The sequence below is a fragment of the Misgurnus anguillicaudatus genome, chromosome 13 (assembly GCF_027580225.2).
Source record: "Misgurnus anguillicaudatus chromosome 13, ASM2758022v2, whole genome shotgun sequence".
NCBI classification, from domain to species: Eukaryota; Metazoa; Chordata; class Actinopteri; order Cypriniformes; family Cobitidae; genus Misgurnus; species Misgurnus anguillicaudatus.
The window spans coordinates 6,726,390-6,870,568 of record NC_073349.2 but is presented as its reverse complement, the minus strand read 5'-3'; the positions used below and the strand labels follow the sequence as shown (position 1 = coordinate 6,870,568).

Genomic DNA, 144,179 nt, shown 5'->3' with positions numbered 1-144,179 from the left:
AGAACAACGCCAGACTGAAGGCAAAGTCTCTTTACGTGGGAATTTACTGTGTGAATTTCACTTCTTTACATTTTTCCATGTAATGTTCAGTATGCAGCACATACTTGAAGGTACAAATATAGTAACAGTCAGATAAAGTATGGCCTCAGGGTATACTGTAATCAAATTTCACATTGCATCATTTTACTCATAGTTGCTTTTGTAGGTGTGTGTGTGTGTTTTGTGATGTCATGATTTAGTTTTGACTTTTAGCAGCCATCGATTAGGTGTAAAACAGGATTTTTGGAATGTTGATGTGTAAACTGAATGAACATTGATTTTATGATGTATGGCGAATGTGCTTTCCAAAATACCCTTTTTTTTTATGCTACCTGTCGTATATACTACCACCTTTCGGTAATCTGGCACAATGCACACCTCATATAATGTTTTGATTTTTAAGCTGTCGGATAAACCAGTTAACCTGTGATTTCATTCCTGAAATTTTGTGACTTTTTCTCATTTATGCCCATAAACATGCATGCAAAGTTTAGACATGCTGATATGTTTTGAACTGTACCAAAATAATTTTGTAACGATTTTGAGGTTCGTGGGTTAAATTGACCCGCATTTTGTTTTGTTCCAAAGCAACTGTATAGACCTAAATTAAATATGTATTTTTAGTGTTTGTTGCTATATTGGTGTTTTACTATCCTGAAATGGGGGAAAAAATGCTCTCCTCACTCTTTTTAGCACTAAAAAAGACTTTTACAGACACAGATGGTAAAAGTGAGCTATTATTTCTATTTACAATGTATATGAAATACTAAGTTTCCGTTTTCTGCAGACATTTTGTCACTTTTTCTCATTTAGGGCCATGAACATGCATGCAAAGTTAGGATACACTCATGTGTTTTGAAGTGTTTTTTTAGCACAAAAAATGATTTTTGTTACGGTTTTGATGTTCGCGGGTCAATTTGACCCATATTTCTTTGTTCCACCAAAATATGCAACATTTGTGTAAAATGCAAAAAGTCAGAAAGCACATGCTTGATGTGTGCACATCATGTGAACAGTGATTTCTTGAATTTGTACATGAGCCTCAAGATCAAAAGATGAGCCTGTTTAGAAAAAGAAAAGCTTCATTTCATTTCACGGCAATATTAAATTGTTTATTTAGGATGTTTTAAACATAGGTATGTTAAAAAAAACTACGCTGAATTAAAAATTAAAATGTTAAATGTTGCAACAGTTTTTCTGCAACATTTGTTGAAACAAACATGTTAAAAATTGTGGTTAAATAGATTTTTTAAAATCATACTTTTTAATTTTAAGTCTTTGTAATGTGTGACAAATACTGATACTAAAATGGAAGATTCCTTCTTGTTTTTCATAATGTGATATTTAAGGAATTGCATTGAATCCAATGCGGGTCAATTTGACCCGCTCCATCGAAATCGTCATAAAAATCGAACACAATACAAGAGTTAAATATCTAAAAAAAACCTGCAAAAATAATAACAATAATAAAGCGGCTAGCCAAGATGCTGTAAACCAGACAAGTTTGTTTGGAAAACCCCCCTGGCTTAAGGAATATCTGACGGTTGTGCTTTGACAGGAATGGTGCACCTGTTGCTGATTAGTGATGATGAGAGACAAAGGGAGAGAGAGAGAGAGAGAGAGAGAGAGAGAGAGAGAGAGAAAGTGAGAGAGAGAGATAGCTGCAGGTGTAAACGTGAAAGACTAGATTCTTATCATATGAATATTTTATCTTTGATTTTATCTTTGATTCCTACCACTGTACATAGATAGACATGTTTCAGTCTAGAGCATCAATAAATCAACAAAACTGACAAATCAAGCCTATGTCTGTGATATCCAGGCTAAAGGAGCACACAAGTTTGATTTTAATCCTTGAATTCAATCTTTCACATGACGTTAGTCTGATTTTATGAAAACAGTAAATCTAAAAAAAGTTTAGGCCACAGTTAGTTATATTTTTACTTTATAATTTTTCAGTTGCAGTTAATTGATGAAGCTTTTGTGTATTTCAGTAGTTTTTCTTTTGTAAATGACTAACCTTGACAGGAATGAGGAAAATGTTTTCTAAAAATAACTGCCAGTTTCTATTAATAGTTAGACCTACTAGGCAAAGTGATGACATACTGATGGTTTCATATAGGAATGAGTTTATGTAAGCAAGAAATAGCAGCCTGATCTCATTTCAGTACATATTTTACGAGTTGGCTAATTCGTATGAATTAGTACGAAGTTAATCATGCAAAAACATACGATTATCGTAAAAAAACAATAACGAAACCCCGTCCCTAACCCCAATGTCACAAGGCAAATCATTAAAAAATGTATGATTCTGAATGTGGTCGTACAAATTAATATGAATTAACCACCTCATAAAATACGTACGAATTGCCATGAGATAGCGTTGGAAATATATATCAGGCTTTAATCTTTAGTTTAATTTAAAATAATTTACACCTGATTGACTACATTTTTGTCAAAGTACACTTTTGGAGTCAGGAATACATAGAAAAGCATCGTTTAAAATGCACATTAGCACACTGTAAAAATGTTTTCCTATTTTTAACACACAGTAAAAACATGCAGTGTTAAAAATTACAATGTAAAAAACGGTTAAAATTTGTATTATTTTATTATATTTCTCCATTGTTAATTGTTTTAATGCTAATATTTGCTTTGTTAGTACGTTATTAAAAATAAATCAAATTAAACTAAACCATGTAATTACGTGTACGAAAGTGCAAGTGGAGTACAATGACAAGCATTTCCAAACTGTTATTCTATGACGTACATTTACTATTATAACTCGTCTGACGTTTATTTTGATCTGAGCGAGATAACATCTCTTTCATTTTGTTTTTCATTAGAGAGGCCTGTTTGGCTATATGTTGTGTACTTCGACATGCAAATATGATCTTGATCTTTTCGATACTGTATACTAACAGTTCTTGACCGAGCTGGAGTCAGTGGTTAAGGGTGGGGGCTGAAGTGGTGCTGTGGTTCTCGCAGCCTGTAGCCTAACTGAGATGTCAGCGTTGCCCAGGTGTACATTACGGTTTAAAAAGAATACCCAACTGAATTCACGTGTAGCAAGCTTTAAGCAAATTAGCTACTGTACAAAGATTTGTAACTGGCGTTGCTGGGAATTTCCCCTTGGCCCAAAGGCATTGTTATGGACAGTTTCTGTCAATAAACAAAGTTGAGCATAAATCAAAACAAATTTATAATTCCTGTGAATTTTTAAATTAGGAGTTATAGGCCTATTTGTCTAAAGATTGACGTTCTGCTTTAATTTTTATATCCATGCTATATATTGAGTCTCCACTGACATAAATTATAATTATATAAATAATTATTAAATAATATGGCATAATCAACATCATTCTTCCTTTAAAGGTTTTTGTATTTTGACTATCAAACAGACACAGCTTAAGCTGTGATGGTATGATTTTAACAAAAACATACACTGAGTAACTGAATTAACAAATTAAGGCCCTGTTTACACGAGAACATTGAGGGTGAAAACATAAAAATATTTTATCGGATGTGCCTTTCGTTTACACGTTGACTGTGTTTTGGGGTCTTAAAAACGCAAAAAAGTGAAACCACCCTCCAGAGTGGAAATCTTAAAAAACGCTTTACCGTCGCGTTCCCATCTAAAGGGTAAAAACGCAAAAGTCTGCTCACGGTGGCTCTAGTCGCATACGCGTTTATGGCACAGGCATGCACCAGTTCAGGAAAATAGCAACAAAGATGTCAGATTATTTTCATACGTCGGACCTTTAAGTTTCCATAGCAGCTCTGATAAAGCAGTTGTATGAAATATTCACAGTTCACACAGCTAGTATTACTGATCAGAGAAGGTGCATTAACTACCTCTATCAACATGTTGGTGCACCAATTCGTCGAAGGGCAGACGGCTTTGGACGAGACCTGGGAGAACAAGGAAGGAGGTTGTACGCAGGCGCGTGGACTTGGGCTGAATCCGAAATCCCATACTTACTGAGTATGTACTGAATTTCACTGAGTACCTAACGAGTGCTAAGACCGTACGTACATTTGCTTTAGTATGGACAGCATCAGCCATGTTGACGTTATCATGGGACTTTTTTTTTTTTATTAACATTATGCCAGTAACATTTGACATTTGAAAACAGAACTATAAGGAAAAACATTCAGTTACAAGGGATTTAGAATAATACAAATAACTAGATAGGTACATTTCCTGAAGAAAATGTGAACTGGTGCTTGCCGTGGCAAATTTGGTTGCTAGGGTACTGTATTTGGTTGCTAGGGAGAAAATTGGCATCCACTAGTGATTACACTCTGTCACGAGTCAAACGGTGTCTCTACGATGTTCTGATGCGGAGATATAAGGCTTTCGGACGATAGTTAAGTACACGTGCCTCTGAATCTTGCGAGAAATAGTCCAAAATCGCGGTAATTCTCGCCTACACTTTTACGTATACTGAGGTTTCGGACATACTATTGGTTCGTCTACTGCTTTTTGCCTACTATATAGTATGGCAGTATGCGGTTTCGGATGCAGCCTTGGTGTTGTTGTGTGTCAGTGCTTCACTGTGCCACCTAGCTGCCTGGAGTGCATACTACATCGAATAACACACACTTGCGTCACCATACTGTATGCACGCAGATTTCCACCCCATAACGCTCATATTAACGCGGAAAAAAAGTGATAACGCACAGACACTATTGCTTTTTCTCTTCAGATCGTTTCCGTGTAAACATGGCCTAATACTTTTGTAAAGTTTGATAAATGTTACATTGATATACAATTGGGGTGAGCGGGGCACAAACTAATGCGTGGTTAATTGTAATACGGCTACTTAAATTGGTTCTCCTATGACATTGCTGTAAAATACCTTTTGAGCACCTTTATTTTTAAGAATGTGTATTACACCCACTTTCACACATTCAGTAAAACAATTCAAGAAACGTCAACAGTACTTCTGGGAAAATGTTACTCTTCCAAATTCCATTTCAGGGGTTCAGCATTACGACTTTTATTCTTATTTAACACATATAAAAAGACCATCAGAACTTTATTGTGCCTGCGATAGCTCTAATCCATCATACAAGTTGGAAAATCTAGTTTGAAACTACAGTTGATTCTCTTTTGCACCTGTGAAGACAGTGTAGTAAAGTGCTATGTATTACCTCCCTCCATTCAAAAGGTGATTTAAAACTAAGAATGTTGGTGATGATAGATGGAGCCCTACAGATCCAGTAAAGTTATCCCACGGGACACTGCTTTCCCAGGTTGTATCCAAAAGCAATAAACCTCTCTAGACAAACAAAACCAAACCCATTTTATCTGTAGTCCAATAAAACATAGACAAATGTAAATCATGTGTTCTCAAGTAAGAAAGATAAGACAAAGCTTTCTGCGTCTCTTTGAGATTTCGTGTAAATTCGCAAAGATCCCAGGGAACAGCATGTGAATTTTTACATAATTATGCACGTGCACACACGCACACATTCAGTGTGGCATTATGCCTATATGGATATGGATGCTTGGGCTTTTTCAGGTGTGAAAAGTTGCTAATAGGATTTTACAAAACGAATTTACCCGGCAATTACAATTGTTGTTTTTCAAAAATGGAAATTATCATTTAAAATTCAAACTAAAACAGCCAGTAGGTGGCAGCAAGATTTTAATGAGTCATTAGTACGATCTGTGATCCGATCAGCAGGAGAAAAGTATGCATGTAAACGTGTGAATCGTAGTATTTTCTCAATCAGATGCAGAAATACATTGTGCACATGCGCAGAACAATTGTGATCAAGTTCACGTCTTATATTTACCTCTTATTTAAATTTTACATAATTCTTGTCACAGAAACATGCAATAGCAAGGCAATAGCAACACGCATTATTAAGGTAATGGGGTCACGCGCTGAACAGTCTGCTGGGTTCATGTGTACTTCATAACATTAGGCCACATAAAGCAATAAAATAGCATTGTGCCTTTTGAAAATTGTGTTTTCATTGCCTATATCTGAAAACTCCTTAAGAACAACTTTCTCCAAAATGAGCTTTGTACATTTATCCAGAGATGAAGTGTGAACTCGACAAGAGATGCTGTGCGTAGCGTGGTGTTGCCAAGTTCTCTGCTTTTTTTGTTCAGATTTGGGCTACTGTTTAAACTCAGTAGGTTTTTTTTTCCTGTGGGTTAAAGATGAAAGGATTTCGCTGATTAGTTATTGGTATTTGGCTTGTGAATAGTCATTGGGATGCTAGTTTTGTATGTCCATTGGGATGGTTTTGATACGCAAAGCTGGCAACCCTGGCTGTGCGCTTGCGCAGACGTTCTGTTCGGATTATATAGAATGTGCATGTAAACAAACATTATTATCAGATTGCAATGTTTAGAGTACATGTAAACTGTATTATCATAACCTTCAATCGGATTAAATTCAGTCCAATTGATAAAATTTTGTGCATGTAAACATATGAGTCATTCAGGGCTGCCAACACTCATGCATTCAGCATGAGACTTGTGCAGTTGACCCCATTCTCACGCTCTCAAGCCATATATCCATTTTCTAACTTTACACCATCGTTATGACCGTGGTGCACAATACATGACATGAAATAATTGCCTAATGTGCCTAACTGTAAATACTTTACCTCGCCTATTTCTATCTGGTCTGCCTCAATTAGCAGTCTAAAAGTGCTCGTCAATGTCAAAATGGTGCAATGGCCAATCAATTCAAGGAAGGTGGAGTTGGGCATTTTCCAACAGGTTTTATCGTATTTTTTGTCTAACTCCATTGACTTGTATTAGATGTGCTGTGAGGTACGGTATTACTCCACGCCGGGAACTTTGTTTGTATTCTTGCAATTGGCAAAGGTGGATTATCGCCACCAATTGGGCTGGAGTGTGTATTATTCAAGCTCTCAGCGGAAGAATGTACGGGTGTGAGACGTTTGGAAAAATAGGTCCACAAGTTTACAACGAATGCTAAAACACCTGTTGGAAAGCATCTTTTGCAGCGATTTTTGTGGGGGCATATCAGTGAACACCCCTGACCACTCGATGAGTTTCACGTCTTTGTAAACGAAAGTGCATTTTAGGAAGGATTGTTCCAGTGCACCATTAAACCCATTGTAGAGGTGGGAGGTGAAACGACAAACACCCGAAAATTCTCGGGGCAGCCGCATATGTCGAAATTTCAGTCAAAACCGTTCTATTTCATCATAAACAATCTTAAAACAGGGCTTTAAGTGTAAAATACCCAACTTGTCCTTTAGGAATACTTGGCAAACAAAACAATTAAAAACAACGTCATTTTCTCTTCATCTTTAGTGACTGTTTACGTGGTGTGGAAAATGGCCATTGTTTACAGCGGAGCATGAGCTACAAACTAGTAGTGCGCATGTGCGCCATACTTCTGGTTGTTAACTGTGGTAAAGGAGCAACACATGATGTAAGTAACCAAACCAGTGTTTGTAATACTGGCACTTTTATATATTAAGCTTTCAAGCGTACCTTCACTTACTCTTGCATACCACCATTTCTAATGTTGCTGGAACTTTGCCACAGAGTCAAAGGGTTTCACTTTGGACTGCACTATATATCGCAATTTGTTCAAACGATCGATTGAAGTGACTAACCCAATATTCCATTCTGAAGGACTCATCCATATGCCCTAAACCCTTGAAAGGGTTCACACTACAGAGTTCTTGAAGGGATGAAAAGTGAAGGGACCAAACCACTGTTTCTTTGGAATGCACTTCTGCGTCATCTTTCCATGCTCAAATGGAGGTGCTGTCACTGCACAAAGAGTTTGCTTAGAGATTTTAAATCCACAGTAGTCTGGTTCATCTGCCACAAGAGGGAGCCAACAGCTCGATAACAGAAACTTATTCCACCTGCTCGGTATAGGCTACTGAATAAATTACATGGAGTTTTAAAAATACTGTAGGAGTACCATATAGTGACATGATAGTGCCCCTAATAAAATGTATTAAATTCAGTTGTGATGTGTCAGCAGGTTTCTAAGGGGGCCTCAAGATAACTTAAATTTTTTTTTTAAATGGACAAAATGAGCATTAAAATAAGCTAAAACAATCAAAAATTAGTAGTGAATATACATCTTTCTTGTCATTCCAAGTTTTATTTAATTTTATGTGGAAAAAATTGAGTGAGTGAGGGGCCTTCAAATATTGTTGTGGGATGCCTTGAAGTGAAAAGGGTTGGGAACCACTGGTTTAAAGTGTTGGCCTGTTACTGTGATGTGTCAAGGCCGCCGCCATAAAGGACCAGGCACACAAAAAGCTGTTCTCACATAAAAACACCAGAAAAGACTAAAATCATGACATAAAAAACAATTCAACACTGTAAGAATGTTTATGTACATCTTATGTACATTTAAATAATATTACATTTGGGATGTTTTTTTTATAAAACATAAAAAGATAAAATAAAAGGGGCATAGTTAGCGGACGGGCCTGGTGGCTGGGCATATAGGACCACCCACTCTGATGAACAGGCCCACACCATTATTGTATTGTTATTGCTTTTAATATGATTAAAAATATAATTAAAACATCTAAATTAACATAAAATATCTGGTTTTGGATGATGCTTGATGAGTTTGATTAACATCCTTCGTTGGGAGCTTGATTGACAGGCGACATGATATATAATCTAACAAATCATAAAATGCCTTCTAAAAGACAACCGCACTGACAGTTTTACATTTTGAACGTAGTATTGCGCAAGTTGTGAAACTGCAAACTGCTAACTAGAGGAAGAATTTGATATTGATGTTGTTTTAGTACAAAATGTGAATCATTGTATCATGACCATCTTCAAGCTGGAGAAGGGAAATTATGTATCACTTTGATTTATTTGCACAGACGTTGATCTCAGTCCTGTCGTAATTGTACTTTTACTCTAGAGGGCGCTGTAGGATATGTTGTTTTATATTGAAACGCAAAACTATAACACGACATTACCACACTTTATTCATGAACTTCAACCTACGATTTTACTGTACAATATAAATATTACTTTTAAATGATGCGTAAGACACTGTCACTGTCACGGTAGCCTACCCTTTAAAAAGTCCTAATATGTACAATTTAGGTGTAAATATGGGGTACCAATATGTTTTTTTGATGTACTAATATATTCTTGTAAGGTACTATAGTATTTTTTTTGAAAGGGCACTGCTCCAGTGACAGCGTTTGTACCTTTTTCTTCTGAGACTGTATGTTTGAATGGCATTTTAATGCAAACTCAAAGCTTATTTTGCACCCTTGCATATTTAGTTTCATACACGCATAGACTAATGCAGTCCATGATCTTCAGATATATGAAGTACAAAAATACAAAAATGTAGTAATGTAGTCTGTTTTTCTCTAAATCTGCGCACACACAACCTTCTGCTTTTCAGGTCAATCATTTTTCCCAGGTTACGCTTGGCTGGAGTCAAATGGAGACAGTAAAATATTATCAGTCAGTGTTAACATTCCACCTGAATTTAATCGCAGCTTGCATGCAAGATACAATCATCACTTACCTGTGTCTTTCTTTCTCTCGCATGGTGAACATACAGTATCTGTGCCATGAATCCAAACACAGCCCCACACCCTATAACAAGTGCAATCTCATGCTGTTTGGACACTTTCAAGAAAAGTTTTTAAAAAGGCAAGGAGGACTGAAAACTATTTTGTGTCAAAAGATAGCATTTTGTTGCTTTCTACATTTTACCAGACCAATAAAAATAATTACTTTTACAGTATGCATCTGTCAAACACAAACTGCAAGTCTGATCACTTTTATGAATAAACAGCACCTCTTTTCATCAAATCGGAGGATTAAAGTATAATTCATGTTTGCAACACAAGATAAATGACAGGTGCAACATTTGGACAGGCAATGTCACGCTTTATTCTAAAGATTTAATTGGCTTGCATTGAAAAGATCATAATCTGATTTCTATACCCTAAAAGGTGGGCCTCAGTTATTTCTAGTAAGTCTTAAATGTTTTCCGACTAGAAAAACACCCCGTAATCCCACATGTGTCTTTTCTAAAGATCAAAGGCTACAGTAAGTCAGAGATTCGGAAAGGAACTCAAACATTTATTATCAAATTCTTTCAAAGAAAATGATCTGTTATATTTATATTGACATACTGTGCTTCATGTTTTGTAAAGAAAGTGTCTCATTTGTACCTCATTTCTTTATCTTCAAAGCTTTTTTAAGAAAACTCAAGAGATTTTAACTATAACTCACATCATCAATTATCCTACTTTTACGAGTTCGCCTCACTGACAATAAAGTGGGACTGCTAATATGCGTGAGTGGCGTGCTGTCCCGGGGCGAAGGTTCCGAGCTCGGGAAATACCCCCCGAGTTCGGAACGTTCGTCCCTTGACCGGGGAAGGAGCCCCGGGCCTGGGGCGTGCCCTGACCCGGGTTATCCCCGGTGCTGAGCTAAATGTACGTAGTGAGGCGAAGGGGTGGAGGTGGGTTTGCAATAATGTCCCAGAGAATTGAGGGTAAGGACTCTATGATTATTTATAGAGCTGGTACTAAGTTGTTGTGTTGATTAGTGATTGATAATCAGCCGTGTTCATTGCTTAATCATCGAGAGCCAGCCGTGTTCATTGATTAGTGATTGAGAGCCAGCCAAGTTCATTGATTAGTGATTAAGAGCCAGCCATGTTCATTGATTAATGATTGAAAGCCAGCCGAGTTCATTGACTGATCAGCTCCTCCCAAACCTTGTTTATATAAAACATCATTTTACGAGTTCGCCTCACTGACAATAAAGTGGGACTGCTAATATGCGTGAGTGGCGTGCTGTCCCGGGGCGAAGGTTCCGAGCTCGGGAAATACCCCCCGAGTTCGGAACGTTCGTCCCTTGACCGGGGAAGGAGCCCCGGGCCTGGGGCGTGCCCTGACCCGGGTTATCCCCAAAAAGAGCAGGTGGTGCAGGACAGCCGCCTGAACAACAATTCCCCAAAGAAGGCTGGCTTGAGAAGGCGAGGTGCTGGCCCTCATTGGGGAAAATGCTGAAGTAGAGGGTAGAATTGAAAAAGGCAGCTCTGGAGAGCGGGCACTGTTGAGAAGTGCTGTGAAGAGGTTGAGAAGGATATATGAGGTGGGGCAGAGGCCTGGACCCAAAGGCTGTAGTTTGAAGAATATAGGGGGCTCCGGGGGAGCAAAATCTGCTGCTGCCAATATGTAGGGAAGGGAGAAAATTGTACTCTGAAGAAGAGCGGGGAGTTTTTAAAGGTAATAGGTGAGGTAGTGCTGTAAGGAGCAAGGTAGGACTCCAAGGGAGCGAAGGAAGCAGTTTGTGCCTTGAGATGGGGCTGTGCTCTAGAGGAGCCAGACATGAGGTAGTTGGGGAAGAAGAAAACTCCAGAGGGAGCAGTACTGCTTAGGCAGCGATAGATGCATAGATTCTGCTGGGCAGAAAATGTGAAGGAAGCACTGGCCCCTGCGGGGGCGGTCGCGCTGCGATACGGGCTTCGAGGTTGAAATAATCTGCTGCGGCAGATCGAGGAAATGGCACGGGCCCCTGCGGGGGCGGTCGCTGCAGTGATACTGGCCTGAGTTAGAAAGGGAAGATTTTATTGGCAGAACATGTGAAAGAAGCAAGGGCCCCTGCGGGGGCGGTCGCAGCGGCGATACTGGCTTCAGAAGTCGTCTGCTGCGGCAGATCGAGGAAAAGGCACGGGCCCCTGCGGGGGCGGTCGCTGCTGCGATACTGGCCTGAGTTGGAAAGGGAAGGTTTTATTGGCAGAGGAAGTGAAAGAAGCACGGGCCCCTGCGGGGGCGGTCGCAGCTGCGATACTGGCTTCAGAAGTCGACTGCTGCGGCAGATCGAGGAAAAGGCACGGGCCCCTGCGGGGGCGGTCGCTGCTGCGATACTGGCCTGAGTTGGAAAGGGAAGGTTTTATTGACAGAGGAAGTGAAAGAAGCACGGGCCCCTGTGGGGGCGGTCGCTGCTGCGATACTGGCTTAAAAAAGGCATCTGCTGTGGCAGAGAGTGAAATAAAAGCTTGGGCTTCTGCAAGAGTGGTCGCGCTGCGACAGTTGTTGTTATCTGAGAAGGAATCTGTTGCGGTAGGGCTGTGTAAGATTCTGATGAGGGTGTCAGCTTGAGTTGCCGGTACTAGCTTCTGCGGAGGCAGGAAAGACGATCGAGGGTGATGATGGGTTTATGTGTGACGGTGTGATCTTATGTCCGTTTGCTGGGACGTGAGTGTTTGGTGGGCTTCTTTGATGGAAGCACGATCTGCCCTGATGTAATTTTTTAAAGCTTCCGAAGACCAGCGGCCTAGGGTTTGTATCTGGGAGTCTGGGAGTCCTTTTTGAGCAGCTGTTGTGGCTGCTCCAATGCGGAAGGAATGACTTGAAAATTCATGGGGGGGGAAGCCAGATGTTAGCAAAACTTGTTTTAGGTGCTTCTGAAACCAAAAGCGGGTTACTGGGCGGTTGAATTCATCCCCAAAAAGTGGGTCGGAAGAGGATTTAATCTGGTGGCAACGGTAGGAAGTGTAAGCTTTGAGAACTTGGTATGGTTGGATGGGAGTTTGAATTTTGAAAATGTATATGTGGTGTCCTTTTCTCATTTGGTCCGTCTTGCTGTGTTTGATAAAAAATGAGATGGTTTCGTCATCTATTATGGCTAGATCAGAGATGGTTGGGTGTAGGTTTGGGTCAAAGGTGGCTGAAACAGTGAATTCTGAACAGCGGAGGAAACCAAAAAAGGCTAACACGAACATGGCGTCTAGGGTTCGGGCAGTATGTACTGAGGAGTAGCCTTTGCGAAGAGTGGCTAGACATTTTGAAAGGATTTCTATGATTATGGGTAACCTGGGATCTGGACTCTTGGGTTGGGTTTTTTCAATACCTTTTAAAAGCATGGCGGTCTGGGGATTAGTGATAGCAGTTGAGGGTGAGCCTAACATTAGTTTGTGAAAAAATTGGATTCCCGCTCATATACCCTTTAATTGTGCTGATTCGAAGGTGTTTGACTTTATGCAGGTACGATATGAATGATGTTATGGTAAGTAGAGAGAAGTTGGCTAAAGGGATCTGGTGTAAATGATGGAAAGTTCTGAAGCTTCTCCAAGCTGTCAGATAGGTTTGAAGAGTTCCCATTGAGACTGCTTGGAGTATAGTATCTAGAGAGGTGGTAAGAAGGTCTTTGAGTGGATGATTTAAGGGAATATTATAGTTGAATAGGGAGGCACTAGTGTTGGGTGAAGATCCGCTTCTGATGCCGGCTGCCTCAATTTCTGCGAGGATCTGTTGCCTGATGGAATTGATGACAGGGGGAGGTTCCAAGGCCAATGCGTTGGGTGGGATGGGCATTGGTGCTGCGGTAGCCAGCGTGAAAGGCTGACGGGTCTGGGGAACAGAATCAACAGAAAAAGAAGCCGCTGGAGCCACTTGCGGAGGCAGCCTCACGCTTTGGGTCGATCCGTGGGCGAAAATATCAGGTTGAAAAGTCATAGAGGGTGCCGGGGCCTGACTCGTTAGCGGAGGCATCCTCACGCTCGTGTCGGCTCCTGCGGCAAAAACCGGGGGCCTGACTCGTTAGCGGAGGCATCCTCACGCTCGTGTCGGCTCCTGCAGCGAAAACCGGGGCCTGACTCGTTAGCGGAGGCATCCTCACGCTCGAGTCGGCTCCTGCTGCAAAAGTGGGAGAAATGTGAGAAGGAAAAATAGATGTGGCCGGCGCTGCTGCTGAACGCAACCCCGTGTGATAGAGAGACGGAGGGGCAGCAGGCCATTGGCCGGGAGAAGGAAGCGGCAGTGGGATGAGCAAAGCCATTACCAAGCTCGTGTTGGCTCCTGCGGAAAAAATGGGAGAAATGCGAGAAGGAAAAATAGATGTGGCTGGCGCTGCTGCTGAACGCAACCCCGTGTGATAGAGAAACGGAGGGGCAGCAGGCCATTGGCCGGGAGAAGGAAGCGGATGAGTGAAGCCTTTGCCGAGCTCGTGTCGGCTCCTGCGGAAAAAGTGGGAGAAATGTGAGAAAGAAAAATAGATGTGGCCGGCGCTGCTGCTGAACGCAACCCCGTGTGATAGAGAGACGGAGGGGCAGCAGGCCATTGGCCGGGAGAAGGAAGCAGCAGTGAGAGGAGCGAAGCCGTTGCCGCACTCGTGTCAGCTCCTGCGGAAAAAATGGGAGAAATGTGAGAAGGAAAAATAGATGCGGCCGGCGCTGCTGCTGAACGCAACCCCGTGTGATAGAGAGACGGAGGGGCAGCAGGCCATTGGCCGGGAGAAAGAAGCGGCAGTGGGAGGAGTGAAGCCGTTGCCGTGAGCGGAAGCATGTTCGCGCTGTCTGGCTGGCTTGCTAGCTGACTCGCTTGTGAGCTGGCTGCTGGAGACATCGGCGGGCGACCCAGGCTAGCTGATGGCTTCATGCGGTGTCTTTGAGACCTCCGTGTTTTCCCTGGTGTCTTTCGGGTGTACGGTGTACTCCGTGCTTGCAGAGACGAGGAGTCAGAGCTTGCTGTCACGGCTGTTTGCGGGGGTTGAGTAGCCCTCCGGCTATCGCGGAGTAGGCTGAACAGTTGCGCCTTTGTTTGTTTACGTGAGAATGGAATATCTGCATTTTCAAGAGCTAGTTCGAGGCCTAGGATGGACCATTTCTTGATGTCGGGGATTCCTGGAGAAGCAGAAGCGTATGAAGATGCCGGTGATAGTGGGGAGCGCCTCTGCGGGGTGCGAGGAGACGGTCCTTTTCTCCTCGGGATTCGTGTAGCAATGCGGAAAGATCGTCCGGCCTGTGGGGAGGCCTCGGGCTTGATTGAAACATCCCGACCGCTGTCGGAAGGCCCGAGATGATCCTGTGTGGTATGGTGAATTTCCTGTGCTGGGTTTGTTTGACTGGACATCTTGCAATAATGTCCCAGAGAATTGAGGGTAAGGACTCTATGATTATTTATAGAGCTGGTACTAAGTTGTTGTGTTGATTAGTGATTGATAATCAGCCGTGTTCATTGCTTAATCATCGAGAGCCAGCCGTGTTCATTGATTAGTGATTGAGAGCCAGCCAAGTTCATTGATTAGTGATTAAGAGCCAGCCATGTTCATTGATTAATGATTGAAAGCCAGCCGAGTTCATTGACTGATCAGCTCCTCCCAAACCTTGTTTATATAAAACATCATGTGTTATGAAAGAACACACTGTGATTGGCTGTTGGCCCCTGCTTCAGACAAGCCTTCCGTCAAGCGTTAACGTTTTCGTCCCGTGTGAATGTACCGTTAAACGCCTATATGGTACGTTCACACGGGGCGTGAGCGTTGATGCTCCCATTCACTTTTAATGGGTGACGTCATGCGTTGCCGAACTGAATAGTGGATCCGTCAGCGCCGCTTCACTGCCCTTGCTCGCAGCAGAAGTTGAAAATTTTTCAACTTTTCAAGCAGCAATGTGTGCATCAACCAAGCAGATTGCATTATGCAAATGACCTAGGCAGAGCCAGCCAATTACGTTTATGGAAGACCGAAGCATGTGTTGGGCCACTGTGATTGGCTGTTGGCCACGCTTCAGACAAGCCTTCCGTCAAGCGTTAACGTTTTCGTCCGTGAATGTACCGTTAGAAGTCTGTTATGGTACGTTCACACGGGGCGTGATAATGATGCTTCCCATTCACTTTTAATGGGTGACGTCATGCGTTGCCGAACTGAATAGTGGATCCGTCAGCGCCGCTTCACTGCCCTTGCTCGCAGCAGAAGTTGTAAATTTTTCAACTTTTCAAGCAGCAATGTGTGCATCAACCAAGCAGATTGCTTTATGCAAATGACCTAGGCAGAGCCAGCCAATTACGTTTATGGAAGACCGAAGCATGTGTTGGGCCACTGTGATTGGCTGTTGGCCACGCTTCAGACAAGCCTTCCGTCAAGCGTTAACGTTTTCGTCCGTGAATGTACCGTTAGAAGTCTATTATGGTACGTTCACACGGGGCGTGATAATGACGCTTCCCATTCACTTTTAATGGGTGACTTCATGCGTTGCCGAACTGAATCTTGGATCCGTCGGCGCCGCTTCACTGCCCTTGCTCGCAGCAGAAGTTGAAAATTTTTTAACTTTTCAAGCGGCAGTGCGTGCATCAACCAAGCAGATTGCTTTATGCAAATGACCTAGGCAGAGCCAGCCAATTACGTTTATGGAAGACCGAAGCATGTGTTGCGGCCACTGTGATTGGCTGTTGGCCACGCTTCAGACAAGCCTTCTGTCAAGCGTTAACGTTTTCGTCCCGTGAATGTACCGTTAGAAGTCTATTATGGTACGTTCACACGGGGACTGATAATGATGCTTCCCATTCACTTTTAATGGGTGACTTCATGCGTTGCCGAACTGAATCTTGGATCCGTCGGCGCCGCTTCACTGCCGTTGCTCGCAGCAGAAGTTGAAAATTTCTCAACTTTTCAAGCGGCAATGCGTGCATCAACCAAGCAGATTGCTTTATGCAAATGAGCAGAGCCAGCCAATTACGTTTATGGAAGACCGGAGCATGTGTTGCGGGCACTGTGATTGGCTGTTGGCCACGCTTCAGTCAAGCCTTCCATCAAACGTTAATGCTTCTGTCCTGTGTGAATGTCCCATTAGACTTTCACTGACAGCCCAAATTTAGGCTTGTTTTAGCCAAAATTGCATGCTCACTATTAGAAAACTGAGATTATTACCCTATAACCTATTTAAGCTGCCCCTAAATAACACTTGCAAGTCCTTACCTGGAAATAATTAAAGCAATCAAGTCAAAACAATCAATAAATTATCATCTTTATTTATTGCTGTTAAATCATCTTCTCTCCTTAAAGTAGCTTCTGTAATTGGAATGCCAATGGCAAGACATAAAATTGAATGAAGAATAAGTCTTTTATTTCTTCTGTTCTTCTCTTGCATGCTCTGACTCGTGTGTGTATTATGGTATACACTAGCTGACTGGATTTTATATTGTTAATGTGGTTCTTACAAGCGAGCCAACAAGTATTCATCTCACTTTCTTGGGGGTAAACAATCTGGTTCATGAACTCTTGCACAGATTTACAGAACAGTGCAGGTTACAAATATAGAAGAGAAAAAGATACTTTTGGTGAAGAAAAAAGGTATAAAAACAGATCTCACTTTAATGTTTCAATCAATTCTCTTTAACATTAATCAAATGAAACAAATTAGGATATTTGACCCCATATATTTTGTTGTCTCAATGTCTAATGCCCCATACATTTCAAGCGACTTTCTTGCTGTGTGTCGGCTGTCTCTTTGATTGAGGTCATTAGGAGGCGTTTCTAATTCTGGTTGTCATAAATGAGTACTGTCCTCTACAGTAACTGACGGGAGATGGATGATGTGAACTCCGCTGCTTTAGTTGCTCCCGAAAGTCGCTCATCATTTGCATAAAGTTAAACTTTACTCAACTTTGTCTCGGCCCTGGACACGCCCCATCCTGTCGCTAACGCTCACAAAACTGAGTTTGTTGTGTGTTTGTCATGTTTGTGTGTCTGGGGCGCAACCCTAATGAGTGTCTATGTAGGTCAGGTAAAAGGGTAAAAACATGTGACCTGAGGCTGAGCTCTAATTGGCTGGTTTCGGATCAGCCCTGGGTCGCAGGACTGTGCGCCCCAAACCCTCCCACTTATGTTGTAAGCAAATCAGTATTGTTTTTTATGTTAACCTCCTGTGATTGGATTGTTCTCAGAGTCTCATAACCGCGTTGCAGATTGCTGTGTTAACTGATAGTACAGATCAGTGAAAACAAGTAAAATATCTTGAGATTAAGCAAAATATGATTTTATCCTTACAAAATCACTATTTACAAGGTATTTAACTGATGAATAAATAAAGGACTAAGAAGCTTGGACCAGATCGACCAACAGAGTCAAATGATGGCAGTCTGGCACTTCTCATGGCAAACTGAGTTGGCTAGCTGGATATCATATAAGTCTTGAGTTTTATTTTCCCCTTTTGCCGTTTTAAACTCTGAATGCGTTAGACTGCACAACATGAAATTTTGTGGCACGTTTGAGCTTGTGTTGCGTGGACATAATGAGAGCGAGAGCTCATATAATCCGGTATATTCCGTGGCTTGGTCAACTTTGTTGTTGTTAGTTTTGTTGTTGTAGAGTTTAAAAAAGCACCCACGAGAAAACCATTGTGTTTAAGGGAACTTCATGAATCGTACAGATTGAGCTGATGGACTGTATGTACTTAGTCTGTTGTGAGGGAAAAAATGTGCTTGTGTTATAAAAGCAAAAAGAAACATACGAGCCTGTGATTAGGCAGCTTTAGTGTCTCTTTTTGTGTGTGTTCGGTCGCGTTAAACGATTTTAAGCAGGAAAAAAATGTGAACGTCATTTTGGCAGATTGCCCATACAACTTGACTAAATGTAATTCCTAGCACGTCCAGTTGGTGGCAGTGTATTGCTCAAATGACGCCCTGGTTTCTAAACTTTCTTGCGATATTTTGATGTCATACACTGATTGGTCTGCGCATCGCTGTTGAAGTTAAACACTACAGGTACGCTGCAGACGCCAGACAAGAGTTTGCAATAATCTGCCTTCATGCGTTTATTACACAAGATGGTTTCAGATGAGTTTAGTTCAATTCAGATTTTTACGTCATTGATATTTTAATCGCAGTAGTATTTTTTATTTGATTTGTTCATATTTGCATGTTCAGCATAAAGCTTGCGTGTTTTATCGCCTCCGCTGTCACTGTGAGAAAAAAACATTCATTCATCTGCTTCATGTGATGTTAAACATGTAAAGTGATGCACAGTCTCCGTTTATCTGTTCTCTAAAAAATAAATAAACACATTTTGACGTATGCTCGTCTTGTAAGTTTATGATTAGAAATGGAAATGTGAACAAAAACTTTTAAAACATGAAATGACTGATAATAACTGACTGTGACGGACTCTTTACAACACTTTTAATAAAAAAGTACGGAGATTAAAAAAGTCTAACGCGACCTTTGTGTGTGTGTGTGTGTGTGTGTGTGTGTGTGTGTGTGTGTGTGTGTGTGTGTGTGTGTGTGTGTGTGTGTGAATGATTACCTTGATACGTTCATTACAGATTCATAGTACATTAACTTTGTGCGTTTGACTTCAACTGTAACATTTTCATCATTTTAGCTAAGCAGTAATTATATTCATACCTGATAAATGGCTAAGAGTACTGCTTTACTAAAGGAAGAGTTGGATTCTGTGTTTGTTTGCGACCCCCCCCCCCCCCCCCAATTTTTTTAGCACCAGCCGCCACTGATCCAGATTATTTACTCACATTTACATTCCAGGATTTTCTCAATTTAATAGATTTAATTGGACCCCATCCAGTATACAGTTTCAATGCAGTTTAATATTACAGTTTCTATGCAGCTTCAAAGGGCTCTAAACGATCCCAAACAAGGGATCTTATCTAGTGAAATTATTTTCATTTTCGGCAAGAAATTTAGAAAAGAAGCATTTATAAACCACAACTTCTCAGCTTGCACTAGCCGTGTGACACATCAGTGTGAACTTACGTATAGTGTAAGCACGTTAAAAGGGAACGCGTCACATATGTGAAACGCACCATTTTAAACAATAAACTGACAAAAATAAATTAATTAGTATCATTCCTCATACAACAATGTCGGTCCTCTTTCTTCACACTTGTAAACACTGGAGCAGTAGTTTCGCATACGTCATGCATGACCTTTCGACGTTCTTACGCAATACGCAAGGTCACGCTGGCGCGTCACACAACTGGTGCAAGACAAGAAACCTCAACGGTTTAAAAGTGCATATTGTTTTATTTTTCTTGCAGAAAATGACAATCGTTTTGCTAAACCCTTATGCCTCGTTTGGGATCATTTAGAGCCCTTTGAAACTAGCCTGCTCCGCCCTCCTACGTTCTTCCGCTTAAGTTTCATTTCGCTTCAGAACAACGTCTGGTACTGCTGTAAAGAGTTTCGTTTTCTCCGGCAAAAATCTGCAGGTCCAATCAGCGAACAGCGGGGAGTGGCTAAGAACGCAGACGTTGAGGTCGTGCGCCAGACTGAGTGACATACGTCACGACCAAACGTTAGCGATTGGTTATGGCAGATTCAGAGTGACTCTGGGCAGATCCAATAGTTTTAAACTTCAACAGAGGACCCTCCTTAACGGAAGTAACGCTTTGCAAGGGAGCGTGGCCAGACTCTCTGTACAAATTAAATTAATGTACGAGAGTCTGGTTGCACCCGGCTACTTTGAAACTTCATTGAAACTGAATTGTTGAGGTCCAATAAAGTCTATTAATCCTGGAATGTTTTCCCCAAAACATTAAATTTCTTCTCGACTAAACAAAGAAAGACATCAACATTTTGGATGTACATAAATTATCTGGATTCTGTAATCATTTAAGTTATTTTGACAAAAACGTGTAACCAAATTAAAGGTTATTTTGGCTAAAAGTGGGATACTCACAGCCGTACTAGTCTATGGTTAACCTAGACAATGAAATGACCGCTATTGCTTGCCTGGATGAAGGGCCAACCACTGAGCAAAATCAAAATTATTTACTGTGTATTGCCAATAAAAAACCAACAAATGCTGAGCAAAGTGGTCCACAGTGCAGAACATCTATTGGGGCTTTTTATTAGGGCTGCAAAATATAACCACATTATTGAAGTATTCCAAATGTGCATATATTGGAATGATTTGCGAATGCTGAATGATTGTATTTGTAATACTTTAAAAAAAGTTACTTATAGTGAAAGTTTTAGGTTGGGAGGCTGGCGAGACCAAAAAAAGTGATACTTTCTTTCTCACAGACGGAATGAGAAATGTTGGATAAATAATCGTTTTTTTTTTTGAAGCATTAACATATCACATTTTTAGCAAGCATTTTTCTCCAATGTTGTTTTTATTGCAAGACTTTCCCCTTAAGTGAACTGAGCAGGTGGTCATAGCAGCCAGATATGACTGCGTTCACCAGTAATTGTCTGTTCCCAGCCTTGGTAAGTGGGTAGACCCAAGTCTCCAGTTTCTCCCTCTCATCAGGCGGCCACTGAATGGACTTCCGCGCTTGATGGAGCTCGAATAACCTGTGGCAGATTCAGACAGGTGAGAGCCAGGTAACTGCTTCCTTTTTGTGCCTTAAAAGATTGCCGATTCTTGGATAGTGTGTGTGTAGGGGAGGGTGGGTATGAGATTTGGAGGGGGGGTGTAGGCCTTTGATCTTAAGGGGCAGGGGATGGGGGCAGATCTTCCTTGGGTCCCTGCAGCTCCAGCCGTACAGGTAACCCAACCCCGTTTTGGCCTCCGACTCGGCGCGCAGGTGCCCAGAGGTGGGAACTGTTTGCAGAGCTGTGTTTGGTGACAGCACATCTAACTTTCAACTGCTTTACTGCCTTCACATTGTTCGCAAATCCCTGCTTTTCAGGCCTTTCAGAATCTCTCGCCCTTTCGGTTTTACTCTTCACTCGAAATAATAACAGCAGATTTCTTTCACGCTCTGCAGAAAAACACAAGCCTCTGTCTGTTCTTCGACTGCCTGTGTGTAAATAAAGATTAACTTTAAAGCATGTTTTCATGGCTATTATTACCTGTAGGAAAGAGTAAAGCATGAATAATATTGCTATGACACTTCAGTTGTTTCTTTTCGAAAGCAAGGAGTTTCAACAGAAGCAAAGGATGAAAATTAAGAAGCCTCAATCTTCTCTCTTATAGGACTCTCCAGTGTGTCTCATGCACTGTGAAGTTAAAAAGAGATCTCAGTAATGACTGTACATCAAAAAACTTTATAACATTTCTTATCAAGTTCGTCCACAAAACCAAATTATCAAAGCTTTGCTATCTACATTCATTTTATTGCTCTACTCTCACTACGTCAACAATTGCTCAAGTTGTTTCTCTGTTTATACTTCCTTTAGCACAAGACATTCAGCATTCAAAATTTCTATGCAGACCCTTGCGTATTTGAGCAGCAACAAGAAATATCACATGCTATAACTATAATATATATATATATATATATATATATATATATATATATATATATATACTCTGCTATACTGTCATTTACCTCCACCTGAAAAGGTAACACTGTGACATATAGATCATCTAATGGACATTAGTTTAAATACTAAATATACTAAAATATATAAAAAAACCGTACTCATAAATATACAAAAATTTTTCTGATTATTGGACTTATCATCAGGTGTTTAGATATTAACAGATGGTTCAATACATTGGTAATAAATGCATTATCTTGCTTATTCCATCTTTTTTATTGAGTAATGAATGCATATTTAATTTAGCTTAAGCTAGGCTGTATCGTACGGAGCCCCTAAGAGGACATGGAGCAAAAATTAAATAAAGTTTAGTTTTGCGTGCGCATGTGAAACTATCACGTGCTCCCGTGAAACTATCGCATGATTATGTGAAACTTTCGTGTGCGCAAGTAAAACTTTTGCTTTCACGTGTGTGCGCGAAAGTTTCAGGTGAGCACACGAAAAAAAAAGATCTGCACATGAAGGTTTCGCGTGAGTACACGAAACTAAACTTTTGATTTTTTTTACTCCAATGTCACCTTAGGGGCTTGGTAGTATTGAGACTGTATATGTAAAGTGATACTTCAGTCAAATATTAAAACTACACCATATATTTACTCACCCTCAAGCAATCCGAGATACACATGTCCATCATCTTCCAGAGGAACACAATTGGAGTTATTTTTGCTCTTCCAAGCTTTATAATGGTAAAAAACTGAGATCAGGGAACAACTTCTGACTTTAAACCCCCCAAAAGTGCGGTAATGATGCCATCTTGGACTTACGTGATTCAGGAGAGAGTTTTAGCGTAGGGAGTGTTCGTGGGTATGTTGCGCAGTGACTCTCAAGATGGCGCCAAGATGGCCTCGTTACTGGAAGCTAGTTATTATAGTTTATAAAGTTTGAAATATGGATATTTTTCTTATAAACTCGATTGATTACCCACAGAAGACATTTAGTAACCCCTTGAAACTCTGTGGATTACTTCTGTAAAGGATTAATGCACTTTTTAGGGGTTTAGAGTCAGAAGTTGTTCCCTGATTCCTTGATGCAAGGACATTTACTAAAATAACTACAAATGTGTTTGTCTGAAAGATGATGGACTTATGTATCTAGGATAGCTTGAGTGCGAGTAAATCATGGGCTTATTTTGATATTTAGCTGGAGTATCGCTTTAAATTGTTAGCTCACCTACTTTTGGTGTTTATGTGGTGTACCTAAAGGACAAGTTGGGTATTTTACACTCAAAGCCCTGTTTTCAGATTGTTTATGATGAAATAGAACGGTTTTGACTGAAATTTGGACATATGGGGCTGCCCTGAGAATTTTCGGGTGTTTGTTGTTTCACCTCCCACCTCTACAATGGCTGAATAGGTGCACATGAACAATCCTTCCTAAAATGCATTAAACTTTCATTTACAAAGACATGAAACTCACCGAGTGGTCAGGGGTGTTCAATGATATGCTCACACAAAAATCGCGTTAAAAGATGCTTTCCAACAGCTGTTTTAGCATTCGTTGTAAACTTGTGGAACTATTTTTCCAAACGTCTCACACGTGTACATTCTTCCGCTGAGAGCTTGAATAATAGACACTCCAGCCCAGTTGGTGGCAATAATCCACCTTTGCCAATTGCAAGAATAGAAACAAAGTTCCCCACACGGAGTAATACTGTACCTCACAGCACATCTAATACAAGTCAATGGAGTACGTGGAGTAAACTACGATAAAACCTGTTGGAATGCATCTTTTGCAGCGATTTTTATGTGTGCATATCCGTGAACACCCCTGACCACTCGGTGAGTTTCACGTCTTTGTAAACGAAAATTTTATGCATTTTAGGAAGGATTGTTCCAGTGCACCTATTCAGCCATTATAGAGGTGGGAGGTGATACAAAAAACACCCGAAAATTCTTGGGCCAGCATCATATGTCGAAATTTCAGTCAAAACTGTTCTATTTCATCATAAACAATCTGAAAATAGGGCTTTAAGTGTAAAATACCGAACTTGTCCTTTAAAGGGATAGTTCAACAAAAAAAGAAAAGAAAATTATGTCATCATTAATTACTCTCATGTTGTTACAAACCTGTATTAATTTCTTTGTTCTGATGAACACAAAGGAAGATATTTTGAGAAATGTTTCTAACCAAACTATTCACAAGCCCCATTTACTTCCATAGTATTCTTTTTTCCTACTATGGAAAGGAATGGTTCTTGTGATCGGTTTGGTTACAAACATTACTCAAAATATCTTCCTTCATTTTCATCAGAACAAAGAAATTTATACAGGTTTGTAACAACTTGAGATTCGGAAAATTATGATATTATTAATTTTTGCGTGAACTGTCCCTTTAATGATTATTATACCACAGAAATTCATGACCAATCAATCACTGAATAAACTTGATTCTCCACAAAAATCTACACGAAAAACTGCATATCTCACATTCATATTCATTATTTTGAAGCAAGAATTTTTTTTTTTCGGTACAGGGTATTGAAAATCTCAGTATCACCTGAATGATGCCTGCACAGAAAACTATTATTTACAATAAGAGTTGACAGAATTTTCTGCTATGTGCGTGCGTGCATGTGTGTGTGTGTGTGTGTGTGTGTGTGTGTGTGTGTGTGTGTGTGTGTGTCCACGCGCGCATGTGTGCGTGCGTGTGTGGATAATGAAAAGATAATGTGAAGCAATGACTACAGTTCAGCTGGGTTTTTTGAGGAAATGTAACAAAGGCTCCACAGAAAATGGGCTCAGCTGAGGAATTTTAATGAATTAATGGAATTCATTTGAGCACACTATGAATGATTCTAGATCAGATGAATGAGCAGGACTGAAGATTAACTAAAATCACACAAATCATAAACCCCAGTAAATACGATTGTGTGACAGATGGGATAACAAAATTTAATGCAAAACAACCGATGCAGTGTTATTTGATTCTTAGAAATCGGTTGCAGCTTTACAAAAGGGTTCACGCTAAAGCAAACAATAAAAATCTGAGATAAACTTAAAAATGGCAGAAGAAGAAAGGATAACGCTTTGAGGAACTCCCACTCGAGATTCCTAGAAACATCTTAGGACGTCAATGCGACAAAACAAACACTTGCAATTAAAGCTATCATGTGCAATTCAGTACATCAAACAATCAATGAGTAAAAACACAATCATGGTGACGATACATAAAGGGCCAGAAGCCTGCACTCACTATTAACTTTTTTTAAAGATGCTATAAAAATTCAATAAAAGTGATTGGTTGATTGTTACTGTCAGTCTTTAACTTTCAGCCCAAAATCTCCCTTCGTGTTCCACACAGAAAAATAAAGTCATATGGCTTTGGAACGATATGAAAGTGATTTTTTATTTTTGGGTAAACTATCCACTTAAAGAGTTTTGCAGACATTTGGAGTCGTACACACACAAGCTAAAAGGAAAACGTACACGGCTTTCCTGGAAAAAAAGGCACACAGTACACAGTAGTGTATTTGCTTAAAGGTGCAGTGTGTAATTTTTAGAAGGACCTCTTGACAGAAATGCTAAATAATATACAAAACTATTATTGGGGTGTATAAAGACCTTTTAATAATGAACCGTTATGTGTTTATTACCTTAGAATTAGACATTTTTATCTACATACACAAAGGGTCCCCTTATGTGGAAGTCGCCATTTTGTGCCGCCATGTTTCAACAGAAGCCCTTAACGCAGTGGTTCTCAAACTGGGGGCCGGGAGATGGTGCCAGGGGGGCCCCAGTTTTATGACATTTTATAAAAAACATTCATTTATCATGAATTCTGTGTAATTAAACCTAAAAAAAAACAAGGCTACTAACCAACAGCACTATTTTGTATAATTTAATATTTTTTGTTTAGTTAAAAAGTTAAATTTTAGAACAATTTTTATCATAAATTTTCTTTGGGGGGGCCGCGATGGAATGCACCGTACACAAGGGGGGCCGCACACAGAAAAAGTTTTTGAACCACTGCCTTAACGGACAAACTTTTTTTACTTAGTTGTCTCCGTCAATTACATGTTTTTCCGGTGGCGGCTACCGTAGCTTCTCTATGCGTTTCAAAAGCGAGGGGTAAGCGGTGGACTGAGCCGTTGGTTGCAATTCACAACCTCACCACTAGACGCCGCTAAAATTTACACACTGCACCTTTAAATGTTTAGTTGCATTTCAGTAAGGTCCCAATAAAGAATTCCTATGAGACATAAATAGTATTTATCCTCCGGCGACCTGGAAAATTCCAGTAGATTCCGAATTAACAAACAGATACCTATTGTAATTCCTACCAACTTAATGTGAGAGATGCAGAACAAGCCATGGAAATGCCCTTCGCTGCGTATCGGATATTCATAATGCCTGTGGTAAAGTAGTAATAAATCTGCAGATTGTTTGGCTGAGCACTTGGGCTGAGGGCAGCCTACAGCTTAACTCAATTATTGTTGTTCAGGTTATAAAACACCATGTAAGCGTTGCTCCAAGCGCAATGGAGCGAAACGATATTCGCATATGATTTATATGGGCAGCAACAGCAGGAGAAGTGGTCAGTGTTTGACGTCTAAATCTGTATAGCAGGATCACGGGGGAACTTTCCCCAAATCCTCAAGGCTGATAGATAGATAGATAGATAGATAGATAGATAGATAGATAGATAGATAGATAGATAGATAGATAGATAGATAGATAGATAGATAGATAGATAGATAGATAGATAGATAGATAGATAGATAGATAGATAGATAGATAGATAGATAGATAGATAGATAGATGTAAATTTGGCATCTCTGCATTCGAACCGTCTACTTCAGCTGCCTGGGGCAGAAAGAGACAGCGCAGGAGAAAGTAGGAGGAGTGATTGAGCTCCACCCTCCCAAAGCTCCAGCCAATGGCAGGACGGCTGCAAGCTTCTACTACAATAGGTGAATGTCTTCTAAGAGAGATGAGACGGGAGAGAGAGAGAAGACCTGGGCAACCCCCAGACTGACTCATAGACCCATGGGAGTTTGAAGTGACAGAATAAATCTACAGAGAGACGAGGCTCGGGATAACATTTCATAAAGCTGAGAGCAGAGCTGAGACCTCAGGAGAGACTGCCACACACACACAGCATCCACATAAAGACATAAAGTTGGAGTCATTGTCATGTTTGTGGTCTTACTGATCCTGCATGCCATCTCGGGTGCCCGTTCTCACGGGCCACCGCCTGTGAAACAGTGCCCGTCTGCGTGCCAGTGCGAGGAGGATGGCATCTTACTGCTTGTGGACTGCTCTGAACAAGGATTATCCTCCGTGCCAAGTGACCTAAGTCCTTTTACATCTTACCTGTGAGTACCGTATGTCTTTATCCTACAACCACCTGCTCTGCGATTTCTTGTGATGTTTTGTGAGATTTTCACACCTTCAGTCACTGAGCGCTTGACGTGAGTGAGAGCGCTTGTTACCAAACAGGAAAAGTAGTGCTGGTTTCCCATGTGACAGTTCTCAGTACGGCGGTATCTGATGGGAACGTGTGTATAGTGTGATGCAGTGGGGCGCTGTGCGCAGTATTGGGTTTCTCTATGTCAGCTGGAAGCCTATTGGGTTTAAGTCCACGCTAATCGCTAAGGCATGCCATATGTCCCCTGATTGTGAATGATGACGCAGAGAGGGACTAGAATGTTCGGTCGTAAAACGTTTCGAAGCTCACGTGAATCAATAACCGGAGAGAGTTGTGTTTCAGGCTTTGGATTGCAAACACATGTATCCCGACCTTACAAAACATATTGAAACATCTAGCGCGGCATCCTCTAGGCATTTGCATGCCCACGAGATTGGATCTGCGTTTTTACGTCGCTGATGTTATAGGGAGTGTTTTATTGCCAATGTGCTGCATGGCTTTAGAGTTTATTAAAGCCTGCAGCTCATGTAGTTAATATACATTAATGCATGCCTGATTTAATACAGACCAAACTGAATCTTTGGCTAATTCTGTGATTCTTTAAAATGTAATAAATATAAAAAATAGATATTTCTTATTTCTGTTTTGAGCCTGTAGATCTGACCAGCACAAATCGCTGAAAGGTAACACCTGATCTACTTTCTTCACTGAAGGAGAGCAAGTCGATGTAAATATTGACTGAGCTTTGATGTAGACGTCATTGTTAAGATGTCATAGTGTGTGTTTAGGTCTAATAAAGACGTGCCGCTCTGCAGGAGAACTCTTCTGAAGCTATTTAATCTAAGCGCTCATTCATTTGTCATCTTTTTATGCCAACCTTTAGACAAACCAAGAAAAAGTGTTTGCAGCAGACATGTACAAAAACACTTTGATCTGGCCTATTATTATTATTATTATTATTATTATTATTATGTGTTCCTGTATAGCTTAGTCGTAGAGCATTGCATTAGGTCATGGGTTTAAACCCAGATAACATACTGAGTAAAACTTTACATTGTAGTGCATTGTAAGTTGCTCTGGATAAAAGCGTCTGCCAAAATGTGTAAATAAATTATTATTATTATTATTATTATTACTCATGTTGAGACTTGTAAATGTTTATTCTTATGGTAAAAACCCACCAAGCTTTAGTGAATTTTGCAATTTATGTGATTGCATATTATTTAATTATGAGATGTACTGTTGCCCAGTAAGTAGCTGTTACCTTTGCAAAATATTTACATTCATGCATTTGGCAGATGCTTTTATGCATAGCGACTTGCAGTGGCTTACAAGGTACACAAGGTACATTTAAACTGTTATGGGTTCAAACACATCACCTTTTGCGTCGCTAGCGCATTGTTCTGCCACAAAGCTATGCAGGATTACAAATACTAACCTAAAATGCCTAAAATCTCACACGAGAGTCCTCATGGGGCAATAACTGTCCCCCAGAACAGTGGTTCTCAAACTGGGGGGCCCTGAGATGGTGCAAGGGGGGCCCAGTTTTATGACATTTTATAAAATGCATTAATTTATTATGAAAAAACCAACAGCACTGCATTGTATATATATTAATATGTTTTGGTTAATTTTAATGTAATGCTTTATAATGTTTTATGTCATACATTTTCTTTGGAGGGGCCACGAAGGGCACAAGTGGGGGTCACCGTACACAAGGGAAAACTGCCCCAGAACCGAAAACTGCCCCAGAACACAATTTTTTGCAAAATTCAAAGCAGTGGTCGCCTTATGGAGGCGTCATACTGAGTTGACATGACCATCTTAATAACACTATCGGCATCCCACCTGTTATTGCACACTTTGCACAATAAACTAGTGGCTAAGGTGACAGCCAGTGACTTATTTTTCGAGTGCGCACGATGCAAAGATCATCAAAACATGCATTTAACCCGTCATGTGTGTGGCTCGACATGTAAAAATATGTTTTGTGTGGCGCGTGGCATGTGAACCTGAAATATGTGCATCACGCGTTATGTCAAAATACGTGCCTGCTGCAGATGCTTCAAAGGGGTTTAAGATAAAAAAGACGCTCACTTTGCCAGATACTCGCTTAATCTCATGTGTAATCAGAGTTTAGTGTTAAAGAGTACCTATTTCATTGCTCAAAAACAACATTACTTTGTGTATTTGGTATAATACAATGTGTTCACGTGGTTTATGGTAAAAAAAAAAAATATTTATGTCTTGTGAGTATTTTGACCCTTTGGATGCGTGTGCAGCGGACACGTATTTTGACATGTCACATGATGCACATATGTTCACATAACGCACTGAACACATATTTTGACATGACGAGCCACACATCACTCCCTTCGGACCCACTGGATGGCTTTAACTTTAAATAGCACATTTTTATAATGAAATCTGTAATTCAAAAAATTGCTTTTTGCATCCGTGCCACAAGGTGTCAGTAGTCTAAGATAGATAGTACAGCCAGTGCAACATGAAAAAGATTATTAAATGCACCTCATTTTGAGATTATTGCATTTTCCAGTCCGTCTCATTTCATCCACCTTATGGTAACTTACTTTACTTACTGACTTTTTAATTCTTTAATTTTAATACACTAAAACGAATGGTATCAATCACAATCTGCGTATGATGCATGGTCTCAATAAATGAAAGAAATAGTTAATAATGCTTACAGTGTTGATAGTAAAGGCACAAGTGTTGGATGTGTAAAAACGCTCCAACTGAAGGCAGCCAGCAATGCTGGACATTCTAGCAGTTTTAGATGCCTGTCTCGCTCTGCAGCAATCGGCCATATGGGACAACAGGTGCCCTGGGGCGCGGAAAAAGTCTGTCAGTAAGATAGGCATGTTTTTGCACTGGCTTTTGTTTCTGTTGGTTTTAACAGGAGTGGACATCAGACAAAGAAAACTTTAGATGGCAGTTCTGTACACTAACACAAACCCGTTTGATTTATAATAGTTGATATGCAGTTTCTGGAATGACAGACTTGCAGATGAAGTTTACTTACACAATGGTTTTAATGTGATGTAACAATATGAGTATTTAAGGTATACTTTGATATCGTGTGGTTACGGTACATTGGTGAATTTGTCAAGGCTGATAACATATTGAAATTTTATAGTTTTTAAAATCGAATTTCAATGCGAATAAAATTCGTTATTACATTTTCAAATTATGTACTTGCATCCAATTAATATAGAATAATTAAAGGTTTTAGCTCAAAATACCATATAGAAAATGTATTATAACGCATTAAAATTGACACTTTGTAGGTGGTATTATTATAATAAGATCCCCTTCTGACATCACAAGGGGAGTTACTGTAAATTTGCACATTTTCTAGGTTGATAAAAGCACTGGGGACCCAATTATAGACCGTTTTACAGCTCACGTGATCAAATAGCCTGGGCGCGCATTTGGCACACATGAAGTCAAATTTTTATGATATGTCCCCTTTAAAGATACTGCTTGCAGGCACGTGTTATTAATTGTGTTTTGTATAAAATAACAGAAATGAAATTCTGTCATCATCTGTTCATTCTGATGTTGTTGCAAAATGTAAAGTTTTCTTCCATTGAACACAAAAGGGTTAAACAGGATGTTTGTGATTGACAACCTCAGTCACCATTCACCTTCATTCTATAAAACAAATGTTATTTCCTTGAGTTACACAAACATATTTGTGGTGGAAATGATATTAAAGTAAGTACATTTGAACTTTATATGTTAGTTTGATGAGAGTTTAATATATATTTGCCCAAGTAGTTAAATGCTTATTCTTTGCAATAATATCCCATAAACCTATATTATAATGACCTTAACGTTAACAGTGTGCTTACGCTTTAAGCACAGCTTTAATGTATTTTAAGGCCTAGTTCAGCAAACCAGACATACGTAAATAAAGGTAACATCATGCATGTCAATGAAAGCCTTGACATGAAGACGATCACGAGCATGCGAACATACGACGGGCTAAAACGTCATCACATGACCAGCTGTCAGCCGTGAAGCCAAGGGCCATATATTTTCATCTCTCTCAGGGCAATTTTCTACACAAACACAAATTAATGTTGAGCTGGAGCTGAGGGCCGTAGACACATGTTTTCGCTTACCGCCCTGCCTTGAGATCCAGTGCTTGGCCTTGAAACCTTTTCGAGTCGGAAAGAAAAGAGACCAGGGTGTGAGAGTGTGTGAAAGATGCCTTCAAGTTCCGAAAGCGTGTTGTGTTATCTGATTCGAAGACCATAAATCTATTTGCGGCTCTTTTCACCGCTGATTTACGCTTCGGGGGTCAAATGGGCAAAGTTAACACCTTAATCACAATGTAACAAATATTACAGGCAGCTGGAACGAATTTGAAATCCACATATCAATTATGTCAAATAACCACAGAGCTGTTCCAAATTTAATTCGAGTTGTGTTAGTTTAGTTAAGTTTGGGTACGTTTTTCCTTTTCCGTTTGCTACTCGGTGTTTCTGAATAAAACAGGATGTTCAACGAGGAAAAATGTACAGCGGGACTTGATTTTGTCGTTCGGGAATTATTCATGATTCAACCAAACCGTACAGTTATTTCAACACAATCTTTTGGCAATTCATTTGAGGTGGCAGATTCGTATGAATCTTATTACTTTTAGCATAATTTGCTTGTGCCCCAGTGACATTGAGTTTTATGGGTGGGGACTTATGTTTGCTTTTTTCTAATAATCATATGGTTTTGTATGATTCACCTCATTCAAATTAATGCAAATGAACAACCTCGTAAAATAGTTACGAATTCATGTGAGACCAGGCTGAAATTGATCAAATGTTTTTGTGCAATTTTAAATCTCCACTTTTATCCCATCATTTTGCTAACTCTGTCTTAGATTTCTTAAATTCTAACTTTATTTCTATATAACAAATCTATATTTATATTTGATCAAGTTCCAGATCTTTGGGTTGTTAATGCACTTCTGCATCAGGGTGAATTAACCATGAAATCATTAAATTGCCCCCTAACCACCTAAAGCTTGCCAGGGTGATAATGTACTGTTCATCCTGGTAGTGGTGAACGCTTTGAGCTTTATAATGTGGTAAGTTTGCAGGCTGATCTCTCAAGGAGTGCTAGCAGACACGGACAATCCCTCGCGGCTTTGATGCTTATGGTACCACTGAAAAGCAACGCAGCAGGACTCGCGCAGTACGGAGGGCTGAGAAATAACATCACAGTTTAGGTGCTTTGGTAGATTTATATTGCTTCATATTCACCCCCATCAACAGCCCATTACCAAAACCCAGAGTCTCTGAGAAGTAATAGTCAAGCGTTAACAAATATATGAAACACATGGACAAATTTGGCTAAGTTGACTCGTGCTTCTCCTGAGAGAAAGAGAAAGAAAAATCTTTCTTCAAATGAGGCTCCAAATATCAACGGGGTATCTGGAACGGCGTATTTAATAAAACTTCCACAGTTTACAAAGGTCTCGCCGTACAAAATCTCACCCCTCAGGTTTGTGCATTAAAGGGGACATTTCACAAGACTTTTTTAAGATGTCAAGTCTTTGGTGTCCCCAGAGTACATATGTGAATTTTAAGCTCAAAATATCATATAGATTATTTATTATAACATGTTAAAATTGCCACTTTGTAGGTTTGAGAAAAAATGTGCCATTTTGGTTATGTCCTTTAAAATGCAAATCAGCTGATGAAAAACAAACACTGATCACCATAATGGTGGTTTGTTTAAATCGAAACTCAATTGTGCTGTCAATTTTTTCTCTCTGAACTAAATGGCAGTGTCATGATTAAATAGTGCAGATTAAGCAGCGGTATTATCCCCTTCTGACATCACAAGCACTGCGTCAAGCAATATGTCATAATGAACAGTATTATGTTTAGTAGAAGTGAAAACCCCATTGTCCTTGTAGCTCAACTGATGGCAACACATCAAGGTCATGGGTTTGATTCCTAGGGAGCAAACAAATGATCAAATGTATACATTGGGTGCACTTTAAGTGTCTGCTAAATGCATAAATGGAAAAGACTGCTTAGACTTTCTCTAAGTGACTGCTGACCTCAGTTCACGGTACCCCAGTGACCTGTTTACCTGCGTCTGGTTCTGCTTTCTGTGTCAGGATAGGTCATGGAAAGGCAATGAGGGAGTTCATCTATTGATCTATTCAGAGCATTGGTGGATTCAAACAGACATAGGAATCTGTCACACTGATGTGCAATGTAGTGAGTAAGTGAGAGGGGTCAGAATGTACAACCTACCCTCCAGGCTGTAAGACATACTGAGGTATGTTTACACCTGAGAGCGTTACGGATCGTCTGGCACACACGCTTTACCGTAAATGATTGTGCCTTATACTCTATACATCACATACTTGCAATATGCAAAAAATGGCAATGTCGCACAATACAGGCTTAAGCAGTTTGTGGAAAAAACAACACATTCTTTCATAAATTCCTTGGTTCTTGGTTCCTCAATTCGAATTCCAGATAAAAAAAGACTGAATGGAAAGAAAAACAAAAACAAATAAACAAAAAACAGCAGGCCACTACATTTGGACTTTTGATTAACACACAACTCCGTTTGTGTACGAGCTAGTACACAAACGGAGAGTCGCAGACTCAACCTCACCCTCAAACAAACACGAGAGCAATCGCTCATTTCCTGTTCTTCCCGTTACCTAACAGTGAAACGAGAGCAATTAGTGCCCTGTGAAGTCAGCCCGAAAATAGTCAGAGCCATTGCAGGATAAATAAACCAGCGGACCTACCGCAGACTGCCTCATCCCCAGGACATCTTTAAATAGATCCAGAGCTGGTGGAGAAGACCCGACCCAGACCTTCCTGATTCTCCATGTGAACTTATATACAGTACCAAATTCTGCCATCACAAAAAGAATTCCAAAATTCCTGGAGCTTAACTCATAGTAGATGAGCGGATACCGAATAGTAGACAAGACCAGTTGTGGATGTTGCCCTTTTCAATTGGAAGGGTTCATAAATCACCCCCTTGGCAATCTTGACGATCCATCAGAGGCTTTTGTGGGGGTCTCTCTTAACCTGTGGTTAAGTCTTTAGCCACATTTCAACATTGGCCATTTAGTTTCTGACAGATGCTATAAACTGTGGTTTTGAGGTGACGTGTTCTTACCCTGAAACATCACTGAAAATCTTCAGGGAGGACAATGGCTGGGAAAGAAGATACCCTGCATTGTCGTTAAGTGGAAATGGTTTGTACAGAAGCTCAGGTTTACTTTTTCTGATACTATCCGTAAAGAAGGAAAGTCATAGTGGGCACGGTTAGCTTCTCATTCAGAAAAGCTTTGAGATGACAGATGAGAGTAGCCATTTATTCAAATTATTCAAAGATTTATTCTTAACGGAATTCTAGCATGGTGATGGCGAGCTCAGGTTAATCTACAAACAATTTGATCTTTACACACGTTGGGGGAATGACAATTTGGCATCTCCATTTCACCTAATCTGAATGCTTTTGGACTGTGGAAGGAAACCCGGAGTTCCCGGAGTAAACCCACGCTGACACAGGGAGAACCTCACACAAAAAGACCTCCCCATCCCGCCTGAGTTCGAAACTGGGGCCTTCTTGTTGTGAGGCAACAGTGCTATCCACTGAGCCACTGTTCTGCCTACATGCAACTGCCTATGGCATTACACTGTCACTCCTGTAAGATTGCATACAGCTTATCCCCGATTGCACTGCTTGGAGTGGAAATGTTTGGTGACCAGACACAGGCATTTTCAAAGCAGGAATTTAAAACAGATTTTTCCTTATCTAAACTATTTAGGGTTGTGCCTCGCATCAAAATTACTGGCTCAGTCCTGGTTACTATCTATATATCAGGCCTGTATTTAAAGGTTCATTCCTTACCAAGCTAGTAATGGGGAAGGGGGGGGTCACAAAACTGATATTTCTGACAATAAGCAAGAAGGATTTGCGTCACAAGCTCTAAGAACAACTGGAAACATTCCTTTATGAGACAAAACGTTCTGAAATCATCAAGGACTGTTGCTGTATTAATTCCTAAAACGTTATGACTGTCAGATGTGACACGGAGAAAATTTTGTCTCTTTTGGAGTGACTCAAGTTTGTGGAGTTATGAGATGTCTTGCCGATGGCTTGGATCCATGGAGGGCGTTGTGTCTAGCAGGAACGGATGAGGGAATGGTTCCCTAAGAAGCGAGCCATAAGGTATGCGTGACACGCGGAGTCACATCACTCGCAGCTGCAAATTTCACAGTATACAGCAACAAAGGACCTACAATCCAAACAAATCCATTCAATGCACAAGTAGAGCAGCATCATAAACCGGCCAAATATGCGTCATCTTGTAGCCGAACAACATCTCTCTTGTGCCGCAGTGCAGGTGGAGTCACTACACATCATGAACCTTGTAAATAATATCTTTGAACATTGCGACTTTCTTTGATGCTGCAGTATGTAGGTCTGCACCAAAGAAAACCTAGTTTATAACTCTAGAGATATTGAAATCAAAGCATGTTTTTGTAATAAATGAAACAAGTTGTTTCCCAGAAGGATGGAGAAGACCCAACTGGATGTGAGGTTAAATGAGATTAAGTGTACTTAAAAGGTTGAGAGTGATCAGACTTTTAATGATGGCATAAATAAACTTCTTTGGAGGCAGGATACCTGAGGTCTGTGAAGGTACGATCCTTTATGAGCAAAACCATGGCATGCTCTTACTTGCCAAACTGCTGGTGAACATCAAAGAGAAAAGACATTAGAGATGATCCGCTCCTTTGAATGTGGACAGTTTTTCTGCTTTGAGCATGGACCACGTGACTTAATAATCATGTCTGATGAAAACAAGTGAAAAGATGTCACGGTTTGCAGTGCATCTGAGATTCATGTTTCAAATCGTTCTTTCGGCTTTGAAACGCGAATTAGGTTAACCAAACCCGTGCACGGCAGCACGAAAGCAAATGTTTATGGAAAAACTATCGTGCAGTCTTCAGCAGCATCTCGCATGGCTCGGTAGAGCGCGGTGCATCTTCTGTAGAGGCTGCAGTAGCTCCAGGGAAAGGGTGAAGGGGAAAGACGTGGAGGGCGTTACCTCCACCCAACCTGCAGCTGCTTAAGATACTCGCCACTGGGGACACCGGGGAAAATTTATTGCAATAATCATCTCTCTAGGCAATGCATTAAATAGCGCACTACCGCTTTGAAAATTTTTTGAAAGACATTCTCTTTGATACTTGATTAGAGAGTGAGGTTTTCTGGAGGAGGCAAACACTTCAGTCTTAACATGTAGAGAGATGTTGGATAAAATCTTTTTTTAACTTAATGCACTTGATTGGATGTTGGGGATGAATGAGAACTTGATTCTGTCTTTGAGTTAACTGTAGAGAAAGTAATTATGTTTTGAAGTATATGTTGAAGGTAAAACATGCAATTCTAATCCAGGCTTAAAGAAATAGTACACCCCCAAAAAATGATGTCATTAAATCCTCACCTTGCTCATGAAGTTAGAAACCTATATAATATTGGAAGAATAAAAACCGAGGCAGTCGAAGCACCGAAGCGTTATGTAAGTGATCCACTCTGTAAAAAATTATATCAACATATATTTTTATGTTACAAATTAAGTTAAACAATTTCAACTTGTTTTTATAAGTTATGTCAACTTATCACAAGTCAAAATTTTAAAAAGTAGTAGAATTGACTTGCATAGTTATTTAAATTTCATGGTACGTTTTTTACGGTGCATATGACTATATTCCTATATTTCATTTTTGTGTAATAATTTTGGCTACAGCAGAGTGAGGTTGTAAATACAAGACCAGAACTTTAAGTTTTAAACAGGAAATTGTGTTTCTACACCTGGGACATGAAGCAGGTGTGCAGGACAGGAACCATTTTACCCCAGTATTAAAATAGGAACACTTTAAAATAACGAACCAGCAAGACACAAATACCAGCCCCCCATAAAAATAAAGCCTACATATAATACATATCTAACCGGCTGTACTCGAACCTGCACCGAACAGTATTTGAACCAATGATTGGTCAGGCATAAGGGTCTGCCATGGCTTCTAGCATGTGTCACTGGAGCACCCTCGTAAAATCGGGGAGTGAGGTTGAAGTGTCATTTACAGTCATGCGTAGGTTATGCGTAGGCTGTGCATAGCTCTGCCTAGCCTGACGTCAACTCACCAAAACCTTAACAACACGTCCATTCCATGTGGACCGCAAGTGCTGTGATTGGTCCACTAGAACCCCTCCCGTCAGGTAAAAAAAATTGTGTTGCATTCTTCATAGGCATTTCAGCTTGCAACGATAAGAACAAAGGCGGCCAAGTTGAGGAGTGATTTAACTCAAACTGCAACAAAAGTCACTCTCTATTTACCTCCATCACTGCTGGTCTTCTCAAATCAAACACAAAAAGCTTCTTCTTCTTCTTCGTTTGTGGGTTTACTGACCAAGCTGTTTCTTCTTTGGCTGTTGCACCGCTACTGTGGGTTAAACACGTAGATACTGCTTACCAGCGGTCTGCATGTGTTGACGCGTATGATGACACAGAAGTAAATATGAAAGCCGACGTGTAGCCTACGGCATCAAGGACCTATTCTGAAGTATAATGAGGCCTTAAGTCCTGTAGTGTGATTTCGAATCTCCATGAACATGAGGATCAGCAGTTTTGGAAGCATTTGATAAGCTTGACTTAGCCTGAACAAAATCGGGAATGACGCTAAGCCTAGGAAAAGTACTTTTAACACGCAGAGTAGCTACTGGCCTCAATAAATTTAGCTCTAAATGCGCTCTCTGTCAGATCTGACAGAACGCTAGTCCACACATTAGCCCTCATCAGCAATCACACAGACATATTTTAATGTCATATGCCAAAATTTGGTAAAACTAACCCGCAGAGACCGATCTGGGGTTATTCTGTCTTTCCACATGGTTTCTCCTCATAACACACACTTGATCTACTCATCATTCTACTCATTGATATTTGTGGCTCCGTCTTCCATATGAATAGCAATTTGCTCTTGTCTTTCTGACTTTTTCTCTCGTTTTCTCCCTTCACGACCGCAAATTGCTGTCATTATGTGACGCATTGCAGTGGTGATGGCTAACCAGAGTCTGGCCTGTGGAGAAAACCACGACAAGCGAATTAAGAGCGGAGGGAAAATAAGAGCCTGTGTGTGTGTGTGTTTGGACCACCCAGACTCTCATAACCAGAGGGTAAGACCACAAGCAGGAGCGACTCTGTTCTGCGGCCCGCATCTTTGTCCCTCGCTTTCTGTCTCTATTCATTTGTTCTATTAAGTCTGTCCTCAGTCCCACATTTTAGTTGTATAAACTGAGGCCAAAGTTACATGACTCTTTAAATTCATTTTTAAGGCTAAATACATGTTTCTGTCTATATGTGATGGGTGGAAATTTAAGGAATAGGCTGAGGTTAGTAGTAGTATTTAAGAGATAGGAAGGAAAAACACAAATGGTAATTTTAAGGTTGATTTTAAGTAGAAAAGGATCCTTAAAATAAAAAGTACTGCTAATGATCTTTTCAGATCATTGTTTTACTATCTCAGCTTCACAGTACTGGACCGAATGTGCCTTCTTATAAAAAGTGGCCATGCGATTTGCGTGCGTCCTGGCCCTCCAAAGTCTTGCATCTTTCAAAGACTTCCTCCAAACGTTAATCTCTTCCTCTTAGGTTCCCCCTCTTCCGTATTGCATTCCTCTCCATGCCACAGAAATAGTTTCCATGCGGATTCCCCATTATGTCAGTAGAGCGATGGTTATCGGTTCTGACCCAGGTCAAGGCACACTGTAAACAGGATTGTGGGGCAGGCGGGCGGTCGGAGAGAGGAGCCATGCTGAAGCCAGACGACGGGACAAGCCCACTATCAGCCCCTGCATCAGGCTACTGGCTCCAGACTGCTCTCTCTTAAACTTCACGCAGACCTGCAGACCCACCCTGTTCCCCTTCATCTTACCGGGGAGTGGGTGTTGGCTTGGGTGTTGGTTTGTGGCTGATTCACCATGTGGCTGAAGAACTTCCAATGCATGATGGGTAAAAACTACAAATGTAGATAGAAGCGCATTCCTGGTGATCTTCCCTGTGACGAGATTACAGTATTAACAGCAGTGGAGGAACCTAATTAATACCAAAAACATTATGGATGAGAATAAAGGTCTTAGACATCAGGTGCCCTGGCCAAGAAAACTGGATAGAAGAGCATGCGCTCCTAAAATTTTCAGTAAGGGGCTACAGTGCTCCTACTAAAAAAGTTAGTCTGGAGCCCTACAATGACTAGACCTTTAAAATAATGGTGGGGGTTGGGGGGCATTTCAAATGCGGTCACCCTAACGCTCTAACGTAGTATTGGACACTAATGTGCAGATAGAAATTCACTGGCTCTATTTGAAGTGACAGGGAGTGTGATGACAGGGAGACCGTTGAGATGGATATGGCGCGGTTAGATGTTGCTCACGTTGCTGCCGACTTGTGTTTGGCTGCAGGCCAGTGAGATGTTGTTAGGGAACAGCACTGAGTGAAAGATGGATGCCTGTAATTACTCAAAGACCCTGCATGGTTCAAACATCCATTAAGACGTCTATAAGAAGTTCCATGAGATCTCATCTTGGTGGTGCTATACATTACAGAATATTATAAATACATGTAATTAATGTAACCGCAATAACAAAATCAGTGTCATTCCATGAAATATTTACAGAAATTACTGATTCCTACTATTTTGATGTATTCATCGTATGATCTGTCTTGATATATGAAAACTCAGCTAAAATCTTTTTGTGACTTACCCATCTCTTCATAAAATCATCCTACATACCTGTAATATAAAAACATTCTGTGAAAATATAACCTTGAGGAGTTTAAAGGGTTAGTTCACTTCAAAACCAAAATATTATCGTAAATCCCCATGTCGTTCCAAACCTGTCAGTCCTTTATTCACTTAACACCTTTTTTTTGTGACAGCCTTACAGAACTGTTGAACCGATACTATTTAAGCCCAGAAAAGAATAAAGGACATCACCAAAGAAGTCCATGTGCCATCAATGGTTCAATCAGAATATTATGAAGTGACATTCTGGAGTGAACTATTCTTTTAAAAACAGTAAAAAAAATTTGACCAGTAAACTAACAAGTGTGCATCATGTGACAGCATCTAATTAACTCAATGCACGGTGGGCACGTGCATCACTTGGGTAAATACCAGTGGACTATTTTATGTTGTTACTGACCCATTTGGGGACTGTAGGTAAAAGTAACTAAATTAAGCAACACGCCTTTGTCTGACCTTTTTGTCCACACTTAACAGCCAACAACTGTGATGTGTGTGCCAAATTTCAAGTTAATCTAAGCACGCCAAGAGCCTTAAATATGCCTGAAATAAAAGTAAACTTGCCATGGCAACAGCATTCAAGATATCAAAAATCTGTTCGCAATTTATCAAGTTTAATGTCTTGGCATCATTATCACTAAGTCTGGTGACAATCGCATGAATCCCATAGAAGGAGTATTTAAAAGAAAGCCTTAAATGTGCAAGCAACTGTAAGCCTTAAATTTGCCTGAAAATAAAATTTGGACACAGTGGCATGGCAACAGTGTTAAGAAGAGATATAAAAATCCTTTCGTAATTTAGCATCTTCAATGCCCCTCGACATCATCTTCTACCCTTTTGGTGTCAATCGGATGAATCCCCTAGGAGGAGTTTTTAAAAGTTCACCACATGCAAAAATCCACCTTTATGATTGACACATTTCCTGGTGCCTATGCCCGGACTCACAATAGACACATCCATGCGGTCGGAATCTTTGACCGAAAATACACCCCGCGTGAAATAAAAAGAACACATTTTTTGCCTTAGATATAAGATGCTTCCTGTTTTTCTGATTTCGCCATAAATTTGTCACCTTGCCATTGCAGCACCATTCGAGATATCAAAAATTCCTTCGCAATTTAGCAAGTGCAATGTCTCGACCACAAAAAGTATTGGGCTTAGGTTTGACAAGTACATGTAAAACTTTAAGCTTACCATGAAATGTGTCACAAGCTGATTGTCGAGTAAAATTGAATGTATATGATATGTTAACAGCGTGACTTGTTAGTTACCTTTGAAAAAATATTAGCATGATGAGCCTTCGGGAGCAGCTTGAGGTTGGTGGTATTCTTCCCACCTAGTTTGTGGCCACATTTACCGTCGTCTCCCAATATGCATTCCGTTTTTCTCTCTGATGGATTATACTAAAAGTATGTCCATAAATCAACGTCAGACTTATAATAATTTTCGTTCTGTCTCGTCTCGTCAACAAAAACTCGAAAGCATCTTGTCATGTTTCCGTCACCTTAGAGCTATTTTTAGCTATTCATCGTCGCGTTATCATCATAAAAAAGGTGCGTCAACGAAATCATTTTGTTATCGTCATCGTTGATGAAAACAACACTGGGCGGAGCTAATAGGTTTTGGGGTGAAAGTTGTTCGGGTCGATGAGATCTATATACGTACCAACTTTCGTACATGTGCACACATGTTTGCCCGATCTGTGGACCAATATTTGTTTTTGCATTACATGGGGTGCTACAGAGCCCCCTTGCCACGCTCGTGTTCCAGTCTTTGCCCGGTCCTAATGGCCGACGACTCTAACGTCTGTGCCAAATTTCAAAATGTTAAGGGACCCAAAGTGCCCAAAGACCCAAAGATCTTTGCCATGTTCCTGGGTGCTTTGCACATCTATCTAGACATTTAATTCTGTTTGATTTGATTGGAATGATAATACTCAATTGAAAAACCTCCATCCATTCTCCAAACCCTATTGTCCTACGCAGAGTCGCAGGAGGGCTGGAGCCTATCCCAGCAGCTCGGGCCACAGGCTCTTTTAAAACATGGGATAAAAATCTAAATTAATTCAAGTTGACAGCCTCATGTAAACTCTCTCTTAATCCCTTGCTGAACAATGCTTAACTTAATTTCTAACAGTTATTTATTTCTGTTCTGTTTGGCATTATTATTTTCTTGCTATAATGAAGTTTATTTTATTGCTTTTATACTCTTTTATTACTTAATACGTCCTCATATTACCACATAATCATAGTTTTAGTTAAAGTTATAGAGGTCGCTACATAACAGGAATTACACAAGTAAATATTTTTTATTGGTGTACTCTGTATTTGCTAATAAACCATTGGAATATGGAAACTGTAAAGTTTGAACATCTTTTATTAACTCTGTTTTATAACATTTTTATCTCAATAACACAAATCTACCACACATTAATAAATATCTGCAAGAGTGTTACAGTTTTAACAATTTTATATTCGAAACAGCCCTGCAATCCTATTATAATGCACCATGAACCCAGCTTTCCAACAGCCTTCTCCACATATCACATTTCCATTTACTAAATCATTCAGCTCAGCACAACTTTAGCCAAAAGCCACCAAGATCACTGAAGGATCAGCCTCTGTCTTTTTACTGGCTAGGAATTTCATTACTCAATTAGGAATGACAACATTAGTGTTGGTTCATAACCTCTGGATTAGTTGATGGCCCTCATCCCAGGACATTATGATGACTGCACAGTTCATCAGTGGCTTCATCCACGTTTCTAAGAAAGACTGACTGAGAAAAACATGTTTTGAACAGCAACAATGGTGTCGAGAAACTAAATACTTCCCGCCACGTTATGGTGCAGCTCTAAAATCCATGTTCTTCTAGAAAATAAAAAGACAGATGACTATGAAAGGTCATCAAATATAATTATTTAGCATCAATAAATACTGAGTAACAGAAAACTTGTTATGAACCAATACTAACGGAATCAGGGGCGGATTTAGTGATTTGGGGGCCCAAGGCAAATCCATATGTCGAGACCCCAACTATGCACCCTTTACCTAATGCAACCCATACTGTATATACACATATACATATATATATATATATACATATATATACTGTAAAACTATATATATATATATATATGCATAGTTTTACAGTGAACAGAGAATGTGTTTGCGTCCGTTGCTCACACAAATTCATTGTTTGGACTCGAAACACTAATATTTACAAATAATTAGCCTGATAAAAAATAGTGAATATATAGTTTTCTGTTTTTTATGGGTAAACAGTACATTCACAAGGGACGGAAGTGTTAACGCTTGACAGACGATTATTTAATCATTGTGACAGCCCTAGTGGCGCGGCACAGACAGATCCATAATTTAGTTCGGCAACTCATGATATCACCCACTAAAAGTAAATGGGAAGCGTTTCACCCCATGTGAACGTACCGTTAGGGAAAGAGTTGGGTTAGGTGCTAACAAATGTTTAAAAGGTATAATGTAAATGCAGTTATCCTGGCTGTTTAAATTAAAAATCATGTCCCAACATAGGTATATGTCATAATAATAATGGCAAAATTATACACCATTCTAAAATTTCAGAAAGGTACCATGTGCTTCAAAAAATGAAGCCGATGGGGTGTTGACCAAACATTAATATGTGACGAGTTGGGAGTTAGACAGTGTTGTGCCAGTAGCCTCACCAAACTAAATAAAATAATGACAAGCTAATCTAATCTTTTTCCCTGTCTGCCATTGGCCAAACAAACAGATAATCCTAACCCACAAATAAGCTATTGCACTCTAAAAAATTAAGGAGCTGCACAATGCAATAGAGGAACCATTTTTGGAGTTACGATTCATTTCACCTTTAACATCCTAAAGGTTTCACACAAGGTTCTGTAGTGGAAAAAGGTTCTTAAGAAAAGGTTAGAAAATGGTTGTATGAAGAACCTTTAACTGAATGGATTTTTTTGAGGAAACAAAAAATGGTTCTTCTATGGCATAGTTTTATTTTTAAGAGTATAGTTGTGTCAATAGATCAGTCCTGACAGCACGACAGTGTTTAGACTTTTCAGAGAAATCAATCTTGCTTAAGTAGTCTGTTAAAAAATTCTAAGACTTACTTTCGGATAATCAACTGAAGTCCCTCAGGAGCCAAAGATGCAATGGCATTGTGAACAAACACAAAGTAGCTTCCGCTCAAGACAAAGGTGCGGTTATATTCCTGGGGAAGGAGGTGGCAGGCATGAGGTTTCATACGGCCCACCTTTAAAAAGTACTTTGCCCAGGGACAGATTCTAGATGACAGGGTTATTATGCCAACAATAGCTTAAATAAAGGTGGGGGAAAGAGACAAATAGCAGTCTTAGCTCAGTCACAGCGATATTTCCTGTTCCTGTCAAAGGCATAAAGAGAGCTAAGGTGTCAGTGTCAATGTTTGTGCTCACGGTTTGAGATTGTGGAGTTGATACAAGGTGATGATGGGAGGGCAGGAAGTTTGAGCTGATGATATGGTGGGGCTTGTCCAGTCTATACTTGCAGGAATTGCTATAGAAGAGGCCCAGCCTATTTACAAAAGAGCAAACAAAAGGCAATTTTTGAATTCTCAAAGTGACTTGGGGACCATATGGATATCAAATTCTTTTGAGCGGGACTGTGCAAATTCGTGCATGGTTTGGGATCACTCCCACAGAGAATGATGCGTGCGACCACATTGCAGAGATTCCTCTTGCACCATGAAAATCTGCCGGACCCCTGTCCTGTCATCAACCCCCATTCTATAATGCCACAAAGAGGGCATTGTGTTCGGTCCCAGACCCGGGCAGACTGTCCACGAACCAATCATGTTTGGCAAAGTGAGTCTAGTCAGAACAGAAGGATTAACAGGAAGATGAGAGCTAGAGTTGTTAACAGGATGATGTGTACAGGAACTCTTTTAAACCTTCAATGAGAAGCGGTCAAATATGTACAGTATGTAATACGGACATTATCACGATAACATCTCGTAAAGCCCAAAACGTCAGTTCACTCAAGAATGAAAACTCATTATTTACTCTCCCACTAGTATGTTCAAATCCACACCGTGGAACACAACTTAACTTAGCTCCTTTCTATGCAATGACATATAGTGACCACAACTGTCCAGCTCCAAAAGCAAAGAATACATAAAACGGTAATGATTTCCTTCAGTAGTCTACTTTAGACATTTAGGAAACTACAAGTGATCTTGCAACTTCTTGTCAACTACCAATCATTAGAGTATTAGTAGACTTTCTTCTAACACTTTATTGTGATGATCTACAAGTATCTTTTCAACGACATGTCATAACCCCATCCCTAAAGTCCAATTTATAGTCGTGCGTAAGGTCTACACCATAGGTTATCTGTAGCCTCTGTGTAGCCTGACGTGCACCTCACCAAATTTTTAACAGCGCATCAGTTCTCCGCGGACCGCAAGCACTGTGATTGGTCCACTAGATCCCCTTCCGTAAGGTACAAAACTGCATCATAGGTTTTTCCGTTTGCGAAGTTGCAAACTGCAACATTAGTCGCTGTTTATTTACTTTTACTTACTTGTATTACCATCACTGCTGGTCATCTCAAAACATACACAACAAGCTGCTGTTTCTTCTTTGCTTGTGGGTTAAACTTGCCAAGCTTCTTCTTCATCGACGGTCACACTGCTACTGTGGTTACATGCGGGGATTCTGCCTACCAGCGGTCTGCATGTGTGTTTGCACAACGATGCGGACGACGATGCAAAAGTATAAATGAAAACCGGCGCGTAACCTACGCCATCGCGGCTACACCGTAGGACCTACGAGAACTATAGTAAGCCCTTAATAGTCTACTAATACATTAATTATATTTAGTTGACATCAAAATGATAAAATTGTTTCTTTAAGTTTAACCTAACAATGGGGAAAATTGGGAAGAACACATATTGGGTTAATAAATAAACCTATGACAAATCTATGCTGGGTTGTTTCACTGCCATGCTGGGCTGTTTCAACTCATTGTTGGGTTAACAACAACCCAGCGTAGGTTTATTTATAATCCAACATGTGTTCAATATTTATCCAGAATTGGGTTAAAAATAACCTAGCACAATTTAGAGTGTAGTTACTCACCCAACTCAGTGATTCAGAAGACATATAAACGAATACACTAGTACAACCTTTTTTTGCATGTTGGTTCGACCGAACTGTGCAGTATAATTTGTTGGTACACAACTAAGCCTTGCTTGAAGATTCTTCAAAACAATTTATTTTGTATTGCACAAAACAGCATATGGGATACAATGAAATTTACATCTAAATATTGAAAGAATTTTAATATAGTGGGCTTAAATACAACTTCCCCTACTAAGAGTTCTGCTATGTGCATTTCCTGTTTATTACCGACATCTGGAAAAAACATACTAAAGCTCTCTAACTAAATCCTAAAGCTCAGTCTGCCTAGAGTACATCTTGACCCTAAGATGAAAACTTTGTCATCATGCTAAGCATGACGTGGCAGGCCGCAGTCAGCGTGCTCTGAGGACCCAGCTCTCCGCAAACTCCCCTCCCACCCATCCGGGGCTCAGATCTACGGCCAAGTGCGGTGAGTAAAGCCCGCTCAAAGCTCCATTCCAATAGCAGCCAGATCCGCTGGCAGGCAGGTGATAAATAGTCCCAGCGTTAATGACACTTAATGCTCGCCCAAATCCCTGCAGTAGCATCAAAGACGATAAGAGTCCCTTTGCTAATGCCACTCTATAGAAGAAGGGGATTACAAGGCAGAGAAAAGGAGAAGGGAGTTGATGAGACAACAGCGAGCGGGAGATCACAGTGATGCTCTGCGCCAACAAAGCCGGTGGAGACACGGAGGAATGTCTGGGTGGTGAAGGACGGGAAGGGGTTGGGTCTAGGGGTCCTGGGATGGATCAAATGCGGGAGAAGTGGGGCATAAGACACTAGAAATGTCTTTATTAAAGAGGCTGAGTCATCCCGATACCCTCGTAGACAGAATGGGGAAGCATGAGGAAGAGAAGCCGATATTGAGATTGTTTGAAGGACACTTTAAATAGTGTCATTGTGGAGAGGGCTTAGATGTTAGACACATTGTCTCATTTCAGAGAGCTGTGATGTGGCAACTGGTAAGCTAAGCATAAGAGTTCAGACAAAGTCCAGAAGTGCTCTCTTACGGAATTACAAATCCGTAAGAATTACATATAAAATTGCAGATGAGGTGCTTAAACTGTCATCTCAATTTCCAGACACTTTCTTTTTTGTGTAAGACGATCTTAAAAAAAAAGAATCAGTGATGGAATTGTCCCTGTAATCCAAGTTTTCCATGAACTTGACACTAACCTTACTATTCAAATACATTTTCATCAGTGCCGGCTTGTGACTGCTCATCCGAGGGGCGCAAATTCAAAATATGTGTTCGGGGTGTCATGTGTGTTGCTTGTGTTTGTTGCGTCATGTGAACCATGTGCATCACGTGTTTTGTCAAAATAAGTACCTGCTGCACACGCGTCAAAACCATTTATGATAAAAGAGACGCTCCCATTAAAAAAATACACGCAAGACACTCCCTTAACAGTAAACTCTGATTACGTATGAGATTATGCGAGTATTTGGCAAACGCAAGCGTCTCTTTTATTATAAACTCTTTAGACGTGTTTGCAGCAGGCACTTATTTTGACAAGACACGTGATGCACATAGGATCACTCGACGCGCAGAACACATATTTTGAAATTACAAACCACACTCATGACGGGCTACATACATGTTGTGACGAACTTTGCATCGAGCGCCCTCGAATAAAGAAGTCATCGGCCGCCACTGATTTTCATTAACAAACTTAATTTATATCATGCTAGCCTTTGGCAAGTAACATTCACATAATATAGTACATCAGCTTTTAGCCTAAAGGTTTGATATTTGCAAAGCTTTCTTCAAACTTGTAACGCCCATAAACAGGCCTTCTCAACTGCTAGGTCACGACAAACCTGTCCGAAAACTTGTGCTTTCTTGATGTTTTATTGTCACTTGACTTGACCGGGGTCATGAAAACCTGTTGAGATGCAATGCCCAAAATCATCTGGCATTACTGAGAAATTACACTATGCCAAAGTAGTCCACTTTAGGTTTCCAGACACTTCAAACAAATGCTAAAAGTCACTGCCATGTATGAGTCAAAGGCTAACGGTTATTGTATAGAGTCAACCGCCTTTTTGTGAATGCTTCTTTGCTTGTATGAAGTATGCAGGACTATCATTGCACTTCCTGTGAGTATTGTCAAACGTGGTGACCTTTGACTCATGCCTCCGGTCCAAACTGCGTCATCTTTTGTCAATATGCAAAAAGCGGTTGATGGAACAGAACAATGTCTGTTCTGCCTGTGTGCTTGTGGGAGGTAAAGGGAATTCTGGGACATAGTGAGCCTTCTGTGTTGAAGTGTAGCTGGTGTTTGTATCACGTTTAAATTTCTTTGAATTCATTTAAGCCATTTAGGCTTAAAAACCACACAAAAAATCCTCTGGGGGCCTATTTAATTTAAACTGCACGAAGCCGAGACATTTATGTTAGTGATTGAACTTTTTCACAAACTTGAGGACATTCATTAGATAGAAATTTTAAAATATTCATTTTAGATGGACTTGAAAGGGTGCAATGAGGAAGGATACAGTACAGTTAATAACAATCTAAGATTGCATCTCTTTCAATGCAGAGATCAAGACATCAGGTAAAAAATATGATGAGCGGGAATCTGTAGCCCTATCAGTGTGTGTGTGTGTGTGTGTGTGTGTGTGTGTGTGTGTGTGTGTGTGTGTGTGTGTGTGTGAGTGTGTTAAACTGAATGACATCCTTCCAATGCCCTAAGGGAAAGAGAATAAAGCACAGCTCCCATGACGTTTCCACAGACTAAACATCCAATTTCGCCACCCAGACATCTGACTCTCTCTCTCTCTCTCGCCCTGCTTCTTTTTTAACCATTAAGCATTTGTGGTATAAGGAAAATAAAGGCCGGCCAATGAGAATCCGTCTTTTCCACCCTCATTCTTTCTGTCCTCATTTTCTTTCTCTTGTTCCCTCCCTGTTCTTCTTCTTTTTACTTCTCCCGTGTTTTTTGCTCAGGTGAAAGAGTGTCCTCTTGTTCATTGTGCCGGAGTGAAAGGGAGGCCCTCTGCGCAACAAAAGACAGAATATTTATCTCAGGAAGCTTGACAGTATGTCATAGAAAAACATGTCTGTAGAAAAACAGAGGGAGGGGAAGTTAATATTGTCTCCTCCTTCCTGTGTCATTGTGAATTTGTGTAAGGAGAATGTCAAGCCAGACGGCTTTTGAGTGCTCGAGAAAGGACAAATATTGTTCTTTTCTCTTTCGTTTTTTTTTTCAGTTTTCCATACATTAGGGTCATATCGTATACCCTTTAAAGTCGGTCTTGTTGAATTCACCTCAGCCGATTACATAATCAAAGCTGCATGTTTTTCTTTTCTGATCACTCTGCAAACATTTCCTTTTCAAATTCACCCTAGTACTTGTTTCCAAATACACCTTTCGTTGATCAAAGTAACTTAACAAGCACTCAAAACCGTTCCTGTTTTTAATAGCCGATCATTGGCTGGGATGCGTGTCGAGACTTGCGTATGAACATAGAGACTTTTGATTGGAGAGAAGAAAGGGGTTTAATGTAATAGTTCACCAAAAAAATGTAATCCTTTCCCCTTTTTATTCCTGTGGAACACAAAAGGTGAATTTTGAAAAAAGTTATTCGAGTTATTTTTTCCAAGCAGGTCACAGAGGGCACATCACATAAGCTGCAACAATTATGAATACATTTTGTATGAAAATTATATATTTATGGTTGGTGTTCGCAACTGTGACTGCGGCTATGCTTACACAACAACGATGTAATAAAAAACAGAAACGTTTTTCTTTGCATTAAAAAAATCAAAAACACATGACAGCTTCGGGCCAATCATAATGTTTTGATATAGATGACGCGCTTACCCCTGCACTGTTTACAGACGTTTCCACACACAGGTTGCTTAAAAGTCTAGCACACCTGAAGTTAACATCCACATTTCTTCACCAAAGTTGCTCACAGTAGCTTACCATCTATCTGCCAAATTGCCGACGTCCTTAGCACACGCTCTATGAAGCCTATTGTGCAAACAGTAGCCTAACTTGCTTAAGATGCGGTTTCTGTTTGACTTCGCCTAATGCAATGTTGTTTTGTTATAAGCAACTTCACGACTGTCAGCATTTGCCACAGATGTGAAAACAACAAAATACGTACCGTGGATATGAAGCCATAACCCGCCATTGTTTACAAATACAACAATAAAATCACCGCGCGCCACAGGTAACTTCCGTTTTCTCTCTGAGTTTACCGTATTTTGATATTAATGTGTGAATGATTTCTTACTGGTAAAAAGACGGAATGTCACTGCGTGTGTGAACAGCAAATTTTTTTGCAACCTGATCTCACGAATTTCCGTGGTATAGTCACAGAATATTTGGCTCATTTATCCGTGTCATTGTCACAGATCTCCATATTTTTCAGTGTCCGTACAACATACTTTCTTTTCCGTGTCAGTTTCACGTAATGGTTACTAATTATTGTTTTTCCTATTTGTAAACCATTTTCGCTTTTGGTTTGGGGTCAGATTTGGGGTTTGGGTTAGGATGTTACTTTAACTATTGGTTTATACAATTTTTTCCGGATTTTTAAACAATTGTCGCCTGACGTTAGGGTTAGAGTTGGGTTTGGGTTGGGATGTCATTTTATGTAACAGAAAGTCGTTCTAAACCCAAACCCAAGCGACAATGGTAAGAAAATAGGAAAAACAATTGAGTAACCAATACGTGAAACTGACACGGAAAAGAAAGTCTGTGGTACGGACACAGAAAAATGCGGAAATCCGTGACAATGACATGGATAAATGAGCAAAATATTATGTTACTATAACACGGCAATTTGTGAGATCAGGCTGTTTTTTATTTACTGGTAAATCCATTCTGGTAAATTCATTGTAATTTACCGAAATTACTGTGTGAAAGAGGCTAGTATCACAAGCAGCACAAAGAGTGGAGTTTCTGTAGGCCTCGCAAATACCTGTAGTCCAATTAGTGAATGAATCATTCTTTCGAATCAGTTTTTTATAACAAACTGGATTGATTAAGCTTACCTGGACTTTTTTTGAGTAAACATTTTCTTTAGAGTTTAAAGAATGTGTGAAAAGAAAGTGCAGGAGAAGCTAAAGCTACGTCGGAAGAAACACAAGCGAGAGAGTGCATGTGTGTGTAAGAGAGAGAGAGATATGTCTGGAGGGCCTGCTTTTCTTTTTTGGGGTTGACCGGAGAACAAGGACTAGAGCAGCAGTGTTAACGACAGAGCTATTGAAACGGATCCAGGGCTTTGAAGACGACAGCAGCACCTGAGGACGGCCTGTTTATCTTGTGGCTTTCCACCAGTGGCCTAGGATTCACAGAGCTGTGTAATGTTTACCTAAACATGTCAGCTTTTAAAGCTGGAGGGTGATGAAGGGGAGGATTAGCTCTGCCAGCCTGAAGGAGGACGAGAGCATGAATGGAGCAGAAAATACTGAAGGACAGAGAGAGAGAGAGATTGCGAGACATTGAGAGAAAAAGTAAAGGGGGGTTGCTGTAGTAGCTTAGTGGGTGGGAAGTAGTTAGGAAGAGAGAAAGGTCAAACAGTTTGGATTTGATGGGACAGAGATAATTTATGGTGCCTGTTTTAGAGTAGAGAAAACATATCTTGTGGTAATATGGTTGATATAAATTCTCATCGTAGATGCTGTAGATGATTCACAACAGCACAGCAGGGTTTCGGAAGTAATGTCTCATTTATTTTCTACAAAGAGAAAAGATGTTAAGGAAATGAACCATAAGCTCAAAATGTACTTAGGCAATGATATATCTCTCTGTGAGATCCATAGGTCGTGTGACTTTAACTTTATGTTGTAGCATATGAATTAAATGTAAATAAATAAAATACACTTTGGTCAAAGTGGCCATTGTGCAGTGGTTACCAAAGCCTGTCCAACATAAACCTCATTCACACAGCTCTTTGGTCCCAGAAAATTTCCATTAAATTGGCAGAGAGCCTTCTGTGTCAACACAAACACGTTCTGTAAATGTTCTGGGATCGCTCCCGGGAAGTAGTAACATTGCCGTAACGTTTACGGAAAGCATTTTGTGCGAACAAATAGCAGAAGCAATGCCATAAGGAGTGTGCTGAAGTGAGGATGTGCGTGTCATCCCAACAAGAAGTTATAAAATGAAGATTAAAGGGACATTTCACTTTTTTTGAAAATATGCTCATTTTCCAGCTCCGCTTGAGTTAAACATTTGATTTTTACCGTTTTGGAATCCATTCAGCTGATCTCCGGGTCTGGCGCTAGCACTTTTAGCATAGCTTAGCACAATCCATTGAATCTGATTAGAGCATCGCACTCAAAAATAACCAAAGAGTTTCAATATTTTTTCTATTTAAAACTTGACTCTTCTGTAGTTACATCATGTACTTAAACCGACGGAAAATTAAAAGCTGTGATTTTCTAGGCAGATATGGCTATGAAATATACTCTCATTCTGGCGTAATAATCAAGGACTTTGCTGATGTAACACGGCCGCAGCAGGCGTAGTGATATTACGCACTGCCCAAAAATAGTCCCCTTGGTTACTTTCAATAGCAGGGGACTATTTTCGGGCACTGCGTAATATCATTGTGCCTCCTCAATCAGATTCAATGGATTATGCTAAGCTATGCTAAAAGTGCTAGCGCCAGACCCGGAGATCAGCTGAATGGATTCCAAAATGGTAAGAATCTAGGGGAGCTAGAAAATGAGCATATTTTCAAAAAAACGGGAGTGTCAAATTAACCTTCACGAAATGTCTGTAAACTGGACTAAAAGAGAGATTCAAGAGCTCCTTACAGTCCGCGCTGAAGCTTAAATCATTCATCAATATAATAAAACAGCGCATCATGTGCTCCCTATGATCTTATCATAAACAAAAATCCACGCGCATGGTTTCATGGTACAAAATCATGGATTATAAGCACTTCAGATGCTGCAGAAAAAACGACCAAGTGCAGGACTTTAAATACGTCACGTGTCGTTACAGGATCTTTAGGGCATGTGTGTAAACACACAAACAGATTCCGGAAAAACATTGGCAGTGTGAATGAACCAAAAATCAAACAATCCCAGATAAATCCCGGACTCATTTTCCGTGTATTTTCTGTAATCTCTGTTTGAAAAGGGCTATATTAATGTAGTATGCATGAAGTACATGTCGTAATGCCACGTGGGCACCTTATCCACAACACTAAGTCACTTTTATAAATGAGTTCATAGAAATTACTAAAAAAAGTTGTTATGAAGCAAGAAAAGTTAAAAACACGATATGACGCCTATGATATGAATCAAGAGCAGTGTGTTTTTTGTAGAAAGGTGTCTTTGAGCTGTCTGCAGCGTTATTGCCTGGTGGTCCATTGTACAAAAAGGAACCCCTATCCTGACTGTGACTCTTAAAGGGCAACTATGATTTTTTGCTTTATCTCATGTTATGCCGTGAAGCTGTAACTTCAAGCACTTTTTCCTCTCCGGGGTGGTCTCCTCTGAAGCTAGTGTAAAGACACTTTGAGAAGCTTTGGCCCCTGACTTACAGGAAAGTGTTTGTGACTTATACGCATAAGAGCGTCTGTGGAACGGAGACAAAAAACAGGAAACCTGCCAACAATGCTCAGATTGTTCCAGAAGTGCTGATAAATGGATTTCTGTCATTAAGGGGGCGAGAAAGACAGAATATCTCTAATGAACGTTCCTCACTCTAATAAACACATGCGGTGGCCTTATCAGCAAACAATGAGGCACCGGCTAGAGCATTAGCTTATCAGTTTGCGGTTTGTTGTGTGTGTGTGAGGCCGGAATTGTTTGGCGATTACGGGGAACGATTTCCGAGCGAAGTTCAAGCTTGTTATTTTGGGTCCCTGGGTCTCTTTGTTAAGCCATTACGTCAGCTCGGCGTTAATGATGAATTGAAGCATAGCTCCGACCTCCACATGTCGTTTCACCCAAAAAGGTCCTGAGGTTCCTATGGAGACGGTACCAACTTCTCCCAAAACAGGATCCTAATCTTTGCATCTGACTGACTTTTCCACCTTCCACATAGTCTTATGCACCACAGCAGGAATTTTGCATTTGTCAAGTAGAATTCCCAGAAATTTCCTTGTTGTTCAACATGGACTAGTCCCAAATCCTTTTGTTAATGTGGTAGGTCTGACTCAGGGATTGAAGTCACCATCATCTTGAAATTCATCATCTCCATCATGGTCATCATCATCTTCGTCAAATTCTGACACAGCTTAATAATGTTTTTGAAACTGGGATAGACTCAGCGTGCTTGAGGTTTTCCAAGTATCAGCAGTGGAAACTAAACTTTCTCACACTGATTCTCTAAATGACTGTATTTTAAAGTGAGGAGCATGCCAGGGCTGTCATGATGAGCTGGTGTGAGGCAGTGAAGATTAAAGCATACCTGTGCCAGGGTTTGGCGGAGGAATCGAACCCTCAAAAGCCACTTCAAAGACCTCCTCTCTCTCTCTCTTTCTTTGCTTTCACACAATATACATATATATTTTATACCACAGGGCTGTTGAATGCTTTATTTTGATTGGTTGAGAAATGTTCCACGGGTGTTGATTATTTTTCTGTAAAACGCACACCTAACTTGTCAAATGTCTTAAAATAACCACCAGAGCAATGTTTGTGGTAACCGTGGTAAAAGTGGAAAAATTGACTCCGGTCCTTTGAATTATTTGAAGATAATGCTCGCTCTGCTTCGCGACACGCCGCATTACCACCTTGGGTGTGCATTATTTTCACATAATTAAGCTTGAAACACATTTTTCACATTTTTATAGTAATATCCCTACTGAAAAATCCAGCAAAGACCAGCATAAGCTGGTAGCTGGTTTTAGCTTGTTTAAGGTGGCAGTAGCTGGTCTAAGCTGGTCCTCCCAGCCTGGCAAAGCTGGTCAAGCTGGTAGGTCAGCTGGTCTTCCAGCATGACCAGCTAAGTCCAGCTATACCAGCTTAAAAAGTGACCAAAACACAGCTAGACCAGCTTACTACACCAGCAATACCAGCTAAAACCAAGTTGGGAGACCAGCTAAAACCAGCTCACCAGCTTATGCTAGTCTTAGCAGGATTTTTTAGTAGGGATGATCTAGCAGACATGTTATAGTTATTGTTTAGTTTGAGTTTCCGGGATCAAGCTTAAATTAAATCTGTAAGTTTGCTGATCTTAACATACTGAGTTACCTTTACTCAAGTTTTCATGTAATGTCTGTGTATACAAAGCTGTTTTAAGTTTTACTAACTCAAAAATGATTAGTTAGTTTACTAGAAAACTTTGAGTTAATCAGTTTCCACAAGTTTTCTAAGTAAACTCAACGTATTACTATTTACAATCCATGGACTTCGCGAGTTAAGGCAAACCTTATGATCCATACGATCCCAGGATAATTTGAGAATATTCCACCGAACATCTTGACCGTCTGACCTCACAATGTCACCACCAAGGATATTGCTCACGTTATAGTTATTTTGACATTTAAAGTTCAACCTTAATTTCAAAACATATGTTTGAGATATAAACTTATTTCCAGGGTTTTGTACACACTGCATATATTTCCTTCTCTTAAATTGCTTCTGGCTTCTGAGGGCATATGACGGTGATAGATCTGGCAGTATAGGGAATATCCACGACTCATTTCTGTTTTCTTACATCTTTCAATCTTAAGCATAAATAGTGGCTGAAGATCAACAGTCAAAAACTTGACTTAAACGTAGTGTTCAAATTAAAGAAGGAGCGTCTCAACGTGAAGTCTGTCTCCCTAGACAGGTTTTTATTTTGTAATTTGTCCTCATAGGGCTAAAATGCTTTTTTAACCTAAATTTCACCTCAGTCCAGAGTGTGATAATCACAGAAAACATGAGGAGGGGTTTCTGACCGATGCTGACTTGGCCGTCATGCTTTTGTACGTATATATAAGTAAGTAATGTTATAATGCTTGCATATGTAAGTCCTGTCTGGTGCCCGAATAAAATTTTTTTACGTGAATTTTACTGGAGGCTAATTGGAGAGTTTAGAGACAGACTTATATCATGTGACATTGTGGCGCCGTGGTGGTGTCATGGACCTACGACACGGGCGATCCGGGTTTGATTCCCCTTTAGGGCAATAAAATATAAACTTTAACCAAGCGACCACCGTTACAACTGTCTTGTAAACGTGAGCTACGCGATTTTTTTGGCGTTTGATGAAAATAAATCCCATGCAATTATATTATATGACACATGACATGCTGGAAGGCACATTTTGTGACCTAAAGAGTTGTCTTCTTTTCCTTTGCCTCTAGGGCCGCTAGACGTGAAAAATACATGTCTAGTACCCCCTAGTGGCCAAAAAGTTCCATGGTGTGCCTTTAAGCATAAAACATAAAAGAGGTTGCGTTATTAAAGGGACACTTCACTTTAAAAAAAATATTCCAGCTCCCCTAGAGTTAAACATCTGATTTTTACAGTTTTGGAATCCATTCAGCCGATCTCCGGGTCTGACGGTACCACTTTTAGCATAGCTTAGCACAATTCATTGAATCTGATTAGACCATTAGAGTTAATTAAAGAGCTATTTAAAACTTGACTCTTCTGTAGTTACATCGTGTACTAAGACGGACGTTAAATTAAAAGTTGCGATATTAAACAAAACCGTTGGGTGAAGCGGTCATAGCAGTGTTTTATCGTGAATAAAGCACACCTATTGACCAATGAGAATCAAGGATTGGAACTAACCGTTTTATAAAGCACCTGTAAGGCACCTATGAAGAACCATCCGTGGGTGATATAGCACCATTATAGCACCAGATATGGTTCTATAAAGCACAATATAGTTCTACACAAATACTACATACGTAGGTGCAATGTAGCACTTAAAATGGATCCCCTATGATTACAAGCCAGTGAACCACTTTTAGTGCTATTTAGCACCGTTTATTTTTAGAGTGTACTGCACCAGTAACAACAGCTTGTTTGTTGACTATTTTTCTGACCGTATGTTGGATTATATACCTGAAATTCTATACTAATAGAAATATAATCTTTTATCTTACAGACTTTAATGTATTCACAGGTTTATATTTTTTAATATTTTATTTACATACCGTGTTTTAAAAGCAGACATATTTTTTATCGTTTTATTTCCTTGCCCTGCTTAAGACAAAGGCAACAGAGAACACCATGTTAGTCTATGATAAAAGCAAGAGAGACATGCAGAGAAGGAGAAAGGCTGCAGCTGTTTGGAAGTAATAAAGTCTTCATTGCACGTGTTGACGTTTATGAGTATCATCACTCTGAAGGCTGTGCATCAAACATCTCACATGTGCACGTGGCACAGGATTGCGACACAACCCCAATGTCATCTCCCGCAGGGCATGCAAAAGGGACAAGTCTTATAAACAAAAGCCCCTATGACTCGTGCCATAAGTACTTTTAATAATAACAGCAATAATCATCAAGATTCATGTGTGTAGCTTGAAACATGACTGCCAGCTATTTCCTTTGGTCTTTGAAGCACATTGCTGGGACATGGAATGCAGTCGTCACATCTGCCTTTCGCTAATTAAAAATATCTATATTCTTGATTGCAGTGGTTGCAGTGTGATCAACATGATAGGCTTTTTTCTGAAAACACTCCCGAATGTGTTAGATCAGCACTGCACGTTTGGCTGCACACCATGGCAAGTTTTCATTAATCGTAATTATTGCAATAAAATAGCATGTGTTGCATAAAGTGCTGAAAGAACTGAGACTTCCCACACGTTGAATTGGTTTAATGTTGTCAGCAGCAAGGGTTTATATTGCATACTAAAGCAACAAAGGCAAAAATTGTCCATTACAAAAATATTTACAAAACAGAGATGTAGTTGTGCAAAAAAAAGTGACCCTGCCTGTGTAATCCAGGCTAAAGTCTTATAATCTAATTATCAGATTAGGAACATCAAAATTTTATTTAAATCTTTGACATGATCTTTCCAACTAAATATTAAAGATATGATGAATATATTAAAGATTATTCACATGTTGGACCCAATGGTGTAATGGGCAGTGCTCCGACATATGGTGCAGACGCACTTTCTGTGATCCGAGTTTGAATCCTGGCTCGAGGTCCTTTACCACCTGTACCCCTCTGTCCACCCTGTCCTCTCATACTATCTATCTAAAAGGCAAAAATGACGCAAAAACATAACTATAAAAAAAAGATTATTCACAGAATGTTCTTTATATTATATTGATTTCATGTAGAAAACAGTAAATCACAAAAAATACTTCAGCTGGGTTTTCAGGCAGGGTCACAAAACATTAGCACAAAAAAGAGTGATGTAATAGTTGATAGTAAAATAATTGTTGTAATAGGTCGACCTGTTTGGGATGCACCCCACCTATAGATGTGGATATGTGGTTGTCTCTGCATGTGGTTTCGTAGACTTTCAATGGCCGCACGTGTGCATGTCTGTAAAGTCCACAAGGTCATAGGGTGTCCTATTTTTTGGTTTTAAAGGGATTCATATGGTGCACCCTTTTTTGGTCACTAGGTGCCCCCACACTTTCCCTGAGCCCACACACTTGTGCGAGCTTCTTTCCGATCGTCAAATGAATGTGTGCACTTGCAGGAAGAACATGAGTGATTAGGGTGCCATTTGGGAAAAGTGTGCTGTTTAGGACAGGGTCAATACTCCCAATTGAAGGTCGATCTCTATGTAGCCTACTAAAGGCGGGGTGCACAATCTCTGAAAGCCAATGTTGACATTTGAAATCACCTAAACAAACACACCTCTACCCCAATAGAATCTGGACCTTCTTTTGATAGACCCACCCCACAAATACGCAACCCAGGCAACAAAGTCGGTTAGTAGACACGCCCCTTACTGCTGATTGGCTATAAGTGTGTTTTGGTACTCGGCCCGACTCCCTTTTCCAAAGCGTTTCTCAAAAATCATGCACCCCGCCTTAAAAGGAATAGTTCATGCAAAAATGAAAATCGCTCCACATTTTACCCACCCTTAAGCCATTCTAGGTGTTTACGACTTTCTTCTTTTAGCCAAACACAGTTAAAGCTCTTTTCAGCTTTATTATGGCATCGCATAGTGTCCTTTTTTAAAAGCTCCAAAAAGCACATCCATCCATCAAAAACTAATCCATACAAGTATTAAAATGTCTTCTGAGGCATAGCAATAGGCTTCTGTAAGAAATCATATTTAAAACTTTATAAACTACAGGCATACGCATGTTCACCAGAGAGTTGAGGTCAGGCGGACCTCTGACCCAATATTACAAAATTATTTGGCTGGCCCTGATACCCTTGGATACGGTTATTTGTTGATATTATGACAATCAGTGGGTTTCTTGATTTTCATGCATTAGAATTTACATCATGTAAACACACATGCCAAAGAATCTGTGCCTCTATGCAACAAAAGAAAGCTTACGGTATGTTGTTTATTTCTACACCGTGCTTAAACTGTTGGTACCTCCCTGCTAAAACAATCTACTAATCCTGAAGTGGCACTAGAATTTACTGCTTATAAAACATGTTATTAATAGAGATTCACCGCACTAAATAGCATTTAGCGCCTTACCATTGATGATGTCTTACAGAAATGCATTAAATACTTTTACTCTTTTTACTCTGTCCTTTTAAGAAAAAGTATGTGAACCCCTTAACTAAATACTGTGTATGGACGGTATAACAATTATATATGATACAATAGTGGATTCAACAAAGTCTAATGTTAAAATACATGTTTCTTATGTATCCTTTTCACCTTAAATAATTTGGTGAGTTAACCCTCTGGGGTCCGACCATTTTGGGACACTGGCAGAGGTTGTGACATGCTCTTAGATTTGGTCTTTTTTCAGTTGCTTTAAACATAATAATGGCAAAAGTCTCATAACACTGTGTTAAGCACAAACTGGGCTACAATATTATATGAGCAACATGTATGTACATGTTTGTATTTTTGAGAAAAAAAATGTATGCGTGGTTTTTGAAAAAGCTAAATTTTTAAGTCATTGATATAAGTCCACAAAACATGTTTTAACAAGACTTTTCTAAACAGAATCTAGTAGTTTAGAGTTTTTTCTTTAAAATGATGTGAAAATCATTCTGCCTACTCATTCACATAAAACAATATATTGATTTAGAAATTCATCTATATATTTTTTGTTTAGAGGTGCCGTATGTGAGAAGGATTGATTGACAGCTGAGCAAACAAAAGACTCGCATAATAAGCTGCATAATGAGCCTTTAGGCAGGAATGTGAGAGGGAACTACAGTAAAGAATGTGAGGATAAAATAAATGTATACATGTTTGTTTGTGGTTTATTAAGAAGTTAACAATATAATTATTGATAATATGATTATTAATGATGGAGTATTTTAAGTTGATTCTGCCATGATAAGGAGAAAACATGTTCCATGTTTTTGGTCCCCAGGGAGTTAATAAGAATAATATTAACTCTCTTGTGTAGTTTCCAATTCCCACTATTAACTGGTTGGTTATTAGCATAAATATCACTAGAGAGATATTTGCTGTTTATTAGTACTTAAAAAGCACATATTAATGCCTGATTCTGCAAAAATTCTGCCTGATTAATGCCTATTCTACACCCTTAACCCAATTCCTACCAATACTTAAACTTAACAACCACTTTAATAAGTATTAATAAGCAGTAATTAGGATTATATTGAGGCAAAGTAGTTTAAATACTTTTAAAAGTAAAACGTAATTAAATACTTTTTAAAGAGAGTAATTTGAACCGTAATCTAATTAGACGATTGAAGATGTAATTAGTAACAAGTAATTAATTACTTTTTTAGTAACTTGATCCGCCATTTTATTCTGTCATCTTTTCCCCCTTTTTCCCAAAACGCGATAAACGCCAGTCGTCATTCTCAACAAATCACAGTGCACCATTCCAAGCATTGTAAACAATAATGGCAAGGCGTTAAATACACACAGATTCCTAGTTTTCCTCATCTACTTTGTGATCAACAAACAAACAAAAACGAAATAATACTTCGATAGCATTGATAAACCTGTGGTGTTTTTTTGGCCGAGAAGAAACGTAAGCCATTAACATCGAATAATTTACGTGAGATGCACTCGGGACACAGAAAAATGTTGGCTGTTGCTTGTTCTCCCAACAGCATCAAGCTTTTGTCATAATCCTATAAAAAACTTTACATTATTTTACTCAAAGCCAATGTAAATCGAACAGGACCAAAACATTTTACAGCTGATCGTTGTGAAAAAAGTTCAGCGACGACGTCCCAAGGATAACGGCAGCAATGTTATTAATATGACAAAGTTAGTGTTTTGATTTATGCCATTAATGTTTTTTTCAACTAAATGAATATAACATGGCAAAGATGAAAGCAGATTTATATATTGATTCAATAGATTTATAGCATTTTGAAAAAAAAAACGTTTCATGTATTTAGGCAAGGCAAGGCAAGGCAAGGCAAAGTTTATTTGTATAGCACATTTCATACACAAAGGTCATTCAAAGTGCTTTACATAGAAATGAGAAAACAAAAATCAAAGATACATGAATTTGAAATATCAATTAAAAGAAAATAAATGTGATTTTAATAAAAACTGTTTAAATGTGTGAAAAAGAATAAAACAGGAATAAAAGTATAAAACAGTTAAAAATAAGAATAAAAACAAGAGAAATAGAAAATAATTAAAATAGTGCATATATAATATAGTGCAATCAGTTCGGACGCAGCATAGTGCTCATTCAGTAAATGCATAGCTAAACAGATGTGTTTTGAGTCTGGATTTGAATGTGACTACTGTTGGAGCACATCTGATCTCTTCTGGAAGCTGGTTCCAGCTGCGACTGGCATAAAAGCTAAAAGCTGACTCTCCTTGCTTTGAGTGAACCCTTGGTATTTCTAGCTGATGTGATCCTAATGATCTGAGTGATCTGATAGGTTTGTATTCAATGAGCATATCAGCAATGTATTGAGGTCCTAGTCCAATGAGTGATTTATATACCATTAATAATACTTTAAAATCAATCCTAAATGTAACTGGTAGCCAGTGTAGCGACCTGAGGACTGGTGTGATATGTTCATATTTTCTGGTTCTGCTCAGAATCCTGGCAGCAGCGTTCTGAATGAGCTGGAGCTGTCTAATGGTCTTTTTGGGAAGGCCAGTGAGGAGGCCATTACAATAATCCACCCTGCTGTTGATGAAAGCATGCACAAGTTTCTCTAAGTCTTGTCTGGAAACAAAGCATCTAATTCTTGCGATATTTTTGAGATGATAGTATGCTGATTTAGTTATTGCTTTGACATGACTGCTGAAACTAAGGTCAGACTCCAGAATCACACCAAGATTCCTGACTTGATTTTTAGTTGTTTGACCCCTAGCGTCAAGGTATGCATTCACCTTGAGAACTTCATCTTTGTTTCCAAACGCAATTACTTCAGTTTTCTCTTTGTTTAACTGAAGAAAGTTTTGGCACATCCAACTGTTAACTTCATCAATGCATTTGCACAGGGAGTCAATGGGGCTATAGTCGTTAGGGGATAGAGCTAAGTAGATCTGGGTGTCGTCTGCATAACTGTGATAGGCAATTTTGTTCTCTCTCATTATTTGGCTTAGTGGGAGCATATACAGGTTGAACAGGAGTGGCGCAAGAATTGAGCCTTGCGGGACTCCGCATGTCATGGATGTCCACTCAGATTTATGGCCACCTATACTTACATAATAACCTCTCCCTTCTAAGTATGACTTGAACCATTTCAGGACCACCCCAGAAAGTCCGACCCAGTTTTCCAGCCTGTCAAGAAGTATGTTGTGATCGACAGTGTCAAAAGCAGCACTGAGGTCGAGTAGCACCAGCACTGATAGTTTGCCTGTGTCTGTGTTGAGGCGAATATCATTTATTATCTTTATGAGCGCTGTCTCTGTACTGTGGTGTGGTCTAAAACCAGATTGAAAAATGTCAAAGTAACCATTAGAAATTAAGAATTTGTTCAGCTGATTGAAAACAACTTTTTCAATGATCTTGCCTATGAAAGGAAGATTTGAGATTGGTCTGTAGTTGCTCAATACAGTGTTATCTAGGTTGCTCTTTTTCAGGAGGGGCTTAACAACTGCAGTTTTAAGGGACTTTGGAAAAGTCCCAGAGTGAAGTGATGAATTTACCACTTTTAGGAGATCTGCTTCTAAACAGTTAAGGACACTTTTGAAAAAAGATGTTGGGAGTGTGTCAAGGGCACAGGTTGATGTTTTAAGATGTTTTACTGTTTCTTCCAAAATTTTACCATCAACTGCTTCGAAATCAGACATCGTAACTACTTTCTGATGTTGTGGTCTGATTTGTCTGACCCCGGCGCAGCTCAAGGATGTGCTGATCACCTTTCTGATATTATTGATTTTCTCAGAGAAGAAGTTAGCAAACTCACTACATTTGCTGTCTGAGAGCATTTCACTTGGAATGTGACTTGGGGGGGTTGTTAGTCTCTCTATAGTAGCAAAAAGAGTGCGTGTGTTATTAATGTTTTTGTTTATAATATTTGAAAAGAAAGTCTGTCTAGCTTTGCCTAGTTCCACACTGAAAGCACGAAGGCTGTCTTTATAGATATTATAATGGACTACAAGTTTTGTCTTCCGCCACATGCGCTCAGCTTTTCTGCATTGTCTCTTCATATTCTGCACCTCTGTTGAGTTTCTCCAAGGTGATTTTTGCCTGCCATTCTTCTTCCTGACTTTTACAGGAGCAATATCATCGATTACACTCTTAACTTTCGAATTAAAGGAATCAAGGAGAAAATCAACAGAGTCTGCAGATATGCTTGGTGTTAAAGATATAGCCTTCATAAATAGCACACTGGTGTTCTCATTTAAGGATCTCTTTTTGACAGACACAGATCTAGTTTCAATAGTAGGAGAGATTAATATATCAAAGAAAATACAGAAATGATCAGACAGTGCTACATCCTTAATAACAACTGATGAAATGTTTACACCCTTACTGATAATTAAATCTAGAGTGTGTCCACGATTGTGTGTGGGTCCATGTACATGTTGAGTCAGATCAAAAGTATTTAAAACAGCTGTGACATCTTTTGTCATAATGCTTTCTGGCTTATCTATGTGAATGTTAAAATCTCCAGCAATAGCAAAACAGTCAAACTCTGAGGAAATCATTGATAACAGTTCTGTAAAGTCCTCAACAAATGCTGGAGAGTATTTTGGGGGCCTGTAAATAATGATCAGTAGAATGCGTGGGGTACCTTTCAACACAATACCTAGATGTTCAAAAGACGGGTAATTCCCAAATGACACTTGCTTACATTGATAGACATCTTTAAAAAGAGCAGCAAGACCTCCACCCCTCCTAGCAGCTCTGCAAAAACTCAAATAGGTAAAGTTAGGAGGGGCTGTTTCATTAAGGACTGTTGCACTGTAGCTTTCTTCTAGCCATGTTTCATTTAGAAACATAAAATCCAGGTTGTTTGTGGCTATTAAGTCGCTGACTAGAAGTGATTTGTTTTTAAGTGAACAGATATTTAACAGTGCTAACTTAATAGTACATTTTTTTTCCCTAACAGAGATCTTAGTTTGACAAGTCACAGGCAGCAGATTAGATTGATTTGCCACACGATTTGATCTAGCATTACACTTTCATATCATGTACTAAAACAGAAATAGAGAAAGATATAGGCACACTGAGTTCCTGCTTTTGTAAACATTTGATAAAAGTTTTAGTATTCTCATAGCAGGAACCCGACACACATCACTGAGAGCCATTATCAGTTGTTTTTGGTTCACCTACAGCAGATGGAGGAGGGTGTGTGCCTTGGCGTTGTGTCAGAGACCGAAGAGCTCTCACAGGACGAGGAGGGGGAACTGGGCCCACTGGCTTTGGTGGTTTTGGGGCTTGCTGTTTTCTGGTTGAAATCTGTGGGCTTGCAGCAATAGAGTGGGATAGTTTAGTTCCAGCATAAACCAGTTCCTCCATTTTTCCGGAGAAGGTCAAAAGCGGGGATGCTGGAGAGAGGAATGACATATCTAGTGAGGAGTCCTGTTGTTCTGATGTGACCGGAGGCTGTGATATGTTGTCCTGGTTTCCCTGGCTGTTTTCCAGAAAGTCGTCCTTGGGTGCTGAATCTTGGAGCCGTTCTAATCTGACACAGTCTGACTGTAGTAAGCTCTGTGGGCAGGACTCAGCTGAGATTGTGTCCATGAGCAGTGGTTGTTGTGGCTGAGTGGTGTTATCTCTGTCCTTGTGGGATACGTCAACATCATGTCCATTCAGGTGCTGGAAAGAAGTCCTGTGGTCATTCATACTCTGTCCAGGTGTGTGTGTGCCATTCAGGTTGAGTGGATTGGCACACACTGCTGAAGGATGATGAAGGGAGAAATAGATGTTGTCCTTTAGAACTCTTGCACCCAGCCTGTTTGGGTGGATGCCATCCTGTTTAAATAGTTGTCTCTGACTCCAGAAAAGATTGAAGTTGTTGATAAAGTTCAATCCTTTTATGTTGCAGGTTTTTTGCAGCCATGTATTAAGTCCAAGCAAACGTGAAAACCTATTTGTTCCTCTTGCTGGAAGTGGTCCACTGATGAACGGCTGAGCTTTTACTGTTCTGAGTGTTTCAAAAAGTTTGTTGAAATCCCTCTTAAGGAGTTCAGATTGCTCTTTGTGAATATCATTCTTCCCTACATGAATGACAACTCGATTTACAGTCTTATGTTTCATCAGAATGTTCTTAAGTTCCCTGTTTACATCAGAAACGGTTGCTTGTGGAAGGCAGCACGTAGTTGAGTCTCTGTTGCTATAGTTTCTGATTATTGAGTCACCTAATATCAGAGTTCTGGGCTCGTGCCGCTGTCTGCTCGATCTTGAGCGGCAGGTAGCATCAGTGTTAGCTGCTGGCTGATTTGATCGGTGTTTAGTCACATTTATCACATTTGGGGATTCCTCACTCATATTCATTAATACTTCAAATCTGTTCTCAAGATGTATAGGTGGTGGTAGAAAGTCAGTGTTTGCAATCCTTGTCCTAGCTGTATCTGGGGTAGAGGAAGCTATTGCGGCAAAATGTGATGCTCGTGACAGTCTGATTTCTTGAGTGATTTTGGGTCTTGCTCCCTGTTTGTACCATTGATTAGTGTGTTGATCATTAGATTTATGGGACTCACCGGCTGTTTGCTGAGGGCGTCCATGATGACGAAGCTCTGTTGTGTGTTCCGTCTGGTTTGGTAGTCCTGTAAGTAACTTTGTTTCAAGAACAGCAATCCTTTGTAAAAGTCTGTGGCAGTTTGTGCAGCAAGTAGATTGTTGATGAGGCATTCCTTTTTCTTATCCTTTTCAATGAAGGCAGCTGTGTTTTTCCTTCTGGAATGTAAGCTGATGGCGGTGGGAGGCTAGACGGATGAAAAATTCCACTTTTTTGTAATCCTCCAGTCCCGAAAGTTTGTAAATTGACGTTGATGCCAAGCTTTGTTGTTTGAGCACTATGCTGATTTGCTGAAGTTAAAATTATAAGATAAAATATAAAAGCGATAGAGCAAAGCGCAGAGCAGTAAGCAAAAGCGTCCGAACAGTAGCAGAGCAGGAAGTAAAATATTGCATTTTCCACAAAATGATCAGTTTTTATAATAAATCTTTGAAATTCAAATGATGGATTTGAAATTTTTATGTTTTTATAACCTTAAGATGCCATGTGAAAGTTTGAAACAGAAAATAGTAGTTTTATCTTGTCACTTTCTTGGTATATAGAAAACACGTTTTTACTGAAATTAGTCAAAATAGATTTATTTTGTTTTGGAACCAAACTTTTCATTTATTAAAATATTTTTGCCCAGAGAAATATATTTTTTTTTGCCTTGCTTTTTTAGAGGGTAGCTTAGCTGTTTTCTTTGTTCAGGGTAGCTTCTGATAAACAGTGAGACTTTCTGCGTTCTTTCTACTTTCTGATTTCAAGTAAGTGATACGGCTTCTGGCCATTTCGTGTAGGTGCTGTGGGCCAGCAGTCAACACGCTCAATGTTCAAATGCTTATTAGGTCATAAATACCAACTGTAGTGTGCGATATTTTGAGTAGCTCAAAACCTAAATATTCCCTCCGGTTTAACAGGTTTGTGTTGACTGCATTCCATGCCACCATGTCTGTGGAAAACAGTGGTGGTCAGGTCAACTCATTTCGTCTCTGTTTCTGAGTGAAGTTTTCCAGCCCTCATCTTCAGCAAATTAGCTTTTCACCTTGTCACGGTTGACACGCCGACAAAACAAATAAACAGTGAAGTATCAAAGTGTATATGATGAATATTTTCAGACATTTCAGTTTATCCTCTCAAGCCTGGTGGTCTACGGTTATGAGAAGCTGCCCTTTTGGCTGTTCCAGGCCTCCGGGGACCACGAATGAAGTAACGTTGCAGTTCGGTTGCATCAATGTCAGCGCGCGCAGCCTCAAGAGTTTAAAGTGGCTACATGAAAACCTTGCTAAAATTTTTAAGCTCATATGTTCAAGGTTGACATTTTTGCAGCGAAACCACTATAACAACACCGCAGCTGTGTTATGCCTATGAAGTGGCACCCTTCTTGGTTTGAATATTTTATTACAGCTGTAGGTTGAGGAACGTGTCAAAAACTTCAAATAACTTGGAGAGGTACAGACACAACTTGTTTCTTGATGTGCCTATAATATCAAACCATCTTGGGCGTTCGTTGGAAAGAATAACAGACGTGACAGTATTTCATTAATACTTTTCAATAATCTTATTCATTTAATTCATAAACATATGATTACTTTTCTTCCATAAAATAAGCACTTTTTTGGTTATTTTAGCTTAAATAAATCTGTTCAGGATCATTACATATGATGTAAAAGTGCATTAGAAACCTGAAACATCCTATGAATTCTTACTGTATGTGTCTTATATGTACATTTTAGTAGCTTATGTCATTTTTTTATTATGATTATTGTAGAGTACAAGGGCAAAAATAAATATATCTGACTTCGAACTGTCTCTTGAAAGACAAGGACACAAAATATGAAGATGATGAAGATGGTTTGATTAGTTTGAAGGCAGAGAACATCTGTACACACTTACTACAAACCATGGAGGAAATTACATCTGTTGAACAATAATTCAGACTGGAAAGGTTTTTTTTCCACTCTTCCTCTCAGATGGATGGTAAAATGTGCAGGTGTGGGTTTTCTTTGATATGAAAGTGCATATGTTTCATTCGGATGGGTCTTGGCTGCTTTGGTCGGCTGGAAATCGTCAAAGTCCGAGTCTCTCATCAAACGACCCGGAGATTGTCCAGGTCACTAACTGAAGGAGCTGTCTAGATCTGAGGAGCTTGTATAATCTATTACTATTGATTAAATTGAATCGCAATCGGGCCAGCTGATAACACAAAGCATTTGTAGACACCAGATATCTTTCGCCTCGTCGAGACAGGTTAGTCTGTCACAATCTCAAGGCTAATTCCGGCTCTGGAGTTCATTAATTAATGAAATGGGAAATTGAGAGCGGCACGCATAATAAAAAATAACAAAGCCAGATTTCATATGTTGTAATCAAGAGTTGCTCGGTTTTTGAAGCCAGGCAACTGGAGCAGGCAGGATTTTCGTTTGAAATGTGAGAACGGCTGTATGGATTACTCGTAATTGTTTGATGAGTATAATCAATATTGTGCGCTTTTTCATTTTGATTACAGTAAAAGTTAAATGAATTTCAGAAGGAGGATTATTGTGAAGTTCTTTAGAGGTTGGACAAGCATATCAAATCTTTCCAGTCTCTTTTAATAATGTGCAATTCCAGTTTTATTTCAAATAATTCCCCATCTTGGAGCATGATCATGCCGTTTCTCAATATGCGTTCTTGTCTGTACTTGCGTTCTTGTGAAAAGTCATCAGACGCGGCCCATGTATTGTTAATTTAAAATTCACACCAAGCCAAGTTCACATAAAATCCTTGCATTGAGGATGTTTTGGGAGGTGACTTGTTTGGGCAGCAAGTTCCCCACAATGCATTTCGTTATTTGAAATATGTCTGTTAATGTATCACAAAATGTAGTTGTGTCTAATGGTCAAACATTAGATATAAATCATTTAGGGTATATCTTATTAGCAATCTTTGGTCTTAGGCAACATTTTCCAACTACTTTTTGTAAGTTTATTGAACTAACTGATATTTTGAGTAAGGACAACTTAATAATGGATTTCAATAAATGTGAAAATATTAAGTAGCATTTTAAAGCAAGACTATGTAGTTTTTTTACCTTTAAATAATGTCTCTAAAATTATTTCAGTGATAGAACAACTTATAACTGGACAAATTGTACTGTTGCTGCAACCTGAGCAGCCTCCTAGCTGCTACAAGAACACTCTGAAAGTGGCGGTGGAGGGTAGGATTATTAAAATGGCAAAATAACATTCAATAAAACAGTGTTGATAAATAATGTAAACAATGGTATTCATTTTATGAATGTTGCCATGTTAAATTCAATTAAAATATGCTGAGAAGGTCCGTAACCAACAGGAAAATCACAGCACATCTCAATTCTCCATTTGCTGTCCTTACGTCCTTCCAAGTTTGTTCTTACAAGGTTGCCGGTGTCCACAAGAACGCAAGTCCTTTCTTAGTATCAGGGGGCGGGGCAATACTTTACTAATTTATTTATTTCTTCATTTTTGACTTATTTATGACAAGTCACTTGATTGGTGGACAGGAAGATCACAGCACATCTCAATTCTCACAAAGATGCATTTGCTGTCCTTACGTCCTTCCAAGTCCGTTCTTCCAAGGTTGCCAGTGTCCACAAGAACGCAAGTCCTTTCTTAGTATCAGGGGCGGGGCAATACTTTACTAATTTATTTATTTGTTCATTTTTTACTTATTTATGACAAGTCACTTGATTGGTGGACAGGAAGATCACAGCACATCTCAATTCTCACAAAGATGCATTTGGTGTCCTTACGTCCTTCCAAGTTTATTCTTCCAAGGTTGCCGGTGTCCACAAGAACGCAAGTTCTTTCTTAGTATCAGGGGGTGGGGCAATACTTTACTAATTTATTTATTTGTTAATATTTGACTCATTTATGACAAGTCACTTGATTGGTGGACAGGAAGATCATAGCACATTTCAATTCTCACAAAGATGCATTTGCTGTCCTTACGTCCTTCCAAGTTCATTCTTCCAAGGTTGCCGGTGTCCACAAGAACGCAAGTCCTTCTTAGTATCAGGGGGCGGGGCAATACTTTACTAATTTATTTATTTGTTAATATTTGACTCATTTATGACAAGTCACTTGATTGGTGGACAGGAAGATCACAGCACATCTCAATTCTCACAATGATGCATTTGCTGTTCTTATGTCCTTCCAAGTCCTATCTTCCAAGGTTGCCGGTGTCCACAAGAACGCAAGTCCTTTCTTAGTATCAGGGGGCGGGGCAATACTTTACCAATTTATTTATTTGTTCATTTTTGACTTATTTATGACAAGTCACTTGATTGGTGGACAGGAAGATCACAGCACATCTCAATTCTCACAAAGATGCATTTACTGTCCTTACGTCCTTCCAAGTTTATTCTTCCAAGGTTGCCGGTGTCCACAAGACACAAGTCCTTTCTTAGTATCAGGGGGTGGGGCAATACTTTACTAATTTATTTATTTGTTAATATTTGACTCATTTATGACAAGTCACTTGATTGGTGGACAGGAAGATCACAGCACATTTCAATTCTCACAAAGATGCATTGTCTGTTCTTATGTCCTTCCAAGCTCGTTCTTCCAAGGTTGCTGGTGTCCACAAGAACGCAAGTCCTTTCTTAGTATCAGGGGGCGGGGCAATACTTTACTAATTTATTTATTTGTTAATTTTTGACTAATTTATGACAAGTCACTTGATTCATGGACAAAAAGAAGCAAGGGCAACACTGTCACAACCGCAACCTTCTTAAAACGGATGCCATTAATCTGAGTGCGTCATTTAAAGCCCAGGTGCTGTAAAATTTCCTGCGTGCCAGGGAGCAGGAAAAACACACTCGCTGGTTTTAACTCTCTGCGCGCTAACAACCTCTCTAGTGCAAGGAAAGTCAGAGCTAGGGTTGCTTGATTATGTCACGATACTATCGTCTAACGGCATGGTTTGGATAGTGTGAGTGCGCCCTTAGTGTGAGTGCACCCAACACTTCAATCTACGATAAACATAATTTAAACAGAATAGAGGCTTCTGCTGAACAAAATCTTACATTCAACTGGATTGTTGCTGGTAAATGAGGAGGACATTACTTGTCATTAAAAGTAACAAAATTGTTTAGAGAATTTTTATTCATTTGTCAGAAGTTTCACTTAAAGCAAAATACATGGTTGTTCAGCACGTGCTGTTAAAATAGTTACATTTGTTAAACTAGTGTGCAAGAATATCATTATATTGTCATCGGGATATAGATCATCTAAATAATAGACACATGTGTATCTAACTGTTTATTAAAAACGGATTTGGGTTTCCATCCTTCAAAATCATAAATATGTAGGCTGACCTCTTCCAGTTTTACCCAAAGACAGCTTTCATAAATAATGTAACTGATATCATTGTCATTGCCGCTGACCCTTGTTTCCTCTCTCTGATTTTAGGGATCTCAGCATGAACAACATCAGCGAGATCCAGCCCAATGGTTTCCGCAATCTACACTTCCTCAGTGAACTGTGAGTACATTTTATTGCCATTGAAATAACTAAATTTCAATTGTATCCATCTCTGTGACTTGACAAATCTGTGTACACAAAAATTGTGTTGATGAGCGGTTATTTATGTTTAGTGGTTCATCGAAGGTTAAGTTGGAGACTGACGCAATTCCAGATGTGAACAAGATCTAATACAAGTCTACCATGAAATCATGAATAAATAAATGAAATCATCAACTCGAGGGATGATTACTGTACCGAGGCATGCACTGAGCATTGTGTATTTATATGTGGCCTACCTTTGTCACTCCAATCATGTGTGTTATGTTCAGGTTATGTGAACAAAATATCAACATTTCTAATTTATAAGTTATAAATAGCTTGTACCTTAACCAGATGCAATTTCAAAATAGTCAAGCTGCTAATACAAATCGCTAACATTGTTTAGGTATTTAGGCATGGTAACTATTATAATATGGTTACGCTATAGTACATTTAACTGAACTGTCCAAACAAACAAACTTCCCAATGCTTTGTATGTGAAAGTAAACATAAATGTTCTTAGTAGCATGTGCAGTGCAACCGCGGTGTAGCTCTTCGTGCCTCTACGCTGTGAAACGTTGGATAAAGTAGCTGGGTTACATAATGTCAAGTGGTATTATGTTAGCGTCACCACTTTTAGCTACTCAACGGTGAAAACTGCACGTGTCAGAATGAAACAAATCAGAGATGCTACGTCTAGCACGTACACAAGTTGTCCGGATGTTTACGTGTCAGGCATCGATCAAAAGAAAGGGTAAAGCAATGTAGCATGTCTGCTTACACCTTTTTCCCTGAAGGACCAATTAGCGCAGGTGAGAGCTAGCGTAACCTCTTTGAGAGTCTCTGGAGAGAGTTAGCTTCCAAACGAAAAGCACCTGGCCGCTATGGCAGTTAGCACGTGGTGCCGGCACCAGCAGAAGCAGGTCTGCAGAGCAGCTGGGCCTCTTGGCCACCTGACTGACACAAACAGAATGAATTGGGAATGGCCGGAGCTGTCAGAACGTGTCGTGGAACATGTGGACGACGTGAGGACTGCAGGAAATGTAAAATTGTTTCAATAGTCAATATTTACGATGTGTCTGTCCAAACAAACCGACAATTCATCATTCCACCTCACAGAGTTAGTTCTCGTTCCTCCTGGGAATGCTGTTACAGTTCAAACAACCGGTTGCCGTGTGGGGAAAGATGTTGAAACTTTGGAAATGCAGAAAATTTTGGCTATTCTGTCCTACCTCCTCTGTAACCCCTGTAATGATCTCATTTAATAAATGTGCATGCTTTAAGTCATTACAATATAATAACTGATTGCGATTAAAATTCGCTTTTCTAGGACAGCAACTCACAAAAGTAGCTTTGAATGCAGTGTTCATTTGTACAACATGCTTCTTTTTTAAACTTCAAGAATGATATGAAAGCATTGCTAAACAGACGTATACATTCCGTCTTAAGCCCACGTTCAGCTAATTAATGATGTAATGTTTTGCATTTTATTAGGATTTTAGTAACATTGTGTTTCACTTTACAATCAAATAATTATATTAATGGGGATTTAAATAAATGTTTCTGTGGGCATGGCCCTTTGCCAAGCAGGTGCCGAGAAAAGTGGCTAACGCATTTTTCAGCACACTAAGGTTTAAAAAGATTATCCGGCCTGTGACTTTATTTACCATCCGGCCCTCAGTCTAAAAAGAGTTTGACACCCCTGCCCTAGAGACAGTTTGACTGAAACTACAGTACAGTGGCATTAGTGCGAGATAAATTTCATGTTTTGCTCTCTTTGATGTTTTGATGGGAATGACAAATTTGTATGTTTTTACTTTAAGTTCGGTACTCTTTTACACCCTCAAGGCTCCAGACTTTGAGATGAGAAGTTTCACGAGTCTAAATTGCACTTTTGAAGACTATCTGTTAAGTTCGGTGCCCTCAGGATGACAACAGGCTCTCTGAGATTTTTTCCTTTTGGTCTCTATTACACCTCAAAATCTTATGGGAAATTGAAATGATTGAATGTGACAAAAAAATACGTGGTATGAGAATCAACTCAAAGAGCCAATTTACTAAACAGGGCAAAGTAGTGTGAAAGCACAATTTAATAACGCTCAGATGGGAGTAAACATTTTTGCAGGTGATATACAGAAAAAAGTCAAAAGTATGCACTATACCAGGGGTAGGCAAAGTTGGCCCTGGAGTGCCGATGTCCTGCTTCAACTCTAATCAAGCACTCTTGAACAAGCTAAACAAGGTCTAAAGAGTCACCTGAAAACTCCAGGTAGACGAGGGTTTATCAGGGTTGAAGCTAAAATCTGCAGGACATCGGCACTCGAGGACCGACCTTGCCTACCTCTGCACCATACAGTAGCATAGTAGCATTCCTGTTAGGAAATCTGTCCCAAAGTCTCCTTGTTGACCGTCTTTAGTCAAGAAGACTTTGACCCAAACTGAACGTTGTCCCTCATCATCCTGTGTTATGAGATATGCAGTCTGTGTATACTTTAATCAGAGTTCAGTTTGAACCATCGGTATCTACTTATGCAGTACTGTAACACTATAACCCATCAAAGTCCCACAGCATTACATAAAATACTCCCATGGCATGCCGCTGTCAGATTCTGCCTGCTATCCTATCAACTCCAAGGTCATCTCTGTGTGTGAAAAAGGAGAGAGGAAGTCTCACTATTTGCCTTTGGGATGAATGAAATGCAAGCTGAGCCGGGAATTTCTTTCTCCTTCCTAAACCTCACCTTTTGACTTCTTCTGCTCTACCTCAGTTTCATTTAAACTAATGATGATAAAATACTCCTTTACTGTCTGCTTCCTAAAAACCTTACTGAAAAACGTCTCGGTTACGTATGTAACCCTCGTTCCCTGAAGGAAGGGAACGGAGACGTCACGTCGTGACCGACGAATTGGGAATTGGGAACCGCTTCGCGGGTGACCTATCTACTTCGAGAACTATCAGAAACGCCAATGAACTTTGCATGCAGGTATTTGCATAATGCCGGCGCCGCCCCGCCAGGTGCGTATATAAGGCGCAGGTGCATAATACCAAATCAGCTATATTATTGCTGAGAAGCCGAGCAACAGTGCCCGGCCTGAACAGCAATGGAACAGCAAACTGTGGCGACGGGACGTGACGTCTCCGTTCCCTTCCTTCAGGGAACGAGGGTTACATACGTAACCGAGACGTTCCCTTTCAGTCGGTCACTACGACGTCACGTCGTGACCGACGAATTGGGAATCCCTACCAAAACGCCACTGCAGCTGAACCCTTCCAGTGCCTGCAAAAGCCCTCCGCCCTCCACATAAAGGGGCGGAACCTAAGGCGAAATGCAGAAGGCCGGTCACTACCTGTTCCTTAACCCACGATAGTGAAGCAGCGAACTGGGAGAAGCGTCTAAACTGAGCGGAGCTAGAACACTGCGGAAGCCATCCCCTAAGAAGGTTAAATGGATGACATAAAAATATATGAAACAACCGACAGGTTGCTCAAAATAAAGTCTCTGAACAATACATGGTATGTTGAGAGATGCAGAGCAGGCTCTGCTAAGGAAAAACGTGGAGGATTAGAACCCCACGGACTATACACACAAATGAACCCCACGTAGGGGACAAATGTGGACGCCTAGCCTACACAGGTTTACAGAGAATACATCAGTGATAGGTTGACAGCGGATGCTCCGCAACACCAGCTATCAGGGCGGTGGAGGAGAGGCAAAAACAGTTTTTTAGACGTTTTTGCCCCGATGGCCTTCCATAATGGTGCAAATGTGCAGCACCAAAATAGAGGCTCCAAGCCGACACACGAGCCGACCCTCGGCATTCTTAACTAGTTAGTAGAAAGAACCCGAGTGGAAACCGGTTCGACACGAACACTATAGAATCTTGTGAACGTATTAGGTGTCGCCCAGCCTGCAGCTCTACAAATATCTGTTAGCGAGGAACCGCGAGCCAGTGCCCAAGATGATGCCACACTGCGTGTAGAGTGGGCACGTAAATTAAATGGGCAAGGCACATTCTGCTTTTGATATGCAAGGGCTATAGTATTCACAATCCAATGGGACATCCTCTGCTTGGTGACAGCTTTTCCTTTCTGCTGACCACTGTAACAAACAAAGAGCTGATCTGAGGTCCTAAAACTTTGCGTCCTGTCTATATACACACGTAGTGCACGAACAGGACATAACAAAGCCATGGCTGGTTCTGCCTCCTCCAAAGGCAGTGCTTGGAGATTCACCACTTGATCTCTGAAAGGAGTGGTGGGAACTTTGGGCACAAAGCCGGGCCGGGGTCTCAGTGTTACGCTGGATGCAGCCGGCCCGAACTGAAGGCACGATTCATCGACCGAAAATGCATGAATATCCCCTATCCTCTTAACAGAAGCCAAAGCAAGGAGAGTTAAAGTTTTCATTGTAAGAAATTTAACACTCACACTATGCAGAGGCTCGAATGGGGCTTCCTGGAGTGATTTCAGCACCAAGGACAGGTCCCAAGGAGGAATAGAGGGGGGACGCGAAGGATTCAGTCTTCGAGCGCCTCTGAGAAATCTAATGACTAGGTCGTGCTGCCCCACTGTTCTACCGTTTACGGGTGAATGGTGAGCTGATATCGCAGCGATATCGACTTTAATAGTGGATGGTGACAGCCTATTCTCCAAACGACGCTGGAGATATAAAAGCACAACACTAATCGGGCATTCTCGGGGGTCTTCACTTCGGGAAGAACACCAGTCGACAAACAGGTTCCATTTAAGCGCGTAAGCCTGTCTCGTAGACGGCGCTCGCGCAGCAGCAATAGTGTTAGATACCTCTTGCGGTAAATCACTCATATCCTCCGTGCCCCGTCCAGAGACCACACATGGAGGTTCCACAGGAGGGGCGCGGGTGCCATAATGTGCCCTCTTGTTGAGAAAGACGGTCCTTCCTCAGGGGAATCTTCCACGGAGGGGCTGTCGCGAGGAGAGAGAGTTCTGGAAACCAACTCCTGGTTGTCCAATACGGTGCCACCAACAGCACGCTCTCCTCGTCCTCCCGGATTTTGCATAAGGTTTGCGCAATGAGGCTCACAGGAGTGATCGCGTTTTTGCGAATGTTTCTCGGCCAGCTTTGTGCCAATGCATAAACGCATAGAGAGTCGTCGGCTAGTTAATAGAAGAGGCGACAATGGGTCGTCTCTGGGGAAGCAAACAGATCTATCTGCGCTTTGCCGAAACGTCTCCAAATTTGCTGAACCGCAATGGGGTGGAGTCGCCATTCGCCGGGACGCGCAGCCCGAGAGAGCGCATCCGCCTCTACATTGAGCGTGCCCGGGATGTAAATGGCACGAAGAGACCTCAAATTCTTCTGACTCCATGTGAGGAGGTGACGGGCGAGATGCGACAGGTGACGCGAGCGTAAACCGCCTTGACGATTGATGTACGCCACGGTCGCAGTGTTGTCTGTTCGAACTAATACATCTTTGCCCCGTAATTCGTTGCTGAAACGGACGAGCGCAAGATATACAGCCCACATTTCCCGGCAGTTTATGTGCCAATGCAGCTGGGGTGTCGTCCAGACCCCCGAAGCCGCAAGCCCATCGTACGTGGCCCCCCACCCCGTGTCTGACGCATCTGTGCATACTATCGCGTGCCTGGAGACCTGTCTCAGAGGCACACCGGCTCGGAGAAACGCACGGTCTGACCACGGAGTGAAAGTGCGACGACACGCAGGTGTAATGATAACACGGTGAATGCCGCGCAGCCACGCTCTCCTCGGGACTCGATCGTGAAGCCAATGCTGAAGCGGTCGCATATGAAGCAGTCCGAGCGGAGTTACAGCTGCGGCTGCTGCCATATGCCCCAAAAGCTTCTGAAATTGTTTCAGCGGGACCGCGCTCTTGCTCTTGAACGTATTCAGGCAAGTCAGAATCGACTGTACACGCGCTTCTGTTAGACGAGCTGTCAAATCGATCGAGTCCAGTTCCATACCGAGAAAAGAGATTCTCTGCACGGGGCAAAGCTTGCTCTTTTCCCAGTTGACCCGAAGACCCAAACGAGCGAGGTGTTTTAAAGTTAAATCTCTGAGATCGCACAGCGTCTGACGTGTTTGAGCTATTATTAGCCAATCGTCCAGATACGCGAGAATGCGCACACCTCTCTCTCTCAGGGGTTTTAAAGCCCCCTCCACTACTTTGGTGAATACACGGGGCGACAGAGAGAGCCCGAATGGGAGGACTTTGTACTGGTATGCTCGCCCCTCGAACGCAAAGCGGAGAAACGGCCTGTGTCGGGGGAGAATCGATACGTGAAAGTACGCGTCCTTCAGGTCGATAGATGCGAACCAATCGTTTGGACGAATGCATGGAAATATGCGTTTGGGCGTCAGCATTTTGAACGGCATTCTGTGAAGTGCACGGTTCAGCGAACGCAGGTCCAAGATCGGTCGCAAGCCGCCGCTTTTCTTGGGTACAATAAAGTAAGGGCTGTAAAACCCCGACCTCATCTCGGCTGGAGGGACCGGCTGGATCGCGTCTTTCGCCAATAAGACAGCGATCTCCGCACGGAGGACGTGCGCATCGGCAGCTCTCACCGTAGTGAAACGAACGCCGGAGAATTTGGGGGGACGCCGGGCAAATTGGATCGCATAGCCGAGACGAATCGTGCGTAAGAGCCAACGCGACGGGCTGGGAAGCTGTTCCCACGCCCCCAGATACCGTGCGAGGGGGACTAAAGGCACGATCGGTGTACCCGCGGCGGGCGCAACGGAGGTGATTGCCGGTGTGTGCGTAACGGCCGCACCGACAGCAGTGTTGTGTGTGATAACACTCACCTGAGTCCGTTGCTGGGTGGTTGAGTAAGGGAGGCTCTGCTGAAGACACCTCACACCACTCGATGCACCCTCTGGCGAAGGAGGAGGGAGACGATGGGTTATGAGCCCGTAGCTGTCTCCTACCGATTGAGAGCGCGGTGGGGTTATGAGCCCGTGCGTCGCTCTCGTTCTCCTCTGATGAGTCGGAGAACGAGGGGGGGTTATGAGCCCTCTCGTATCTCCGAAGCTCATCTGAAGACCTAGAGATGGAAGTGGAATTCGCTCTTTTTGTGGATTTGTGGGTGCCGACTGAAAAGTCGGCGGAACAGAAAAATGAAACAAAAGATTCCCCAACCGGCCCTCCTCCGGTGGGGGGAGTGGTGCCTTCACCATCTCCCGAAGAGCGATCCCCTCCATCTCTAAGTCGCCCGTCTCAGGGCCGCTTTGATCTTCTTTTACCACCCTTTGAAGCGGGCTGAGCGGGCGGGGCGGGCTGCTGACTACCGGTTCCTCGCTTCTTAGAAGAGCCCCGGGGAGGAACGGAGGCGGCCGCCGCAGGACGCCCTCGGCGAGGAGCAGGCTGAGGCGCCGACGTGGATGGGGCAGGCGCAGGACGCTTCCGACGTGGCATGATCTGAGCGATGGCCTCAGTCTGCTTCTTGGCCGCGGAGAATTGCTGCGCAAACTCCTCGACCGTCTCGCCGAACAGGCCGGTCTGGGAAACCGGAGCATTCAGGAGCCGGGTTTTATCAGCGTCCTTCATGTCCGCCAGACACAGCCAGAGATGGCGTTCCTGGACTACCAGGGTAGACATCGCACGCCCGACGGCGCGTGCGGTGACCTTGGTCGCACGAAGCGCCAGATCTGTAGCCGCACGTAGTTCAGAGAACTCCGCCGAGTCGTGACCTCCCGCGTGCAGATCCCTCAGAGCCTTAGCCTGATGAACCTGCAGCAATGCGCTGGCATGCAGGGCAGAGGCTGCCTCCCCACAAGCCTTGTAAGCAGCACCGGACAGCGCCGAAGACTGCTTACAGGCCCGTGAGGGGAGAGTAGGCTGGTCCCGCCAGGAGGAAGCGACACCAGCCGGACACAACTGCATCGCGACCGGGCGCTCCACTGACGGGATACCAGTGTACCCCTTGGCATCTCCACCCTCGAGAGAGGTGAGAGGTGAAGGCTGATACGGCCGGTTCCGGGCGGAAAACGGGGTTTTCCACGACCGCGTCAGCTCTTCATGCACCTCGGGGAAGAAAGGCACCGGGGGCGAGGACTGAGAAGCCCTGGCACCCCCGAAGAACCAATCATCGAGGCGGGACGGTTCAGGTGGGGGAGGTTTAGTCCACTCCAAGCCGACCGCCTCCGCCGCCCGAGCGAGCATGGCTGCCATCTCAGGGTCGAACGCAGAAGCCGCAACCTGGCCCGAAGGCGGGAGCGGATCCGGATCGACGTCCGAGGCTGACAACCCCCCCTCCGACGTTACGGTGGACATCGCGTCAGGTGGAGGCTCGACAGAGCGCGAGGACACCGTAGAACACGGGCCGCTCGTCTCCATCGGGACCTCCGCTGGCAACGGATCAGGGCGCTGGGAGCTACTGGACGAACCAGCAGACCGACCCAGCACCGTTATACGGAGGTCATCCTTCGCCAATCTGGTAGCTGCGCCCTTAGCAGCACCAGACTGGGAAGGCGGGGGCCGTTGCCGGAGGAACGACACCCGTCTCCGCAAATCCGCTATAGTCATGCCCTCGCAGACGGGGCATGAACTATCACGCAACGCTGCCTCTGCGTGCTGGAGCCCCAGACACGAGAGACAACGCTTGTGGCCATCCTGGGGGGCGATGAACACACCGCATCCAGAAACGGAGCACGGACGGAAATCCATCTTTAAAAAGACGACCCCGACCGTGACACGAATGAGTGGCTGTCTTTAAAAAGACACAAAGCTCAAACGTGCTGCTCTTTTAGGGAAATCCCTCTTTTGTGCGAGCTGGTGAAACACACAGGGAGAGGCAAACGCACTCACTCGAACTCAAGTCCTAAATTAAAGAGACAGAGAGAGAGAGAAAGGGTGGAAAAAACACTGCGAGCCTCCGCTGAGGTGTCGTTGCCCAACCAACTTCAGCAAGCTGAGATATCTACTTCCCACACAGCACAGGATCTACGAAGATCAGTCAACAGCTTCTCGAGAGCAGATGTCTGCCGGCTTCGAAGCAATAAAGCTGATTTGGTATTATGCACCTGCGCCTTATATACGCACCTGGCGGGGCGGCGCCGGCATTATGCAAATACCTGCATGCCAAGTTCATTGGCGTTTCTGATAGTTCTCGAAGTAGATAGGTCACCCGCGAAGCGGTTCCCAATTCCCAATTCGTCGGTCACGACGTGACGTCGTAGTGACCGACTGAAAGGGAACTAGAAAAAAGTCAAGAAATCTTAAATAGATTCCTTCACAGAGTGTGTTACAATGCATTATGGGATGACCTTGTTAAGGTGTACAGCATGATGCTGAGATAGAATTTGGCAGTACAAACCTCTATCAACATAATTTGGTAGGAAGTACTTCTACAGATTGATGAAAAACTTGTAGATTGTAGACCATTTCCTTTATTTGGCTTTTTTGGTCTCAGCCTGGTCAGCAAACAAGTCTCTAAAACCCCTGTGAAACCATCAAAACCATTTCTCAGCAGTGCAGCACCGAGAGAACAGACTTTTTTCCCAGGCTTCAGAAGTAACTGACCTATCAGTACCCTTAAGAATGGAGCACCCCAATGTTAAAGACCTGGAATTCCTCTCTCACACCCATCCTCCTGTTTTTTTAAATGTGCTAATCTTTCCCATCCTGTATGAGACACAAAGTCCTGGCTCAGCTCTCCAGCCTCTCTCCCATCTTTCCCTCGCATTTCTGTTTCTGTAATGGCTCTCAGCTGAAATCACAGTTCATGGCTCTTCGTCATCAACCAAACAAACCCTAGCCAGATTGCCCTGTTGCTTTATTATTGCAAGCTGATGCTGGTCCCATTAGAGGGCCATTGGGTACCTCCATCTCCCTGCGGTGAACAAGACAGGCCCCATCACTGCTCATGGGGTTTAATGGCTGGATTGTTGCCCCATTTGAAAATGGTTAATCCCTAGTCTGAAGGCCATTAATCAGATGCTCTGACAGAATTGCGGCTGGCGGGAAATGTAGCTGTTGTTTGCTTTGCTAATTGCGATTCGTAGAAAGCGGGAAACTCTCACGTTCTTTCTTGTGAAGGTTGACTGAAACACATTGTCAGGAAATGCATGCAGACTGTTTACTTACACTGTATAGGTTCAGGGATGTAAGGATTAATTTAGGGTTGGATTAATAGCTAAATTTGGCCTTGGAACAAATAAACAGGAAAATTATGAAATAATACTAGACTTAATAATTCAGTGACAGTATCTTTTGCATTAAACTTGTTCTGTGGTAGAGTAGGAATATAATAATATAAGCATAGGTTTTGGAAATAAAGTCTGTGTGATTTTCCAAAATGCAAGGCTCAGGAAAAGCAAACACTAAACTCAATTTAAATCCTCAAAAATACAACTTGCCTAATAATTCTGCACACAGTGTAAAATAATATGATATAAAAACCCTTTTCCAGTACTTGACTTAAATATAAAACAGTGTTGCTTAGCTTGGGGGACACTTGTGGACTCAACTTACAAGGGGGCGTCAAGATGACTTAGAGCATGTCCACAAGGAGACACGTTTAGCTGTATACATAAAAAGTTTGTATTGTATCGTTATTTCGTCTGGCATTTTGGGACCCTAAAACCAATATTTTTTGAAACCAGGTTCAGAGTGCAGTTTCGTATGTACAGCCAATCCGTATATTCTGTGATACGATGATGTCATCACCCCACGTCTCAACCCTAGTCAGACACCACTATGTCACGTAAAAGCAACAACAACAATGGTGCACTACACGCATGTGTTTAAATTTAATTACACTGTCACATACTGGTCTGGCATGTATGCTACATTGTTTTTAGTGGTTTCGAGTGTACACAGATATTTCTTGAGATGATGCCATGTTTACGGACAAATATACAGTGGGGAAAATAAGTATTTGACACATTTTTATCAGTAAGGGGATTTCTAAGTGGGCTATTGGCACATCAAGCCAAATTGGCCATCAAGCCAAATATTGAAGTCATACAAAGAAATCAAAAAATTTAAGTATACAAGTTGAGTCATAATAAATAAAGTGAAATGACACAGGAAATAAGATGCTTTAGTCCTAATTGATGGCCTATAAAGGCTTCTCATTACCCAGGAAAGACTTCATGATGGGTAAAAGCAAATAACTATCTCAAGATCTTCGTAAGCTTATTGTTAAAAAGCATTTGGATGGTAATGGTTATAGGCGCATTTCCAGAATGCTGAATGTTCCTGTGACCACTGTGGGGGCCATTATCCGGAAATGGAAAGAGCATCACTTCACCATAAACCGGGCACGATCAGGTGCTCCACGTAAGATCCCTGTCCGATGAGTCCAAAGAATAATCAGGAGAGAACCACTCGGGCAGAACTTCAGGAAGACCTTGCATCAGCAGGTACTACTGTTTCAAAGAAAACTATAAGCAATGCACTAAACCCCCATGGCATTCATGCACGCTCACCATGCAATACTCCATTGCTGATCAAAAAGAGTTTTGAGGCTTGGTTAAAGTTTGCAAAATCACCTGACCTAAATCCCATAGAAAATCTATGGAGAGAACTGAAGATCAAAGTTCATAAAAGAGGCCAAAGGAACCTTCAAGATTTAAAGGCCATTTGGTTGGAAGAATGGGCCAGAATCACTCCCGAGCAATGCAGACAACTGGTTTCTCCTATAAAGAGGCGCATAGAAGCTGTAATAGCTGTAACAAAGGCTTTTCTACATAGTATTAAATAAAGTGTGTTCAATACTTATTCCCCGTGTCATTTCACTTTATTTATTATGACTCAGCTTGTATACTTAAATGTTCTGGTTTCTGTGTGTGGGTTCAGTGTTTGGCTTGATGGCTACATCTGGTGGAAATTATGTATCAATAGCCCACTTAGATATCCCCTTACTGATAAAAATGCTGATGTGTCAAATACTTATTTTCCCCGCTGTATGTCTGTCTAATAACAGTATACCAAGATCTTGGAGTGAAGGGCGCATTATCGTTTTGGACAATAGAGAGGCCTTGAAGTTAAAAAAAAGGTTGAGAACCCCTACTACATAACTTTCATTAATATTCTTATTAATATTTGTACAAAACAATGACATTTCATACTTGTTCAACTTGGATTTTATGTAGAAAGAAAAACTGCATTCATGGTTTTCAACACATCAACCATGGTTCACGTCACTGCCTGAACTGTTGAACAGCAGCACAGCGTCTTATAGATTAGCAGTTATGTGTAAGCAATACTATCTGGCACAGTATGAGCTGCCGGTTCAGAGGACATCATAGTCCTGGCGCACTCTGAGGATTAACCACTGTACAATCCATTGTGGGGCTTCGTATACGAACGTTAAAATGCATTAGTTCACGATGACCCGTAAGCCCATCTTTTGCACGCCCACTCTTAGGGTGTATTCAGCTAAGCCTCGACATCTAAAGTGTTTTCTTTGCACATGCCTGCGCAAACCAACCAAAATGTGCCCTCTTGCCTCTCCTTCATCCTCTGGGGGCAAATTTGGAAACAAAAGCCATGAGGTATGACTTGAAGGTCAGCTGCAATTTTTTATGTAACCAATCCCCTTGTCAGACTCAACCCTGCCTCTGTCTCCATCTCCGATTTTATGACGATAAGCCAAAATAACAAAATATAAAGCTTGCTTCTCTGGCTGGCTTGCACTTTGGAGGAGAGCAAAAGGTTTTGTTAGTCTCTACCGTCCACTTTTGTATTATAACGTTTTATGAGATGTACTTTGAGATGTGCCTTGTTCCAGTGAGGACGTGACTGCCATTAAAAGGACTGTTTGACCCCTTAAGCACAGATGGATAGACATTAAAGCGATAGTTCACCCAAAAATGATATTTCTGTCATAATTTACTCACCTTCTTGTTGTTTAAAACCATTGACTTTAAGGAAAGCATTGTGATAAATGATGATGAAGACATTTTGATGAATGATGGTAAGCACAGATTTGAAGGTTCTCATTGATTTCCATAGGATTCATTTTTTCTACAATGGAAGTCAATGGTTACAATCAGCTGTGTGCTTACCATCATTCGTCAAAATATCTTCTCTTGTATTCATTAGAAAAAAGAAATAAAACAACATGAAGGTGAGTAAATTATGACAGAATTTTCATTTTTGGGTGAACTATTCCTTTAAATAGCAAACTTAGCACAGCTAAAGTATGGCACAACCTATATGTGAGCCCACAAACAGTAGGGCAACTGTGCTCGGATTGAAAATATATGAAATTGACCTGGAGTAAAATAGAGAAAACATTGGGACATCGTATGATATAATGGGAGGTAAATTACGTCGTAGCGTAATTGTCCAAGAAATACAGAGGGGTCCTCAGCAAATTTACTTTACACAAACCACAGCAAAAACACACAAATCACTTCTTGACAATGTTTGGAATTCACATCTGTTTGGTGTATGTTTATACATGTAATTTGTGTATTTTTGCACAAAAAATTGTGTTTATATCTTGGCCGCAGTGAAAATCTAGGTAACAAGAAACACTTTGAGATAAATAAATCATTTGAAGAATTCTTATATGAGAAAGGGATGGTCGATGATAAAGTATTTAACACTATAGTCAAGCTCGATATTCAAGAGACATAGTAAATAACTCAAATCTGTCTGATTAATAATGAAAAGACCAGTTAAACCAGCCTAAGATGGTCTCCCAGTCTGGTTTTAACTGGTTAAGCTGATGTAGCAAGCTGAATTTTGGACCCTTTTTAGCTGGTCTTAGCTGAAAGACCAGCAGACCCACTTTACCAGCCTGGTTTAAGACAGAAGTAGCTGGTTTAAGCTGGTCATCCCAGCCTGGCAAAACTGGTTAAACTGGTATTCCAGCCTGGTCAAGCTGGTGGGTCAGCTAGTCTTCCAGCCTGACCAGCTATAAAAATTTCCAAAACCTCTCTAAATACAGCCTGCTACACCAACTTAAGACTAGCCAACCAGTTTAGTAGGGCCATAAAGCATTTGATATCAATATTAAGATATTAAAATCTTAAATCATCTTCTTACATTACACGTTATACAGATTTTGCTTCCTTTGTACTACTTATGGTTTAGCCAACCTTATATTGTTCTTGAGTTGCTGTGGTTACAAACAATTATTTTATGTTGTACAGTTTTATATCTTCTTCAGAAAATCTAAGTGCATTTAAAAAGTAAAGATTATCATATCTGCACCACCAGGGTCACCAAATAGATTTGAAAAACAGCTTTCAAACAGGTTTTCCTGTCTGCCTTTGCTCAGTCGAACCTATAGCCCACCCTAAACACAAACCTCTTAATTGACATTTTCAAGGATTCAACTTGAAAATAGTTCACTAAGTTGTCTATCAACATTACGCTGGGCATAATAAAGTATTGTAAGGTGAAAAAATGACATGCTTTACACCATCTATCAACATTTATAAGTAACAGATGTTTTTTCTAAAGAACAATACGTTTGCTTTGAAACTTCATGTTGTCATCCACATGTGAAGGATTCAAGGATTTTTTATTTTTAAAAGTCACGTGACTTGAAGTGCACACAGTGAATCATTTTGACTGACGTCTGTCAGTGCGCATGACGATGCTGTAGTCACCTACCGCAGAGCGCTGGATGCTTTTTCCCGATTCATCGTGCCATAATAAACCAGAACCCAACCAGCAGCCCCTCTCATATGGAGCAAATTATACAGCCGGTGTTGCTTTATCCATCAAACTGCCCCATATACCCCCACGACAAACACATGCACACACATGCACACACACAATAATGTGTAACATGTCTTGTCCAATGTGATGGTTCTCAGATCAGTGTAAAGTGATGTGAGGAGATGAGCTATACATGTATACCCCCCCACACACACTTATGGCAAGAGAGAACCACACACAGAGAACCAAACTCTCTTCACATCAGATGCTTTTCCAGAGCAGATGAGCAAATACAGACACTCTCTCATATATATTCAATGTGAAACCTGATGACACGCACTTAACATAACACAGCGTGCAAAATGCATCAAAGAGCATGACACAGTGTCTGCCTTACACGGCAGTAAGATAAACAACAAGCTGCCACAAAGCAAATCAACGTAAGCTGGAAAATATAATTTGAGCAATCCAGTAAAGTGAACGGTATGCATTTTAACATCTCTTTACACACATCAGACGAAATCTTTTACTGAATATAAATAGGTCCATTAAAACACACCTAGCAGACATGCAAAATGAAACATGCTGAGGCAGAGCTCGGCGCGGCGCCAAAACTGCCACTACTGTATTTAGATATAACCCGCAATCCAAGATTCACAGACATTTAGTTTCCTTTGTGCGTCTTTAAAGCGTGTACCTTTCTACAGTTTAATGATGTTTTTCTTTTTCATCATTTAAGTGAAATCTTTATAAAACTAATGGGAGCACTTTAGTATTGGGACTTATTCTAACTATATTAGCTAGCATATTGGTTGTTAATTAGTACTTAAAAAGCATGAATGAACTAGCGAGTTTATAACTAACTCTTTACTTTATTCGGTTGCACCATTTGTTCTTAAGGCAGAACGTAGCTAGTAGGTCGTAAGCTCTCCATAAAGTTATGCGTTGTCGCATAGAATGACGTCTATTTTTCTTAACCCAATCACAAGCCTTATAAGGGGTAAACAGGAAATAGTCTGAACAGTACGTAATTTCAAACTCATTCTTGACTCGCCTAAACTGAAAGTTAAAAAAGACGTTAAAGCAAACGTTATCGAACTCAAAACATTACACTTTTAATTGAAAATATCTATCCCCACACATGGAGGAGAAAATAAACAGGAAAAAATTTTAAATCTTATTTTAATTGATGGATACACAGAAAATTAAACAGTTCTTGAAAACTCGTTGACGAACTTGCGGCTCTTCATAATTAATTACGAGCTCATCGATGTAATATAATCTGGCTGACATCTTATTCCAACCGTTATTCATGGACAGAGGCTTCCGTAAATATTTAGTTACAACGTATTGTTACTTTAAACTAAGTTTAATGGTGCAACGCAAAAACATTTAGTAGTGCGTAAATTGTAACTTAGTGCCCATTTACGTCATAACTAAGCTACGTTGTAACTTACGCACAGCTGGTGCAACCGGCCCCTGATCTCTATCAAAAGTCCTTCGCAAAAATGGAATTATCTCAGCTTTTTGCTCAAAATTGGATGTTTTTAAGAAACCTACCTATATTTGAGAGGTGATAAAAAGAGAACTAATGAAGGTAGGATGAAAGTTTTTTTTGTTTGTTTGAAAGCAGAGGATCTTTTTCTTTATTTGATATATTGTATGTTTATATATTTAAGGCTCGCAATTTTTTTAATGCTGGCGGGGAAAGGGTTAATAAGCACTGCAGTAAATTAGGAGTTTATTGTGGCAAAATCCATAGTTATTGGTGAATACGTTGTCACAATGCATGATTTTGAACTATAAGATGAGATTTATGTATTTCAGCATAGAGCTGATGCATGTATGCGCTAAGATTTTCACACAGAGATGATGCCTTTACGTGAGAATATCGCATTAAGAGATAATATGAAGCGATGAGTTAAATTAGGGCCATAATTAATCACACTAACATCCTTTTTAGGGCAATAAAGCTCTTTTATATTTTGGATTAAGCCATCTCACTTTGGTAATTTCTGCCTGAGGACTTTTACTAAGCATTCTGAGGAGTGTTTTAAATGCGTCTCTATGAGCACTGTACAGTTAAATAATTACATTGAAGGTTGCCACCCACCTATTTTTGTAGATTATCTCCCGAGGGCACCGCTCCCCCTCACCTTTCTTTAAAATCCCTGTCATTAGGCTTTCATTGAACAGTTAAGACTGACGTGTGATTAAAGCTGATCTTCAAGCTTTGGGTTTGTCTTATATCCTGTAATTAATGAAAGGTAATTGGAGCGTCTTCAGACCGGAGGAAAGAGACGGAAGGCTGATCTGATGACTTCCAAGTCGGCTTTTTAGAAGATCTGCCTTAATAACCGAGTTTAATATCACACTGTATGTTTCTGGAGCCTTTCCACATTACTCTGATCTCATTACTGACAGAAGTTTACTGAATTTTTGTTGTGCAGTACATTTTCATGCCCATCATATATTTATTATTATATAAAAAATATATATATATATTTTGTGATATTCACAAATTTCTTCCACATACTATTACAGAAATAAGTATGATTGTCAGGATAAACAGCTTATTAAAAGTTGACCCCCTTGTGTTAATATTTCATCCCCCAGTGAGCAATGACTAACTTCAATTCAATTTGTTGCTATTGTGTACCTAATAAAATGAATGAATAAAACTCTGATTAATAAAATTAAAGTCCCTGAACTCGACCATAACATATTTATGAAAATCTGGTGTACTAAAACCATTTCCCATGTTACATGCACGCGCATTTAATATTTCCGAAAAAGAGTTAGGTGTTACCGTCCTGGGGTCTCATTTATAAACCGTGCCAGTTCCCACGCAAAGGTTGTGATCTATAAAAAAAATTGATGGGAGAATGGGCTTGCAGGGTGGGATCTGAGGATGATTCATGTATGCACAGTTGCATTGGTGACATTGGAGTAAAAAAATGTAGTTTAGTTCAGGGCTCCAGACTAACTTTTTTCACTAGGAGCACAGTGGCCCCCAACTGAAAATTTTAGGAGCGCAACCAGAAAATGTAGGGGCACACACCGTAAATCAATATGCTAACCAAATAATCACATTTATACTAATTTCCACTGTATTACTAATAAATACTTTGATGATGGATGCAGAACGTAAAATGTGCTGTTTCAAATTCAGTGTCACATCACAAAAAAAGGTCAAATTTACTGGTCGCACATGTGCGAATAGATGTAAAATTCAGTGGCATATGCTACCATTTGTTGGCAGTCTGGAGCCCTGTAGTTTAATGCGCTCATGTGAAACTTTCATGTGCAGAATTTAAAAAAAAAAGTTTAGTATTGCATGCGCACGTGAAACTATCGCGTGCTCACGTGAAACTATCGCGTGCTCACGTGAAACTATCGCGTGCTCACGTGAAACTATCGCGTGCTCACGTGAATCTATCGCGTGCTCACGTGAAACTAACGCGTTCGCACGTGAAACTTTCACGTGCGCACATGAAACTAAATGCCATAGTTTCACGCGCGAATCTAAACTTTATTTAATTTTGCTCCATGTCCTCTTAGGGGCTCCGTAGCATATTTTACCACATTCGTAAATTTTTGTATGATTTACATTTGCCCCTGTAACATTGGGGATGGAATTTTTCACTTTTGGGGCGAAAGTTTCATTTTGCAAGAGAAGTCAGAGGTTTTGTAATTAGTGCTTGAAGATGAGGTTTTGTGTTTAATGTTTTCAGAAAAAGGAGCAAGGTTTCAGAAATTGTGTTTTAGCAATTGAGAAAAACTGTAAAATAATCACACGAGTTCTGATGTGTTTTTCTACTTTTTGATGGCCAAAATATAATCTGCCCTGATCTTTGGCTTTTTTTAAACAATCGCATGATAGTGTGAAAACATGCCTTAAGTGTAAAATATGACCGTGCATAGGATCTACTTAGTATATACAGTATGAAAACCGACACGTAGCCTACGCCGTCACCGCAAAAAATATTTTGTAGACTTATATATAAATAATAAATAAAACTGTTGTGCAAGTACGTTATTTTCCATTATTATTTTAGTATTTTATTTGTTTATATATTGCACATTAACAAAATCATTATAAATCAACTTCCTCTAGCACTTTTTTCTTGCGTTGACAGCAGCAAAAACAGATACTGTACATTTTGTATACGTAATATTTGCGTATATTTTGTCAACTCGAAACTAATCCTGTAACCCTAAGTGTTTAACTACCTTCATGGTACAAGCCCCCCGTATAACCTGCAACTCAAGAAATGTTTCAGGAGCAAACAGATGAGAGTTGCTTGTGTTTGGGTGCTTGATGTGGTTTAACATTTGTGATGTAACTGGAATCATTTGGGCAAAAGTACAAAAATGTGGCTCGCTGTGAGATAAAGATCGCACTTTCATTTTCATGGTCTAGCTGTAAACCAACAGTAGCTTCAAGTCATGCACTGTTTGAAACATGTGTCTCTGAAGTTACACGCCATCAACTTTAAAGGGGTCTTATCATGATGAAACAAAATTTCCGTGATCATGTAGAGATAGAAGAGTTTGATGCAACCTTTCATACCATCATGCATTTCATATTTATATGCATACTTTGTACACACACCCACACACACACATATTTATACTACTATCCCAATATCTTATTGTTAGGTCTACTGTATTGCACTTTCTCCAGAGAATTTATTGTTAACTTTTTAGATTTCTTTCTACTTTTCTTTTTAACACATTAAGGGCCAGATTTACTAAACGGGGCAAATAAGTGTGAGAGCGCAATTTCAAAAAAGCGCTGATATGAGTGGTAATATCTGCGGGTTATTTTGCTTATTGTAAACTGTGAGGACAAGAATACCACGCATTTCACTACATATGGCTGTGCATGTGATCCAGGAGACAATAGCGATGTTTCCATCCACCTATTTTTATGCACATCTTGGAGTATTGCATAATAAATGCTTGATGGAAATGCCAAGATGAGCATAAATTCTAAAAATGCACATAAACTACTGCGCTCAACTAAGTCTACCCGATAAGAAAACATGCGCATTAACTACGATGGAAACACTTAACTTAAGGTTTATACTGGGACACAGCAGATTTACAATGAGGCACGTGCCCCAGTGAAAGGGGTCTAGCGAACACCCCTGCTCACATGAATCAGTGCACATACACGTCAATGGCTCCTACTGAGAAATCTGAAACTTTACTGTAAAGTCACGGTTAGATAATGAGAGTAAATCTGTTGCCTAATATTGTGGTGTCGCAGGGTCTGTGCACCTGATGTCCCGTGTATTCATCTCAATATTATAGTAGTATGCATGGGCGTAAACAAAAAATGCGGGGGACACATACGACATGCCCTCCCACTTTGAAATAAAGATGATTCTGTCCCCTGCACTTTTTACCTCGCCACCACCATTCCCGCCCATGTTTTTTGTTTGTTTTAACAGATTTACTCACACGCTGTTTGAAATTATGTGTGTGTGGCCATGTGATGCACATGGATGTAATGCCGCATCTCAAGGCTTCAGAGTGCTAACTGAGTTCATGTTTTCTTGCATGTGAACTCACAGATTTATTTAAAACTAAAAATGCTATGATTTTCCTTGAAAACACACTCTGTTTTAAGTTAATGTAAGCTGAATTTTGGATACGTGCACTTACTGTACTATTATGCTGTCTGTTTCTAATGTTAATCAAACAACAGACAAAAAAAAACATTCATGAGACAATTCTACGTAACCCACTGATGTATAGATGTGTTTGACCTCCTTTCGCCTTCAGAACTGCCTTAATTCTACGTGGCATTGATTCAACAAGGTGCTGAAAGCATTCTTTAGAAATGTTGGCCCATATTGATAGGATAGAATCTTGCAGTTGATGGAAATTTGTGGGATGCACATCCAGGGCACGAAGCTCCCGTTCCACCACATCCCAAAGATGCTCTATTGGGTTGAGATCTGGTGACTGTGTGGCCATTTTAGTACAGTGAACTCATTGTCATGTTCAAGAAACCCATTTGAAATGATTCGAGCTTTGTGACATGATGCATTATCCTGCTGAAAGTAGCCATCAGAGGATGAGTACATGGTGGTTATAAAGGGATGGACATGGTCAGAAACAATGCTCAGGTAGGCTGTGGCATTTAAATGATGCACAATTGGCACTAAGAAAACTTCCCCCACACCATTACAACACCACCACCACCTGCCTCCACAGTGGTAACAAGGCATGATGGATCCATGTTCTCATTCTGTTTACGCCAAATTCTGACTCTATCATCTGAATGTCTCAACAGAAATGGAGACTCATCTGACCAGGCAAGATTTTTACAGTCTTCAACTGTCTAATTTTGGTGAGCTTGTGCAAATTGTAGCCTCTTTTTCCTATTTGAAGTGGAGATGAGTGGTACCCGGTGGGGTATTCTGCTGTTGTTGCCCATCCGCCTCAAGATTGTGCGTGTTGTGGCTTCACAAATGCTTTGCTGCATACCTCGGTTGTAACGAGTGGTTATTTCAGTTAAAGTTGCTCTTCTATTAGCTTGAATCAGTCGGCTCATTCTCATCTGACCTCTAGCATCAACAAGGCATTTTCACCCACAGGACTGGCACATACTGGATGTTTTTCCCTTTTCACACCATTCTTTGTAATCCCTAGAAATGGTTGTGGGTGAAAATCCAACCAGCTGGGAGCTCTGAGAGTACCAACCAGCTCTGTAGGACAGTGGTCCAGTACACTCACAACAACACACATAAATACTACAAACACATTCAGATAAGCTTCTACGCAAAAAGCCCACACCCCACGCATGCGTTCGCTGATAACTTGTTCTCCGTTCTCTGCTTTTCTCTCATCTTTCCTTCATCATAAGATAATGCCATCTAGAAGATCAAAATGCAGCCAATCAACGCCTTTTTACAAAGGCCGCTGCATTTTAACCCCAGCTACCCTCATTTTGATTCGATTTAGCGACCAAAACATGGTCTCAAGCTGCGTTTAGCTGAGCGATTCTCATTGTTCCGTGACTTCAGCTGTCTGGATATCTCTGACACTTTGTGTCTGATTAGATTGAATGTTGTTTGATACTCTCATGGATTCTTTAAAATATTAGATTTGATCTAAAAATGTCTTATAATATAATAAGATAGCTCACCTTTTTTGGAGAGTTAACAGAAAACTTTGCATGACACTCAGTGGTTATCTTTCGAATGTGAAAACATGTTTGTATACCTGCGAGATATCTCAGTTTGTTGTGAATTGTGCAATTGCTGTGCCACTGACGTGATCAGATGTGTAAGAGGTTGCAAGATTGGTCAGTCAAATACAGCAAATAGATATTTCTGCATGTGTCGGGATGACAATATTTGTAATATTGCATATGCTTATTCTTAGTAGTAATTTCAGTGTACACAGTTCACCCTAACACATCTTCTCGCAAAAATCAATGCAAGTAAACATCTAAAATGTTGGTACAGTAAATAATGATGCTAAAGGAAACCAAGTTAAGAAATATAAGTGGTACGATGACTGAGAATGTAAAAGTCTTTAATCTTATCTGCTTTCTTGCAATTTTCATTTTTGGTTACTCTTATCAGAGATGAACAGCAGCACAGACATATCAAAGGATTTTTTTATCACCTTTCTCACACACAAGGGCCCTCATGGGACTGAGGGCGAGCTCTGCGATAAAGATCTGTGTAAATGCCATAAAATCAATCCAACGTTTTACGAGAGAATCAAAAGGGAGCGTGCGCAGCCTGCTTCCGCGCGGGTCAGAGTTTATAGTCATGATGAATACACACTGTGGAAGACGAGGTCACCGACAGTTTGGGTTTCAAAGAGGAAGTTAAGTCCCAAAGTTTTCCATTTAAAGATCCACCTAGAATCAGAAATTATTTAGCCCTGGAAATGTTTCCATCATGCTATGAAATCGATATTGTAGGAAACTGTGTAGCAAATAATGTGACACAGATCTTAGGGTGCTTAAACTGAGGATATTTTCACTTAGAGAATTAGATCCTATAGATATATAAAACGTGTTTTCTATACCAAGACAATCAATGTATAAATGTGTGTTCATCTTTGCCATGTTATATTCATTTAGTTGACTTGTTGTACACACTGATTAAAAAAATAAACATTAATGGCATTAATAAAAACACTTACTTTGTCATATTAAGATCACTGTCATTGCTGCGGTTATACTTGACGTTGTCGCTTAACATTTTTCACAGCGATCAGCTGTAAAAATTTTTGGTCCTGCTCGATTTTCGTTGACTTTGAGTAAAATTATGGAAAGTTTTCATAAGATCCCCTGGGGTCAATGTGTTAGCATGATGCTGTCTGGAGAACAAGCAACCGTCTCCCGGGTGCCTCTTGCATAAATTATTAGATGGCTTACGTTTCTTTCCCGTCACAGAAAAACATCACAGGTTTATCAATGCCATTAAAGTATTATTTTGTTTTTGTTTGTTTGTTGATCACGAAGTACAAAGTAGATTCTAGGATTCCGTGTACTCAACGCGCCGCCATTATTAGTTTATATTGCGTGGAATGGTGCGCTGTAATTTGTGGAGCGGATTTATTGCATTCTGTAGAAAAGGAGGAGTGGCGTTCATCGCGTTTTGGGAAAAAAGGGAGAAAAGATGACAGAATAGCACGGCGGATATTGGATTTTGCGTAAAATTAAGAATTTACTTTTAAATACTGACCTGATATAATACTGATTCTGACAGGAACTCATTTTTTTCAAAAATGGCGTTTATCGCGTTTTGGAACCAAACTCTTCATATAGACTGTATATGGTTAAGGCTGCACTCATAATGAATAAAGCTCACAGAACCATTTTTTTTCTGTATGGTTCTATAAAGGACTCTTAACACAAATGGGTCTTTGTAATGGAAATTGGCACTTAACTTTTTATGGTTCTTTAGACCACACCTTTTTCAGGCCAATGACCCCTTAATGGATAGGAGGAGGAGCAGGGACCCCCACGTAACAAATAAAAAAATAGATTTAAATACTACTTATAGATGTTTAAATACCCATTTTTGGCATATACATAACATTTTAATTTAACTAAATAGATTTGGGAACGTTATGCTCGTCAGCTTAGTGTATACTGTAAAAAAAATCTGTTTACGGTACTGAACTGTTTTTTAAAATTACAGTTTCTTGCCGTAAATGGTTGCATGAGTGGTGGGCGTGGGGGAGGAACTGCACTGAAATTAGTGCAATAGTATTGGCCTACTAATGCAGTTTTGTTTAATTGCTAATGTTATTTTTAGAAAAAAATTGCATTTAAACAATACTTGGTTAGTGTAGGGTTAGGGGCTTTTAAAAATCTTCTTAAACTATTACTAATTTGATGGGTAAAAAATGGTTAGGGTTTAAGTGATTTGGGATTTCTTTGATTAAAACCTTAATCCATGATTACATCTTACTTTGTGAAATCATGGCGACCTGAATGACGGGGGGTTGGGGGGTGCTTAGCTAGGGGACCCCCATAGGCTTTGACATAATTCAAACACTGGCTAAAACCAATTATATTTTCCCCGATCTGAGAATACTTCAGTGCAAATAGTTTAGGAATGCAGTAATGCAACACATTTGTACAGGTTAATAATGATGTCATATATGTGACCCTGCCTGGGAAATCCAGGCCAAGTTTCATAATACACTCAAATAATAAGACTAGAAGCATCAAACTTTAGTTTCACTTATTGATTTTGCCTTGATTTCGATCTTTGACATGACTTTACTCAATAAATTTACAAAACATGTACAAAAACGCTTATATAGTAATATATTCAAGGTTTGAGAGTAGCACAGTATACATTAGGAGTCCTACACAGTCTTAATTTTACCTCCCTACAATTCTCTCTGTAACTCAGCTGTGATTACTTCTCAATAAATAAAAAAATAAAAATAAGACTAGCGTGATTAAAGTTTTACGGTATATTGGCCCCCAATGAGGCATCTAACAGAAGACAGATGGTTTTCAGGGGGAAATAACACTAACCAGCCTACCCAAGGTTCTTTGCCTCTGACTCGTGCTGCTTGCTGTCAACACAGCCTTCAGTGCTCCTAACGGCCGGTCTCCACCTTCCCCAACACAATTTTTGCCACGCAGTCGATTCTTGTAAACTGCTCTTAATAAACATGCGGTTGCTGCTTTACGAGGTTGCAACTGATGCTAAAAATGAACTGGGGCAGCAACAATGGAGCTGTTAGGTTGTAATTAGGTTGTGATTAGGTTGTAATTACGCTTTTTACAACCACATGTGACCTAACACTTAATTTCAACAAACATCTGTGGTGAATGTATTTTTTGTGCAATTTGGATACACACTGATATCTGCTAAACACTGCAGCAAGTAAACATGTAACTTTTGCAACCAGCAAATTACCTTTTTTTGTGTTTAATTTTTTTTTTAAGTTTGGTATTGAACCCCATGTTTCTTATCTTGTTGCCACCAAAAGTGTGTTTTTCTGAATCACACCTTCCCTAATCTAACCATTCAGTGATATTTTTTTTGAAGTTTAGTGAAGTGTTGAGGGCAGTTTGTGCAAAGACCAAAGAGCTGGCACAAGTTATTAAAAGTTCAAAGAGGTTCTGTTTAACTTAGATATCAGTGTGGCTTTGTAACTCTTGACAAATATACCCAAAGCACGGTTTTATTGCTTGCTTGTTGTTCTTTCATCAACAGAGTTCTTATTTAAGTATTAACTCTTTCTCAGATGTTTGTCTTTAACATTAATTCCACTGGAAAAGTTCAAATAGAAACAAACCAGAGCTATGAAATGCATGTGGAGAGCATAGCTCACATAACTTGATCTTTGATGGATTTGAAGAAAAACTTCAAGTTTAGTCAATTTAGATTTTTTCTTCATACTCATTTTTAACTAAATGTTCAAGCATAGGGATAAGCTCATCATTGCACACATTTCCAGAAGGAATAGGCAAGATATTAAGTGGCTTAGGAAACACAGTATCACGGCCATCTATGCCTGTAATGCGAGGAAATATATAAAGCAGAACGCTCTGGTCTTTAGATACATAACTGAATTATTACTAGGGATAAAAGTTGACCGCAGAGCTGGCTAGGGCTTTCTGCAGAACAGCTTGCTGTGGTACGTGCATGAAACCTCATCCGACACGCATGTGAAACCATCATGGGCCTGTTTACATGGGGAGAACCGCTAAGCTCGGCACCCTCCAAATCTCACACTTGCATTTTTGCTTTCCTTAGATGCCCCCTCTTCATTTTCTTTTTTTTGTCACTCCCCACAAAACAAATGTTTGTGAGAGTTTGACGGCACATGGCCTTTCCAGATATATAGTCTATGAAGGGAAGTGTGGTCTGGCACACAACTTAAATTGATAGCCATGAAAAACCTCAGAGACTATATGACATCTCAATGTTGATGAGGATGTGTGTGTAAAGGTACGTGTTTAATATAATAATAAAATATTTAATTACACAGTATTGTGTTAAGACACAATCTGAAAATACAGAAAATATGTACACAAAATGTAAAAAAATGGGTTAAAGTCAGTATTTAGTGGGAACTCTCTTGGCCCTTAGCACATCTTGCCATCTGAGGTCATTAGATTAGAATTAGAAAATTTGAGTTTATTTTTTTTTAGATAAAAAAGGTCACCTAATATAGCAATTTCTCAAGACGATCTCAGTTTCAGGTCTAAATACCCTATAGATTATTTATTATACCATGTTGAAAAGGCAAAATTTGGGGTGTACATTGTCTCTTTAAAGGGGCTGTATGTAAGATTGACCTAAACTTGGTATCGCAGTCTAAATTTGAACCATTAGAGACGGTTTACCCCCCCCAGGTTGCCTTACGCTGTAGAGGCGTCAAAATCGTGTCTACCGCATCTAGTTTGCCGCTTGAACATTTTAATGCATTCGCGTGCCTAGAGCGAAGTAGACACGCAGAAAAACCAAGCATTTGACACGCATTTGACTGTGTAGTGTAGGATAATATCATAAAAAATCTAGACTTTCTAAGCACACGTGCTAAACTGTTTGCTTTAAATGCTTATATCTTCTGTATGCAAATGTTGATTCTTACCAAAATGCCTTTTTGCATAGTTATGTTTGACAAATGAAAACGTCTCGGGTTACGTATGTAACTGTTGTTCCCTGAGAAGGGAACGAGATGCTGCTTCTCCCTTGCCATACTTCCTGCGTCCGTGTAACGCCGTCTTTAGCAATATTTCAGATAGCGATATACTTCCTGGCTCCCGCGTCACCCTGTCTTTGTTGTTAAGCCTCACCATTGGTTGAATTTGACATACACATTCAACGTACTTACCCCTGGATACGTCCCCAAAGTGTCACCTCAGCGACGCAGCGTGAGTTCTCTCGAAAGGGAACTGTAACAATGTATCTTAAAGGCGGAGTCCACGATGTTTGAAAAACGCGTTGGAAAAGGAGACGGGCCGACTACCAAAACACACTTATAGCCAATCAAATCAAATCAAATGCCGGGTTGCGTATGTGTGGGGCGGGTCTATCAACAGAAGGTCCAGATTCTATTGGGGTAGGGGCGTGTTTGTTTGGGTGATTTCAAATATCAACATTGGCTTTCAAACATCGTGGACTCCGCCTTTAAAAGGTAACACGATGTTGCTCTCACTTGAAATGTGTCCCCACATTTAGTCCTTGAATTTGAGGGTATTGGGCCTCGAAAGTCCTTAAAAGGTCCTTGAATTTGAAGTTAAAGGAACAGTATGTAGGATTGTGGCCAAAACTGGTATTGCAATCACAAAACTTGTGGCTAAAACTTGTACTGCAATCACACAACTGGTGGCCAATACACAAAATGACAACATAAACATCAGTTGAGGGCTGCAACTCCACTTTTTAAATGACAATATTCTGTCCGGACCACTGTTGTGAGTGATATAAGTATTTGAAATGAAAATGATTTCTTAATTTCTAGTGACATATCAGGGCCATTTTATGATTAATTGATATAAATTTCTTACATACTGTTCCTTTAACTAAGGTGTGGGAACCCAGATCATGTGACTCAAAAGTGAAATGTGTATTTACAACTTACCAGGTTGCCCAATGTCCTCACTGACACTCTTCCAAGCGAGGTCCTTTTTATTCCTGTCTCTATAGAAATAAGAACTTGTGTCGTATAGCTCCAGGTGACTGCTCACAGACAATATCAAGCGTTTCTCCGTGTTGAATGAGTGACTCCGGGCGGGGCTGCCACCACAGCAGCAAGCAGGCTCCTGATTGGTTAACGCGACGTGAAAATCCACCAAAAGTCAAACTTTTCAACTCGGGCGCCAGCTGCAAATTCGCGTCAAACGGAAAATGCACAAAAAAACCTAAAGACGCACGAATAAAGCTGAATCGCGTCTACCGCTCCAAACGCCTCATTCCCGCCCGACCTCATTGGTTGCATCCACCGAAGGTCGCATTTATGGTCTATTGTGGTCTCATTTAAGCAACCGTGATAACTGGCAACCGAGCTGTGTATACTTGTATATAACTGGCTCTAGCATTGTGAAGTTATCATGCTTCATACATATCTGTGAAAATATTATAATGTTTTTTAAATATGTTGTACAGTCAAAAATCTACTTACAGCTCCTTTAAATGCAAATAAGCTGCTGCTTCCCTTCCTGTTTTTAACAAAACAATCGCATTACTTCATTGTTTATAATAATGGTGCGGTAATGGATTTTGTAAAGAAGATTTAAAATAGAAATAATGACCTAACTCTGACGTTTGGCTGGTTGTGGGCGGGACCTGCGCAGTGTGACCTCAGTTTGCTCAGAAAACACCAGCACGGGGATTTAAATAAAAGGAGTGGACAGATTTGTATCGTTACAGGGTGGTTGTGTACACACACAGGCAACACCCAGTTGTGTTCAAACAACATATAAAAGTGAATTTTTAATAATAGGTGACCTTTAAGAGAACCTGGATGTTCGAGCTATTGTTCAAGTGTAAGAGGAGATCCCAATAAATACATTTTACTTATAATTTGATTCTGTTTTTAATATGGCATACAAATATACTCTAATAAAGAGACTTTTACTGCATAGCTACTTTTAAATGGCAGTTTAAATAAAAATATGTTTTCTTTCATGGCTTGGCTTGCGATACCCATTGGCGTGGATCTGTCCGACCAGGTATAAACCCAATTCTGAGTTCTAAGTATTTTCTGGGCTCATGTCACCGTTATTGTGCCTTTGTACACTGCGGTTGTTCTTACACTGGAGATGTCAAACACGTCACGTTAGCTCAGCTGACTTGCATACTAAACACTGGCTGCGTTTCTCCCAAAAAAAATCATCACACACAGGAACCCATTTGGTAATAGGGAAAGACTGAAGTTACTCAGACAGGATGAAGCAAAATCGGTCTGGCGGTACGGGTGGTCTTGTATAGCCTGTCATGAGTCTTTATGAGGCTTCAACAAACTATTCTCAAACTCTGCCACACAGGCAATAACAGGAACGGATGCTTATTAGGTGATTTGTTTGATAAACAAATTGATTAGCCCGGGATGGGTTAGCCCACAGCTGGTTGATATTTATTCTGACTCTCTTTCTCTCTCTCTTTTTTGGGAAGGTCAGAGGTATCTGCGGCAATGCTCGCATGCCGGTTTACTACTTATGCAATGGCTTTAGCATGTTACATTTTATTTCTGTAGCTAATCTGTAGCTAATTGTTCAAGTACGTTTCGCACAACCCAAATTGTAATTTGGCACCTGTGTCACATATTTTTCTTTAAATCGTAACAAAAAGCCCTTGCGCAGTGTACTTTTGCTATGGTTACTTGGTGTTTATGTGAATTTGTCATTACTGAAAGATTGTTTAAAGGCACTTTTAAAAATGTTTTCTTAAATGTGCTTTCCGCGATCCCCAATACTCCTTTTGGGAGTTTCAGCCCCATCCTCATTCCGTATGTTATTTTTATCACCTCAATAGCAACTGTATCCAACAAATTCATTCGTACTACGACATGTCTGTTGTCACGGGAGGCAAAACAAACTTAAATTGCATTTCGGATCCTGGCTTCTCTTTCGAAATCCAGTGACATGTTTGGAAAACGTACAATAAAAGTGATCTCTGTGCGAGTGGTAAACTAGGAGCAAGAGAGAGATTCAAATCCCAGATGCTGCCGCTCTTACGTCCAAGGAGATCTCTCGCTTCCCTGCCGGGTTTAGAGTGTTTTTGCTGCAAACTCCTGAGAGCGCACAGATTTGCACGCGCATCGCCTTTATGAATTCACCAGATTCTCATCGTTCTGCTAAAGTCATCAATGCGTTGGACTGCAAATGAACCAAAGCACTTCTTTTGTCTTTCCACAGGAGGCTTTCGGGCAACCACCTGAGACACATCCCTGGCTCCGCGCTTCAAGGCCTCTACAATCTCAAAGTCCTGTAAGTAACGAAAGACAGAGGTTGTGTTTCAGTCGGAAAATAATAATCAGGGTGATTCATCCCGAAACAACTTTTATAGGAGTGTCACTGCAAAATAAGAAACACAATGGCTAACAGGTGACGAGTTAGGGTTTGTGTGTGTGTACGTTTTTTTTTTTTTTTGTTATTTAAATGTAATGATTTTTTAAGTAATATTGAATATTAGATCAACAGTAAGCATTTGTACCAAATTTTTCAAGACAGAAGTCAGAATCTGCTTTTCAAAAGCAAAAAAAACGCTTCTGTTTACTTGTTTTTTAAGTAAATGGGGTACTTTTTACAGTAGCTAGTTAAGCTTGCTGTTTGATCAACTGAACCAGTTTAACACTGAGTGATTGCAGGAGAGGCTGGGAGACCAGTATGAATCAGATGAGAGCAACTTGGCCAGACTGGGAGAGAGTTAAAACAGCTTAGACTAGTTTAAGATGCACTTTTAAAAAGATTTATAAACAAAATTTTCCAATCTACTTTGTACCCATGCAAAATGTCACCCAGCTAACAATGTTACGTTATAAAAACATTCCCGTAATGTCTTACGAAAGTTTGGAAAACATTTATTTTTTAACGTTCGCGTCCAGTTTTTTAGATGTGGTATTAACGTTAATGTTTGGTTATAAGAACGTTATTCAAAACGTTTTTAGAAAGGTTAAGTCTGTTGTTTTATTAATGTTCTAATAACGTTTTTAATGTTACCATTTTAAGAATGTTACATTAAATACACAATAGTAACTTTTTCAATGCTAGGGTGTGTAGAACTTTCTGCTAACAATGCAATTTTAACGTTTTTAATGTTACTGTTTTAAGAACGTTACATTACATAAACCATAGAAACTTTATCAATGCTAGTGTGTGTAGAACTTTATGCTAACAATGCAATTATAATGTTTTAATGTTACCATTTTAAGAATGTTACATTAAATACACAATAGTAACATTTTCAATGCTAGGGTGTGTAGAACGTTCTGCTAACAATGCAATTATAACGTTTTTAATGTTACCGTTTTAAGAACGCTACATTACATACACCACAGTAACGTTTTCAATGCTAGGGTGTGTAGAACTTTCTGCTAACAATGCAATTATAACGTTTTTAATGTTACCGTTTTAAGAACGTTACATTAAATACACAATAGTAAAGTTTTCAATGCTAGGGTGTGTAGAACGTTCTGCTAACAATTCAATTATAACGTTTTTTAATGTTATCATTTTAAGAATGTTACATTAAATACACAATAGTAACGTTTTTAATGCTAGGATGTGTAGAACGTTCTGCTAACTGTGCATTTATAACGTTTTTAATGTTACCATTTTAAGAATGTTACATTAAATACACAATGGTAACGTTTTCAATGCTAGGATGTGTAGAACGTTCTGCTAACAATGCAATTAACGTTTTTAATGTTACTGTTTTAAGAATGTTACATTACATACACAATAGTAACGTTTTCAATGCTAGGATGTGTAGAACGTTCTGCTAACAATGCAATTAACGTTTTTAATGTTACTGTTTTAAGAATGTTACATTACATACACAATAGTAACGTTTTCAATGCTAGGTTGTGTAGGACGTTCCACTAACAATACAATAATAACGTTTCTAATGCTAACGTTTTAAGGACATTTATTAATTGCAGATAACGTTAGGGAAACGTTCTACTATTGTTATTCAAAGACCGTTTTTGGATAACTTTAGGAGAACCATTAGAGAACGTTAACCAAAGTTACGGGAACGTTCCCTGTTAGCTGGCAGCCTGATCTCATCAAATTCAATTAGGTTGAATTAGAAACCTAGAATTAGAAAAAAGCAATATCAAAGCCCCCAACTTAAGCAGATCATGCTAAAATATATAAATAAGACCATAGAAATTTAAGTCTTGTTGCTTCAAAACTTCAAGTTTTGCTTTTAAGTCAAGACTTTTCTCACAAAAACTTGGTACTTCCATGCAAATGTTAACTTTACCATAAAAATTGCTTTTATAAAAATGTTTAACCATATTGATGTCTGAGAGGTACATTTTTAGTGGTTTAAATACACATGTGAGGTCTCTCTTTTAAAAATTTTCCATTGCAAAGTTTTTAAAGCGACACCGTGTAATTTTTCAACCTTCATAATAAATTTTTAAGACCCTTGTGATAGTACACCGACTTTAAATAGGTTGAATGACATGTCTACCATAGCCTGACAGGGTCTGTATCGCTTTTACTCGTACTTTAAAACTTAAGGTTTCTGGTAGTAACCAGAGCACAAAAAAACTACAAAATTCGACTGCTTTACGGCATACGTCACTTCCTCAACTCAATTTGTTTTTAACATGAATTTTACTGGAGGCTACTTAACGAGTGTAGAGAGCAACTTCTATTGTGTGACTCTTTGGCACTGTGTTGGTGTCACGGACCTATGACACGGGCGACCTGGGTTCAATTTCCCTTTAAGGCAATTTTTTTATATAAACTCACGATCTTGATTCATACATAAATGCGATCTTCTTTATAAATGACGGCGATTATCTTCCATATAGTTCCCTGTATTCAGATGTTGCATTCACGTGTTCACATATTTACCTTTCTTTCACTGTCTATGGTATTTACATTACAATCCAGGATGCTATAGCAGTCAAACTTGCTCAAACTCACACAGTGTAAAACCAAACCCTATTCATTCACCAATCAGATCCGAGCGTTTCTCTCTTCCTCATTTGCTGCGTTCCGCTGTCACTCGCGTGACGTATTACAAAGCGGCAGACCTAAACACATCTGTTTACTTGGATTTGGAGCGACAATTTTCACACAAAAGAGAGGAAAAACGAGCGCCATTGCGGAAAATCCTGGTGGCAAGGGAGAGAGGGACGATGCAACAATATTTGTTTCGAAAAAGGCAAGGAAATACTTCTGGTCGTTTCTCAATTGGAAGGCTGCAGCCTCCGGAGGTCAATATGGAGGCTGAATACGTCATCAAGCCTGGGTTATTAAGGTAAACTGAGCATTACATTCACAAGTCATAAGCATACTGCAACAATTTACGATTAACTAAGTATACTAGTCAACTTTATAATTGTTAATATTCTGATAATAAGACAGTCTTGATGACGTATGTGTCACGTTCGGTTTAACACCGGATAGTGAAAACAAAAGGAGAACCCAAACGCAGACCAGATGTAAGAAAATAACTATGTATTTTAATCAGACGGAACAAAACAAACCCACGTGGGGGTAAAACAGAACATGAAATAATAACACTGTGGTGGAACACAAAGTAGAACACGAGAATGACTGGAACAGATCACTGAGTCCATAACACTGAGTTTACAACAACGCACGCACACCACACAAAGAACACGAGGGCCTTAAATAGACAGCACATCAATGGGGAACAGGTGAACATAATTAATCACTTAAGACACGATTACATAAGGGAGTAGGGTAAAAGTTACAAGACACTGGGAACACGTGTCACACATACATGATGTGAAAACACACGTGTTCCCACATAAACAATGCTGCCATAATCTTGCCAACATCCGACCTGGACTATAACCAAAGTCAGGCAAGACCATGACAGCCACAAAACACTGGGAACACGTGTTACACAGACATGATGTGAAACACACGTGTTCCCACGTACACACAATGCTGCCATGGTCTTGCCCTCTAACACAGACCTGAACCTATACTAAGGTCTGGCAAGATCACGACAGCAACAAGACACCGGGAACATGTGGAAGCCACACACAGAATGTGATTCCACATGTCCCCACACAGAACACGATACTGCCACGGTCCTGTCAGATGCACTCAGACCTGCATCTAGCACAGATGTCTGACAAGACCGTGACAGTACCCCCCTCTTTAAAGACGGATACAAGACGTCACAAACAAAAACAAACAAAAACATTAAACACGAGGAACGAAAGACTGCACAACAGAAGACAACCACGACAACATAACAATAAACAACAATGGGAGACAAACATATGTGACAAATGGGTTAGGGTGGTGTAACAAAAACAATACATGATGAAGGGGAGGTGGGGAAAAAACCGGGGGAACTAAATGTCCAAAGTTAGGAATATAATTCCCAGAGTTCTGTTGCCTTGATGATGCGTGACATAGTCCGGGTTGCGCCTGCGACTGCGCAGGCGGCTGCACCGGCGGGTGACGTGTCTCCGGCTGCACCGGCGGGTGACGTGTCTCCGGCTGCACCGGCGGATGACGTGTCTCCGGCTGCACCGGCGGGTGATCCGGAGCGTCTTTCGTCCTTCTCCTCCTCCGTCTGGATGCGGAGGATGCGGGACGGAGATCAAGCGCAGGAGTGGGTGAGGTCAGCGAAGAAAAGGTCTCCAGCACCGGAGGGACGGGAGTCGACCTCCCCAGTCTGACAGCCCCGGTCCTGATGCCTCTCGGGTTGGATGAGGAAACGATGGATACGACCGTCTCGGCCGATCTCGGTGGTTGCTGTCGGCGGTCGAGACGGTCAACCAAGTCCCAATACGGCAGATGAAGAAGCTCCGCTCGCTCCCGAATCGGCGGAGGGTCGTTCATCCCGGCCACCAGGTAAGCGCTGGCAAGAACCTCTGGGTAACAACCCTTACTGCTCTCCACCGCCAAGGCATAGTCCCGGAGTGGAAGGTCCCTCTGCGGTGGGAAGGGGCTACCCCCGGAGAGCGTCTGCGCTGCAATGGAGGACCACCACTCCGGGTCCGATGCACATTGCATAGTGATCCGCTGGGTTCAGTTTGGTGCGTGCGTTATGTCACGATCGGTTTAAACACCGGAAAAGGAAAACTAAAGATGAACCCAAACGCAGACCAGATGTAAGAAAATAACTATGTATTTTAATCAGACGGAACAAACAAACCCACGTGGGGGTAAAACAGAACATGAAATAATAACACTGTGGTGGAACACAAAGTAGAACACGAGAATGACTGGAACAGATCACTGAGTACATAACACTGAGTTTACAACAACGCACGCACACCACACAAAGAACACGAGGGCCTTAAATAGACAGCACATCAATGGGGAACAGGTGAACATAATTAATCACTTAAGACACGATTACATAAGGGAGTAGGGTAAAAGTGACAAGACACTGGGAACACGTGTCACACATACATGATGTGAAAACACACGTGTTCCCACATAAACAATGCTGCCATAATCTTGCCAACATCCAACCTTGACTATAACCAAAGTCAGGCAAGACCATGACAGCCACAAAACACTGGGAACACGTGTTACACAGACATGATGTGAAACACACGTGTTCCCACGTACACACAATGCTGCCATGGTCTTGCCCTCTAACACAGACCTGAACCTATACTAAGGTCTGGCAAGATCACGACAGCAACAAGACACCGGGAACATGTGGAAGCCACACACAGAATGTGATTCCACATGTCCCCACACAGAACACGATACTGCCACGGTCCTGTCAGATGCACTCAGACCTGCATCTAGCATAGATGTCTGACAAGACCGTGACAGTATGCAGCTTAGAAATACAACATCCGGAGGCTGCAACCTTCAGATTGAGAAATGGCTTCTGCCACGAGTTCCTCATCACAAAGTTGTAACATGACTGCGTTTCTCCCTGATGTCTCAAAATGTTGATCTTTTAGCATTTTAAATGTTTAGTTTTTAGTTTAGTTTTAAGGTTGGCCAGCTCTTTTCCTTTGCGACAGTGCTGCGGCGCTTGTGGCCTCTAGGGGCGCTAGGCGTGAAAAATACATGTCTAGGGCCCCCTAGTGGCCAAAAAGTTCCGCGGTGTGCCTTTAAGCTTGTGATGTCCATAATAGAGAAATATCACAACCATAAATGCACACACAAAAAATGTAATAAAATAAATATTTAAGTTCTTTGAAGAGCCATCCTTTCTCCATTTATTGGTTAACCCTAATAAGTCCCTTGGGGTCAATTCTACTCCCAAGCCACTTTTCTTTAGTTTAAAAACATGGTTCCCTTCATCTCAGTGGAAAAAGATTTTGTGACTTTTCCAGATTATCTGTCAAGATTCATATAAAAAAGAGGTGTAAAAAATTCACCAAAAGAGGCCCTTTGGGGGTAAAAATGACCCCAATTGAAATTTTTAATTTTAATTTTTAATTTTAATTCACAGTATTCCTTCAATGTATGCAGTATACCAAAAACTTGTCATTTTTCATTAAATAACGCATGCACATGTAAATAAGAAGATATGCACATATCTAAAATAGAAAACACGTGTATAGACTGATATTTTTGATGTCTGGACTGTGTCTTTAGAGGTTTAGAAAAATCTAAACAGATGGTTCAATATTTCGGTAATAAATAAATTTATTTAAGTTTTGACTGAAAATCCATTATTCTGGAATTGATTTTTTGATAAAGCTTAACCTGTATTGAACTTGTAAAATTCCTTTAGAGTCGTTTGATGGAAAGGCAAATGTATCTGTCTCATTTCCACTGTCAGAGCCCTGGATTGCCCTCATTCACGTCAACAATTCGGCCAAAAATTTCCACACCCTATTCCATCCACCCTGCTGTGCTGTCCTGAAGGCAGAATTTGCCCTGTATTGCTATTCAATCATCCACTTACATAAACTTTTTGATTACATACCTCAGGAAATTGTCCTGCCAAATCAAATCATTTCAACGCCCCACAAATTGGAATTGTCTCTTTAAATAACCTAAATAGTCTCATTTGTGTCTAAATCAAGTGGCGTGATATTTTCAAAAATTATACTTTTGAAAAGTTTGATTTGACTGTTCATTTGTCTAGATTTAAAGTGCTTGATGAGCCAGACGGTTTTGAATCCTATCCAACATGACCGTTAAAGCAAAGAAAATGTTTTTGACAAATGTTTGTTGTCAGAAATCCTATTTATGTGGTCGGTGCAGACAGAGACCGGGTTGGGTGTAACAATAGTTAAAAGTCTTTCTCTCTCTGTTTTCTGTATGCTGTTGTACTGCTAACCAACCTTTTAACCACTAAACTTGTCAGAGGCACGAGTAGCTGACGGCCCAGTGTTTGTTTAAAGGTTAAAACAGAATGTTAAAAAATAATGGCAATTTCAAACAGGTATAGAAATTTTACGATTCTGATTTCTTCTTTTGGTTGACCCAATATACTGTACTGTAACCACAAATCAGGATGCGTGAACAAACTAATTCTGGTGTTAACACAATTAAGGAAAATCAACCTACATGTTGAATATTTGTTACATAAATATTCATTAAATGTACTCCTATTTCTATCCGAGAAACAAACTCGGGGGCCCTCTAGTGGCTCATGGCTCCAAGCAGTTGCCTGCCATGCCTGTTGACAAGGTGCGCCTCTGAAAATAAGCATTATTTGTATACACATGATGCTACCGAGCCCCTAAGGTGACATTGGTATAAAAAATGCAAAGTTTAGGTTCATGTGCTCACCTGAAACTTGTGCTCATGCGAAACATTCATGTGCAGAATTTTTAAGTTAAGTTTCGCGTGCTCACGTGAAACTTTCGCGCGCGCACGTGAAAGCAAAAGTTTTATGTGAGCACGCAATAGTTTCACGTGAGAAGGCGATAGTTTCACGTGAGCATGTGATAGTTTTATGTGCGCATGCAAAACTAAACTTTATTTAATTTTTGCTAGAGCCCGACCGATATGCGTTTTTTCGGGCCGATGCCGATACAGATATTAGGGAGTAAAAAAAGACCGATAACGATATATCGGCCGATATTCTTTATGTGTACATTATAGTTCAGTATATACTACAGTATGTTATACTAAAGTACTGTACATAGAATACACTATATACTTTAACATAATATACTATGAATAAATACAATGCAATGCAATGATCACTCACAAATGTGGTGATCACTCACAAATGTGGTGATCCAACACTTATATTGATGTGACAAAGATATGTACTATAGGCAAGAAGTTAACAATAAACTTTATTATCCAAAATTAGTTGGATATCAGTGCACTAAACAGTAAACTTGACTTATTATAAATAACTTTAAAACACAAAGAGAACAAAATACATAAAACTTGCATCATTTGCAGTTTTGACGAGAATAACGTTATAAAGAGAAACTTATGAAGTCATTGATTATTAGCTTTACAGTAAGTTGTGTACTTCACAAATTAGTTAGCCTCTCACAGTTACGAAGAAGACAATGCTTGACGGAGCACATACTAATGTACGCTATGTTTAATGTTGTGCTTGTGCACAACGTTTTTATAACACAAACCCAGGGTTCCGTGCAAACTTTAGACTTTAATAAAACTAATGCGTCTTCGCTCCGCCTCTTTTATTTAGCAAGGGTGTAGAGTTGCGCGAGCTTATTGAATCAATTGCTCTGAAATGAGCGTGTTAACTAACAACACAAGCAGCAGTAATCTCATATAGTGTTATATAAGTGCACGGCTGCGCGTAGTTTAAATGTGTCATTTCTCCGTCTCGCGTCATTTCTCCCGCTTGCGTTTTAACTCGCAAGTCGACAAAGAGACGGATTAAAAACACCAAATGTAAGCGGGAATGCGTCTCTCTTGTCCATTTATAATCCAATCGACCAAAGCGCGTCTTAATACCAGGTGTAAAAATGTTGTGAAGAAGACACTGCGTGACTGCAGCCACCTGAACTGAGAGACTGACTGAACTGAAGTGAAGGGGGTGGGGGATTGGATGGTGTCACTACAGTGAGTGATCTGGGTCGCCATTAGCAACCAGTATGGCGCACTCTGCTGGACAAACAAGTACTTACATCTTTCAAATGCATTTAATGTGTTCTGTAACAAACGTTCATATCGGCGCATATCTGCGGCTTATACGCCGATACAGATATATCTGCGACATGCTCATATCGGCCGATAAAATCGGCAAAACGATAAATCGGTCGGGCTCTAATTTTTGCCCCATGTCCTCTTGGGGGCTCCGTATGATGCATACTAATACATAACATTTTAAATGTAACGATTTTTTTTTAATGGGGAACCTTCATTTTAATGAAGTTTCTTTTATTGTTTCTATTATTATTATTATTATTATTATTATTATTATTATTATTATTATTATTAATAATTTCATTTAAAAATATATATATTTTTTAAGTTACGCAATATTTGGAGGACCCCCTGTTGAAGACCCATGACTAAGGTTGTGATGGGATAAACCTTTACACTTATTATAGTATTTTCCAATCATTTTACAAAGTTTACCTTGCATTTAATTCAATGAGCCAGTTACACTTATAAAATTTAAGGTGCTTCACAATGCCATAGAAAAACCTTTTTTTTTTTTTGCTAAATGGTTTCATAAAGAACCTTCATCATATGAAAAAAGTTCTGTATCACAAAAGGTTCTTTGTAGTGAAATAAAGTTTTTTTAAATCAGGGGTTTTCAGACTGGGGTCCAAGGACCCCCGGGTTCCCCCTAAAGGTTCCAAGGCGTCCCCTAGAAAATTTCAATAGAAAAAAGACCAGCAAAAATTGTCTATGTAGCCAGTTATTTAAAGGGGACATATCATGACTTATTTCATGTTTAAGTGCTATAATTGGGTCCCCAGTGTTTCTATCAACCTAGAAAATGTAAAAAAAGATCAACCCAATAACTTAGTTTTGGTAAACCATTCTTTGCAAGCATGTGAAAAATAGGTAATTTAAATTTGGCTCCCCTTGTGATGTCAGAAGGGGATAATACCGCCCCTTAATCTGCACTATCCAACCACAACAATGCCATTTAGTGCAGAGATCAACTCATTTGCAAGGACACACACAAAACGGCACATAATTGACACCTACAAAATGTTAATTTAACATGTTATAATAAATTATCTATGGGGTATTTTGAGCTAAAACTTCACAAATGTACTCCGGGGACAGAAAATATTTATTTTACATCTTAAAAAGTATTTGGAATGTCCATTTTAAGTTTATAAACAATTTGCTGTCTTTATGACAATTATAATTTCTCTGTTTTTTATCAAAAATATTTTAGGAAAAGGTCTCTCTCTAAAGGGGTTTGTGGGAGTCCCTGTCATCAAAAAGTTTGAAAACCCCTGCTTTAGATTATAAAAATGTATGAAATAAATGTTTTTCCTAAGAAGATTTGACTAAATGGTTCTTTGAGGAACCAAAAATGTTTTAAAAGTGTGCTTTTATATTTCAATGTCTTAACCAAGGCTCAAAGGTGCAAGAAAAACATGATCTCACATCAAGAGAAATTGTTATTTAAAATATGCCAATCCCACTCAACAATAAAACTTCGGGAAGATGAATAAATACTTTGTTGCGTTCAAATGACTGAAGAATTACAACATCATGTCTGCTGGACATCTAAAGTCTAAGTTCACAGCAGCTGTGGTGGCACCATGATTTCCTCGATAAGGAAATCCTGTCCACAAAGGCATACTTATTCTCCCAGACACAGGCAATTCTCTGCTGCTTGGTCAAATGTCAGGACTTTCATTTGATTGGACATGATAAAGCTGTCTGCCCTGTAATTAAAGCCCAGCATCTATGACTGCATGCTCTCACATTGGAATAATTTGTTTTGTTCAAAGAGCTCAGCATCATTGTTTCACCGCTTCCTTCTCCTTTTGCTCCCTTATTTTACCAGTCCTTCGAGAATGACATCAATGGCCCACCCAAGCAGTTTCTTTCCCAGTCTTTTAAGTTTTTTACCCCTTGCATGTTCTGATTTTGTCCATTGAAAGTGCACCACAAAGTCATACGTCCTGACTGATTGATCTCAGGTAACCGCATTGGTAACATGGTCCACTCTTGTCTTTGTATGGCAGCTATAACCATCCTGACAAGCTTTTTTAGCCAATTGGTTTGTGTACTTTTCTTCGCCAAAAAAAAGGTTCACAAAAAAGCATCACACAAACTGGAATTTCATGAACACAGACAAGCATTGTTATATTATATTATTTAGAACACAACTAATCGTTGTCATTGATGATGTCTTTGCAGGATGTTGCAGAATAACCAGTTAGAGAGACTGCCTGGTGAAGATCATTGGGAATTACCCAATTTACTTTCTCTGTAAGTATCACATATGATCTCAAACAAATGTGGGCTGTTATAGATTATATAGAATATTGGTGTATATTTAAGCAACACTGGATAGGACTGCATGCCAAGAGTAGACCTCCTTGTTATGACCATGAAACAGACTGTCTGGATTCAAAGATTGCTTTCGAGCTATAGAAGTTGGCACCTGAAATCTACAATTTGCTTCTACTCTTTGATCTGTCACATTATATTGCATTTTAACATAACTGAATGCTACTTTTACATATCTGTTCTGTAGTCAGACATAAAAGAGTAGGCTATAAAATAGTGACTAAACCCGACCATAAAACACCTTGTGTTTAATCCAACCAGCTGTTAACCGCTGCTAAAATCCTGAGTTATCTCATTTTGGAACTAAACTCTTCATGTACAAAAATGATATTCCAGAAGTCAGACAAGATGCTTCAGGAAGGTAGACTGTGACTATGTCACATTTAATATCAGAACAGTCAATGAGAGGAACCTTCACAGGCCTGTTGGAGCATCTGGAACCTATGAGGAACCCGCAAGACACTGCGTTCTGGCTATTGAGCAACCACGGGGAGATTCAATGAGCTGTGAAGAGCCCAATTTTCCATCAGTTGCTCTTCCCTAAAGTCCAAACTTCATTCCGAAACGTGCCCTCTTCCTAACTGGTTCCCCATGAAAAGGTCAGAATCTAAATATCGTCTGGGATTTCGTCTGGCCTTGTCCATCTGCTCCGCTCAATTATTTCAGTTTCCTGATGCCAGTCAGCATCCTGGAGTGGAGCCACAAACCCTGCTTTTTCCAAATGAATAATTTCATGTAAATATCCATGTGCTCATTTCCGTCTACCTTCACGAGGATGTTTTCATTAGAGTCATGGCATACAGATTTAATTCCTTTACCACCAACAGAGTTTTCCGCATGGAAGACGCGCTTGCTTCCAGAAGAGGCTCCAGACGCACACAGACTGTGTGCATGCCCACCCTGTATCGAGGCAGAGCTCTGGCATACATCCAACTAACTTGCGCTCACTTTCAATTTTCCATAACAAAGAAAATGCAGGGATTCAGCTAGGTGCTCTATCCTGGGTTCCCACAACAGTGCAAAGACATTTATATCTCAACAAACATGTAATTTAGGGTAATGATAAGATGGGGATCGGTTAACCACTGGGGGGTGTACGTTTTGAAGTCCATTGGCGCCCAATGTAGACAGAAAGAAGATGAGTTGAGGCAGGACAGACGACTAGGGATAAAACTCATCTTTGTTTCTACATGAGAGTTTGGGACTGTAGGCTATACTGGCTATGCTCAGCACAGAGCATCCTTTGATATCAAGACCACCCTCCCAGGATTAGGGAGATCTGATAAAAGCATCTATCCAGTCAAAGTTGAGCAACAAATATTGCCTTAAACAGGAGGCAATGCATTACCTCTTGATCATACACTGCGTTGCCCACCAATGAGGTACCAGGAAAAGTGACTGCAAAAGTTATTGCGTCACATGTACTTTCAAGTCTTGAGGATCTTAATGCAGGTGCTCAAGAGGTCAGTGTTTACTTTTTTCAAAACGCTTTCATATGGAGAATATGGAGGGATATTCAATTGTGCTTTGGGTTCAAGTTCCTCTGATGCTCTCCGTGAAGTACCCTGAACTAGAGGACTTGAGGGCCAAGGAGGGCAAAGGGGAAGTGAGGAGAGGCCATTGTAAAAGGAATGAGTGTGAAAGGTCACAATGGAAAAATGCAGAGGAAGTGCTTGAGGCTAACTCCACTTGCTCGTCTGCTATCATACATCATGACTCGGCTGAGCGAGGAAGTTCTGCACGCACACACCCCCCACACACATACACACTGAATCCGGGGGCAACATTCATTAGATCAAAGGCTTAACTTGTTGACATAGGGAGGACATTCATCTTGGTTGTGGAGATGTCAAGGTCTGTGAACAACCGGCTTGTGCTTCATTCTTAGATTTGTGAGAGAATTCCAAACGTCTTCTCTTTCAATTATTTCCAGCAGCCTTTGATTGTTTCTTCACAGCTTTTATCTTTAGCGCTTTGTTTAATTGCCAAAATGTTGTAGGGAAGAGCATCTCAAAGCCTCCCAGTCGACATGGTGCAACGATCACTTGGTGGCTTTAACCAAATCAACTCTCCATGCCACAAAGCTAAAAACCATTAAATTAACAATCGGTGGTATATTAAACCGTATGAGCACAGGAAGAAATAAAAGCGTAATAGCTCATTTTCAAAAACGCCTTCATGTGGTTGGATCAAGTGTGGGATCTTTGCTTTGGCGGCCTGTGTTCGCCTGTCAAGAGTGATTGCACAACTTTCTTCATCTTTGAAAAGCAAGTGTGATTAAGGAGTCAAGTTTCCAAATGTACAAATCCAAAAAGCACTAGTGTCTTATGTTCCTTTAGCTCAAGTGGTAGAGCATTGCGTGAGCAATGCAAAAAGGTTTGATGCACATACTGATTAAATGTATACCACTGTAAGTCACGTTGAAATAAAAATGTCTGCCAAATTCACAAATGTAAATAAAGGCATAGCAAGACACCTGCAGACTTCCAATGCTTCTTAAACATTCAGAGCAGCAAGCATGCCAAATTCTCATTAAACAAGTCCATGCTGGATCAAACAAATATAGCTTCATAAAACAGTCATATATATAAATCACTCTGAGAAAAACTAGAGCTCTCAGTTAGTGGTGGCAATCCACACACCGGACGAACAAAAGGTCAAATCAAAAGCGGCAATGAAATGATCCTAATTATGTTATCATCAAAACAGAAATGTTATTACCACAGACCACAGCACGGTATTATCTCTTTAGTTAGACACAATTGCTGCCTCTTTTGTGTGCTTGTTTTCATGTACCTTTGTAGGGCGTGGTAGTTCAATAGAAAAGAAGCAAATGCTAGATTTCGTGACAGTACACTGCCTAGACCAGGATTGTTGCCATCAACCAGGTCACAAATACCGCAGCTGGAGTCGTGCCATATCAGTGTTAAAAAGTTACAGGAGAACAGAAAGCGTGGGTTGGGTGGCGTATGGCCTCTTGTTGACATAGGTTCAAAAACGTCAATCAGTGATTCATCTAGATAGTAGTAGAACGCCGTAAACAAGATTCCTATGAAAGCCCAATGCCTTTCATCTTTGAATTCTCATGCATGCCTTGTAAGTGTTTATTTTTGCAAAATTTTTCCTGGTGTTTTGACAATAAATGCACATGTTCTTGGTAAAAGTTAAAGGCTTAACCTGGTGACTGGTACATAACTGTTGTAGATTGCACAAATAGCATGATCTTCAAAAGGCGTCACAGCAATAAACATGCAGATGCTTTTGTTTCTCCCGATAAACATAGGCGTCTGGATGCCAACCTGATCACGGAGGTCCCAGCAAGGACCTTTTCGGGCATGCGCTCACTGCGCCACCTCTGGCTCGATGACAATGCCCTAAAAGAGATCCCGGTGGCCGCACTCAATGATCTCTCCTCACTGCAGGCCATGACCCTCGCCCTAAACCGCATCACCCACATCCCAGACTTCGCCTTCAGGAACCTATCCAACCTAGTTGTGCTGTATGTATCTTCTCATGATGTAGCCAAGTATGACATGACCTTGACTCAACATTCTTAGAAATAAACTATTTACACCACACACTAACATATCTTTCTCAACTATAACCATTGTACATGGCAATTTGAGGGAATCAAGAACAAGACCAGAGATCGAGTGTCGAGTGTAAGTCCAGCTTTATCTTGATTCGGACTTTGCACTTCATCTCTGGTCTTGGTCTTAACTTGAGTTGGACTCGACTACAACACTAGAATGAGGACAAAAAAATAAAATAAGGAAGTGCATACTTTGCATGAAATGCATGATTTGGGTTGATAGGACACCACAAATCTAATTCTTTTTGAATTACAAAGCAGTGAAATGATCGTGAATTGAGTTATATTATCTGCAAATGATTTACATTAATTTGAATATGCACAAGTGTCATTTATGCGGTTTTCTTTGATGTTTACACATTCAGGCATCTTCATAACAACATGATCCAGACTCTCGGACAGAACAGCTTTGAGGGACTCCACAGCCTAGAGACTCTGTAAGTAATATCTTTTTTTTTTGATGGATGTTATAAGCAACATAAAATCAGTTCCTGTATTTAATGCAAACACAACATGGTCTGTTTTTTGATTTTAGCATCTTCATTGAATGCTTTGTGGATATGCTCGGACCTATAATCAATTCTAACCAAAATTACGACAAACTTAATTTGACTTTACTCATCTTAAGTGGTTCAGCCTTAGATGACTAAGAAAATCATTTCTTCGGCTATTGAGATGTCATCTTTAATTATAGGGCCATGTTTTCTGAAAACACTCTTTCCTCTTATTTAAATTGATGACTGTATGACAGGCTTTGATCAACAAGTGTCCTGTGACCTCAGTGTTTGTTGTGTGATGTTTTTAGTTATTTTTTAATACAAAAGCACTCATACGTGCAAGAGTTCTTGAATACATAAAATGAAGAAGATTCAAAGCTATTTCAGTGCCATGTATAGACAAAAATAAGCAATAAGGTACTTGATGCTAGTGCTGTATCATAAATAAGTCTCTGGAGTAGGGATGTAACAATTAAATCATGTGTCCCATTAAAAATGCCTGTCTGAAATCGATTCTGAATCGCAAGGCTACGAATCTTTGTTTCATGCATAGCTTGTGCATGTACTACGGCATTTGGTCAGTAGGAAGTCCTTATCAATCTAAAATCATTATGAGTCAGAGTTCTTTATAACGTGCATTTAAAAAAGCAACACTCATTAAATAAAAATCATGTAAAATATTCTTTATTATCATGAAAATACATGAAACAATATAAATACTCCTGTAGACATTTCCTGGAATAGCGTTTGTAATGCTGCTACTTCTGTGGCACAAAGGGAGTTTCTGCATGAGAGCGCCCCCCTGGTGTCCGGATGTGCCAGGATTTTACCGTAATTCATTCAAATTCATTCATTGAGAAAACGCGCATATGCATGATTAATCGTTACAGCCCTACTCGGGGATTAATTTATGATACAGCACAGGTATGAAGTACCTTATTGCTTTTATTACAACATGATCTCATGGCAAGGTGTGTTATTACGGAGCCCCTAAGGGGACATAGAGCAAAAATTAAATGAAGTTTAGTTTCGCGTGTGCACGTGCGAAACTAAACTTAAAAAAAAATTCTGCACATGGCTTCGCGTGAGCACATGAAACTAAACTTTAAATTTGTTTACTCCAATGTCACCTTAGGGGCTCGATATGTTATAGTCACGAAAAATGTGATAAATTTATCCGTGTCCATGGCACGAAATTCAGTTTTTTTTGTGCCTTGAGAACGAATGTCTTTTTCGTGTCACTCGCACAAATTTCTATAAATAGTTTTTCGTGTCCGTAGCACGACTTTCTTTTTCGTGTCATTTTATGAAATTTTTTCTCTTTTTTTCCTATTTTTAAATCATTGTCGCTTGGGGTTAGATTTGGGGTTTGGGTTATGTATTGGTTTCTACATGTTTTTCTTCCACTTTTAAAACTATTCTCTCGGAGTTGGGGTTTGGGTTAGGATGTCTAAAAATGTAAAAAAAAAAGTGATTCTAACCCCAACCCCAACACTGGTAGGAAAATAGAACAAAACAATGAAAAAACAATACATAAAATGAAACGAAAAAGAAAGTCGTGCAATGGACACGAAAAACTATTTAAAGAAATTTGTGCGATTGACACGAAAATGAAAAGCTGAATTTCGTGCCATGGAAACGAATATATTAATTAAAAAAAAGTGTGACTATAACACGGACTTTCCGTGAGATCAGTCTGTTTTATTACCTGGTTAATACACAATACAAAAAAAGTATATATTCATCAACACAATTTTAATGAAGTAAAATCAATAAAGCCTTTCTTCCGCTGGAAATTGTCCCTGACTGACTGTAAACAAACAATATGTTTCACATATGTTTATATTGCTACGGATGGTTGCTAAAGGTGCAGTGCAGTGATACACAGAATTGTTGCATGTGGCGTGTTTTTAAGTAAATAAACCACAGGTATTGACCAATCAGAATCAACGACCATTATACTGTTATATTATATAAGGATATATATATATATAATTATTAAATAATTATATATGCTTAAGTGTCTTAAAGTATTAGCATAGATACCCAAACATTCTTTGCTATTAACTGTAATGATCAAATGAGATGTTGATTCTGCTGTTTAAACAGAGAACTGATTTGACAATCATTGATGCTTGGAACCTGCAAAGTTACATTACATTATCAACTCTGTGCTTTATAACATTTTTAGGTGCTCAATAGTTTTTACAGGACCCATTGTACATACAAACATCTAAATGTATTATTTTCGTTAATGCCAAAAAATGTGTCTTTTTTGGTGAAGCACTTAATGTGCTTTTTTATTTATATTAGACAGACGGGAATACATTTAGAAGCATTATAATTTTATGGCTAAAGTTTTCAAATTTTATAGGCATGTAGAAATGTAAGCAAAAAATGTTAAAGATGCCCAATAAATACATGAGAAATGTATTAAAATTCAAAAAAAAAATTAAAAGGGGCCTATAAGAAGCAAAGCCAACATATAAAGTATTTGCTTATGTATGAAAGACATTACAAAGAGCACGCATGAAAGCTTGGCATTAAAAGAGCAAGCATATGCTGAAGTCATGGTGGTCTCCAGGATACTGAGAGGTTCACACCTGCTTTTTAACAGCCTGCTGAAGTGCTAAAAATGACGTTTTCATCTTTACGAGAAGGATTTTAGTCTAGAGAATTGCACACACCGAGCTGAACACTTCATTTGAGAGCACTTGCTGAGGAACCATGAGCTGAAATTCACCCCTGGAAACTGTACAGCTTGATAGATTTAGCTTATGATTTGTTGCAGTATTAAATGTTCGTCATACTGTATATACCATATTCCAACATGATCTCATGAGAATACGTGCATTTTTACAGAAAGTGGGGCTGTACCACACTTACATTTTATAACGTTTTAATACGCATAATAAACATATAATATCGATGTGTTGACAGGAAATCAACGATAATTATTTATGTATTAACATCTTTAAAGATGTACAAATTTGTACATATTCCTATTCATAAATATTAAAATTGGGGGTACTGGCGTTTCTTACTTATATTAACGACATGTTTTCAGTCGTATTTTCTGACTTATTTATTTAATACAATTTACTTATTTACCTAATGAAATCTTTATAACTTTTTAGATTGTTTAATATTGTGTAACTGTAATTCTTTAAAACATTAAAATGAATACAATTTTTGTAATCATATTTTGTAAAATTTAGTTTGTTTGCCATGACACACAAAAGATGTTTTCTCCTTTGCTGTCTTCTCTTATGCAATATTAATTACACCAAAACACAACATAAATTCACAAAAGTTATTAATTTTATTAATTCGCTGTAATCCAAATTTAAAATGTATACGATTGCGAGGAAAGATCCAAATTCAGCCCTTTATCCAGTGATCTTGATCCGAGTTCTCAGCAGCGACCGTAAACGTCCAGTGGCGTGTTTACCATTTTGGGGGCCCTAAGCAAAGTCCAAGAACCGGGGCCCCCCATGCCCCAGCATTGCCCAAGGTTTTTCATTTGAATTGCACAACAATAATATTCAGTATATAGAACTAAGTGAGATATTTATAAACCGAGTTTATTTAGTTTTACACCGCTTAAAATAACACTAAATTGTTACAGTTTGCTATAACAAAAAAAATTATTGGTTTAAAAAGAATTTTCATGCCCCTCTCAGATATATCTTTTGCTTGCAAATGTCTTATAGGATGTATTTAAAACAATGTAATTAATACTGCAACTTCAGTGTCTGACATCTTACTAAAAAAAATACATGAGAAAAAAGAGGAAGCATTAGATTATGATTCAGACTGATCTAACAAACTGACCTAACAAACACCAGCAAACAACACTGAAAGTTGGTTATTGCTTGAATTTATGGATGGTAATCACGTAACTCTCATGTTAATTTTGCAAAAACAAACTTACTGTGAGATTCAACAAGCATATAGACTAGATATACACTAAAGATGAGATTTTAATGACAATGATGAGATACAGAATATGATTTATGTATTTTTGACGTGATTTAAACCCCTTCGTGGTGTCTTTATCATGTTTATACCTGTACGAGTGAGTGTGGAACAAAAGATGTGTGTCACTAATCAAACCAAACTACCAATCACAGGTGTGAAGCCCAAAGTCTTTAAAGTAAACTTGACCATCGAGTGAATGTTGTGCAGTTACGAGAGAACAGAGATTTGAGCGAGCACTCATTCCAGCACTTGTGTGGCTGCTTTTGTGCGCGCTGTGCAGAGGTGCGCTTTCCTGTAGAGTTCGCTCATGAAGTAGCCTATATGTGCCCTCGTGAGGATGCGCGCAAATATTAGTCTGCGTGCATACTCGCACATCTCTCGCTCGCGCGTGCTTTATCCGTGCCTTAGATTTGGGTCTGAATAAATGTAACATACTTTCGCACACCTTGTGGCCAGTAGGGGGCCCCCCAAGGCCACGGGGCCCCACGTAATTGCGTGGTGGGAAAACATGCCACTGTAAACATCAAATATTGCGTTCGTTATGAATTTGATTTTAAATATTGCGCCTCAAGAACTTTTACGACAAATTGCTTTACAGCAGTGATATCAAACGCTCATTAGTTCTTGCGTGCTACATCACAGATTTGCGACATAGCCGGTTTTCAGTCAATGTACTTTTGAAATTTGAAACATGCGCCTTCACAAAGAGAAGCTGGACTAACGTTCTCGTGGATGAATAACTCTAATACTTTTCCTGTCAATTATGTTGCATAATACAAAAAAATACATTACGTATTAAATTTGAGATAGGATGGTAACATTTTGTAATGTGGTAACAAAATTTGAAAATGTTTTATGTTTTTTAGCTATTAAAACATAATAATGCTATGATTAAATGCAAATGCATCTATGTATGCTTCAGTATCTATTTACACATACAAAAAATTAAGTTTTGTGTTTTTGAAAGTTACTTATTAATACTATATGTAGTGAGACCAGGATGCATATTCTTAGTACACACAACAAACTCATTGAAAAATGTTTATATTTGAACCCACAAATGGTTAAAACAACCCAGCATAGGCTAAATTACAACCAAACAGGTTGGGTTCATTTCTTTTGACCCAGTGCTGGGTTGAAAAATAGCCCAGCATTTTGTTTTAGAGAGTTCAGTTTTATCCCATTTTAGACAGGGATTAGCTTAAACCAGGACTAGGCCTTAGTTAAATTGGGATATTTAAGTAATTTTTAAAAGCATCATTTATAAAAACATTACTGGTGTGCATCTTGAGACACAACACTGAATTATTTTAAGGATGTCAGAGCAAGTTGTTTTCGATCAAGACAACACTATAGTTAGTTTGGGACTAGGCTTAAACTCTGTCTGGGAAACCGCCCCTAAGTAAAACTGATATAAAATACATCTCCAACAATATATGTAAGTGCAGTTACACTCTGGAAACTGTACTATGCAGTCATGTTAGATATTGAATTACATTTGAATTACTGTCACAGTGATAAGCTAAGCAATACTAATCCTCCTAAAGGCAAATACTCTTACATGTAACATGACACACTGTAAGAAATTTCTGTCTCATAAAGTCTCAATCCACTTGCACGTCTCCCATGTAAGTGTTTGAGTGTTTAAAACCTACGTACCTTCTTAAAACCAATTTGCCATGTCCTTTTGTTGGATAATTTACTTTTTTATGGATGCTTCCATAATCCCATTACTGTAATTATCGTTGAAAACACATTGAAAACCATGTAAACATATTGCCCACCAAAATGTTGTTTAGTCATGACGATTTAACTTTTAAACAAAGTGTCTGATTTTATAAACTGTAAATCAAGGTTATTGGCATTTCCAAAGTCATCCCGTTTTAAACAATGAGGTCTTCCTAGGATATGAGAAGCATTACTTTGCTTTGCCAAATCAAAGTTACATTTCCAAATAAGAGTGATGGATGTCTTAAACAAATCCAGGATGTAGACATGGCAGAATGACTGAGCAAAAAGCTCTCAATGGTTTTTTTCTTATTGGCTATAGTGTGCGCTGGTTCTAGATTTCATGTAGTGTTTAACCAAAATGACTTAAACACTTACATGACTCACTAGAGGTGAAGGAGATAATGACTTAAACGGTGTCTGTTCACATACACGCCATTTAGGTAAATTGCTCATAAAGTTGTTATGCAATCCATTTGGTACAGTGGGTTTTTCGATGTTAAAATATTTAGTTCCCAGTTTAATATAATTCATACAATGTTTCCACCTCAAACTCTTACAACATTGTACTGCTTGTGTAATGACCTAAAATATGCCGAAAACTTTGTTAAGGCAAATTTTCACAGGTAAAGAAGTGAATGTGTGCACCTTCTGGTGTACAAACAGCACAATGCTACATATATATATATATATATATATATATATATATATATATAGATATATAGATATATATAGATATATATATATATATATATATATATATATATATATATATATATATATATATATATATATATATATATATATATAAATTAGTCTACATCAGTGGTGGGGGGCCCAGTTTTATGGTATTTTATAAAATATAATCATTTTTCTTGCGTCTGCAATGTAAGTGTTTGTGTGTTTAAAACCTAATAGCTTCCTGAAACCGATTTGCCATGTTTTTTGTTTTTTGTTGGAAAATGTGCATTTTTATGGATGTGATTCTGTGTAATTAAACCTCAGAAAAATAAAGCAATACGTCTATAATTTATGGAGCCCGTAAGGGGATATGGAGCAAAAATTAAATAAAGTTTAGTTTCGTGTGCGCATGTGAAACTAAACTTAAAAAAAAAATCTGAAGGTTTCGCGTGAGCACATAAAACTAAACTTTACATTTTTTACTCAAATGTCACCTTAGGGGCTCGGTAATAGTTTTGTTTTTATTAAAAGTACTTATGTCAATAATTTTTTAGGGGGGTATAGGAAAGGGATGCACCGTAGACAAGTGGGGCCGCATGCCGAAACAGTTCAAAAACCACTGATCTATTTACTTAATTTGATATTTTTGGTTTATGTATATACTATGTAACCAAAATGTAACAAGCCAAAATAACCAAAACAAATTCCTTGTGTGCACACACTTGGCAAATAAAGCTGATTATATATTGCGTCTTTTGTACGCTCAAGTTTGTTATTTCAAATGTGAAAGTGAAGTGACGCGGTAGCGACATTGTTTTTCCAAGCGTGTCCTCACCGCATCGAGTTAAAAACATTTCAACTTTTCAGAATGCCACAGATCATGTGACAAAAACCTACGCGCCTAACGTTTTCCACGTGTATTTAAGTGCGACATGTGAAGGGCCCCTAACAAATCTAATGGGCTATCTTTTACACCTAAAACATGGCAGACAGGGAGCATGTTCAGAAAACCTTTTAGGAAACAGTCATTATTTGCAGGCACATTCGGTGACACTGGTGGCGAGAAAAATCCTAAACGACAACAAGTTTTTTATTTTGCGTTTTTGAAAAATTTCACGTACACATGACCACAATGTCAAAACAATCCACGTTTACACAAATCTTTGAAAAGGACTAAAAACACTGTATTCCCTTACGAAAATTAACCATGGTTTTATTATGGTAAAAGTGTCAAAACCATGGTTTTACTACACTAAACATGGTTTAACTATGGTTTTTGAAAACCATGGTTGTCAAAACCATGGTTATTTTGTGGTTACCATGGTTTTACTACAGTAACCATGGTTTTTTGGTTTTAACTGTAGTAAAACCATGGTTAATTTTCGTAAGGGTTGTGCTCACACGGGCCTATAGACTGAACACACAATGCACCTGCACATTACATGGAAACAATAATGACATCATAAAAACTTTTAAAAGCAAAAGTTGCCATTGTCGTAAACAAACACATAAAAAGTTAGCAGTTTTTGATTAAAAAAATGTTGTGCAAGCTTTACTTAAATCATTAAAATCAACATCATCAACGAGCTTAATCCCAGACTAAAATCATTTTGCTTTAAACATGCTCATGCAATGCGGACACACTCACAGGTCTGAATTAAGAAAGTGCTTTGCCCATTCTGGATGACGGCCAAAACGGGTCCACCCCTATTCGCCCAGCTCACTTCAAACGCGATGGCCACCTGCCAAAAATAAAGTAAAATATGTAAACATTTGGACTGTTTTGAAAGCTTACGCTTAACACTAAAGCATAAGCCATATAATTATGGGTATGATGAGACACAAAGTTTGAGACAGTATGACTAAAAGGAGGGAATACAGAGCCAAGTGCATCTATCTACCCCAATTTCAGTTGCCTTTACTAAAAACACTCCCGTTCAATTATAGGATTTCCTAATAATTATTCTTTGAAAAGCTCCAGTAGAATTGGAGATGAAAAGGAACTTACAAAACCAAGAAAAACAAAAGTCTCTGAGACCCGAGCGATGGCCGCAAACACATTGTTCTCGCACCTGCTGCATGTAAGGCCACTCGCTCTTAGCAACCGCCCGTGTTTTGGTTCAAGCCTGTTTTTTGGACACAGGTTTCCTCGAAGGCTAATGAAATGCATACACAAATGCAATAATGTATGCGGAAGAGAGGTCACATCATGTCAGATTAGCTGGGAACAGCTGTCTTGGTCTCCAAGGACGACCAACGCAGAAAACCCGCAAGGACGTGCGGAAGGATTTTGACTGATTGGAACCATAAGCGCTTGCTTATGTTACAGACACGTAGCATGAAAGATCAAATTAAAGTGTCAAAACAGTTGGCCTAATATGCGACATGATCGCTAATTGTTGTTCGAAATGTGCCCAACATATAGGGATTCATTACGGTTTCATACAGGTTTACAACAACATAATGATGAGTATTTTTGGGTGAACTATCCCTTTAAATAATAACTGCTATGCAAATAATATTTATATCCAATACCTTTATCTGCAATGTGCTCCAGGTTCTTTTAGCTTGTGTTTCTAGACGTGCTTTTGCTTATACGGTGACCGTTTGTGATTGTTATCTATTTCTCTCATCTCTAGGGAACTGAATTTCAATGACCTTCAAGAGTTCCCTACGGCTATTCGCACGCTGGCTAAACTTCAGGAACTGTGAGTAACCGAGACTAACCCGCCTCGCATACATGTGTCAATGTGCTTCCTTTAAAGTGGATCGCATGGCTTGGCCTCTTGCACTTTTTGTAAATCCCGGATAGATCCTAGAATGTGGTTCTCAAGCACAAGCCTCCTGCGAAAAGCAGATGCTTGCAGATGAGCACTTGAGTCGTTCCTTCTCAAGTATCCCAAAGTGTTTTTCCCCCCTCCGGGACCGCCTCATGACAGGTGTTTCTGGAAGACACAAAGGCTGTTTACATCGGCAAACTCGAACTGACGCAGTCAAATGGCTCACATGTGTGGAATTGAGAGTTTTTACTGACACAAAACGCGATTTAATTTTAAAGTTTAAGCTGGCGAATTAATTTTCTGGACCCCAAGGAGACTTTTCCCTTGTTTATGTAACTCACTTACTGTAATTATTTTAGACTGTTTGGAATTTTCAGATTAAAATTCACAAGCAACATGTGTGCCATAAATTAACTTTAGCATGTTATCGTCACAGCGACAGCAGACGATGACAAATTATAAGCGGTTGAAAATGTGGTCGCTTCGGTTAGCATGTCGGTTCTACAATTTATAGCCTATACAGAACAGATGTGGTTAGCAATAACACTGAAGAAAGCTGGTCCGTAGGAGACTTCCTGAATTTCGAGTGGAGTTTGTTTAAGTGTGCAGATGGCCAGATTTTCATTCGGCATGCATCTTACAGGGGTTTCCACAACAACAACATCAAGGCCATTCCTGAGAGAGCGTTTGTTGGGAACCCGCTTCTGCAGACCATGTGAGTATCTTGTCACAGTAACAAGAGCCCATAAATAACTTTCCTAACATGCACGAGTATTTGATTTGTTTATCCGGAATATATGATTGTTTATAAAACGTATGACTGTTATAATTAGCCCTTATTATATCAAAACAATCATGCTTCTGGAGTAAACCTCTGAAATGACAAGTAAATGTCTGTTTTATATTAAATTGTCAACTGTGAATAGGGATACAGACTGGAAATTTGTAGAAATAGTAGCACTAAATTATTATTATAAAGTGCTAAAGTCTTGTGACTTTACCGCAAAGCTAACATTTCCAAAACTAAAACGTACACTCTGAAATATGTTGTCTTATAAAGTTGATTAACTAAAAAAATTACTTCAACTGGTAAACACCTAAAAATTTAATTTCTAAAAACTAAAAAAGTGTTGGTGTCACCCATTGAAGTAATTTAAATTCTTTCGGCTTAAATTTTTCACTTAAAGTGTGAAAATGAAAAAAAACTTTTTTAGTACATCCAACTTTTACTTTTTGATTGTATGTTGTTGTTTTATTCGAATCAAAATGATGGGTTGTTTTTAACCTTTTGCTGGGTCAAATACAGTCAAACCAACATTTATTCAGACACCTTCACATTTCTCACATTATCATGGTTAATTACTATATATTAGAGAATGGTAATAAAACATGACAAGACTATTTGATCTGGTTTTGACCATCTTTCTGTTAGACTGTTACACTAGGTTGAATAGCTGTCAGCTGATAAATGTAAGTGGGTCAATGACGTGACGTTAATTATTTTGTGTTCATATGATTCAATTAAATGTAAAAGGGTTAAAATTTCAAAATAAATTTGCAGATTACTTGCATACATTCTCTTTTGTGCCGAGCCCCTGAGGTGACATTGGAGTAAGAAAATCTAAGGTTTGGTTTCATGTGCTCACGTGAAACTTTCGCACGCTCACGTGAAACATTCGGGTGCTCACGTGAAACTTTCGCATGCTCACGTGAAACTTTCATCTGCTCACACGACACCTTCATGTGCAGAATTTTTTTAAAGTTTTTTTTTAACTTTCGCTTTCACATGCCCACACGAAAGTTTTACGTGGGCGCGATAGTTTCACGTGCGCACGCGAAACTAAACGCGATAGTTTCATGTGCGCACGCGATAGTTTCACGTGCGCACGTGAAACTAAGCTTTATTTAATTTTTGCTCCATGTCCCCTCAGGGGCTCCGTACTACCATGAGGACCAAGTCTAAAATTTCTGGTTTTATTTCATTTTGAAAGAATATTTGGGGGATTATTCCAAAAATGTCAGTGTGGTGTAACCGTTCTGTCTCAATTGGTGTAACTCGTATTTCTTTTTAAATTAAAATATATTCATAAAAAATGTGGAATAAAATATAATCATCTAGTTTAGTGTAATATGATTTTTTACATAGATTTTACATCATTTGTCAAAGATTATTTAGAAATCAGAGCTGTTTTCAGCATATGCCCAAGCAAATATTACAAAACGCATTAAAATTTACATTTAGAAATAACTAATAAAATGATTTTTTTTTTTTTTTTTTTTTTTTGATGATTACGCTTACATGCCATCAAAGTAGATAAAATATTTAATATTTCTCATTCTTTGGCACCATTGGTGGTTATACCATTTGACATTTTCAGGTCCTTAACTTTCATAAAAATGTTGCAAATGTAATTTTGTTATTGCATAAAATTAACGTACACTGTGCATTGAAATAAACCTGATGCATGCTTTTAAAACAAGTTTTTAAAAAATGTCAAACCGTTTTTGTCACTGACCCAAGTACTCAATTAGATAATACCAATTTAGGTCAACCAATTACCAAGAAATGCTTTTTTTGTACATTCTGTGCTGGAAAAACGTTGCATTAGCAACATGGTCAGGTCAAAGTATAAATCATTTTGGGTCCCAAATTTTTATTAATTTTATGGCACTATAAAAAGTAAAAAGTTGGATCAACTTAAAAAATGACTTTAATTGGTAACACCTAAAAAAAATTTCCACACCTAAAGTAAAACTAAAGTAAAATGTTAAGTTGAATAAACTTACGTCTTACCAATTAAAGTAATTTTAAGTTCATCAAACTTTCCCTTTTTATAGTGGTAGTCCACTATATGAAGAATTTTTGGGTATATATATCACAGTTTACTATTTATAATATTACATGATAATAATTATATGTACAATTTAGCATGTTTTTGATAAAAAGTTTGAAATCTGAGATTTTTGTTTTAAAAAATCTAATGTCTTTATCTTCTCTTTTCAGTCATTTCTATGAGAATCCCATCCAGTTTGTTGGCAGATCAGCATTTCAGTTCTTGCCCAAGTTACACACTCTGTAAGTACACTTCTATGTGTCAAATGATAACACACGTGTGTATTATTAAACAGTCTGAACTGTTTAGCTTCCGATAAGGCACCTTTAAATTACCACATGGCAAATGCGTATAATTTCCATTTGATCATCTGCGCTTTCATTTTCATAAATACTGTAATCTTGCTCACCTCTTGCCATCACTTTTCACATAAGAAAACATTAAACCAGTCATTTGCCTTCGAAAAACAGCACGTTTTAATTATAACCTCATAAATGTCAGAATATGAGATTTAGCTTTCAATAAAGGCGATGAAAAGTCATTTATCTCTCTAATTATATACTGTATATAATGCATGAGAATGTTACGAGTCTATCCAGCCTTCATTATTTTGATTTGAAGTCTACCGTCAACTGCGCCGTTGTTTTTGGACGGTTTCGCGGACGCAATTAAAATGATGGACTAATATTTACTCTAGATTACGATGAGCCGAGTGTGTATGGTAACATTAGACTTCCCTGTGGTATTGCTGGAAGACATCTTCATTAGCAGAAAGATCCTCTCTAATGAGTTATCTAATCTGGTTTTAGCTCTTTGAACGGGGCCACTGAGATCCGACAGTTTCCAGATTTGAAAGGAACCACCAGCCTGCAAGTCCTGTGAGTCTGAGATCAAATATCTCCCTTTCTCTCAGGATCAGTTTCACTTAAGAGACTTTTAGAGGTTCTTCCCACCATTGAGGACACTGAAGTAACAGTTGACAAAACAAATGCATTTACTGATCTCTCATCGTCCCTTTCTGGCTAGCTTTTACAAGGTTAAAAATGATGCTCAGGCTTAACACTTTTAATAGTGCTCTGATACTAAGAACCACATATTCAAATAGGAGTGAAAATGTTGTCATTATCTACACACCCTTTTCTCATTTCAGACTTGTATGCTGTTTTTTTTAATACAACAAAAAATATTCATTATGTTATTATGTAGTTCTTGCCAGACAGTTGTCAATTTCAATTTTAGCACATACAGTATTACAGTATGTGTACAGTTTTGTCTTTTTTGCACATTTTTCTCCCCGCACATTGAAAGTAAACTCTTCTTTTCTTTGATATTGACTCAGCACGTTGACCCGAGCTGGACTGACGGGCCTGCCATATGATCTCTGCCACCTCCTTCCTAAATTAAGAGTTCTGTGAGTTTCCAAACCCAATTATGCACCTGCAGCACACAAACACATCCTTACAATCACGTCTATACGATTCCAAAAAATCCAACCTGGAAAAGAGACTTCAAATTCAAACTGAGAGATTTGATGTAACCAAACTTTCCAAGAGTTCTGTTCTCATTTACAATCTCAATACTGTACAAGCTGTTACAAAAAAAAAATCTGTTTTCCTTATTGTTTGGCTTTTGTCATCCTGTGTAAAATCCAGAATGCCTAATGGGTGACGCGTTTGCTGCAAAAACACGCGCTATTGGACACAAACGCATCTTCGCCCAAGTTGAAAATATTCAACTTGAGCGGAAAAATTCGCATGACACGAAGTTAAATCCCGTGAGTAATCTAGAGCGAGTAACGCGATGCCCTGCGTTTGGTGCGTACGTAGCATTAGAGGTATATGCAGGTAACTAAAAGGTCCATATCTGGGAAGGGGGCGGTCATTACAATATCTGTACCCAAATTATAGATATTAGGACCTTTTAAAAAGTTACCGCCCCAGTAACAATATTAGTGTCTGAAACATACTTTGCGCAAAGCATTTTCTTGTTATGAAGAATCTTCTGGTTAAAATTAACTCTAACCTATATGTGTGTGTGTGTTTGTGTGTCTTACAGTGAGCTGTCTCATAATGTGATCGAAGAGCTGCCGAGTTTCTACCACTGCGCTTCTCTACAGGAGATGTGAGTTCTTTAATACCAGCACAATGACTAATAAGCATATTTACTTCTTATGTTATAACTAAGAACCCAGATAAACCCTCAGAGTAGAACAAATTTGACAATTACGGCCATTACTGTAGCAATCAGTGGTGGCCGGTGACTTCTTTTTCGAGGGCGCTCAATGTGAAGTTCGTCACAACATGAATGTAGGGCGTCATGCGTGTGGGTTGTAATTTCAAAATATGTGTTCTGGGCTTCGAGAGATCCTATGTGCATCACATGTTTTGTCAAAATAAGTGCATACACCTCTAAAGGGTTTATGATAAAAGAGACACTTGCGTTTGCCAGATACTCGCATAATCTCATGTGTAATCAGAGTTTACTGTTAAGGGAGTGTCTTGCGTGTATTTTGTGAACATGAGCGTCTTTTATCATAAACTGTTTTGACGCGTGTGCAGCAGGCACTTATTTTGACAAAACACGTGATTCACATGGTTCACATGACGCAACAAACACATATTTTAAAATCGCAAGCAACGCACATGACACTCCGAACACATATTTTGAATTAGCGCCCCTCGGATGAGCAGTCACGAGCTGCCACTAGTAGCAATCCATCATGTGTCCATGTTTTTAAAGGGGTCATAGCGTGAAAATCAGACTTTTTCCATGTTTAAGTGCTATAATTGGGTCCCCAGTGCTTCAATCAACCTAGAAATGTGAAAAAGATCAACCCAGTAACTTAGTTTTGGTAAACCATTCTCTGCAAGCATGTCAAAAATCAGGTTTTTTGTTTTGACTCGGCAGAGGCCTACAGCACAATCTGATCAGACAGATTGAGATGAACACATTCCAACAACTCAACAACTTACGCTCACTGTAAGTACACGCTCCCTCTTTCTTTCTCTCTCTCTCTCTCTCTCTCTCTCTCAAATTGTACATCCAATTAGATTTTGTGGCTATGTAGAATTAATAAGAAACAATGCTGATTTTACTTCTCCCGCATATTCATAGTGGCTCCCTGATGCCTCTAAAAGATGTACGCGGTTAAAGGAAATTACAGTATTACTGGCAGCTGTTTGCCAGTAACTTACTGTATATTTAAATAAAGCAATAAGCCCTGCGAAGCAGTGGTGTTACAGTGCATTTTATAACAGCTAAGGGGCGTTGTTAGGCACGACGCGAAGCTAACCCCGTTATAAAATGCACTGTAACCCCACTGCTTAGTAGGGCTTATTGCTTTAATAAAACGGTTACTTCATATGCATAGTAGGATTTAATAAAATAAAATACAAATAAGTTGTAATTATATTAATACAAATATGCAACAGAGCGCAGTTCCCAAGAAACACAGACGCAGCAATGACACAATGAAATATGATTAAAGACTGTGGTGTTTATTTTTATAAATCAACATTCATCTAATTTATACATTAACATTTATATCGTGCAACTGTTGAAGTGATGATCAAATATGCTTGGAAGCATCCTAACTCTTTCCCGTCAGTGTTTTTTTTTTAAGTTGCTACCCAGTTTTAGTTTAATGCCTTACAGAAAAATGATCTTCTTTAAATAAACATAAAATATCAAATGAAAGAACAGACCATCCGCTTTCAAAAAAAATCCTACCTTCATTTGTTCTCTTATCACCACTCAAATTTTCAGCTAATAGCTGAGATAGTTCAATTTTTGTGAAGAACTTTTGTAAGAGATCAGATTCAGAGCCATGATAAAAACATACACAATGTTTTTAGTGTTGAGTGAATGCATCAGTGTTTAAGTTGGGTAAGTTGGTTACAATATTTATTGACATATATCTGGATATCGCCATTAATTGTTCAATTGTAGAAAAATGTAAAATATGATTAAAGACTGTGGTGTTTATTTTCAAAAATCAGTATGCAGCAACAGTGGCGCAGTGATACTTATGTAATGCGGTCTGAACCGTGAGGTTTACCAGGGTAATTTTTTCACGGCTTAGTGATAAAACGTTTCAAACAATCAGAATGAAGAACCAGAACGAGCCGTTTTATAATGTATGTTATTTACTGGCAACAGTTTGTTCAAAGTTAAATAAACATTAACAAGTCTTTATCTTTACAGAATAAAACTAATATAACAGCCTCATGCAAAACATTCATCTGAAGGAAAAAATTAAAAGGGTAAATGAGGATTTCTGGTTCACAGAATGCTTTGCATGAGGCTGCTATTTTATAGTTTTTCTCTAAAGACATAGAGTAAATAGAAAATGTAATTTAAATAATTTTTTTTATTTAAAGGCGGGGTGCATGATTTTTAAAAAACACTTGTGACAAAGGAGTCGAGCTGAGTACCGAAACACTTGTAGCCAATCAGCAGTGAGGGGCGTGTCAACTAACTGACATCATTGCCTGGGTTGCATGGGGCGGGTCTATCAAAAGAAGGTCCAGATTCTATTGGGGTAGGGGCGTGTTTGTTTGGGTGATTTCAAAAGTCACCATTGGCTTTCAGAGATCATGCACACCGCCTTTAAATAAATAACATATATTTCAATCTACAGTAAGTTACTGCCAAATAGCTGCATAAATACAACAAATCCCTGAAATCAATTATTGCGAAAAAGCAAGTTGAAAATACTTTTTTTACAATATCTGTCTAAAGAGATTGACAGAGCAAATGTCAGATAGAAAAAACTATTAGTTTAAAACTATACTAATGCGTCTTTGCTGTGGGTGGTGGTACTGTACCACTGTAGTTCATAGCAACATAACTTAACACAACATAACATATTTAAATGTAACATGCATAAATAATATTCAGTATAAAGACATTTTGCACAAAATATGTACTTAATATCTTTTATACATTCCAAGCAAAAGTCATACAATCACATGCATAAAATTTAAATAATGGTTGCTTTGAGATGATAAAATCACTTTTCACTTATTGTATCTGAAGTAACTTGCGAATGCTTGTTGTTTATCCAAAGGTAACATTACTGGCTTTAAAAAAAAACATAAATAGGCCTACTGTATAAAATATATTTTGACACCTTTCCTAACACATAACATCAATATTAGCGGCAAATTTTATTCTATTTAACACAAAACATCTGTACCGGACATAAAGAAAAATCAATGATTTCTCATTACAGGGATCTGAGATGGAACAGGATCGAAACAATCCATCCGGATGCCTTTTCCTCCCTGCAGACTCTTGTTAAACTGTGAGTATGCAAATTAATAGCACAAGCGGACATTAAGTGTGCAAGACACAACTTTGACACAACCGATTTTGTAACCGGCTGGTCAGATTCAGTTATCCGTGTGATGCTTTAGTTGAGTGTTCAATGTGAAAAGATTGCGGTTGTAATCACGGCAAAAGGCACCACGCAACGATGAAAACTACAGGCAATTAAACGCAAGCAGCATTATACAAAGAATGTGATGATGACTGAATGAAGTGACAGATGATGCATAACTGGAGGGTTATGGCTTAGGTCATGCAGATATTTCAACAGTCCTCAGTGTGATTATTCTGGTTCAAAGTTGTCTCGGGATTTGTAAATGGACAACCAATGGTAGCGAAGTTGAAGCCAGAAAATGTTTTAATAGATGTTGAAATGTTCTGGGATTGACTCTACTGTGGCAGTATCACAAATAAATCATTTTTCTCATCTCTTAAGCAAATACAACTTCACTGTAATCAACAGCATACACCAAATGCTCTCAGTACAGTTTGTGTTAGACCTTGAACATTCCTTTAAATTTGATGAAAACTGACATATTTTGGCTTTCAGCAGGGTTAAATGTTCAAGATCTGTGTGCCAAATATGTCACTTTAAATACAATCTTCTTCAGTCAACGAAATTGTTGGAATTCAGTTGTCTTACATGTACAGTGATCCCTTAAACATTTGGACACTTTGCTAGTAAACAAAACAAATCATTTTATTTTAAAGAAAGATAGCACAGGCATAACTTTTAAACAAAACATTTCACAAAAAAACTTTGGCATGCTTTATAATTCAGAAAAATACATTTAGTTACACTTACACTACTCTGCTAAAAAGTTACTAGGGGTGGTTTTCTGGACAGGGTCCCAGACTAAAATGCATAGACTAAAATGCATGTTTGAGCTGCCTTCAATTAAAAAAAAAAAAACATCTTGTACAGACATACATCAGTGCCGTTGTTTTGTCTCAAAATGCACACCAGTGTTATTGGGTTTTTTTTGTAAGTTGTGTGTCCAAATTTAACTAAGGCCCAGTCTAAAACCTGTCTGGGAAACTGCCCCATAGACTGTTAAATAACTGTGCAAATGTTTAATTCACTGTAGTGGCTACAAACACATTTTAAAGGAATATTCCATTTTCTTAAAAGAAAAATCCAGATAATTTACTCACCACCATGTCATCCAAAATGTTGATGTCTTTGTTCAGTCCAGAAGAAATTATGTTTTTTGAGGAAAACATTGCAGGATTTTTCTCATTTTAATGGACTTTAATAGACACCAACAATTAACACTTAACTCAACACGTAACAGTTTTTTTCAACGGAGTTTCAAAGGACTATAAACAATCCCAAACGAGGCATAAGGGTCTTATCTAGCAAAACGATTGTCATTTTTGACAAGAAAAATAACAAATATACACTTTTAAAGCACAACTTCTCGTCCAGATCCGGTTGTGATGCACCAGTGCGACCCCACGCAATACGCCATGACGTCAAGAGGTCACAGAGGACGAACGTGAAACTCCGCCCCAGTGTTTACAAGTGTGTTGAAAGAGGACCGTTCCGACGTTGTTGTATGTGGAATGATATTAATTAATGTCTTTGTGTCAGTTTATTGTTTACAATGGTCCACAAATGTGCGTTTTATATATGTAACACGTGACCTCCCTACGTCACTACGCATTTACGTTAGGTCGCACTGGACCGGACCTAGACGAGAAGTTGTGCTTTAAAAGAGCATATTTGTTATTTTTCTTGTCAAAAATGACAATCGTTTTGCTAGATAAGACCCTTATGCCTCGTTTGGGATTGTTTATAGTCCTTTGAAACTCCATTGAAAAAAAACTGTTACGTGTTGATTTAAGTGTTAATTGTTGGTGTCCATTAAAGTCCATTAAAATGAGAAAAATCCTGCAATGTTTTCCTCAAAAAACATAATTTCTTCTCGACTGAACAAAGAAAGACATCAACATTTTGGATTACATGGTGGTGAGTAAATCATCTGGATTTTTCTTTTAAGAAAATGGAATATTCCTTTAATCTTGTTTGTATAGATCTGTAGTTGTAACATAATGACAAATAACTAATAATTTCCTCTTAAACTTAGGGATTCAATAATTAATTACTAAAAATATAAATATTTTTTATATTTTTAAAAATGAGTAAATATTTCCCAGGACAAGGTGATAGGCCACAGTGCTGATAAATGCTCAAACAACTTAAGTTGATGATGAAACTGACATTCAGTAGCTAAAATCTCTTTTTCATCCATCCAGGGACCTGACCGGTAATAGGTTGACCAGTCTCCCACTAGCTGGGCTAACCAGCCTCACTCACCTAAAGCTGAAGAGCAACATGGCACTCTCTCATACATTCAGAGAAGAGGACTTCCCCAACATAAGGTACAGTTGTTGGTAACCAATAACTTTAAAACATCAGCTATCATATCTCACAAAAGAAAACAGCCAGGCTTAAAAATATTCTTAAACCAATATAAGTTTTTCACAATGTAAATGCTTTAAGTAGCTTATAAACAAATTCATGTTTAATTTAGCTTCCGAAAAATGACTAATTGTTTATAAAAAAAAGACAGTTTAAAGATATCTATAATCTGGAGTAAACTGTGACCCAAGAACATTGAAATTATTGATACAGATAAACCGTTCCAGCGTATTTAATCCCCTACATATTTAAACACTGATCTAAGATAGGAACTGTTATAAACACCCTCCTTATTAATCATCAAAGCCTCGGGAGTTGCCTTAGGTGGTGTTCCTTGTTTACCATCTGGAGAAATTCCAGAAAATTTCCAAAAAAAAAACAGGTCACGGTTTTAGCTGTGACCCAAAAACATTAGCGGCCAGATTTACTAACAGCTTGCACCAGTGCAAACACCTCTTTTCTTGTTAAAAGTCTACTTTCAGGATTTACTAAAGACACAAGGTAACACATTAGCGCAGGTAAGGCACGGACACATTTGTTTTTGCTACTGACCCTATTGCACATGCATTTGTAAGATTTTACAATTAAAAAACAAAATCAACGGGAGGATTTAGTAAATCAAGCAAAATGATTTGCTTAGGTTTTCGTTCGTCCGTTTACTGGAATTTGCGGCATTTTAAAACTGTACACTCTTACAACGAATGTGTTAAAAACAACACATTAGTGTTGATTCTGGGACAGCACACTAAACTTTTAACACAACTTGTGTTATATTTTAACACAAAATGACACATAATGTGTTAAAAGCTTAACGCACAAAGATGTGTTAAAATCAACACATCCTTTCTAAGACATCAATACAGCGTACATGAAGAAATCAGAATCACAACAAAAATGAGTTACAATGAATGTGTTATAAATAAACGCAAAAGTTTTAATTTTGGGTGAACCTATAACTATATTTTTTGTGCTAAATTTGTTAATATTGCTTTATAATGACCCAACTATCTACTTTTTAATCTACAGTACATTTGTTACAGTACATTCATGCATATATTATTGCAAATGTCTAGTTTACTTTGAGAATTAGCATCTATCATAATAATTGACTAAATGTCCTATCTAATGTATTATATAGGATGGACATTAAAACTTCTAAAACAACAAGTCTGTTTTAATGTCCATCCATATTTATTTTTCAATCTATTTTATTAAGATACAAATACAGGATATACAAGAAATATGTGAAAAAAAAAAATATATATATATATATATATATATATATATACATATTCAGGAATAAATATGTTCTTCAGGCATTATCAGTGTTTAGTGTGACCTCTCTTGGCACTAAACACATGTAAAAAGTAAAAAGACTCATTTCTTTAAAAGGTAACACTTTACAATAAGGTTCATTAGTTAACATTAGTTAACTACATTAGTTAACATGAACTAATTATGAACTGCGCTTATACAGCATTTATTAATCTTTGTTAATGTTAATTTCAACAATTACTTATACTTTATTAAAATCTTGTTAACGTTAGTTAATGCACTGTGAACTAACATGAACAAACAATTAAAAGCTTTATTTCTATTAACTAACATTAACAAAGATGAATAAATACTGTAACAAATTTGCTCATGGTTTGTTCATGTTAGTTAATACATTAACTAAAATGTTAACTAATGAACCTTATTGTAAAGTGTTACCCTTTAAAATTAGGATTTAATTTTATTTAGGTTTAAGAGATCTAGAGATCCTTTCCAGCTATTGCTCAAGTGAAAGGGGAGTTTACCCTAAAAACTTGACACATCAACTTTATTTATTAGATTTTTTCTTAAACATATCAAAACTATACGATACATATAACAAGTACCACCACATATTCACTCATTTCACACATATAAAGGAAAGAACAGAAAAAACACCACACAAAAAAGTAAAAACCCTGCGGAGACAATATTTGGAAACAATACATGTAAAACAGAATTACATAAAATTATATTACAACAATACATTTGCAATATTACATTGTATTCTAATCTATAATTTTCCTGTTTTTCACACTTTTCTTTCTTTCATATAAATGTGTTTGAAACAATATATCACTATAAAAAAGCACTGTATAATTTTGAATAGTTTGTGCCATGTTTCTGAGCATTCTCTGTCACCACTGTTGAAACAGGGTCGTAGAGATGCCATATGCCTATCAGTGCTGTGTATTTGGAGCCTGCAGCAGTTACAAAGCAGCCAGTCAGGGGGAAGAGCAGATGGGCAGTGAGGAGGAGGATCTTCAGAAGAAAGCTTTGTCTCTGTTCCCCATTCACACCGACAACAACTGTAAGCTCTATTTTACTAACTCTGCTTAAATGCACACCAAATGTCCCAAAAAGTTTTTTTTTTTTAATGACAAAAGTGGACTTTAAAAAAATCCACAATAGACTTCTAAAATAAGAGTGGTCTATTTTTAAACGCTTTCTTCTATCTGCCAGTCTCTTCATCTTTAATTAGCACTGTAGATTAGGGCTTTAAGGGGCGCTCACATTAGACTTTGAGCATGAAAATATTTTTCAGACATTCCTGCGAATATGAGTAAGGTCACACGGTGATATACCAGTCTTCTACTGCTCATATGTATCCACATGATAAAAACCAGCAGAACAGAGTTCACCAGACTTGTGAAATATCTCCGTTTCTGGTATGACGCATTCACATGCGTATGAATGGAAGTCAATGAAATATAAAGTGTAGTGTGACCGCCCCCCTACAGTAACCCCAGGTACATTACAGATAAAAATGTGTCTCTTTTCTTCATGCATTATTCAATGTGAACTGATCAGATTCCTTATAATGTGCTGTTTTCACTTGCAGATGACCTTGATCTGGAGGAATTCCAGTTGGCTATTGAGGAGTCCAAACTACAAACCAGCATACAGTGTTCCCCTATTCCAGGTCTGAATACGGAAATTATTTGCTTATGTATTCATTCACAAGCATTCCTGATGTATAGTCATGTCACCATGACTGTACCATGTCCTAGAAAGTTTGAATATTTAATGCATTATAATGTTTTCCATCTAAACAGCAGATAACTGTAGTATATGGTTGGTGTAGTATAAAGGTGTTCATAAAATGTCAAAATTATCAAAATATATGCAGAGTATTTACTGCTTTTGGATCCATAAATGGTAAAGTGTTTTATAAGGTGGGTAAGAGCACCACCTAGTGCATAATAGCGGAAATATGGATTGCCGTAAAAACTTGACTTTGACAGGAAAGTGTTTTCTCTTAACAGGCTTTATGCCCAGCTGCACTACTTCCTGAACTTCAGCCAGCTCCTTGTTTCCAGTCTGCCATTATTGGACAAACTGATTAATCCAGGTGTGCCTGACCTCAGTAGTCAGAAACAAACTGATTAATCTAGGTGTGCCTGACCTCAGTAGTCACAACAACAATAATCAGACACACCTGGATTAATCAGTTTGTCCAATAATGGCAGACAGGAAACAAGGAGCTGGCTGAAGTTCAGGAAGTTGTGCAGCTGGGCATAAAGCCTATTGACGTGATAACTCGTCAATAGCAGGGAAAGAGTTAAAATCCGATAAACCTTCAGATGTTTCATTTCTGATCTGGTTCTTAAATTCTAATTTATTTCTTCTTTCCTTTCAGGTCCATTTAAACCATGTGATAACCTGTTTGATAGTTGGATGGTACGCCTCGGAATGTGGCTCATCTCTCTAGTCTCTCTGATAGGAAACAGTCTTCTCCTCTTGACAGTGTTTGCCTCTCCCAGCTATCTTTCACCTGTCAAGTTCATCATCGGCAGCATCAGCAGCACCAACCTGCTGACGGGCCTGTGCACCGGTACGCTGGCGCTAGTTGATGCTCGGACATTTGGGGAGTTCGCCCTGCACGGTGCTCAATGGGAAATGGGTGCCGGTTGCCAGGCAACAGGCTTTCTTTCAGTGCTGGCCTCAGAAGGCTCCATACTCTTCCTCACCTTGGCCGCAGTGCAGTGCAGCGTGTCAGTGTCGTGTGCCCGAGCCTATGGAAAGTCACCCTCTCTGGCAACCGTGCGCGCTGCTGCAGTAGCATGTTTGGCACTTTCACTGGCAGTTGCTGCTTTGCCCTTAATAGGGGTTGGGGAGTATGGGGCAACCCCCCTCTGCATGCCATCACCACTGCCAAATGGAGTGCCCTCCACACTGGGCTTTATGGTGGCCCTGATCATGATGAATTCCTTGTGCTTCTTAGTCATCACCGGAACGTATATCAAGTTGTACTGGGACCTGATGAAAGGTGACTTTGACAGCATTTGGGATTGCGCTATGATCAAACATGTGGCCTGGCTCATCTTCACCAACTGCCTGCTCTACTGCCCGGTGGCCTTCCTCAGCTTCTCCTCCCTTCTGGGACTCTTTCCTGTAAGCGAGGAGGTTGTCAAATCAGTTGTCCTTGTGCTTCTTCCTCTGCCGGCCAGCATCAACCCTTTGCTCTACCTATTCTTCAATCCACACTTCCGTGAAGATGCGCGTCTCCTCTGGAGCAGAGCTTACCTACGCAATGACCGCAACTTGGATTCCTTTGTCTCTGTTGACACAGAAAAGAGCTCGTATGACTCCACACAAGCTCTGGTGTCTTTTGCCGCAGAAGCAGAGTTTGAGGGTTCATCAGCACCAACCCAAGAGACAGTCACACGATTTTCTTGCCCACCCTCAGTGCAGCTCATCCCATGCCAGCTGCAGACGCAACCCTCAACGGATAGGGAAAATGTTGGAGAGAACATGGCCAGGTCTACACCAGGACTTTCAGAGAAGCAAGAATTTCAGAGAAGCAGTGGACTTGGCACTAATAATGGAAGCCTTCTCTCTGGAGTCTACCACTCCCCACTTCTCTCATCTCATCCTTAAGTCTTCTTCGAATATCTTGAGTTTTCAAGGACCCTTTCAGTGTGAGTCTTGAATCTTGAGCCTACGTATGAACTTACCCCTGAAACCATCAGAGTTATTGAACAATGAACTACATTGGATTTGGGAAAAATGTACCTATACTTAAAGTCCCAATTGCTACATGACATTCTAAAAAAGGGGAAACAAATTCCTTTTTGCATATTGTGATCTCATGGGCCTTATAATAATTTATGCAACAAACTGAAATGTACAAAAATTTTATTTTTTAAAACTTTTGTTTTGTGTGATACAGGTATTACAGAATACAGATGACTCTTAGGGAATGTTAGCATGACAACAATTGTACAAAAATGGATGTGTCTTAAAAAAATGTTTTAACATACATACCACAATGTCGCCAAAACAATCCACGTTCACACAGATCAGAGAAAACAACTAAAACACTGTATTACGTGTGCCAGTCCAGTAGGTGGCGATGTTATTTTGTAAAGAAACACCACACGCCTCACACATACGCTTTCTTCTATAGAGTAATAAATACAAACAATTAAGACAGTGAAAGTATTTTAAAATTTTGTTTAGACAGTAGAGTGACAATATGTTGTATTTTCCCGAGACACGTCCTGAACAGAATTTTCGTGTGCGTCTTCTAAAAGTCGTATTTGATGACCACATATGTCATCGAGGTTCTCAGATTTTAGTATGGGTGACCATACGTGCCATTTTTGTATGGGTGACCATACGTGCCATTCTTCCTTCCTGGCCGGGATTTCGGTGCGTCTTCCGGAGGTCGTATTTGTTGACCGCATAAGCCATTCAGTTAAAAACATAAGACATACAATCGTAGTTTCATTCTTACCTTAAAATGTAACGTTGCTTTTCTGTAATAATAATAATAAGAATCCTCTGACGTATGCGGTCGACAAATACGACTTCCGGAGGACGCACCCAGGGTCCTGGCCGGGACGCGTCCGGAAAGAATGGCACATATGGTCACCCTATGTTTGCTTTTCTGAAATGGAACCTGAAATAATAAGAAGCACCCAAAATCATGGCTAGAACACGTTACGGAAAAATGGCACCTGTAGTCACCCTAATAGACAGACAATGATGTAGGTTGTTTTACTTTCCTTGTACTATGAGTTTTGTAAACTTTGTTGGAGAAGCGTTAATAAATTTGAGCAGCACATACGCACTCCTGTAGACCGCCATTGTTATTATGATTGTCTATATTTTTGCACTTCGAAAACAGTTTTCAAAAGTTTGCATTTCGGACCCCAAAATGTAAACAAATGCAAACAAACAGCCAAAAGTGTTCAGTTTTTGGTTGAAAACGTTGTTGTGTAGACTGCCCCAATGTTTCTCAATTGCAGTCCTCACGCCCCCTCCCATGTTTTAGAAGGTCTCCATATATAAAAACATTCTGATTTGACTTCAGTGGGGCTGTGTATACCGATCGGTATGTGACATCATAGTACCGTGAGAGGAACTCAAATCATTCTTGCAGTAATGTGATGTCACACGCTGATTTATCTGTGCAACGCTGCATTAAGTCGAGCAAGCTGTTTATGCAGGGCTCCAGTAGCACAGTGGCCCCCCATCTAAAAATTTCTGGCGCAACCAGAAAATGTAGGGGCACACACTTTGAATCAACATGCTAAGCAAATATTCACATTTATTTTAATTTCCACTATATTACTAATAAGTACTTCAATGATAGATGCCGAAAGTACAATGTGCCGTTTTCAAATTCAGTGTCAAATCACAAAAAAGTGTCAAATTTACTGGTCGCACATGTGCGACTGGATGTAAAATTCAGTGGCACACTCTCAAATTTTGGTGGCAGTCTGGAGCCCTGTTATGGGAGAGACCCAATGAGTTGAATCAGGTGTATTTTAGATAGCGAGACACCTAAAACATTCTGGAAGGGGAGGGGGTGAGGATTGGATTTGAGAAACACTACCTTAAAAAAATGTGCTGGGATTAATACAAATTGAGCTTTATTGACAATGTGGTATGCTTTTGATTACCACATGCATTCATTTAACAA

General features: G+C 39.5%; 1 protein-coding gene across 1 annotated transcript; it reads left to right on the top strand.

Annotated features, from left to right (window-relative positions):
- Positions 1–26,963: 26,963 nt before the first annotated feature.
- On the top strand, positions 26,964–143,031 carry lgr6 (leucine-rich repeat containing G protein-coupled receptor 6). Its single transcript, XM_055188325.2, has 18 exons — positions 26,964–27,382; positions 72,074–72,145; positions 102,156–102,227; positions 113,217–113,288; positions 116,653–116,868; positions 117,327–117,398; positions 126,488–126,556; positions 127,272–127,343; positions 129,633–129,704; positions 130,272–130,340; positions 130,802–130,873; positions 131,518–131,583; positions 132,370–132,441; positions 134,696–134,767; positions 137,050–137,175; positions 139,405–139,559; positions 140,091–140,171; positions 140,889–143,031. The coding sequence occupies exons 1-18, from the start codon at positions 27,201–27,203 to the stop codon at positions 142,127–142,129; spliced, it is 2,853 nt and encodes a 950-aa protein (XP_055044300.2). The 5' UTR covers positions 26,964–27,200; the 3' UTR covers positions 142,130–143,031.
- Positions 143,032–144,179: the final 1,148 nt, after the last annotated feature.

What these genes read in the sequence shown, in the direction of transcription:
- lgr6 (XM_055188325.2), top strand. Translation starts at nt 27,201, where the DNA reads ATGTTTGTGGTCTTACTGATCCTGCATGCCATCTCGGGTGCCCGTTCT. An exon ending in CTCCACAGCCTAGAGACTCT is followed by an intron (nt 117,399 to 126,487) that starts GTAAGTAATATC and finishes TCTCATCTCTAG; the next exon opens with GGAACTGAATTTCAATGACC. An exon ending in CTCAACAACTTACGCTCACT is followed by an intron (nt 132,442 to 134,695) that starts GTAAGTACACGC and finishes TTCTCATTACAG; the next exon opens with GGATCTGAGATGGAACAGGA.